The sequence below is a fragment of the Dermochelys coriacea genome, chromosome 2 (genome assembly GCF_009764565.3).
Source record: "Dermochelys coriacea isolate rDerCor1 chromosome 2, rDerCor1.pri.v4, whole genome shotgun sequence".
NCBI lineage: Eukaryota > Metazoa > Chordata > Testudines > Dermochelyidae > Dermochelys > Dermochelys coriacea.
This window is the reverse complement of record NC_050069.1, coordinates 230962643-231084538: the sequence shown is the minus strand read 5'-3', so window position 1 is coordinate 231084538 and position 121896 is coordinate 230962643. Positions and strand designations below refer to the sequence as shown.

Here is a 121896-nt window from a genome sequence, read left to right as displayed (position 1 = left end):
ATGTCCCAATCCTTTCTGACTCTGGCCATCAAGCCGTGGCAGTGAGAACACTTGTGGGATGTGTCCCTCTTCCAGAGAGCAAATACATTGCGGCTGGCTGGCAGTTACTGGGAAGGCAGCCCCGCAAGAGATGCACCTCTTAAACCCAGGGGATCTGTGCATAAGGGTAAGGAAAAAAGCTTCCCAGTTAGGAACGGCGGGAAGCAGAAAAACAGAAACCTAAGCTATGAATAACTTGAAAGGTGAAGTTAAAAACAAAAAAAAAATTGTTTTTAAATAGAAGAAAGGAGAAGGAGAAGAAGAAAATACTAACTAAACTACAACTAACAAGTAAGGCACTATCTACTGAGGGAACAGAAGCAGCAGACTCTGCTGCGGATTCATCCCAGACCAAAGGCGGTAGAGAAGGAACTGGGGGCAGTCGGCCTGCACAGCACTTTATATATGTCCTGCTTACAGCACGGGATGGGGGAGGTGTACATGTGCAGTCCAACGGGCACTGCTGATGAAGATCTCTGATCCCATGTGCAGGGGGTGCTGCCACACATACAAGTGGAGCTCCCAGAGGGATATCACATGAAGAAGAAACAAAGATGACCAGTGAAGACGCAGTTGAGGGAGGAGTTGCCTACAAGCCAGTTCATCAATCACTGAAGACAGAAGTAGTTGGAGGAATAATATCCTCCATCCAGAGCTCAGAGAGATGAAATGACTTGCATAAGGCCAATAAGTATGTCAGTAGCACAACCACAGTTAAAACAAGAGTTCTTGACACTCCACACTTCACTTATTCTTTTGGAACATACACTGCCCCTTTCAAATGAGAAAGCAACTGACTTTACTATGATTTGTGTTATTTTATACTTTGCTGCTTTTTTTCCTTAAGCAGAGATTGATACTGATTTTACCCGAAGAGTGCAGACTCTCACTGGCAGATCTTCTTTAGACCCTAAAAGATGTGGAACACACTTTCATTTAATACTATTCAAACCACGCTTCCTACATAGAACTTAGTTGAAATGTTCTCTGTATATAAAAATGAACAAAATATACATACTATTACATGTTGTGCTGTATAATAAACCTCTTCCTCCTTCTCCAGAGACCTTCCAACATGTTTCATCCCAAAACTTGGTGGACTTGTATTTACTCTTCGTGTCAATTAAATTCATAGGAACAAAATCACCAGACTGGATCAGACCCGAGGTCCATCTAGCCCATCCCATCTCCAACACTGATCACTTACTGATGTTCAGGGGAAAGGTGTAGGAGAGAGTAGGCAAATGCAGGATGTTGCCCACATTAGGTCTCTCTGATCTCCAACAGTTAGATTGGCTTAAGCCCTGAAAGCATGAAGTTTAGTATCCCTTCCAAAATTTAGTGTCTCTGCTGAGACTTCCAAGAGGGGTCCCAATTAACATCAACTGTGACAGTGTTTTATGTGACAATGTAGACATTTGTCCACTAGGAATTAGACTGACAAACTCACTTCACATAGAACACACAGCCTCTAAATTGTGAATGACTGTGGGCCACTGCCATCCTAGGCTGGCATCAAAATAGCCTTTTCCACAGTAGGCATTTATCTAATAATAATTTACTACTTTGCCAGCAGTGGTGGGAGTGCTAGTGTAGACAATGCGCTGGCCCCCTGAAGCATTTTAAGTATTGTATTTTGTGGACCTGGTTTGAGCAGGATTAGATTATGCTTAGAAAATACGAACAGGGCCTGAAGCCATATCTATAAAAGCTCTGACCATTGCTACCAGAAGGTGAAGCTGACTTGAGAGTACTAATTGTGAGAAAAATTTGGCAAGAAAACAGTGTAGACACACAACCCTCCAGTGACCTAGATGCAAAAAGCAGAAAATGATATTCCTTATCACATTTTGCTTGCTATGAACATTGTTACCAAACAATCACTCCTGTATTCCCAGACATTTTCTTCCTTTTAAAAAACAGTTTCACATGAATGAAGGCAAGAAAACATTTTTGATTATTAAACTGCAAGTAGTATTGGTTATTGACTTGTAAACTGATGTGCAGTGTATGAACAGAATGTCCAGAAATACAGTCGCTTTCATTTGCACTTTATCACCACAAAATATTTATAGTGTATGCCTTACAGAAACAAATAGTATGCAACATACTTGAAATATGGTAACAGCATACAGTTAGTTACTTGGATTTTAACTCAGGGAATTTGATGTACTGAGTTAAATGTACTGTAACAATACTATTTTTCCCTATATGCAATATGCAAAAAATTGAGTTTGGAAATTTAAGTTAGTGTGTGTCCACAAGACCACTAGTTCATTTCAAAGTATTTCCTTTCTTGATCATTTTATACTATGAAATGCATAAAATAACTTTGCAACATAATGTACTAAATGCTTCAAATTTAATATTCTACATTCATACCAAAAACAATTAACAGTTTTTACAAATAGTGTTATTTACTAAATTACACTTTTCTACAACAGTGCAATCCACGTACATATGCCAACATTAAATGGAATTTCAAAAATAAAAGAGTACTTGACTACTGCATATACTCTATTAAAACCAAGACAAACTTTAACATTCTCTTTTCTATGAGAGACAAATTATTCAGCTTTCCAGAAGTACATGCAGGAGAGAGGAATAGAAAAGAAATCTCCTGCCACCTTCAGGCTGAGGCAACAAGAAGAAAATGAGCTTTAGACCTGCAGCTATATATATTTATTCTGAATCCAGCCAGTTGAATGTTTCTCAGACACAAAGAGAGCCTAATATATCAATGAATTTTTTAAAACAATTTTCTTGTGTTTTTCATATATTAAAGTGAAAAGCTCAATATCAAGACCTTTTTTAGGTGTCTGACTGTGGACATTGTACTTTATAATATAAACATTGAAGTGATCAGTATTTTTAATAGTTGCAACAGGGGCAATAGGGACAACTCTATTGTGAAGTTGGTCAGTTGTATTAAGACTGAACAACAGAAAAAATGATTCTGCCTGCAGCTATTCATAGCAAAATTAGCATGAGGTGGAAAAACAAACAAACAAAGAGTGAAACAAAACTCAAGAAAAACTTAAAGGAGACATTTTTCTTCTCTGCTCCTAAAAATGGATACATGCTGCTTTCTCTGAAGGTAAGTACCACACTGAAGCCAGGCAGTTGCTGTAACACGTACTGTTATTGCCCATCTGCCTGTAAAACCCAGTAGACTGGGGCAGGAGGTTAAAACCAATATAAGAGAAGATTACACAGAAATCTTTGAAAGCCAAGTGAAAGTAGTTAAGAGTCAAGTGAACGAACTCAAAGAAACCCAGCTTTTCTTTAAACATTGTGGTAGTACCACTGATTTTAGGCTGGAGAATAAGGTATCAGCTCTCCAGCCTAAAATCAACATTCCTACCACCTGGATGAAATCTGAGAACCATGGGTCAACCTCAGTCAGATAATCAAAGATAGCTCTCATTATAAGCAGAGTTCTCTATTTTGCACATAAGTTTCAATATTTGCAATTACCGATAGAATTCTCTGAAGTTCTGATGACCCAAACTCATTTTCGTTTCAGAAATCAAAGGTAATAGCCACAAAGAAACTATGTTGTGGAAGACAGTGCACTGCTGTAAGACTTTCGAAAAACATTCAGTGATCCTTATATTGTTGTCTTCTAAGCCTCCTTTCTACTTTATTTGGGCTTAATTACACTATATTAATAATGTATAGTGCTACAGTAGGCATATTCCAGCTGGTAACACTAAACACTTATATACGGAGGCACCAATAGCAAGTATGGCCAGGGCATACATTTTTCCAATCCTGAAGCTAGACGGTGGCAAAATCTGGTAGCAGTCTCCTCCAGAATATCAACGTAGCAATCTTTTCAGTTTGTACTACTCCTTAGTTTTCTTCTCTGGAAAAATCAATTTCCTTGGGATGCTTTACAATAATACTTGCTATCTTTGTTGTGCCTATATGTATTGAACTGATAGACATGGACAAAATGTCTATAAAATTAAGTGAATAGAAATCGTTTAGGAGAACTTGTGCCTGTTGGTCACAGAAAGCAAAGCATTACAACACCCTATCTAAAGTCAGATAACAGTTTTTCTAGTTCTTCATGGATACAGATTTTTTTAAAAACACTTTAGTATTACATTCAGAATTTACATGCAAAGAAATCAAGACGTTCAAAGAATGAGCTTTCTATAGCGTAATATGGTAGATAGTATTTTTGAAGGAAACAAACTTTTGAACAGCCTGACTTGTTGGCATTTAAAATCTCAGCTTTGACTTTTTGTTAGAGAAACTGTAGAGAGACGCACTCTTTTCATTCACATTTCACACAGGAAGACCAACCAAGAAATGTGAAACTGCTCTCCATATAGTACAAGGCAGGTTTAGGACTCCGAAGGAGTGACAGCAACAAAGTATCAATAGTGGGATTCACAGGCGGAATACATTAAAAATAACTAGCTGGAACTAGTTTGAACTGAAGGGCAGTGGCCAAGTAATTTGTAGGAAAGGAAAGGAGGCTGAATAAGAGAGTTAGTGTAATAAAGGTGTCCAACATGTTACAGATATTAGCTATCACTGAAAAGTCTATCCTGAGGAAAAGAAAATATAACCAATTTAGGACACTGTGGAGAGAAGCAAGAAGTAGTGGTAAACATAACTAGTGTGATGTGAGCTTCACAGACAATCATGTTTGTAGGGAGGTCTGAGCTGGAAGTGTACCAGTTATTCTTAATAGGAAATGTTTAAGGATATTACTAAGTTTGATGGGCAAGTGAAAAGCTTAGAATTCTACTTAAGAATATTGCAAGTGACATGAAAAGGGGCATGAGGCAATAGGAATGTTGGTAAAGAATGACATTGATCCTGCTGAATCAGTCATCTAATGTACCGCAGTTTTACACCACAATCTGTGCTGCAATTTAGGACAAAATATATGATTCTAAGTTGTTCACAAAACTAGTCATTACAAAACTTAAATAAGAGCAATGATGTTAACAGTAAAAGAAATGGAGAAAGATAAGAACTTAGGAGTCAAGGAGGAGTCACTGGTAGAGTTTAGAGTGACAGATCTGAAAGATCCCATTTTGAAAACAGTTTTGCAAAACTATGGAGGGGACAAAGTGCAAACTTGGCCAGAAGCTATTTTAGTTTTAAACCTTAAAAGTGAATAAATATGCATGATACATAAGGTTGAAGATGGGAGCATCTAAGATGCATATAATAGATTTTAAATGCTCAGTAAATACAAAGAACAAAACACAGACTTGCACTAAAAGTTTTCAGAATAGATTTGTCTAGATTTTCCAATGTCTGAAAATTCTAATGCAAAATAGATGATTTTAGAGAATCTTCAATCTTAAGAGAAAAATGGCCAAATTTAAATTGAGAAGAGAAAAAAGACAAAAGATGCCAGATATGCCTACAGATTTTATGAAAATAGAATAGTATCAGTTATTAGCAAGAGGCATAATAAAAATCGTGTTTTACTGGGCCATACAGAATTCCACTGATGCTTAGTAGTTACAAAGCCTTAGGCCTTTATTTGGGAATGTAATTAAGCACTGAAGTCAATGGAACTATCTTCATGGTTCAAGTTAGGCATAGGCTTACTTAAGTATATTCCTCAATCAGGGCCTAAGGAAACATAAATTAGAAGGGGTTTTTTGTTTGTGTAGAAATTCTACTCCTCTCCATCAAAGTAATTTCTCTCCTTTAGGAATAAATTGTCCAATACACACAGAGGATAGCTCATAATCCTAATTGCATACCTTCATCAAGACATAAACCATTGTAAGGTACAAAAGATTCCAAGACATTGTTTTATGTTCCCCCTTAAATCCCACAAATGTAACTGGCTATACTAAGAAGTCATGACTTATGGGGATAATCAGATTGTTGGAGAGAAAATATAAGAAATAGCAAAAGATAGTAGTTTCACTAGCTGAAAAGAATACCATTATGCTGCAATGCAGTACGTTGGGGTTTGCAACCATATTGTTTAGTATTTATGCAATCTGTTTGGTTGACAGCATTCACAGGCAAAATATCGACCAATGTTTGCGAATGATAGCAAACCTAAAGACATGGCAAATAACTATAAACACCGCAAACAGATTCAGAAAGTACTGGATAGTCAAGGTAACTGAGCAATAACACGTGTACAAGAATGAAACGTAAGAAGCAATACATTAAAATGGAAAATAAATATTAAATTGACCAATTATGGCATGTATGCTAACCAAAACCAGAATGTGGGTTTTATACTGAGAGATCTATAAAGCTACCTACTCAAAATGGGCTGAATTAAAAAAAAGGCAAACGGGACGCAAGCGTGCAACAACAGAAATAGAATACAAATCAAAAGAAACATTCTTTTGTATAAGATACATTGATTAGACCGCTGTAAAATGATTCATTCAGTTATTGTTACCCTTTCACTGAGTTTATGAATGGCATACAGAAAGTGAGAGACAGAACAACCTGTGTAAGTTCACATCACTACAGAACAGAATGTAAAATGATCTAAAATTTTAACCAAATTCTGAAGAGTTTTGAAAAAGTGAAATGAGAAACTATTCATACTAGAGAAGTATTAAAAAAACAACAAGGCATCAGACAACTAAAAATTAGGAAATTAAGAAGAGATGTTGGATTAAGGCTGAAGTGTTTTGTGTAATAACAGTACACAGAACAATTTTGCTAAGCAGGGCCACAAGAGTTAAAATAAAAATGTAAAGGTTTGCTCAGCCAAGTGTATATCTATATCTATATCTGTCCATAATTCTTCATGTGTGAGCTAAATAATTACCAGAGTCATGAATAATGTAGTATATTCATGTTTTTGTTCCAGTTTAAAAATTCCATTCATTCCCATCCAAACTCAGTTTCTCTGTCTTTGGTGTAATCTTCACCAATACACACACAATACAGGTCAGAACCCTAGTTATACAACGCTAGTATGGAAAAGTACATCATTATATGCTTTAAACAATAAGTTGTAAGATTCTGATCAGTTTCATGGTCCCATGATATGTTTAGAAGCCTGTAAATAAGAGTTTTAAATAATTATTATTCTAAAACAGAATCATCATTTGCTGTGACCTCGCCAGACCATTTAAAAGGTTAACTAATTTACTTTGGTAGATAATGCCAGCTAATAGTATCTGCAGACTACAGGAAGTCATGATATACTTAAGTTCAATTCACAATGAATGACACTTAGATGTAATTACATTTGGAAATTAACATATAGACCTTAGCATGTAAATATTAACCATGATATGCAGATTTAAACCTTTTCCTGCATTGCAAAAGGGTATCACATCCTTCACAAAACTAGGCACAACTATGAAACATGGTCATCTGTTCATGATTAAAATAAAATAGTAATGTAAAATATTTTAACAGTTTGTTAAATATATTCACATGATCACAAGCGCTATTTCAAATGGCCACTATTGCAATCACACACTATTATGTACATAACATTTATGCCACGAAAGTTTGCAAATTGAGTTTTCACAGACTAGCCAATTTTACCAGACATAAATAATCTTGTACCAATTTTAGGCCTTTTAAAAGGAATTAAATGTCCTAAATATTTTTGTTCCTCTGCAAAATTAAAAAAAAATCCTAAAAAGTCAGTGCAAATTGAATCATTGAACCTGTTCACCAGGGTAGATTCCTATTAAACTGAGGATAAACAATGTTTAAGAGATTAAAGGAAGAAGCTTATAACGTTGTCAACTGCATTTAGCAGAGGTTAGAGAAGATTAGGAATCAGAAGTTCTGGGTCCTATAGTAATGCCTTCTGGGAGTAAGTATGTGGTTGTGGTGGCGGCGGTTGTTGACTGCCTGCTGGTGGAGGCAGAGTTGAAGATGCTAAGTTATAGTTTGGCACCTGCGACACATTAGTTCCAGCATTCTGGTAAGCAGCAACATCAACAGCAGCAGGAGGTGGACTGTACATTGAAGCCTGGTTGGAATATGTGTTTCCAGGAACAGAGCTGACCATTGCACTGAGAGAAAGGGAAATGAAAAGTTGTATAAGAAAGAAGGTAGGAAAACAAGTCAATAGGACTGCAAAATTAATGCAAGTTTTTTTAGATGTATTATATATATGCATGAAAAGCACTTCTCCTGGGCTCAATTTCAAAGAAAATCTTGAAGATGTGCCACACCCCCAAGTTTCATATTCATAAATTTAACTCTGGATTATAAATCTATGCTTTTATTTTCTACTGTATATAACACATGACTCAAGTCCTATTTCTGTTCTGTTAACAAAAACAGAACTGTTTTTAACTGGTAATATACATTATGCAAAGAATGCACAAGGTTTACCAACATATATATTTTTCACATCACATCTTCTAATAATAAGTAATTTAAGTAAGGAAAAACGAATACTTAAAAATAACTCACAGCAGACATCTTTCCCAACCTACTTTAAAACAAAGTCACTGCAGAAAGCCAAAAATTCATCCTTTTCTTGAGGTTAATTTAAGTCCAGTTGAAACTTTTGACCTTATAGGCAGCTCCCTAGATACTTTCTCTACAGAAACCCACTCCCAATCCCCTTGTATCTGGGTAAACGTACAAGCTTCGCTGAGTCTGCAAAATCTATGTAACCCTTTTCCAATATGATCAGTACCTGCCAACATGGCAAGGTGTTTGAAGCAAAGGAAGGGCAATCATCCTTAATGTCACTCATCATACTTCATGTTTTAGAAAGTACTAGAAACCAGTCAGAGCAGCAGGACATGCGCATGAAGCTGCCTTGCATGTTGTATATATTCAGTGAACATGGCTATTTGGAACCCAGCCATGCCCATGGTTTCTTCACATTGTTCTTGTATAAAGAGCACAAGACACAAAAGGTGTTTCACAATCAAAGAATGTTTTGTGTACGAAGTTCATACAATTGCTAAAAAATACTTTTGTTACCTAAACATCAGTAAATACACACTGGAAGGGACTGCACTGTGGAGTTCAGTCAATTATGACTAAAATAAAGGTTGTCCAAAACCAAAATTTCCCCTTAAAAGTCAGTCCTAGTTATTTAGAATGAAATTTAAGTTTATTTAGAATAGGTAAATATTAAAATTACTTAGCATAAGATGTCTGAGCTGGCTGACTAGGGAGTCCTGAGCTTGCCGATTGAGGAACTGTGCCTTGGTTGAGAGAAGGAAGTTGCTCTTGGGGAAGATTATAGCCTTGAATATGGCCCATTTGTGCACTCCCTGCCACCAGATATGTACTACTTTGAGGCTGCCCTGGGTAAACCTTAAAAAAATAAACAAAAGATGGTCAAAGATAAAATACCAGAACATATTATTGCTACTTAGTTAATTGCTAAGTTCAGAATCTAAAGAAAAGTCTCTCAAGCCTTTGCCCACATAAAGTTGTGTATTTAAAAGCAACTTGGCTAATATGCACTGTGCCATGATGTTCTAATAAACAGTGGAGAGTACTATGATTGTACCATAAATTTGCTCTTTCTCAAAAGGAAGAAGACTCCAATACTCTAGGAATTTCAAATACTCTAGGAATTGTTTGAGACACTGTATACCAAACAGGACAGTCATTAAATTTAAAAACTGTATAGTTTTAGTTGTGATAATTCAAAATATTACTGTAGTTTTTTCCTTCTGAATAAAAGTTAAAAATTTCAACTGTTTATCAGAGAACAGACAGTGTAGGACAACTGTGGTCTACCAATATGGTGCTGGCTTTCCTTTGTATCCAGCTGCTAAACAAAAATTCAGAGATAATATTTTTTTATTTTTAGCTAACATTTTCATGTAAGTAACTGCTGAGGCTGTCATTGGGATGTTATGTGAATGGGAGGGGAGGTGGTCTGCTAGAGAAAATTCCATCTTGAAATAAGGCATAGCTTTACCGAGTATTATTAGCCAACAGAACAGTTTACCAAATATTAGATTCTCCATCTCTTGATGTCCTTATATCAAGACTAGATGCTACTGCCAAGAAGCATGCAGATGTACCTTAAGTATACTCACAAAAAGAAAGGAGTACTTGTGGCACCTTAGAGACTAACAAATTTATTTGAGCATAAGCTTTCGTGAGCTACAGCTCACTTCATCCGATGTACTGCAACCCATGTACTTCTGTAATTTAAGAGCAACTCCTATACAGGTTTTGGGCAAGGAAGATAATAGAAGAGGTTGTTTGTGATGAAAAGAACATATGGTTGAACTTAAACTTTACTGTGGCTGATTACTTTTTGGCTTGAATGTATGAAGGAACTGCTGGCTTTCCTTTTGCTCATTTTCTTTTCACACTGGCACCAAGGGCACAGGATAAGCACTCTTTTTGTAAATGTTATAAATTGAAATAAACAAAACAGAGCTAAATTAAGTCAGAGTCTGTGCTAGAAAATCTTTTCAAAGCCTGCAACTGAACATGAACAAGTTTCAAGAGTTTCTTTATTTTTGTCTTTTACATAAACAGTGTTTTGTTTAAATACAACTATAATTTGTAGTTGACTGCTAATGCTGGAAACGTAGTATGGTTTAGTTCTGGAGACAACAAAACATACTCACCTCAGGAAAAAAAGACGAGATTAAGTTAACTGGTCTAAAGGTAACTAGGGAAATAAGGGAGAGGCTGCAGATTCTGTACATAGGGGGTACCAAAGAAAACAGGTAAGGGTCACTTGCTTACATAGAATATACACTCAGACAATAGGGCTTCCAAGATTCTGTGATCTGCTGCTTTAAAAAGTTACTGTATAGTCATTTTACTGCTGTAAGACAATTTTTTCTCATAATGGCTAACTTTGTACAATGATTAGTCATAGTGCATCACTGATAATTTACAAGGCAACTTAGCCATAATCAGCTCAATAAAAACTCAGTATCTTTAAAATCAAATATGTACCTGAGAGCCAGAAACACCAGAAGATTGCATATAATAATGTTGGTTTGGTAGTTTTGCATACATGGAATACATTGGGTCTTCATTCATCAACTTGGTATATAATGAAAGAGCCTCCATGACCTTAACATTGAGCTCTGAAAGTTCTGAATGTTTCCTGGAATAATTAATAATATTTTAATGTAAACTGAAGTTCCCTTTTATAGAAATATCTTCATATATCATCTATTATATCATATGGCTTACTGTACATTTTAGCTATTTATACTGAACTGTGTAATACAGTGGATGTATACATGATGAGGTACCATAGCAAACTACTCTTACTACATGGGAAGTGATGCCTAGACACACTGATCAAGTGTCATAACTTTGATTAGTAGTCAGAAATATTAATTCTTCATCAAGTAGACAAGCAAGACATTTTAATGTTACTCCTGAGTTTAGGCAGGAGATACAATATTTTAGCATTCTAAAGTTAGCAAAAGAAATCATTCACACTAAAAGTACTAGTACTTCTTTGAGAGAAAATCCCCTCAGTCATCTTCCCATGAGGGACATCGCTTTTATTTATATTACCATACTGCCCAGGAGCCATAAACATGGAGCAGGACTTTAATAAGTACATGTACGTTCTCTGGCACATACTATATTGAAATTATTGATGGCAAACTATAATGTAAACGATTGGTACTTTTGCTATTATTTCAAAAGAGTCTGAGCCTTAATAATCAGTATCAGCATATCTATGTACTTTCTTACCTGTCAATATCTTCCAGCTTTTCATCAATGAGAGGTCCCATTTGGTGGCATATTGCTAGGAAAGAATTAAATATATATAATCAGAATCATGAAGGTATCAGTTGTTTGTACTGAAAATCAGAAAGTAATCATGGTTGTAAGTGCTTTAAAAAAAAAAGTACCTGAAATATTTAAACATCAAAAGAAATTTCTAAGATCATAAATACAATTTAACTTGTGATTCATAAAAGCTAGAGTAAAAGTTGGTTATGTACCTTTTTTTTTTTAATTAAAGATTGAGGCCTAGCTTCTCCAAGTTAGATTTTGCAAACTGGGAAGCAACAAAACCCAGCATAAATCCCCAACTTCCCCTTACATTTTTGAGGAAGTGGAATAACTCAAGAAGCTTTTGCAGTTCTCACTGTTCCTTCAAAGTACTGCAGTTCTGGAATTTGTATCAAGAAGGCAATTCTGATGATGGTCAATAGATATTAGTAGACTGTTGCAAAAAAAAAACAACCTAGCTCTTATTTTTCACTAGATCTCAAAAGCACTTTACACAGAAGGTAAATATCATTATCACCATTTTACAAATGAAGAAAAAGGGGAACAGAGAGGTGAAGTCACTTGCCCAAGGTAACCGAGCAGGTCAGTGACAGAAAAAAAATTAGTCATTAGCCTCTGACTTCTATAAATATACCAAGTTATTTTTGCAAGTTTAAAAAAGAATGGTTACCTACAGTAACTGTGGTTCTTCAAGATGTGTTTATGCATAGATTCCACTTTTGGTGCAAACGAGTCCTTTATGCACAAGATTGGGATCTTGGCTAGCAGTGTCCACTGGTGCCAGGCCTGCATCCTGTATGGCTCAAGCCCTATTCCTCCCCCAAACTGAGGGCATAAAGCAGGGCAGGCCCAGTCCCTGAGTTTCTCCACCCATACAGAATCCCAGAGAAGTACAAATCCATAAGTAGTTGGGAAGGAGGGCGAGTCATGGAATTTATGTGGACAACATGTCTCAAAGAACTATAGTCACAGTCAGGAAAGTAATTTCTTTCTTCAAGTGGTTGTCCATTCTTGGCGACTAACAAGCAGGTATCTTTTTGCTCGGAGGTAGACAGTAGGAGTCCTACTTAAACAGCGACTATAGAACAGCCCAACGAAAGTGGGCATCTGATCTGGAAACCTCTATTAAAGAACAATGTCTCGTAAAAGTGTGGACTATGCTCCATGTTGCTGTGCTACAGATTTCAGAAACAGGGACATTCTTCAAAAAGGCAGCACGGGCTGCTTGGCTAGGTGGATCTAACCTGGCTAATTCATGATGTGCCCTTATACACCTGGGGACCCCTCATAGATAATCTCAGAGGATACTATCTGACTCAGTGGTGGGCAACCTGTGGCCCATCAGAGTAATCTGCTGGCGGGCTGCAAGGCAGCTTGTTTACATTGACCATCCACGGGCATGGCTCCCCGCAGCTCCTAGTGGCCGCGGTTCGCTGTTCCCAGCCATTGGGAGCTGTGGGAAGTGGCGTGGGCCACAGGGACGTGCTGGCTGCTGCTTCCCATAGCTCCCACTGCCCGGGAACGGCAAACTGCAGCCACTGGGAGTTGCGAGAGGCTGTGCCTGCAGACGGTCAATGTAAACAAACGGTCTCGTGGCCCACCAGTGGATTACCCTGACGGGCCACGTGCGACCCATGGGCCACAGGTTGCCCACCACTGGTCTGACTCATAAGCCTTTCTACAAAGGCCACAGTCTAGATGCGTTCCTGAATAATTTTGTCCTGTCGCTGTAAAAAGAGAGTGACCTTACTATACCAAGTGCCTGAAGTTTAGTTTCCCCTAACACTGAACAAGGCTGGGGAAGAAAACTGGGAGACAAGCATGTGGGTTCACATAGAATTCTGAAATATTCTTGGGCAGGAACTTGGGATGAGGACGGAGAGAAACCTTGTTCTTATGAAATACTGTAAGGAGTACCTACCACAAGGGCCTGAATTTCCCCTACCCTCTAACCTGATTTAATGGCCACTAAAAAACTGTCTTCATAGATAAGTGAAACAGACACATATTAGTAAGAGTTCAAAGTGTGTGTATGGGGAGGGGGGGCATCCATTAACTATTAGCGATGGATCTCCCAAACGGGGAGAAAAAACATGAATGGTGTCCTTAAAGAACCTTACCAGTGAAGGGAGGGAAAAACACAGTATAACCCTTGGATGGAAGGGTGATGTACAGATATTTCTACTAAATGGACCTGTATAGTTTCAGGGCTAATAAGCTTTCCAATATTGCTGCAATGGATGCTGTCAAGGGAGACAGCTGGTTCTGAGATGTGCAAATAGGAAACCTCTTCTACTTAGCTTTATAAATCAGTTGGATTGATGCTTTCCTGCTTTGGAGCACAATGTTCTGAATTTCAGCTGAACATCTTCATACAATGAATGTCATCTAGCCAGCATCCAGGCTAAAGTGGTCAGATTTTGCATCTGGATACAGCCATTGTTCTGTGAGACTATGTCCAGCAGAGCAGCTGAAGTGGCTGTGCTGAAAGAGCCATCAGATCCAAGTGCCAGAACTGCTTAGTCGACGCTGGGACTATCATCAGTGCTGGGTCTTGATTTACTTGTTTTACTGGTGTGGGGGAAAACAAACCTATTTCTTTGTACCCGCACTTGTGAAAATTTTCTACAGGACTTACCCTTTCAGAGACCCCTCGTGGCTGTCTGAAAACTGTCTACTGATTTGATCTTGAAAGGTGTTGGGAAGGCTAGGAAGGTGTAGAGCCACTGGTGTGATTTGATTTGGAATGCACCAACTCCAGAGTTGCATGGCTTCCTGACAGGTGGAATGATCTCACTCCCCCTTTTCCAATAACATGAAGCATAGTTGTGGTGTTGTCTGTCAGAAATTGGATTGTGGATCTCAGGAGAAGAGAAAGGAATGCTTTGCCCGGGCAGATGGCTCTGAACTCTAGGGCATTCATGTGGAGTCAAATATATTGAAGAGACCCTGAATATGAAGGTGATCTACATGAACCCCCATCACCACTTGTGGTAAGTAGAGGTGTAGAGAAATATTTTTGCCACCAGCAGAACGAAGAGAGGACTTCTCGTGGAACTGTGATCATATACCCAGCAGGTAACACATGGACATATATCAGTTTCAACCACCCTTGCATGCAATGTAGGTGACGTGCATCATGTAAGTGCATGAGGCCATGAGTCTCACATTCTGAGGCCTGATTTCACTGATGTTCTTGGATGAGCTTGAAGTTAATTGATGAGGTTCACTATAGTTTGGAATCTTTCCTGTGGAAGGTAAACTCTTGCTGACCTAGAATGTAACACTGCTCCTATGAACTCTATGCTTCTAGTTGGAGTAAGTATGTAGGGTATTGAAGGAAGAGAGAAGGCTTTTTGAACCAAGATGGTCACCTGTTGGTGTGATCTTCCTCATGACATCAGCCAGTTATTGAGGTATTGTTAGACCTGTTTCTCTGGTCTCCTTAAATGAGCTGCCACAATGGCCGAACAATTGGTATATAATGTTGGTGCAGTGGAAAGATCTTTGGGCAGGACCCACTGTAGGGAACATGTTCTTATGTGAAATATGTGGCATTTTCTGCAGGTTGGATGAATGAATGTGGCGATAATCTTGCAGGTCAAGAGCCATGAATAGTCTTGAGAACCTTACAATGGAATTACGGAGACTAGTCAATATCCTGAACTTAAAACAGCGGATGAATCTGAGACATTAAAGGTCTTTGAAGGAATGTCATCTCCCTTTCTTCTCTGGGATGAGAAAATGGGAATAAAACCCTCCATTCTTAAATTTTAAGGGCACCTCCTCCACTGCTCCCAGTTGTAGAAGGGAATCTACTTCTAGCTTTAATAGTATCTTTTGAGAAGAGCCCCTGAAAAAAGAAAGGAAAGTAGGGATAAAAAGGTAGAAAGGGACTGGAACTGCACAGAATACTCCTTTACAATCTTTAGGACCCACTGGTCTGAGGTGATCCCAGTCCAGGCTTCCTGAAAATAAGAGGCAGCTACCAAGAGGGATAGAAAGAAAAAGATCCTTGATTGGTTCTGTCAGGCTCTTGACCTTGGCATCAAACCTGCTGTCCAGTGGAAGGCACAGATTATGGGGCAAAAAAGAATGAGGCAGAGGGTTATGTCTGGTTGAGTCTCTGCGTCTTCTCCTTGGCAGCAACTAGGTCCTCAGGGGACTGACGACAGTATCAGGTACAAAAAGAAGACTGCTTGAACAAAGATTGTTGATGTGCTTTTTCCCTTCATAGGGCTGGAACACAGAGGCCCAAACAAAAAAAGTCACTCTTGGAGGGCTACATCAGACCTAGAATTAAAAAGTTCATTTCCTTCAAAAGGAAGATCTTTAATAGCTGTCTGGGCCTCCCTGGGGATACCTGAGTAATGGAGTCAGGAAGGCCCCCCCACCATTACCAATACTATGGCCATATTACATGCTGTGATGTCAGATTGTAAAGAAATGCAAGCAATCAACTGTCCCTCTGCCTGATGGTCTTCCTCTTCTTTTGATATTTCTTTGGAAGACACTGTACTAACTGAGATGAAGCATCCCAGTTTAAGAAGCAATACACTGAAAGAAGGGCCTGACAATTAGACATCTGCATCTGGAAGATGGCTTACAAAAATACCTTATGCCCACATAAGTCTAATTTGTTTAGGTTCTTCTCTCTCAACATGGATTTGGAAGTCCCCCTTTTTTTTGACCTTTCTTGAACAGCCACCATTACAAGAGAACTCAGAATTGGATGGGAGTACAAATATTCTGATCCCTTCGGAGGGACCTGATAGCCACATCAGTTTGCTTTGAGGCTGGGATGGATGCTGTTGCATGCCACACGTTTTTTGTCACAGGGAGCCTGCCGTATGTGGAAAGGTATAAGATGTACAAAAGTTTGTGTTTTGCCTGACCCACATAGATGTATATCTATCTATCTATCTATTAGAAAAAATCCTGGGTCTCTGTTATGTGCCTAATGAGGTCCTAGAACACTGTGAAGTCATCCACTGAGGCAGATGTAGAGGAGTTCATTGCCTTACCTGGGGAGGAAAGTCGCACAGGGGAGTAGTAGTTGTTCTCCTTGGCATTTGATGCTCTTCTTCATTTTTCTCCTGCTGCCTTTCTAGGATCTATGGCTGCACTAGTTGGGAACACTGAGGGATGGAGGACGGGGGCTACCAACACAGCGGTAAGCCTACAAGTCCTAGGCCTCTTCCTGCTACCTCATGACATCTTCTGTAGAATCCCTTTCTGACTCCCATTGTGCTACCCAAGAAGGGGAAAGTGGATGGGTGGGAGATGAGAAAGAAAAGGAGGAAGTGTATCACAAAAGCCATTCTATTGGGAGTGCTCTGCATTTGGAGAGGAGATGATGGTACTGGGGATACCACCTTAACTTGATGTACCAATATCTCAGAAGCTGGTTGAATGGATACCACCCTGAATCCTGCAAAGAAGAGGTGACTCCAGTACCGGGTCCACAGTTAAGTCACTCAGTGCAGTGTTTGCTTTGGGTGTTGGGGCACCCAGGAGTCCAAGTGCAATCTGAGAATTTAGGGGAGCTGTCTTGGCAATCAGTAGCAAGGAACCACAGGTGGCCTGGCCTTTTCAGGATTCTGGCGCTTAGGAGGCTGAGCCTAAAGTGCACCTCAGTGGAATTCATGTGGACAATCATTCAAAAACGTACAAAATTTCATTACCTTCAAGATGAAGCAGCTCTGGTAGATCCGGCTGATCATCAGTTGGATCTGCACTTTGTAACATCTGTAACAGTTGGTCCATTTTATCCTATAATGAAAATAAGAGAATTAGTATGGGGAAAAATAGCTGGGTTTTACACTGGATTCCATAAGATTACTATAATGCATTATTCCTTTTTGCCCCCTTTGCCACCCCTCCCTCCCCCCCACACAGGCAATATACACTGACTTTCTAATCCTCTAAGATAGGGATTCTACCAGCATTAACACACTTAGTTTCAGCAGATATGAACAACAGTCTGAGCCTTTATTTAAGATTTTCATCGCTAATAATGGTAATTATCACAGGGCCAAACAGATCCCCTCCACACAAAAAACAAAAAAAAACAAAAACAAAACCCCTAACAGCACAAAAAGAGCAAGAATACTCCATTTACTCTCCTGAAAAAGTGTTATTTTAAGAAGTTTCTATTGAGTTTCTTATTTCCCAGGAGACAGTTATCCATCTGAAAGTTTCAACTGCACACAAAGCAAATGTAACTTTAAAAGAAAGTCAGAAGAGAATTAAAAAGGATAAGCAATGAATATGACAAAATGGTTTAACAACATGTGAAATGTAGACTGTCCCTCATATATAAAAGTCATTCCTCAGAATTTTATTTTATAAGCAGCTTCTACGTTTCATTCTACTTCAATTACATAAGCAATGCTACCACCCAGTGGGTTATGTAAGTATCTATAAAGTGCACATAATAAGTATGCTAAAAGAAATGCATAAATATAGCTCCATCTATATATGTATTAAAAATAAGCCATATTTTGAGAAGTATAACTAGCAGTCCATAAGCACCTAAATAAAGTATTTATTAACATGCAGGAAGACATGAAGTTTTCATACGGTTAGTCTCAGAGTACTTGGGCCTAATTACTTTTGATTAACTGATTTCAGATGCAAACCATTTATATGGGCACCCAAAAGAGAAGACTGGGCACAAAGTCTTTGAAATAAAATTAAAATTACAGTTTTGCTCAGTGGTGTCTAATTAGTGGCCCTCAAGGTGTCAGTGTTATAGAAATTTGTATTTGAATACAAATTGAAGATGTGTTTCTCTAACAGCTTCTTTTCCCTCCTCCACCCCCACCGTCACCACCACTCCACTGCCAGAAGGGACGGAGAAAGCTAACAGCAAAGCAGGTTCTGAGTGGCTTGGTCTTTATAGTCTTGTTTTGATGGGCAAAAATGTGTGCTTTTCAATCATGTTAGCTCGGTACAGTTGAAAAGCCCCACTAAGATGTAGTCTAACAGGCTGCAAGCGATGTCAACTGTGTTAAGCTAATTCAATTTAAACACATACCCCTTTTGCCCATCAAGGCACATTTTAAGAGGAAAGCAGCATGTAGTGAGATAGCAGGGGGAACCACACAGTCTTCCCAAGAGCAGGAGGGAAAGGGAACAAGCAAGCAGCTCAACAGCAGCACACCACAAATGCAATAGCAGCGGGGGCTCCCAGAAAAGAGAACACTACGAAGGGGGCAGCAGAGGCAGGGGTCTCACAGAATTAGGGAGAGGTGCAATTGATATTAGAAGAGTTGTAGGGCCTCAGTAACTTAAATTTTGGGAAGGGGCAGGTCATGGGCAGAAGGGAGGGATTTGGGAAAGTGAGGGTATTCCTGGAGAACAGAGAGAAGGCAGGAAAGATCTGGGGTCAGTGTGTGTTCTTGGAAACAATGAGAAGGTGCTGAAGGAAAGATGGCTGAATCCTTGAGGCTGCTTATGATCAGGCAAGGCTGAGACTCCTGAGTAATGAAAGAAAAAGTTCCTTCAGGGACTGGGGCAGAAGGCAGTGTTTACACAGGGGACATGTTGGAGAAGTGGGCCAAGATACGGTGTTTCTGAGAGATGGGGCAATAAAAGTAGAGCTGGGAAAAGAAAGCCACTACTCCATGTCCAGCTGGTGCTCTGAAAGTGGATTTGCAGTCTGAACCTACAGTTTGGGGCTAAGAACCCAAGTTGGAAGCTGCTCCCAATTCAATTTAATAAGAACATATGAGAGAAGTGAGTGGGAAAAAAGGTCTGCAGAAGTGTAAAAAAATAATTTAAAAAAACAGCAAGTCTGAAGTGCCTCCCCTTCTAGACTGTGGTCCCCTTGATATTTCAAAATATTTTTGGCCCTTGTACTGAGGAGGTTGGACACCACTGGTTTAGTTGTACTAAATGCTGAAATCAATATTTTTATTGTACGTACTTCATCAATATAAACTGGTTCAGGCTCAGGTTCTATTGTCTCTACTTGAACTTCATCACTGAACTGTACTGTTTTCTTCTCCGTTTTCACTGAAAAACACATGGACTTTTTAAAAAAAAAAGTAAATCTCAACTGCAAAAATAAAATGTTACGCTGAAAACATTTTGTCTGCCATTTAAATTATTTGGCGGTCGAAACAAACTGTAAACTTGAAACTGAAAAAAGAAAAAGTTTAAGCAATTGAAATATTTGTTTTCTGAAAAACAAAACTGAACCTTCTGGCATATATTTATATTTGTAATCTTATTACTAAGCTCTTAAAGACAAGGGTCGATCACTTTTGAAGATAGGACTTAGGTGCTTCTGAAAATTTTACCCAAAGCCTTTCTTAGGAGCTGGAACATCCTCAAGTGAAAGTAAATAAACAGATACCCTGAGGTTAAAGTGCAGAGGAAAATTCTTTCATTATCAATAACTACTTAGAAATAAGCCATATTTTATAATTTTATATATAGATTGATCTACAGATATATAAAATAAGATGGAAGCACCACCTATAAGGTTGCTGATGTGTGTGTGAGCGCGAACATGCGCGCGCACATGAGTACTTTAAAAAAACATTTCTTGGTTGCATCCACTCCCATCTCAACATAAATTTGTCAAAGGTAACAAAAGTACCCAACCTAACAAACCCACCAATAAGTCTAATGAAAAATTAAATCAGATTTAAATTTATTATTTGTAACTTTGAAAGCCTTGTTGAATATTTAACATTTATTCTTTTTACTTAAGTGCTCAAAGAAGGTCAGACTGAAGGATGTTATTTCTGTTAAAAGAAACTAACAGCAAACTGTTCCTTTCATTCAGTACATGTCCACCAATCTTATACTTTTCTGAAGGAATCAGAGCAGAACTAATAGGGCAAAAAAAAAAAATGAAAAAAGCACCTTCACAAATAAGAGTGTTACGGGTGGTTTGTTTTTAACTTTAACTTCAGCCACAGCATTGAATTGTTTCCAACTGAAAGCTGCACTTTAGGATTCTTGGAGGTAAAATGTCTGAAGTTAGGAAAGGTGGATGCAATGTCCAATTTGCAGATTCTTCTGCTGGAGCTCTAGCCTTTTCTACTTTCATCCCAGTCACTGCCCTGGTAAGCTTTAATTTTTATTTTTATGTCTTTTTGTAGGATCAAGGATCCTTTACAGAATATTTCTCTAAGACAGGCAAATACCACTACTGTTTGTAAGGATACAGCAGAGGATCCTTGGTTCCACTTAAAGCACTGCTGTATCTCTAACCTTGTAAATGAGCTACAAAGTAGAATAATGTGGGTATTCTTTAATGAAAATGTCTGAAGGGAAACAGTCTATCTGGCAGAACCCTTCTTCTTCACAAGTTTGTTGGTTCGACAATGACATTTTCATGCTCTCTTTTGCTCAAAGGCCTAGAGTGGATTCTAGAGTCACTCAAGTCCAGAGCGTGACGCACATGCTCGTAAGCAGATCAAGAAGACAAAGTCCTTTGAGTGGGAGATCCCTTTTTCAAGAATAAACCCCAAGCCCAGGTATAGCATCTTAGCTGTACCCATCTCTGCAGAGTATCTGGGAAGGAAGGGTTGCCCATATTATTGGCTGTAGGATCCTGACTCCTGTCTTCTTCTCTGGAGGGTCCTCTGGTGCTAGTAACTGCATCTTATAGCTTAGCAGTCCCTCTTTGACAGATGGGCATTCCATGCTAACTGCTAGAATTGCCTACTTGTGTCTCAGAGCAGAACACTCTGGTAGCAGGGTCCTCAGTGGACAAGAACTTATAAGTCCCTTAGTGAAGTGACAGATAATATAAACAGTTATATCTACACCGACCTAGATGCAGACAAGAACATTAGGATTGGAGGCTATATGTTAACTTTATTGAGATTATTATTATTTTGCTTGGAATAGATTCAGAACAGTTTATTTCTCATTTTTAATGGAGCTTTTACCACTGTATGCGCAAACTAAAAATACCAAAACAAGTATTGGGTGCATTGTGTTGTATAAATATTCTTCAGCATGAACACAGTGTTACTCACTCATTTCTGGTTCAGCAGTAAGGTCAGCTGTTACAAAATTAGAGGGAAATAATCCTGTTCCTTGGTGAGTTTCACCTTTCCACCAATTTGGATCACTGAAGATTAAAAAATAGTTTTCATATAAAATATTCTACATTACAGCATAATTCAAGTAAAAATGTGAGACATTTAAATAAAAACATTCAACATGCAAATAAGTTAATTTAAACATGGAGTTCTAACGTATGTGTCCAAATATTGAGTATGAGCAGCCTGATATTTCCAAAAGCTTTTTATGGACTTTGCGTGCCTCTCTTTTTTCACAGTATCCTGTTAGAAACTTTAAAGATATGAACTTAGCAAGAATCCAAAAAGGACTGAATATTTATATAAATTCATCCATAATTATAGTAAGGATTAAAGGATTAGAAGAGTTTAAGAACATGAAGATTTCTCTCCCTCTAAAAGATGGAAGTTAACCCCCAACTGACATAGATTAGTAAGAATCTTTTCCTATGGACAGGTTATTCCTTAACTGCTTGATGCAGGATTTCTTGCACCTTCCTCTGAATCAGCTGGTAATGGACAACGCTGGAGACAGGATATTAGACTGAAAGGGCCACTGATCTAACCTGGTGTGACAATTCAACATTTCTCTACTCATTTTAAGCTTCTGCATTAAGGGCTTGGATCCTGCAAAGTGCTAGACAATATCAATGGGAGCGGAAGGCAATTGGCACCTTGCAGGATCAGACCTTAAATAGATAGGCAGGAAGCCAGGTATTTTACCGAGTACAGAAGCCAAAGGTAGTCTTTGGTCAACACTGTAGATTCATATTAGTTAATTAGCTAAATCTTTGTGCATTCCACTATTTCTTCTTTCTGGAAAGGCTATGTTTATATAATGACAGGTTTCAGAGTAGCAGCCGTGTTAGTCTGTATCCGCAAAAAGAACAGGAATACTTGTGGCACCTTAGAGACTAACAAATTTATTAGAGCATAAGCTTTCATGGGCTACAGCCCACTTCACTGGATGCATAGAATGGAACATATAGTAAGAAGATATATATATATATATATACACACATACAGAGAAGGTGGAAGTTGCCATATAAACTGTAAGAGGCTAATTAATTAAGATGAGCAATTATCAGCAGGAGAAAAAAAAAACTTTTGTAGTGATAATCAAGATGGCCCATTTAGACAATTGATAAGAAAGTGTGAGGATACTTAACACAGGGAAATAGATTCAATATGTGCAATGACCCAGACACTCCCAGTTTCTATTCGTTAATGTATCTAGTTTCCATATTAATTCAAGCTCAGCAGTTTCTTGTTGGAGTCTGTTTTTGAAGCTTTTCTGTTGCAAACTTGCCACCCTTAAATCTTTTACTGAGCAGCCAGAGAGGCTGAAGTATTCTCCTACCGTTTTTTGAATGTTATGATTCCTAATGTCAGATTTGTGTCCATTTATGCTTTTACGCAAAAGAATAAATGGACACAAATCTGACATCAAGAATCATACCATAGGGAAGGTGAATGGAAGGTTAAGTTGTAAATAGGGGCTTGACAAACAGTATGCTGGAATCAGGATGTCTGTGATAGGTAGGATAAGCAGCAACATCCTGATGCTAGACAAGATAAACTATAGACAAAATAAACCTGGAATGTAAAGATCAGGTTCCATATGAACAGCACATGGACAGAGCATGCTGTACAGAGATTAGTTCCCGCAAAGTAACCAAGCCAATCCAAAACCATGTGATTTAATGTATAGCAAACGCAATGTAATGTGTAAATGTACATATAGGAAGAAGTTGTTTGTGTAACTTTGGATGTATGATATGCTATATACCCACCCCGTGCGCTTGAGTCTGATCAACTTAACATAGCTTTGCTGTATGACAAACAAAAGAACTGAATGATGAAATCCAAAGTCAAACTAAAGGTTTTGGATCCCAGAGAACTGGATGAAGTGTTCTCCCAGAACTGGACAAGGTGTTCTGGTTAAGCCAAGTGGAAAAGGTCTCAGAGGAAATCCCAAAATACTGTTTAGGGTTTTTTTTCCTCTCTATATTGCATCCTCACATTGACAGACTTCCTGCATTGCTGAGAGATTCCAGCACAGTCACTTGAGATAGAAAGTTATGTGTTTTTATTTAATATTATTTAATATTGAGCTGTTAGTTAAGTTTTACCACTTTCATAATACCAACAGAGGCACAGGGGATTTCCTGTGATTAACAACTGGCTGGAAAAACTTGACAGTTCGAGACAGACTCCTTATTGGCACTAAACCAATCTGTAAAATGTTTTTGTTTTGTTACCAGTTTAAAAGCTGTACATGTGCTTAGAGAATGTAGATGAGACAATTTTTTAAAATATGAGTTAGACAGCCAACCATTAGTGTGTCATTTATTGTTTCTAACATAAATGTCTAGAAAGTGAAGTGTACGCTTTTTTTAAAAATGGGCAATACCATTTCAGTGATATATAAATAGCATTTTTAGAAAATTTGTGCCGTGTATATTAGCCAGATTTTAAAATCTCATCATCCCATTCAATTTAGGCTTGGTCTATACTTAAAAGATTTAGGAGCATAGCTATGTGGATTAGTGTTGTTTAAAAAATAAATAAATTAATGAACCAAAAAAACACCCCAAAGAAACCTAAACACACACAACATAGCTAGACCAGCAAAAGGCAGAGTGTACAGGCAGTTATATCAGCAAAAAAGTACTTTTGCTGGTATACCTTATTCTGGATTGGTGAGCAAAATAAGCTCTACCACAAAAGCACTTTTTTGCTACTCAACACTAAAAGGGGTTGTGCTGGTGTACCGACATCAGCAAAACTTTTAAGTGTAGATAAGACCTTACTATATCAAGAATTAAAAAAAAATCTTAGAACACAGCTCAAAATTTAACAGAAACATATTTACCTTCTCCCTAGGAATCCTGTATGCTCCTTCACTTTTCAGTGGTGGCATACAACAGACCATATAAAGCAGACAGGATGTCTAAGGGAGAATGGAATGTGATCATAATTTGTGAATTATGCAAATTGTGCAATTGGTGAACCTAAAAAGCCAGAAACTGTAGTACAACTGTGAAAAGCCCACTAGTTAGATCAGTAGTAGAAATGCGAAATAAACAGAAGGAAAGCAGAAGGACAGTAATACAAAGAGTTTTGAGGATAAGTGTATGTGTTTGTGTTTGGATAAAAAAAAAAATAAAGAAACCAGACACTCTGGTTAGAAAGCAAATGATCCCTGGAGAAGAAGAAGAAGAGTTACTTGTTTCTCTATGAGTTAAAATAAGAATTAGAGATAAATGCTGCTCATTGATAGTACTACAGTACTTAATTTTGTACATTTAAATTTTCACAACAAGAGAATAAGCTGTTTAGAACAGGGACTTGTTATGTTTATACTGCACATAGCACAATGGAGTACTGAACCTGCTTGGGACCTCTAGATGCTACCATAGTATAAATATGAAGTAGTCAAACAATTCTAATAATTACTATTCATTAGCACTGACATTGCTCTTGGAAAATTTAAAATTTGTGTATAATAAAAACCTTTTTGCTAAACAAACTGGAAGATATCTAAGAACTTTGAAACAGCTAAATCCTGGATGTATTTCTTCCTCAGAAGCAGGTCTACAAACATTATAATTAAAGCAATCAAGAAGCAAACTAAAGAAAATAAAATCCAATCCTGGGAAACAATAAGCCTCCAAAAGAGGAATAAAAGCATACCAGCATTAGAGTAGTGCAATAAAAGATCACAACATTATACATGATCACAATGTAGATTATAGTGACTATATTTTGACAACATTAGTTAGTATAGAGTTTGAGGATTTAGTATATATTTTAATATCTAACATTTGTCTGAGAAATGTACTTCTAGCATGCATTACTTGTGAACATCTATGTAAGTTACCTGTCATCAAGTACAGTTATAAGTTCTCCAGCTTTAAATGTTAATTCATTATCTTCAGCAGCTTCAAAATCATAGATCGCACGAACCTTTCGGCCCTCATGTTTGTGATTCGTTAAGAGGCTTGACGTGCTCGGATACAAACTGGAAAGTGTTGTTTGCTGTGGCCTTTGTTCTTTTAGGGACAATTCAATGGCTACAAAAAGTAAATAATTTCCTTTAAAATTCACAGATACAAAAAGGGGCAGATGTAACAATTTGTAAATTTTACTCTATGAAAGTTTTGTAGTATAATTCTGCATTTGTCGCACAATTCACAATTTCTTCCCTTCATTTAGAAATAAATACATTGAGCACAAATACTAACTTTCATCATCTTAAAATCTTCCTTGAGGTGAAGTCAATGAGAGCTTTATTGTAGCATTCAATGGGAACAGGATCAGTACTTAATACTTAAACATAAAGACCCCGGTCCAAAGAAGTCAGGGAAAGTTTTTCCCATAGGTTTATGTACCTGTGGGTTTGATACAAACATTTGCAACTCAATGAATATTTTTCTTTGGACATATGCAAATGTAATTTAAATTCTTACTAAAAGCTGCTTGAAGTGTTAAAAAGGAAAAAAAAATATTGCTATTGTAAAAAATCCACTTTAACAGTTTATGGTTACAAGTTACATTTGGTAATACAAAAATCCTTGAAGCTGTGATCTGTCAAAGGTCAGAAATGCCCACCAACTACTAGTGCAAAAACTTTATACGTATAATGAATACAAAGAATCTATATATCCATTGCTAACCTGCTGAGTCATATAGCATATGTCTACATTGCAACATAAACCAAGGCTTAAATTCAGGTTCAAGCCTAACCCCCCTTCTATCTTCACTGAAATTATGCTAACCCAGGGCTCGGACCCAGGGTCCCAGCCCACGTCAAGATGGGACACTCAGAGTTTGAACACTATTGTTTTACAGTGTAGACGCAGCCTTGCTTGACTTGTGTCCTGGAGTCCTCCAGAAGCATCCCACAATTCCAAGGGCTGACTTCCTCTGTCCTCTCTATCTCAACAATCTCCAAGTGACTCAACTGAAAACAGAAGCCACCCCACCCACTCTCTCTTAACATACAGCACCAGCTCAGTGAATCAACGTTAACCCATTCTCTTCTGATGACTGAGCGGCAAGCACACCGTCGGACAGACTCCTGAGTTTGCAATGGATACCGAACAAAACAAGCCTTTTGTAAATTGTGTTGCTTCATGGCCACGGAAGCACAGCCTGATTTTGGTGACTGTCTAGTGCAAGGCCACTAAAACTGTGGACTTCAGCAAAAGAACCAGGAATATCCATGTGTACCAGCAAAGAACTAAAAAGCTGGCAGCATTGCAGATTTCCCAGACATGTGATCAGCGCAGGGAGCATATTAAGAGACTGAAGAGTGAGTACGAGAAGACGAGAGACAAGAACCACATCTTGGGCAATTCACCAATGTCATGGCTGTTTTATTAGGAGTTTGACCAAGTGCTGGGCACTGCACCCAGCCAGGAGTCAGCCATGGTGCATGACGATTTGGTCAGCCAAAATGGTGCCCTGCTGGTCCCTGAATCCAGCATGGGGACTGATGGGAGCCAGCAGCAGGTGATTCTGTTTATGAAACCAATCACAAAGATGGCTGTGGAACGGGATTAACAGCAAATTCTAGATCCCTACTCAGAACAGCTTCTTCATCCTCCCCAACCCCGAGGAACATCCCACTGCGAGCCTGCAGAAAAGGTGGTAGAGACCGAAGCCTCCCCAGAGCCTGTTATGTTTCTGACTCCAAGTAAAAGTTTATTACTACAATAATGGAAGGGATTTCCACTCTGTGAACCAATGCACAAGTCATGAGAAGCCCTGGTAAGCAGCATGTATCTACTAATGGCAGATTGTTTCAGAGCACTTTGGAATATGCCTTCCTCCCTCCACTCCCCCACACGGAGTTCAAAATGGCAATCGGGAATTGAAAACAGTAAAAAACCTGCTTTAAAACAGTTTTTTTTAACTGTAAAGCCTCAGATGTTTGCCAGGGTCATTCATGTTTTCCTTTCAGTAGTAAGAGCTTGAAATTTGCCACTCTGTAAATCACTGAACTATCTATGGAGCCACCTGGAAAGAGTGAACTGTGTGTGTGTTTTTCAGAAACTGTCTTCTATTTCCAAATCTAGTCCATTTCAGTTAGAGATAGTCCATGCTGTCAGTGGGTCACAAAATAATTTCTCCCAAGTACAAGTAGGATGACATTTTTTGCCTAGAACTGTGCCGAGAATGGGGAAGAGGAAGGCTGTAGAAGTCTGCATGCAGCAACAACAGGGTAAACCATGTGTGAACTAATGCTGCATCCTGTTAGTTCTCTCATGGATTCTGACCCAATCCTGATTATTGATAGCTGCAAACTTTTCCTGACGCAAGAACTACAGATATACAGTTAAACTGCAGGAAAGGGCATATTTCCAAGGGCCACCTCAATAGCTGACTAGCCCACTCCACTAACAGATGTGCTGTTCAGTCACTATATGTTTGAGTATTTCTGCTGTATACACTGCAGGTTTCCCACCAACTACCTGGAATAACATCTCCCTTTAGCAATATGGCACCATAAGAAAAGTTACGTCCTCCAAAATGTGAAAGGCCTGAAATCATTTAAAAAAAAAAAAAAAAGTCTTTTGCACCAAGGGCACTATCTGCCACCACTCCACTCCCTCTCTAGCTAAGCAGTTGGGCAATTCTAATAAAACAGAAAAAGACTGTAATTTTACACTTACAATTGTCTCTGCACTTCTGTAACTGCAATTAACCAGGCTGTGTCCAGAGAATGTAGACTGAAGCATCCCAATCATGAAATATATTGGTTCAGTTTTTAAACAACATTTTGTCTCATGGAGATTCCACAAGAATTAATTCTATGCTCCTCCACTGAGCTACGTTAGACAATAATCCTGTTTCTGTTCCTATTTCTGGGCCCTCAACCTCTATTGCCTTCTGTTCATCAAAAACTCAACCCCTGGGGCAAAGCACCTTCATGGACTGTTCAAAAGAAAGCATTTCCGTGATGAAGTTATGGTCTAAGCTCTTGACACAGCAGACCAGCAAGTCCAATACCCGAAGGTGAGGGACACAAGACTGGAGCAACAGTATGCTGAGAGGCAGGAGGGAAGGCTGAAGCTCGCCGCCCAGGTGGAGGACAAGGTTTCAGCAAGGGAGCAGGCACTTGCAAAACAGTTCCTGGAACAGGAACAGCAGCTAAGAGTGGAAGACAGAGAACTGTTTCAGCAAGTCATCTCTATCATGACTGCAAGAGCACTGTCTCCTGCTGCCTCCCCCCTCCACCATGACCTGATCCCCCTGCAAGTTAACCACAGTCCAGCACTAGTTTGGACAACTTCATGTCAGGGCAGTCCATGCAGTCAGGCATCATGAGCAGCTGGGCAGAGCAACTAAACCCCATGAAGCCTTCCTTCTTCAACCCATTCCCTGTGGATACCTTTGCCACCTCTCTCTGGGACTAAATCAATGGAACACAGGAAAAGAAAGGAAAAGAAGAATGTGGGGCCAGGGAAAATGTAATGATAGAGGGTCTGTGTTGGGTTTGTCTGGCACTTAAAAAAAAAAAAAAAAAAAAAAAGGTTCTTCTGGTCTTTGTTTTGGGTAGTTGTAATATCAGCTGGCCTGTCAAGCAACTGGTGACTGTTGTACTGTTTTAATACATGTTTATAAATAAAACCTTTTATGTCATCGAGAAATTTTATTGCTATCGCTGCTTCACATGATACAATCATGATTTGAGATGATAAAGATAAAAAAAACATTCATGAGCAATTATATATTAGTAAGCAAACACTATTCTTCTATTTAGCCAGGTACAGCAATTCACATTACAATAAATTTCATATATAAACCCACGCTACTCCCCTTCAATTCATCATGTCTTTCATAACTATAATGCATGACAACCAATCCAGAACTCCTCCCAAGAACTGAACCCCCCCAATCCCGCAAAAATTAGCCACTTTTCCCCTACAAACGTATTCGTACAGGTACTATTCCCCCTCTTCCGCTGGGCCATGCAAGTCCATAATGTAAAAACACAAAGCATCCCTGACTTGTATTGTCCAGATGCAACCAGCTCCCGCAGTGGAGGCGGCACTTCCTGGCTGAAGGCACCAATTCAGCGGCCCCTTGCTGTCATAGATTCATTCAGAGGGAAATAGCTCACCTCTGGCTTCACAAAGATTGTGAAGGGCAAAGCATGCCACAGTCATGCTGACAGCATTGATGATATTGGCATCCAAAAGGGTTTGTAAAGATCTCTAACAGAATTTCAATCTGCCAAAAGCACATTCAACAACCATTCTGCACCTGTTGAGAGTGTAATTAAACCTTCTTTTGCCAGGGCCTCTGAAATCAGGAGTTTCATAAGCCAAGGCAAAAGGGGACACATGAGATCCTTCAGAAAAACGATGGGGACCGTAACTCCGCTTATGTCAATGTCATTTGGTGGGAATAGTATCACAGTCTGTCCATGAATGTAGACTCAAAAGTAGTGAAAAACTCTGGCATTGTGACCTTTTCCAGTACAGCCCATGTTGACATTGATAAATTGACCTCTGTAGTACGTGAGGAGTAGCACGCTTTATGATTTATGTATTCATGTGCTCCTTGAGGAGGACAAACTATGGCACATGAGTTCCATCAATTGCCCCAGAGCAGTTAGGAAATCCCATTCTCTCAAAGACAGCAATTACCTCTGAAATATCTTTAATGGCCGCCACCCTGGAGTAAACTACACGCCTGATTGCCTCAGAAACCTCTGCTACCACTTTAGCAAGTCGACTTTCCAACACCAAATTTATTGTTAACCGACCTATAGCAATTTGGGGTAGTCAGCTTCCAGACTGTCATAGCAACCTGCTTCTGGACTGGCAAGGGTGATCTCAGCTGTTTCTCTTTATGCTGGAAGGTTGGGGTTGGCTTTTCACAAAGCTTCAGAAATGTAGCTTTCTTCATGAGAAAGTTTTGGACCCACTGCTCGTCATCACAGGTCTGCATGACAATGTGGTCGCACCAATCTGTTCTTGAGGCCCAGTCTATATAGGGGGCACCGATGGCTATGCCAATTGTACGGAGCAGCATCTGCCAGTGCAAGTCTGCCATGTCAGTGTACTCTTCCTCTGCTGCTGCCTCCTTGTCACCCTCCTGCTCCAACATGTACCTTTAGTGAGACAGAAAATGCTACCAGAATGTCCACTAGTGCCTCAACAGTGCTCTGCCAGTTTCCTGACACAGGAGCGAAAGCGCAAGCAAGAGAAGTTCTTCAAAAGGTGTTGCTTCCATGTTGCTGGTAGTGGGAATGCACAGATAAGAAAAGCTGCTCAGCATGATGTGTTGGCAAGCTGTTCAAAATTCCTGTAATGTGCTGGATGAGCACTAAAGTTTTCCTTCAGCACATAATGTTCAAAAGGCTAGAACAGCCATATTTCAGAAGGAAGCTAGGGACTCTGGGATATAGTTGGTTTGTCTGTGCACTGCAGTGTGGACACCAGAGCCCCAGGTTTGAGCCTGGGTCAGAAAAGTCTTGGCAGAGAGTTAAGAAACAGTATAGATGCTCAAGCACAGATTCTCTAACACAGGTCTGCTGACTCAAACTCAAACTGCTAACTCTGGGCTTACAATGCAGTGTAGATATACCCATAGTGACTTGTCAATAGATACAGACTTAAAACAAAAGGCCATTCTTCTTGCTAAAAATATACAGGGCCAGATCTTTGGGTGTCTTGTCACTGCTAGCATGTTTTGGTTTAAAAAACTGATAATTGGCCCAGATGGGATCAGCCCAGCATAAGAATGATCCTGCTGATTGTGTACAACTGGCATAGGGGCTCATGAATAACACAAACACCTTGCTGCCTGAGTAAGGAGAAAGGAAAGATGCAAGGTTACTGAAAAGGAGGTGCTGGTCAGGACCCCACTATACTATCACAATTCTGGACTAGATTTTTTGGCCCATCATGGCAATTATCATCCAGTGTAATTTAGAGCAGCCTCTAGACTGCTCTAAATGCATGGTGAAGAGAAGTGCACAAACACTATGATTGGGGTAGTGCAAGCAAGAAATTTAAGCCAGCTTTGCATATCACTTGCACTGTGTGCATTGCTGGTCCCATCAAATTTTGATACTCCAGACAACTAAGGTACCTCATCTACCCCCGAGAAATCCAAGTAAAGGATTTCCACTAAGTCTTTCAAAGTGAAGCTCTCCTTGAGGTCACATTTAACTAGCAGGCTATTACAATGTCACTTCACTTTTTCAAAGGATAATTCAAAAAGCAGAGAATGATTTTTTAAATACCTGCAAGTAAAAAGCTGAAAAGGATTTTTAATACCTATAAGTAAAACAAAGGGGTGTTTTTAAATCTTTTCCACATTTTTTAAATATTTAAAATTGAATAATCATAACTGCAGTCCATAAATATACTACAACACACAGGAAAAGAGGCAAAACAAAACTATCCCTTTAGCAGTATATATTTAGTAGATATTAACAACTATATCATAAAGTATATAGATCAGAAAATAAATACAGTCACCTTTTGCTAAATCTTCCTCTTCCTTTTTGTTAGCTGCTGTACCAGGATCTTTGGCTACTAGAGCTGGGCTTGCTTTTGCTTGTTCTGCAGCCTAACCAAACACCACAAAAGTGAAAGTTAATTACAATGGACTTTATATCAGTATATTAAACACACTATTTTGTTCTATCATTGTCTCAGCCAAATTTCTTGAGGCCATTTATTTTAAAATACAATGTAAATCTCAGCATGTACTCTTTAAAGGAGCATTCAAATTTTGTCTAAAACAGAGGAATTCTTAACGTTTCTATAAGTTGGTGTTTTGTTCCTAAAATTCATTATATAACTTTTAAACGTAAACCTACAAAACTGTAGACATCGAAGAAAAACAGAATTTGTATGAAATTTCAAGAATTCATTCATCATTTAAATTCACAAGCTTTTGCATATTATTATACCTGTGAACCAACAGCTGGAAATGTAACTCCTTGCTCCTTAAGATTTTTTATCATGGCAGATATTAGACTAAGCTGTGGGTCGTTCTTGAATTCATCTGTCCATTCCACCATTAGGGCTTTTAGCTTTTCACAGACTTTTGGATGACCCTGGAAACGGCAGAAGTTAAGTTCTATAATTTAGGAATCTGCTCCTAATAATTTCTTATTAAATTAAATTTAGTATCTCAAGAAGTACACAAAATAATCAAATTGATGCACTCTTAATTCTCTTCATTTCCTATCCCAACGAAGGTGCTGTTCCACTGCATACAGGAAAAATTAAGATGGAGAGTTTCTTCAAATGGTTTAACCATTAGTATTGTCTGATAAGTTGTCTGATAACAAGAACATACGGAAGAACCATGACATAATCACAATTGGTAAGGACTCTATCAGCATTAAAATAGTATTTTAAGAACATTTAAAGGTATACAACTGACATAGGGGCTCATGAATAACGCAAACTCCTTGCTGCCTGAGTAAGGAGAAAGGAAAGATTCAAGGTTACTGAAAAAGAGGTGCTGGTCATATTTAGTTATTGCCATATCCCACATCCAAGATAAAATTCCACCGAGGGTGGAGATGACCCAGAGGAAGACCCCCTAGTACATGGGTGCATCAAGTCTGTTTCAACATTAGACTTTTGGCCCATCAAGCCCCCTGCATCCGCACAAGAACGTACCAAATGGTGAACGATTGCTATGGCCAACCATATGGCTAAGTGTTGAAGAAGACGACCACTGCCATAGCCTTAGGAACTTATTCAAATGTAACTGATCTCTTACCAATTTTTCAGTTCTGTGTCAAAATTTTAAGAGATCTAGGCAATGGAGTCCTACTATTTGCTGTTTCACATACATAAGAAAGACATGTACTACTATGAGATGCGCCATCTTAAGTATCTAAAGAAAGAGAGAGAATCAGAATCATAGCTACTATAGAAGTCTAAATGCATAAATAAAGTCCCTTTAATCTTTTTTTTTTTAAAAAAGAATTCTAATGAACACACTCTGTTCCCACCACAACCTGACAAGCAACCATTTCCTTGCCAACCCTCACTCACTATAGCCTCAGCCATCCCTCACATCTCTGTTAAAATTCACATCTCCACACAATTTCCAATCCCCAATAGCACAGATTCCATTCCACCTCTCAGAAAGGTATTTCCCACATCTAATTCAGATTCTATCCTGAAATCCTACAAAGGAACACAATACATTACCTTATTCAATACGTTGCTTACTTCACTAGCAAAATCTCTTGAACACACTTCTAAATGAAAGATTCTACCACAGTTTGATACGCATGCTCCTAGAAGCTGAAGAGAAAAAGAAATTAAAAGACAGCCATGCATTTGTACAACATAGCTTTGCAGGAGGAAAAAGGAAGGAAGCAAAAGGCCACCTACTGTCAGTGCTTGCATAGCAACATGAGGATCCTTATGGTTCACTCTCTTCATAATAGACCGAAGGCAATCCTTAGGCCTAATAATTAAGGGGGAAAATTACAAACTTTGAAATATTACAGTCCATGAATCACATCTCATTTTGAGGGAAAAGACAGAAGTAAAGCAAGCTTTACATAAATATCAGGAAAATAATTTTTTGTTAGCTTCCAGGACAAAAAACATTTTGTCAATGTTGCAATTTTAAGAACTGTACCTTTAGCAGTTCTACCTTCCCAAACATTTCTATATGAAAGATTGTTAGATTTCTGAATTAGGAGGAGCTCCCCATTAGGCTAAATTTATTTTATCTTTTGAATTATAGTTTTGTATAGTTCATCTATATTTATGAAAAAAACTTCCTATTTTTTAAAAAACATTCATAAAGTAGCAAACATTGTATATTGCATATACTGTGTAAAACACATGGCATAATTTCTGTGAAGACCAATTTCTAGCAAGATCTAATTTGTCTCTGCATATTCAGATTTTCTGTCTGAGCAGGAAACACATCAATATCCAATTTTAGCTTGGAATAGCTTTCTTTGTGTACATTTACACAAAACAGAAGATGAACAAAAACTGTTGTTATCTGATGATAATATATAGCTGGCTACATATTCTGTACCTGGGTATTTCGTGGTATAATATGTATGGAATATTGCAGGTCAAATGCAATCATTCATTTGGTCCATTTATGGCTTTTGTCTCAGATAGAAACTACAATTAGAACTTCCAGGCTAACAGCTATATTTCAGAAAGAAAAAAAAAATCTTATTAGCCAAGCTAAAAACCCTTACAAGTGTTCTGTCTGTTTTTTAAAAAATTAAGAGAATTGCTCAGTGACAGAGTTTCCTGCAGAGTTACAAACTGCAGGAACGGACCCTAATTCTTTCCCAAACAGTATCACACATTCATTTGTGCTTGCCTCCTCTCCACTCATTTCATCTAATAGACTCTCTACCACCTCTTATCAAAAGGCAAATACTCTTCCACACACTCTTGACAGACTAGACCCATCTGCACTCCACAGGTCCCAATCTGGCCACTCTTCCTAACACGGTGATCCATATCTGGACAATGTAAGCTTTGCACAGTACCCAGGGGCTTCGTGTGCATAACGCGGATATATTATATTATAACACATCTTAAAAGAAACACCTTATATACACTTCTAAAGATAATCATGTATTGCACATTATTTTTAAGTGAATATATGTCTGTTTTTGGATTCTCACACCTTGTCTTTGTAATTCTTATATGCAACCACTCATAACATATGATAGGATATTCTATTTGTTGGGGATTTTGGAGAAATGAAGATGAAATTTCTATTCACATCTCTGTTGGAGATATTCAAAGCCAAAAGAGGTTTAGAAAATGTTCTTTAAAAGTAAAGAATATAATCTGTAACCCGCACATGCCTTCAATTTGCCCCATACTTCTGAGAAAAATTCTACTCTGGCATGACATCTGATATATGAATTTTGAGACGGACTGCCTTGTTTTTTGTGAAACTGGGGAAAGAGGGGCAGTGGTTTGGAATATATAATGTATATATATTATTGGTATAAGAAATTGGTTGCGGTGAAGGTATTAGTACTCCATAATAAACACACCTCCATACTCCCCAAAAAAGTGAAAACAAGATTTGAATGTTTAGGGTTCTGTTTTATATATCTTTAGCATTTTTTACACCTATCACTAATACCTACAACAAAGCAAAGAAGATAGTTCCCTATACTTTTTAAGCAATAGTGAATTCATTCACTATTGACAAGAGTAAGCCTTTCAATAAATCTATAGTCATTTTAAATCACCTTTTTTCTTGGGGACTCTTAAGTATATAAAACATACAGGTCACAGACCTGTATGATCAAATTTCCAAGAAGGGAACTGAGTTCCTGAAGGGCGCATATAGTAGCACTTGGGGAAAACTGGCTGATTTTCCCAACTCCTGGGGCAACAGCAATCCGGGCTGCTGCAAGAGACAGGCAGAGTTCTCTCGCTCTCCCCTGAAGAGCTGATACTATTTCCACCAAAGAGGGAGGAGGAAAAATCTGTTATTAACCTTTCCGTAACTGCTGTTGTTGTTCAAGATGTGTTGCACGTGTCCATTCCTATGTATGCGTATGCTCGCCCCAATGATAGATGCCAGAAATTTTCCCCTCAGTGGTATCTGTTGGGTCGGCTCTAGTCCCCCCTGGAGCAGCACGCTCATAGCACCAGTATAAAAGGGTCCTGCTGACCTATGCCCCCTCAGTTCCTTCTTTCAGGCCAACTCCGAAGAGGGGTAGGAGGGCGGATCTTGGAAAGAACATGTGCAACACACCTCGAAGAACAACACTTATGGAACGGTTAGTAACCATTTTTTCTTCAAGTGCTTGCACATGTCCATTCCAATATAGGTGATTCCCAAGATGTTGTCCAAGTGAAGAGTTCGGAGTCTATTGACACGCTGACTGCAAGAACACTTGACCAAATCCAGCATTGTCCCTAGCCTGTTGGGTGATGGTGTAATGAGAAGCAAAAGTGCGAACTGACAACCACATCACCAATCTACAAATGTCCTGGATAGAAACTTGTGCTACAAATGCTACCCAAGATGCTTGGGCCTTTGTGGAATGTACTATCAGGACAGGTGGAGCAGGAACCTTTCCCAGGTCATAGCATGTGTGGATGCAGGATGTGATCCATGATGAAATTCTCTGGGCTGAGACAGGAAGACCTTTCATCTTGTCTGCAATGGCTATGAATAGTTGAGTAGTTTTCCAAATGGTTTAGTCCTTCATGTAGAAGGCCAGTGCACATCTAATAACTAGCAAGTGGAGGCTTTGTTCTTCCCTATGGGTATGTGGTTTCAGATAAAAGACCATCAGGAAGATAGCCTGTTTACTATGGAACTGCATAACGACTTTCGGAAGGAAGGCTGGATAAGGATGCAATTGGACCTTGTCCTTGAAGAATACTGCGTATCGTAGTTCTGATGTTAAGGCATGGATATCTGAGACCCTTTTGGCAAAAGTAATGGCCTGGTGGTCACCCTCCAGGACACAGAGAAGAGAGAGTGTTGCCAGCAGATCAAATGAGGGTTCTGTCAGTTTTGATAATACCAAGTTGAGGTCTGAGGGAGAGATTGGTTGTCATACAATCTCTCAAACCTTAAGAATCCAATTAGAGAAGTTGTTCAAGAACACAGATCAGCCATTAACCCATGGGTGAAAAGCTGAGATTGCGGCCAGATGGACTCTAATAGATGCCACCGTTAGACCTTGTTGCTTCAGGTGCAGTAAGTAGTCCAAAATGAATAGTATTGACGATTGTGCAGGCAATACTGTCTTCTGCATGGACCAGATAGAGAACCTCTTCCACTTTGCCAGGTAAGTAGCTCTGGTGGATGGCTTCCTGCTCCCTAGTAGGAGCCTATACAGGAAGGATGGGCTCCACCTAAACCAAACCAGATCCAGACTGCTGGCACTTAACATTAAAAAAGTTGCAGAGCAGTTTTTAAACTAAGAGATGGGGGAAAGCTGATTGCTGCAGAGGAGCATGTGGATCGGACAGAGAATTCTCTTAGAGGAGAGTCTATTGATAGAGATTATCTAGGTTTTAGTCAGGAGGAGAGGATGGAAGAGGATAAAGTATGGACTAGATCAGAGAGAAACATTCACATAAAAAAAGAATCTGACATCACAAAAGGGCAGACAAATAAACAGTGACAAGTTTTTAAAGTTCTTGTACACAAATGCTAGAAGTCTAAATAATAAGATGGGTGAACTAGAGTGCCTCACGTTAAAGGAGGATATTGATACAATAGGCATCACAGAAACCTGGAGGAGTGAGAACAATCAATGGGACACAATGATTCCAGGGTACAAAATATATCAGAAGCACAGAACAGATTGTGCGGCGGGGGGAAAAAAGAGGGGAGGAGAGTGGCACTGTATGGGAAAGAAAATGTAGAATCAAATGAAGTAAAAATCTTAAATGAATCCACATGTTCCATAGAATCTCTATGGATAGTAATTGCATGCTCTAATAAGAATATAACAGTAGGGATCTATTATCAACCACCTGACCAGGACAGTGATAGCGACGATGAAATGGTAAGGGAGATTAGAGAGGCTATCAAAATAAAGAACTCAATAATAGTGGGGGATTTCAATTATCCCCATATTGATTGGGTACATGTCACCTCAGGGAGAAATGCAGACACACAATTTCTCGATACTTTAAATGACTGCTTCTTGGAGCTGCTGGAACAGGAACCCACAAGGGGAGAGGCAACTCTCGATTTAGTCCTAAGTGGAGCGCAGGATCTGGGCCAAGAGGTAACTATAACAGGACCACTTGGAAATAGTGACCATAATATAATAACATTTAACATTCCTGTGGTGGGAAGAACACTTCAGTAGCCCAACACTGTGGCATTTAATTTCAGAAAGGGAAACTATGCACAAATGAGGAGGTTAGTTAAACAGAAATTAAAAGGTACAGTGACTTGAGTAAAAAGAAAAGGAGTACTTGTGGCACCTTAGAGACTAACAAATTTATTAGAGCATAAGCTTTCGTGAGCTACAGCTCACTTCATCGGATGCATTTGGTGGAAAAAACAGAGGAGAGATTTATATACACACACACACAGAGAACATGAAACAATGGGTTTATCATACACACTGTAAGGAGAGTGATCACTTAAGATAAGCCATCACCAGCAGCAGGGGGGGGGAAAGGAGGAAAACCTTTCATGGTGACAAGCAAGGTAGGCTAATTCCAGCAGTTAACAAGAATATCTGAGGAACAGTGGGGGGGTGGAGTGGGGGGGAGAAATACCATGGGGAAATAGTTTTACTTTGTGTAATGACTCATCCATTCCCAGTCTCTATTCAAGCCTAAATTAATTGTATCCAGTTTGCAAATAAATTCCAATTCAGCAGTCTCTCGTTGGAGTCTGTTTTTGAAGCTTTTTTGTTGAAGGATAGTCACTCCTAGGTCTGTAATCGAGTGACCAGAGAGATTGAAGTGTTCTCCAACTGGTTTTTGAATGTTATAATTCTTGACGTCTGATTTGTGTCCATTCATTCTTTTACGTAGAGACTGTCCAGTTTGGCCAATGTACATGGCAGAGGGGCATTGCTGGCACATGATGGCATATATCACATTGGTAGATGCGCAGGTGAACAAGCCTCTGATAGTATGGCTGATGTGATTAGGCCCTATGATGGTATCCCCTGAATAGATATGTGGACAGAGTTGGCAACGGGCTTTGTTGAAAGGATAGGTTCCTGGGTTAGTGGTTCTGTTGTGTGGTGTGTGGTTGCTGGTGAGTATTTGCTTCAGATTGGGGGGCTGTCTGTAAGCAAGGACTGGCCTGTCTCCCAAGATCTGTGAGAGTGATGGGTCGTCCTTCAGGATAGGTTGTAGATCCTTGATGATGCGTTGGAGAGGTTTTAGTTGGGGGCTGAAGGTGATGGCTAGTGGCGTTGTGTTCTTTTCTTTGTTGGGCCTGTCCTGTAGTAGGTGACTTCTGGGTACTCTTCTGGCTCTGTCAATCTGTTTCTTCACTTCAGCAGGTGGGTAAGAAACAGATTGACAGAGCCAGAAGAGTACCCAGAAGTCACCTACTACAAGACAGGCCCAACAAAGAAAAGGACAGAACGCCACTAGCCATCACCTTCAGCCCCCAACTAAAACCTCTCCAACGCATCATCAAGGATCTACAACCTATCCTGAAGGACGACCCATCACTCTCACAGATCTTGGGAGACAGGCCAGTCCTTGCTTACAGACAGCCCCCCAATCTGAAGCAAATACTCACCAGCAACCACACACCACACAACAGAACCACTAACCCAGGAACCTATCCTTGCAACAAAGCCCATTGCCAACTCTGTCCACATATCTATTCAGGGGATACCATCATAGGGCCTAATCACATCAGCCATACTATCAGAGGCTTGTTCACCTGCGCATCTACCAATGTGATATATGCCATCATGTGCCAGCAATGCCCCTCTGCCATGTACATTGGCCAAACTGGACAGTCTCTACGTAAAAGAATGAATGGACACAAATCAGACGTCAAGAATTATAACATTCAAAAACCAGTTGGAGAACACTTCAATCTCTCCGGTCACTCGATTACAGACCTAGGAGTGCCTATCCTTCAACAAAAAAGCTTCAAAAACAGACTCCAACGAGAGACTGCTGAATTGGAATTAATTTGCAAACTGGATACAATTAACTTAGGCTTGAATAGAGACTGGGAATGGATGAGTCATTACACAAAGTAAAACTATTTCCCCATGGTATTTCTCCCCCCCACCCCAGCCCCCACTGTTCCTCAGATATTCTTGTTAACTGCTGGAATTAGCCTACCTTGCTTGTCACCATGAAAGGTTTTCCTCCTCCCCCCCCCCCCCCCCCGCTGCTGGTGATGGCTTATCTTAAGTGATCACTCTCCTTACAGTGTGTATGATAAACCCATTGTTTCACGTTCTCTGTGTATGTATATAAATCTCCCCTCTGTTTTTTCCACCAAATGCATCCGATGAAGTGAGCTGTAGCTCACGAAAGCTTATGCTCTAATAAATTTGTTAGCCTCTAAGGTGCCACAACTACTCCTTTTCTTTTTGCGAATACAGACTAACACGGCTGCTACTCTGAAAAGTGACTTGAGTGAAATCCCTGCAGGCTGCATGGACACTTTTCAAAGACACCATAACAGAAGCTCAACTTGCATGTATACCCCAAATTAAAAAACACAGTAACAGAGCTAAAAAAAGAGCCACTGTGGCTTTACAAACATGTAGAAGAAGCAGTGAGAGATAAAAAGGCATCTTTTCAAAAGTGGAAGTCAAATCCTAGTGAAGTAAATAGAAAGGAGCATAAACACTGCCAAAATAATTGTAAAAATGTAATAAGAAAAGCTAAAAAGGAGTTTGAAGAACAGCTAGCCAAAAACTCAAAAGATAATAACAAAATGTTTTTTAAGTACATCAGAAGCAGGAAGCCTGCTAAGGGGCCCCTGTACAATCCAAATACAAAAGGAGCACTTAAAGACGAGAAACTAAATGAAGTCATTGTGGAGAAAGTGAATTCTTTGCTTCAGTCTTCATGGTTAAGGATGTTAGGGAGATTCCCAAACCTGAACCGTCCTTTGCAGGTGACAAATGTGAGGAATTGTCACAGACTGAAGTGTCACTAGAGGAGATTTTGGAATTAATTGAGAAACTTAACAGTAAAAAGTCACGGGGACCAGTGGCATTCACCCAAGAGTTCTGAAAGAACTCAAATATGAAATTGCGGAACTATTAACTATGATTTGTAACCTGTCCTTTAAATCAGCTTCTGTACCAAAGACTGGAAGATAGCTAATGTAACGCCAATATTTAAAAAGGGCTCTAGAGATGATCCCGGCAATTACAGACCAGTAAGTCAAACGCAAGTACCGGGCAAATTAGTGGAAACAATAGTAAAGAATAAAATTGTCAGACACATGGAAGAACGTAAATTGTTGCGCAAAAGTCAACATGGTTTCTGTAAAGCGAAATCATGTCTTACTAATCTATTAGAGTTCTTTGAAGGGGTCAACAAACATGTGGACAAGGGGGATCCAGCGGACATAGTGTACTTAGATTTCCAGAAAGCCTTTGACAAGATCCCTCACCAAAGGCTTTTATGTAAATTAAGTTGTCATGGGGTAAGAGGGAAGATCCTTTCATGAACTGAGAACTGGTTAAAAGACAAGGAACAAAGGGTAGGAATAAATGGTAAATTTTCAGAATGGAGGGGGTAACTAGTGGTGTTCCCCAAGGGTCAGTCCTAGGACCAATCCTATCCAACTTATTCATAAACCATCTGGAGAAAGGGGTAAACAGTGAGGTGGCAAAGTTTGCAGGCGATACTAAACTGCTCAAGGTAGTTAAGACCAAAGCAGACTGTGAAGAATTTCAAAAAGATCTCACAAAACTAAGTGATTGGGCAACAAAAATAGCAAATGAAATTTAATGTGGATAAATGTAAAGTAATTCACATTGGAAAAAATAACCCCAACTATACATACAATATGATGTGGGCTAATTTAACTACAACTGATCAGGAAAGAGATCTTGGAGTCATCACGGATAGTTTTCTGAAGACGTCCACGCAGTGTGCAGCAGCAGTCAAAAAAGCAAACAGGATGTTAGGAATCATTTAAAAAGGGATAGAGAATAAGACGGAGAATATTTTATTGCTCTTATATAAATCCATCGTAGGCCCGTATCTTGAATACTGCATACAGATGTCGTCTCCTCATCTCAAAAAAGATATACTGGCATTAGGAAAGGTTCAGAAAAGGGAAACTAAAATGATTAGGGGTTTGGAACGGGTCCCATTTGAGGAGAGATTAAAGAGACTAGAACTTTTCAGCTTGGAAAAGGGGGGATATGATAGGGGTATATAAGCGGAGATATGATAGAGGTATATAAAATCATGAGAGGTGTGGAGAAAGTAAATAAGGAAAAGTTATTTACTTGTTCCCATAATATAAGAACTAGGGACCACCAAATGAAATTAATGGGCAGCAAGTTTAAAACAAATAAAAGGAAGTTCTTCACACAGCACACAGTCAACCTGTGGAACTCCTTGCCTGAGGAGGTTGTGAAAGCTAGGACTATAACAGGGTTTAAAAAGAGAACTAGATAAATGCATGGAGGTTAAGTCCATTAATGCCTATTAGCCAGGAAGGGTAAGGTGTCCCTAGCCTCTGTTTCTCAGAGGGTGGAGATGGAAGGCAGGAGAGAGATCATTTGGTCATTAACTGTTAGGTTCACTCCCTCTGGAGCACCTGGCATTGGCCACTGTCGGCAGACAGGATACTGGGCTGGATGGACCTTTGGTCTGACCCAGTATGGCCATTCTTATGTTCTTATGTTCTCATGGACCTGGTCTGAGCATGCTAGCTCTGTGGGGTTCAGCCACAGAGTTTCCAGGCCATGAGATGGAGGGACTTGAGGATCAGGTGATGCAGGCAGCCGTGGTCCTGCGAGATCAGGTCTGGATACAGAGGCAGAAGGATTGGCGTCCACCGAGAGGCCTAGAAGTGTGGCGAACCAGTACTGGCGGGACCAGGCAGGGGCTATCAGGATGACTCATGCTTTGTCTCTTCTGATTCTCAGCAAGACCCTGGTTATGAGAGGAAAAGGAGGAAACACATAGAAGAGATGAACCATCCAAGGGAGGAGGAAGGCATCTACAAGAGATCTAGGGGCTGTGGCCCAGGAGGGAGCAGAAATGCAGACGCTTCTTGTTGTGCTTTGTCGCGAAGAGGTATATCTTGGGTGTTTCCCACCTATGGAAAACGGTTTTCATGACATCTGGGTGAATGGATCACTCATGGTGGTTGTAGAAGGATCTGCTGAGGTGATCCGCTAGACTGTCTTGCAATCCCGACAGACAGGAGGCCTTGAGGTGGATCGAGTGAGCTATGCAAAATTCCCACAAGTGAAGCACTTCTTGATATAGGGGAGAGGAACATGCTCCTCCCTGCCTGTTCATAAAAAACATCGCCGTTGTGTTGTCTGTGAGAATTGACACATTCTTGCCTGCCACCTGAGGCTGGAATGCCTGGGAAGCCAAGTGCACTGTCCTGAGCTCCCCGACACTGATGATGCAGGGAGCACATTTCCTGAGACCAGAGGCCCTGCATTCTGAGGGAATCCAAGTGAGCACACCAGCCCCTCGCTGAAGCTTCTGTAATGAGAGATACTGATGGTTGGAGCCTTGAGAACAGGACTCCTGCATGCACCATCAGGGGGTCTAGCCACCAGTTGAGGGAGGAAAGCACTGATGGGAACTGTGATCACTGTGTCCAAATGGTATTGGCTTAGCAAGTATACCAACCCCAGCTACGACTGGAGAGGTCAGAGTCCAAGTTTTGCATGCTGCACCACACAGATGCATGAAGCCATGTGACCCAGGAGCTTCAAGCAGTTTCTTGCTGGAGCGATGGGATGATCTCTGAGGCTCTCTATAAGCATCACTATTGCCTGGAATCACCCTGCTCAGAGGATGTCTCAAGCCAGTTATCGAGGTAAGGGTAAAGCTGAATCCCCTGCCTCCTCAAGTACAATGCAACGACCGCCAGGCACTTCGTAAACACCCGAGGGCCGCTAACAGGCCAAAAGTTAGAACTGCGAATTGGTAGTGCATGTGGTTCACCATGAATCTAAGGAATCTTCTGTGAAATAAAATTGAAAAATGGAAGTAAGCGTCCTTCAAATCGAGGGCAGCATAACAATCCTCTGGAGGGAGGAGATGATGGAAGCCAAGGAGACCACGCAGAACTTTAGCTTTTTCATGTATCTGTTGAGGTTTTGGAGGTCCAGAAGAAGTCTGAGACCACCAATGGCTTTCAGGATTAGGAAAAATCAGGCCCCTTAACTCCGGTGGAACTCTTCCACAGCTCCCAACCTTAGGAGCGACTACATCTCTTGGGCTAGAATTTTCTTGTGAGAAAGGTTCCTGAAGAGGGATAGAGAGGGAGGCTGGGAGAGGGATGGAAGAACTGAATTGAAGGGTATGTCCTACTGCTATTGAGCTTAACACCCAGCGGTCTGTCATAATATGGCCCAAGCCTGACAGAAATGGGAGAAATGGTTTGCAAATATGGAGTAGGTTGGATCAGAGTCCTGTCCTGGTATGTCATCCCCAAGCACCCCATCAAAAGGCCTGCTTGGACCCCTCCTCCCAGTGTTTGGGGGAAGTAGACAGATGTGGAAGAGGATTCTGCAGGTCGTCTCCTAAAGCCCCTGCTCCTCTTCCTGTAAGAGTCCTGCCTGGCAGGCGGTGAGAAGACTCAAGAGGCCAGAATTTATAATGCTTCCTCGTGGACGCCAGTGTTTAGACGCATCGGGACTTCAGAGTAGCCCTGGAGACCTTTACACTGTGCAGCCTAGAGTCTGTTTGCTTGGAAAAAAGAGTGACATGCCCTCAAAAGGGCAAAGTCTGTTGGACCTCGTGTGGTAGGCTGAAGGATTGAAGCCATGAGCTTCTGCGCACTGCTACTGCGAAGGACATAGATTGGGCTGCCGAGTCAACCACATCCAAGGCCGCTTGTTGGGACACCTTTGCCACAGACTTCCCTTCCTCCAGGAGAGGAGGCTGCTGACACCACCAAAGAGCCCAGGGTGGGGGTTGTATATAAAAATTCATATCCCTTAGACCTGGAACAAAGTATTTCTTTTAGTCTTCTTTGCCATCGACTGAAGGGACACTGGGGTCTGCCACAATGCCTCTATGGCGTCCATAATGGCTTCATTAAGGGCAGTGCTAGTCTTGATGGGCCTGTTGATGTTAGGATGTCAACTAAGACATAGGAGGATTCCCAGACCTCCTCCACCTGAATGCCCGGGTTTTTAGCCACTCTCTTAAGGAGCTCTTGATGAACCCTATAGTCATCCTGAGAGGGCACTATGTCCATTCCTGCCATTGCCTCAATCAGAAGAGGAAGTCTGTACCAATAGGGGGCACTGTATTTCTACCTCAACACCAGACGGGTCTCGCGGAGCTGGCTCTGGGTATTCGATACAGGCTTCAGTACCAAAGCCAGGATCTAGACTGGAGCGGAATGGAGGCAGCGCTCTGGCCTCAAATGCCACAGAGTCCGACCTTCCAGATTGCAGCCCCTGCATCAGTGGAAAAGCCAAGGGGTTCCAAAAGGGCCATTGTACTGGCATTTGCCACTGCCCCAGGGGTTATGCCATGGGGGGGATTCCCTGGGCCAGGTCCATAGTAGGATAGTACAGGCTGGAGTGATGGTACCAGCTCCTGCGTGAGGTATATGACTCTGCCTCTGAATCAGACTCTGAAGATTCCCTGTCAGAAGACTAGGGAGGAGTGGTGCTCACCACTGCCGGCGATCAGTGCAGAGAGGAAGAAGATTGGAATAGCACCATCATAGCAGGTTTCCCCTTGGAAGGCACAAGGAGTCTTGGCACCACAGAGGTTTTCCCCACCAGCATGGAATCTGCAGGCTCCTACGCAGCCAGGGATACTGGGACCAGCATTGAGAGGAAGTCTCTTGGCGTGGCAAACGCCTCTGGAATAGATGGTAAAGCCAAAGCATTGGTAGCTCTGGTGGCTCTCCTGCATTGGCGAGCCCATCAATGGGGCCAGAGTCAATGGCACTGCACAGATCAACAGGGCTGTGGAGTGGTCCGACGCAGGTCGCACTCTGCTAGTCTCTCCATGCCCTGTCAACCTCAGGATCGGGGAGTGTCCTCTGTCAGTCTTCCTCGGCTTTTTCCTAGGCACTGGAGATGATGCTGAGATACTCGTGAGGTGGACAGAGTGTTGGTCCTCAGTACCGGTGATGAGGAACGGCACCAAGGATCCCAAACAGCCATCGGGCGCTCCTCACCAAAGCTGAAATATTTGGTGCAGAGTCTGAGTGACCAGGCTCTGAGGAAGGTATTAGTGCTGTCTCCATTAGGATGATCTCCAATCTAGTGTCACTGTCTTTTCTGGTGAGGGGCCTGAAGTCCTTATAGATCTTACAGCACTCTCAAACGTGAGCTTCCGTCAGGCACTTAAGCCAGCTGGAATGGGGGTCTCTCACAGGCATAGGCTTGTGACACCAGGCACAAGGCTTAAAACCCGAGACCGGGGTATGCCCCGGCATCGGAGCAGAGATGAACTCTGCTAAATGAAGAACTACTAACAGAAAACGTAACTATTATGTAAAAGTTAACTACATACAATAAAAAGAGAAAAGTCCACCGGGAGAGTACTTGCAGAATTGCAAAGACAAAGTACTGCCAACGATCATCACAGGCGGTAAGAAAGAAGTGAGAGGATGTGCGTCAGCAGGACTGTTCATACTGGCACTAGGAGCGCGCGACTCCAGGGGGCACCAGAGCTGACCCAACAGATAGCACCAAGGGGAAAAATTTCTGGCAGCTGTGCTTAGGGCGAGGACACACCTACATTGGAATGGACATGTGCAAGTACTTGAAGAAGAAGAGCGCAGCACCTCAGCTCCACTCCCCCCCTCCTGCCCTATGACCAATGAGTTGACTCCTCTACTCCTCCTTACCTCTTCCCCTCAGCAGCACCTGGCTTGGAAAGGAGCAGAGGAAGTTAAGAACTCCTGCAGCTGCTCCTCCCCCGTCATGGAAGAAAAGGGGAACCCACTGCACCATCTCAGGGCCTGGATGGGGGATTGTGGGCAGCATTGACTTGGAGGCCAGAATTGTTGGGCAGGGGTATGGGCTGATATGGGGGTGATGCCAGGCGCACGCGCGCGCACACACACACACATTTTTCATACCACTTTAAGCACTGTGCCAGTATCATAAATAGGACCCCACCAAATTCACGGCCATGAAAAATGTGCCACAGAGCATGAAATCTAGTCTTTTGTGTGCTTTTACCCTATACTATACAGATTTCATGGGGGAGACGAGCTTTTCTAAAATTGGAGGTCCTGATCCAAAAGGGAATTGCAAGGTTATTTTAGAGGGTCATGGTATTGCAACCCTTACTTCTACGCTGCTACTAGTGGCAGCTCTGTCTTCAGAGTTGTACTCCGGGCCAGCAGCCGCCACTCTCCAGCTGCCCAGCTCTGAAGGCAGCGCTGCTGCCAGCAACAGCGCAAAAGAAAGGGTAGCAGTACCGTAACCCCTCCTACAATAACCTTTGACTACCCACCCCTGGCAACTCCTTTTTGAGTCAGGACTCCTACAGTTAACAACACTGTGAAATTTCAGATTTAAATAGCTGAAATCATGAAATTTATTATTTTAAAAATCCTACGACTGTGAAATTGACCAAAATGGACAGTGAATTTGGGAGGGCCCTAATAATAAAATACAGTAAGTAGTACGCTATGTAAGAACAGCTACAGTTGTAATTAATGCTTGTTTAGTAATTTTGGGTAATTTCTGTCAGATTTTAAAACAGTTTAATATGCAACAATCTATTTCTCCTGCACTTCTAAGAACACTCATCAGTCACTTAAACACATTTTTCATAGTACTTTAATTATCTTCCTCTCAAACAGATCCCATTCTAGTCCTACCCCACTTGTATGAAGAAAAGATGTGAATCAGCAACAAACTGCTAAAGAATGGTTATACCTTCCAGGTCTGAGTTTCAAACAGATGAGATATCTGAACACAGACCTTACATTTTAAAGGTTTTACTTGCATCATAGCAGGTACCAATAATGTAGAAACTGAAGTTAAGAGAAAATGCTGCAGTTCCATTGGAATTTTCAAACATATGCTGTGGGCCCGTTATACAACTAAGTGGGTTTTTATTTGAAAGAACGGGGATTGGAAAAAGTATCATCCCTCATACAAGCAACACATTTTTTTTGAATATTCCATTGAACAAATCTTAGCTGTGTTCCCTTAACACCAAATTGCTTTTTCCTTTCTTCTCAAATGAATTTACAGTAGGTTTTTTCCCCCTCTAACACCTAAAATAGTTTTACAATGTGCATTGATATCTGACAACTAAAATGAAACTCTGGTATAAGTTACACTACTGCTTGGCTAAACTATATTTGGCTGTGTCCATGTTTTACATAAACCTCTCTCTCATATGCAGTACTACTAATTATAGAAAAGGCTGCTACGTGATATGGCTATTTTACTCAGTACATGTCTTCATAAAACAGATTGAGTATATATCAGTATAAGATAAACCAAGTCAAACTTTTCTGCCCTATTGTATTGTTATTGCAATACAAACATACTACACATTTTGGAATAAATGTTGTCCATACAATCATTACACATTAATTTGTTAAGCTTCAATGTAACTGAGAAAAGGCATAGGTGCCTTTTAGTAACAACTGTTATTAACATTAAAGTTAAGATGTATGTAGACCCAAAAAGTAACTTTACAAGGACAAATATTTAGAGGGATGGCAATTAAGAGTTTGGCCAACACTGAAAAATTGTCATTAGTTTGCCAGTCCAGGTACAAAATCTAGACTTGGTGGGATAACTCACATGACTGGAGTACAGTCATGGATGGTTATAAACTGTTCAGGAAGGACAGGCAGGGCAGAAAAGGTGGGGGAGTAGCACTATATGTAAGGGAGCAGTATGACTGCTCAGAGCTCCGGTACGAAACTGTGGAAAAACCTGAGTGTCTCTGGATTAAGTTTAGAAGTGTGTGCAACAAGAGTGATGTCATGGTGGGAGTCTGCTATAGACCACCGGACCAGGGGGATGAGGTGGATGAGGCTTTCTTCCGGCAACTCACGGAAGCTACTAGATCGCATGCCCTGATTCTCATGGGTGACTTTAATTTTCCTGATATCTGCTGGGAGAGCAATACAGCGGTGCATAGACAATCCAGGAAGTTTTTGGAAAGCGTAGGGGACAATTTCCTGGTGCAAGTGCTAGGGGAGCCAACTAGGGGGAGCGCTTTTCTTGACCTGCTGCTCACAAACCGGGTAGAATTAGTGGGGGAAGCAAAAGTGGATGGGAATCTGGGAGGCAGTGACCATGAGTTGGTTGAGTTCAGGATCCTGACGCAGGGAAGAAAGGTAAGCAGCAGGATACGGACCCTGGACTTCAGGAAAGCAGACTTTGACTCCCTCAGGGAACAGATGGCCAGGATCCCCTGGGGGACTAACATGAAAGGGAAGGGAGTCCAGGAGAGCTGGCTGTATTTCAAGGAATCCCTGTTGAGGTTACAGGGACAAACCATCCCGATGAGTCGAAAGAATAGTAAATATGGCAGGCGACCAGCTTGGCTTAATGGTGAAATCCTAGCGGATCTTAAACATAAAAAAGAAGCTTACAAGAAGTGGAAGGTTGGACATATGACCAGGGAAGAGTATAAAAATATTGCTCGGGCATGTAGGAAAGATATCAGGAGGGCCAAATCGCACCTGGAGCTGCAGCTAGCAAGAGATGTCAAGAGTAACAAGAAGGGTTTCTTCAGGTATGTTGGCAACAAGAAGAAAGCCAAGGAAAGTGTGGGCCCCTTACTGAATGAGGGAGGCAAGCTAGTGACAGAGGATGTGGAAAAAGCTAATGTACTCAATGCTTTTTTTGCCTCTGTTTTCACTAACAAGGTCAGCTCCCAGACTGCTGTGCTGGGCATCACAAAATGGGGAAGAGATGGCCAGCCCTCTGTAGAGATAGAGGTGGTTAGGGACTATTTAGAAAAGCTGGACGTGCACAAGTCCATGGGGCCGGACGAATTGCATCCGAGAGTGCTGAAGGAATTGGCGGCTGTGATTGCAGAGCCCTTGGCCATTATCTTTGAAAACTCGTGGCGAACGGGGGAAGTCCCGGATGACTGGAAAAAGGCTAATGTAGTGCCCATCTTTAAAAAAGGGAAGAAGGAGGATCCTGGGAATTACAGGCCAGTCAGCCTCACCTCAGTCCCTGGAAAAATCATGGAGCAGGTCCTCAAAGAATCAATCCTGAAGCACTTAGAGGAGAGGAAAGTGATCAGGAACAGTCAGCATGGATTCACCAAGGGAAGGTCATGCCTGACTAATCTAATCGCCTTTTATGATGAGATTACTGGTTCTGTGGATGAAGGGAAAGCAGTGGATGTATTGTTTCTTGACTTTAGCAAAGCTTTTGACACGGTCTCCCACAGCATTCTTGTCAGCAAGTTAAGGAAGTATGGGCCGGATGAATGCACTATAAGGTGGGTAGAAAGCTGGCTAGATTGTCGGGCTCAACGGGTAGTGATCAATGGCTCCATGTCTAGTTGGCAGCCGGTGTCAAGTGGAGTGCCCCAGGGGTCGGTCCTGGGGCCCGTTTTGTTCAATATCTTCATAAATGATCTGGAGGATGGTGTGGATTGCACTCTCAGCAAATTTGCGGATGATACTAAACTGGGAGGAGTGGTAGATACGCTGGAGGGGAGGGATAGGATACAGAAGGACCTAGACAAATTGGAGGATTGGGCCAAAAGAAATCTAATGAGGTTCAATAAGGATAAGTGCAGGGTCCTGCACTTAGGATGGAAGAATCCAATGCACCGCTACAGACTAGGGACCGAATGGCTCGGCAGCAGTTCTGCGGAAAAGGACCTAGGGGTGACAGTGGACGAGAAGCTGGATATGAGTCAGCAGTGTGCCCTTGTTGCCAAGAAGGCCAATGGCATTTTGGGATGTATAAGTAGGGGCATAGCGAGCAGATCGAGGGACGTGATCGTTCCCCTCTATTCGACACTGGTGAGGCCTCATCTGGAGTACTGTGTCCAGTTTTGGGCCCCACACTACAAGAAGGATGTGGATAAATTGGAAAGAGTACAGCGAAGGGCAACAAAAATGATTAGGGGTCTAGAGCACATGACTTATGAGGAGAGGCTGAGGGAGCTGGGATTGTTTAGTCTGCAGAAGAGAAGAATGAGGGGGGATTTGATAGCTGCTTTCAACTACCTGAAAGGGGGTTTCAAAGAGGATGGCTCTAGACTGTTCTCAATGGTAGCAGATGACAGAACGAGGAGTAATGGTCTCAAGTTGCAATGGGGGAGGTTTAGATTGGATATTAGGAAAAACTTTTTCACTAAGAGGGTGGTGAAACACTGGAATGCGTTACCTAGGGAGGTGGTAGAATCTCCTTCCTTAGAGGTTTTTAAGGTCAGGCTTGACAAAGCCCTGGCTAGGATGATTTAACTGGGACTTGGTCCTGCTTTGAGCAGGGGGTTGGACTAGATGACCTTCTGGGGTCCCTTCCAACCCTGAGATTCTATGATTCTATGATTCTATTTACCTGAAATTTATTATGATTAGGGCCCTATATAAATCATGAATTCATGGAGGGCATAGAAAGCACTTATACCCCAAAACCATGATTATTTTCAATTTTTTTTAAAAAAGGAAAAATGTCTGTAATAAAGTATTTAATATGAAAAATGAACTTTAGCTTACAGTGCTGTACCCATGTGTGGAAGAACAGTGTTATGCACATTCTCAGCAGAGGTGAACTACAGAAATCTGAAAAGGCAATCTAGGTGGGAAACACTGTTCACTGACAACAACAGAATGATGCATCCAAGAAAGTTAAAACGGTGTCTGCAGATGATCACACAAAAGCAGTATTTATCAGGGAATCTTACACAGTGATGGAGTTAAGCTCTTCTGTACCTCCTGCAATATTATTGTTGTCATTACAGAAAAACAGAGTCTAATACACCTCTTGAATCACGTATTCACCAAAAGAGAAAGTCCGGAATACAAAGCAGTATGGGCAGCTGCTTTACTTGCTAAGAAACAACATCCGTGACTTCCTTGTTTCAAAATTGTACCAAAAAATGTGAAACATGTAACTATAAATATTGATCCACCAGAGGTGTATGTTTACACAAATATCCCTCTTGAAAAACTGGACAACCCAAGGCTAAGGGAATTCTTTGGATGGAATATAGCAAAAGGTGGAGAGATTTCTTCACATCTTAGCTGGATTGATGAATATTTACTTGAAGCTGATGAGGTGTCACAAGCAGGATTATGGAACTCATGAATCAGTCTGGTTGTCTGTGGTCACAGATGAATCAACTGGTGGCCAAGATGAGTATGTGTCACATAATTTATTTGTTTTGCAAGGCCTAAAAGGTGAAGACACACCTGACTCGGACCTGAAAACTGTCCTTGCTGATATAATTTATTTACAGGCTGTTTGCAATAGCTTGTGCAATGGTATTGAAGTTAAGTATCAGAATACCTTTGGAATGGATTTTGATTATATCAGTGCATTTATATCTGAAAACACATCCTACATGTCAAAAGCTTACAAGCAAGTGCTTCAGGGCTTACAGCCTAACTTGGGCCAGGTTTACACTGAAAATTTAAGACACACCTTAGCAACATAGTTAAGCCAACCTAACTCCTGGAGTAGACAGCACTGGGCTGATCGAAGAATTATTCTACCTACTCTTGGGGAGGTAGATTAACTGATGGGAGAACTTCTTCCATCACTGTATTGCGTGTATACACTGAAGCGCTACAGCAGTGCAGCTGCAGCATTTCAGGTGTAGACAAGTGCACAGTTCATCTTACCTGCAATGTTCAAACAATAGACCTTTCTCAAGACATTGGGATGACCAATTTCCCACACGCTGACAAGCTAACAGTCATAGTCAAAAGGTTTTTCAACTTTGTCTGAGCAGAAAATTGTGTTTTAAACAGTATCTGCAAAGCGTAGTCCAAGCTGTGGGTTCCAGTTTTCCTGTAAAAGTGCACCCTGAGCCAGTTAAAGTGAGATGGGGAAGCCGGTATGTTGCTATTGAATATCATACAGTCTATTACTTTTTACTCCAGTTTTGTGGAGGAGAAAAGAAAATTACACCAGACATGGAAGCATTGAAGAGCTGAAACATCTGGTGGAAAAATCAGAAATTTTACAGATAAAACTTGACTTCATCACAAGGCATGGCAAAGAGCTTGTTGATTTAAAATGCAATTTTTCCTCAATGTTTAAAAACCTTTTTGACTTGCTGCTAGCGTATCAGTTTGTGGGAAATTGGTCATCCCAATGTTATTAGCAAGGTTTATTATGTGAGCATTGCAGGTAAGATGAATTGAGCGCTTGCCTACACCTGAAATGCTGCAGCTGCACTGCTGTAGCACTTCAGTATAGACACTCAATACAGCGATGGAAGAGGTTCTCCCATCAGTGTAGTTAATCCACCTCCCCAAGAGGGGGTAGCTAAGTCGACAGAAGAATTCTTCCATCAACCCAATGATATCTACATCAGGGGTTAGGTTGGCTGTAAGCCTGTGAAATCCACATTCATCAAATGTACAATCAAAGTTGACTTAACACATATTGAGCACTTAAATGTTAGCAACACAGCAGTGACACAGGGATTCAAAACCCATGGATTAAAACTTCTACTGAAATTTCAGATAAGCTTTCCAACTATGACAATATTAATGAAAGAAAACTGTGTTTCACCCAGCGAGCATAGCAGTTCCTTAAAGGTGTAAGGGTGTTTGATCCAATGCAAGTATGTACATTAAGGTTGGATGCCCTTCCATTGGATTCCATACCTGGCTTTAACAAGAGCTTACAAAAATGAAGGCTACTGGTTTTATGCAAAGAAATTCCACTGTACCCTTTCGTTGACTGCTTTGTGGAGGTCTGCAGAACCACACTTTCCCAACATTGCAAAACTGGTCAAGTTATATTTTTCTGTTATCCCTAACACTATGGATGCTGAGTGAAGCAGCATATTGGCGGGTTCTTGTGCAGACACAATTCATGAAACAGGAACAAGTGAATTGACTAATGATACAGCGGGAAGCCAGAGCGCAGCCAGGCACCTGGCAGGGAGCTCTGTGCGGAGCTGAGAGCCCAGGCAAGGCTGCCAGCAGGGAGCAGAGTTGAGAGTCCAGGCAGCAGCTGGGCTCCCAAAGGGGGACACTCAGCTCCTACACTGCCCCTCTTAAGTCAGTGGAAGCATTCTTAGTGAGGATGCACACCACCACCAAAGGAGCGTAGTGTGGCCATGAAAAATTGCACTAAATTACTGTGGTGGCTGTAAGTCGATCTAACATAGGTTGACTTAACTTTACGGGCATGTCTACACTACAGACAGAACAAATCCACTGTTCTAGTTGGCTCCTATTGTAAAAGAATTCAAAGGTTCTCCTGAGAGAAATTTAAGCTTATATTACCAGCATAGACCCTAACTTTGTCTGTGTAACTCTCAGGACTAAGGATTGTCTCCCTGATCCCTTTTTGCTAGATAGCATTTTCTGTTGATGGTGAATTGTTAGGCTAAACCTTCCCAGATAATTCCTTATAATGATATTACTCATGTCACAAGTTATGGGGAAAGAAGCGATACCATTTAACTCACCAAATTAACAGTAGTTGTAAAGAGCAGCAGCACCACACTTATTTTAGAAGGAATACAGTTTTACATATAGAAAAAAATATGAAAAGTTAATACCTGCTTACTGACTATAATCTATAGCAGAACTATACACAACAGCATGAGGAGTCTCAGTTTGTCACTCCATTCTGAATTGTCAGCTAAGTGGGCTTGTAAAAAGATACATTCAGATCACACATTTCGAACTTCTAAAATAACATTGCTATGTCACCACATTCCATTTTTCACAGCACACAACTCCAAACTCCATCACATTAACTACTATTTCTATTACAGATTTCTCCAGAACATTCAGTTATGTGAATCCCATATCGTAAGAACATAAGGGCGGCCATCCCGGGTCAGACCAAAGGTCCATCTAGCCCAGTATCCTGTCTTCTGACAGTGGTCAATGCCAGGTACCCCAGAGGGAATAAACAGAACAGGTAATTATCAAGTGATCCATCCCCTGTCACGCATTCTCAGCTTCTGGTAAACAGAGGCTAGGAACACCATCTCTGCCTATTCTAGCTAATAGTCATTGATGGACTTATTCTCCATGAATTTATCTCGTTCTTTTTTGAACCCTGTTATAGTCTTGGCAGGGTGGATAAAAATCAATGATTTTTTTTAATTTAAAAAAAAACAGGTTTTTTTAATTTAAATTAGATTTTTTTGATAACATGCTTTTTGAGGAAAAAACCTATCTAAAGATAGTTTTAATTAAGATACATTATAGCTCAAAGATATCTCATTGTGGAATAGGAATTATAAATACTAAATTCTATAGTATGAGTCAATATATTCATGTAATGTTTAAGAAAATCTTTGTAAATGAGTTACAATAGTTCATGGATTAGGGACCCAATCTTATGGGGTTCCACAGGCTTCTATATAGATTGTTTAGGTCAATCTTTCTATCTACCCAATGGACTCAGTGCTCAGTCTAGAAGATATCATCATAGATGCTTAGTTTTGCAGTTTGAGAACTGTGAATTTGTATCTCCAGAGGTAACATGCTTGTTAACAGCAAAAAGGTTTTAAAATAAATAAATAAATATATAGTGGTGAGAAACAACAGACCTCAACTCTATTGGCCCTCTGCAAATTTGTGTACACAGAGTCAATCCCTTACCTCTCTCTAAAAGTGCAACGTTTCAAAAAGTCCAATGAATAGAAGATTGTTGGGGAGGAATAGATCTGGACAAGGAGAAGAAGTCTGGAGATAAATGTGAGAAGCAAGCGACATATGCTTGTTTTGTTAAAATATTATATGTTTGCTGTTGAAGAAAAAAATCCATACTTAACGTTGTTGTTTTAGTTAAATAAAACAATTTAAATGTCTGTCTGGTGATGTTCTCTTCCTAATACAGCATGGCAAGAAAATCCTCCAAATATTAATGATTAACCTGTTGAATTGGAGATAGATATTTATGAAGTCATTGGGAGGTGAACTACTTCAATTACCTTTGGTAAACGAAATAACCAAACAATCATTCATTTTTCAGATATAGCTGTAAAAACTAATCTGAAAAGTTTGCAAAATAAATCACTTTAAAAATGTATAGTGTGTACCTTCTAAAAATGAAACCTACATCTATCTCTGAGTTGTGAAGAATATGTATTAAGATTATAACAACCAACAAGAATGCACTTTTATGTAGAAAACCATGATTAAATCGATATTTCCTGACTAGTCATTTAAATCATGATTTAAATCAATTTGATTTAAATCAAATCCACCCTGAGTCTTGGCCTTCACAACATCCTCTGGCAAAGAGTTCCATAGGATGGCTCTGCTTTGTGTAAAAAATACTTCCTTTTGTTTGTTTTAAACCTGCTGCCTATTCATTTCATTTGGTGGCCCCTAGTTCTTCTGTTATGAGGAGTAAATAACACTTCCTTATTTACTTTCTCCACACCAGTCATGGTTTAATAGACCTCTATCACGTCCCCCTTTAATCGTCTCTTTTCCAAGCTGAAAAGTCCCACTCTTATTAATTTCTCCTCATGCCGAAGCTATTCCAGACCCTTAATTATTTTTGTTGCCCTTTTCTGAACCTTTTCCAATTCCAATATATCTGTTTTGAGATAGGGCGACCACATCTTCATGCAGTATTCAAGATGTGGAATACCATGGATTTATAAAGAGGCAATACGATATTTTCTGTCTTCTTATCTATCCCTTTCTTGATGATTCCCAATATTCTGTTCACTTTTTTGACTGCCACTGTACACTGAGTGGCTGTTTTCAGAGAACTATCCACAATGACTCCAAGAACTCTTTCTTGAATGGTAACAGCTAATTTAGACCCCATCATTTTATATGTATAGTCGGGATTTTGTTTTCCAATGTGCATTACTTTGCATTTATCAACATTTAATTTCATCTGCCATTGTGTTGCTCAGTCCCCCAGTTTTGTGAGATCCTTTTGTAGCTCTTCGCAGTCTGCCTGGGACTTAATGATCTTGAGTACTTTTGTATCATCTGCAAATTTTGCCACCTCACTGTTTACCCCTTTTTCCAGATCATTTATGAACATGTCAAATAGGACTGGTCACAATACAGACTCCTGGACATCACTATTTACCTCTCTCCAGTCTGAAAACTGACCATTTATTCCTACCCTTTGTTTCCTATCTTTTAACCAGTTACCAATCCATGAGAGGACCTTCCCTCTTATCCAGTGGCAGCTAACTTTGCTTAAGAGCCTTTGGTGAGGGACCTTGTCAAAAGCTTTCTGAAAATCTAAATACACTCTTTCCACTGGATAACCCTTGGCCACATGCTTGCTGATCTCCTCAAAGAATTCTAGTAGATTGGTGAGGCATGATTTCCCTCCACAAAAACCATCTCAGATTTGGATCCGGCTTTTCATCTTGATAGTAGATGACTGAATAAAATATATCTAAGAGGAAATTCAGCTACTGTGTATTAGGAAAGTAGATTGAACAGCCTATGCTAACATGTTTATAATTTAATTATTAATCTCCTATTCAAGATGACCATTTATCACATTTAGAATGCTATATACTTCATACTGGATCCGTAATGACAGTATTTTAAACACATATCAAATCTCCTGTTCTCTCACACTTAAAGTAACTGCTGTATGCACAAATGCAAGTCCTAAAATCAAGATCCCCGATTTTTAAATAGTGTGTGAAAATAAATATCCCTCCTTTGCTTCCTATAGCAAGTACATTCTAAATCAAGTTAATTAAACTACCGAGGACAAGTCAATGTCTGAACTCAAAATTTTCATCATCTCTCCCCCTCACCATCAATATAATGAACAGTGATCTATGAGGATTAAAATGAAAGATTTATAGTTTAAAAGCAAAACCTCCCAGTTCATAACACTTACCCTGTGCGCGACTGTCCAACTTTATCACATATATCTAAGATGAGGCCCCAGTCCTCTGCAGTATTCATCTCACTGGTTGCTTTCTCTGGTTTAAAAAAAAAAAAAGAGAGAGAGAGAGAGAGAGAGAGAGAAAATAGACCAGAATAAACTTGTTGTTCTCATATATGTGAAAGTTTAACATAGAACTGCCAAGATTTAACGCTGTAAGATTTCTGTTAAATGCCAATGTTTGATATCACCCTGCTTTTAATTAATTTATTGAAGTAGTTCTTACAAATTTGCATTTTACGCACATGTATTTTTTACTGTTGTATCAAACGTTAAAATATTCAAACATTCACGTGGTGCCCTAATATTTGAATTAATAAGCTAATGAACATTTTACTTTTTCCTTTTGCATTTCAAACAATACATACTCCGAATTATTTTTATATTCAAAGGAATATATCAGCTTTCAAGAAAATTTTGTGCACTCTTAGTTCTTGGTCTGCAAATGAATTCCAAAAGCTACCACTTCCCATGACATAAGTATACTGTCTTGCCACATCAATACATCTTTGTGCCTCAGCAATTCAGCCACAACACATTCAGTAAGACAAAGTTAGACAAAAACTTGTCAGGAATGGTCTAGATAACACTTAGTCCTGCCATGAGTGCAGGGGACTGGACTAGATGACCTCTCGAGGTCCCTTCCAGTCCGATGATTCCAATATGCTGCTGTGTCTTGTGCTTGCCTGATGCTTGTTTGTAAATATAGTTTTCTGCAGTTTCACAATCCGTAGGTTGTGACCTCCATTAGACTGCAATGGACCCTCAGTGGGTTCAAGGATTGGTTAAAAAATAGAAAAGTCACCCCAACTTTTAGCTCCCCAATGTCAGCTCTGCCCTGGCTGATTTCTTTAATGGCCTCTTTCCAGCCACAGAAGTCTGCTAATCCCATGATAGCCAGGCAGGAGCCTAATAGCTCAGCCTTCTCTTTCCTCCCAGTTTATCCATCTCTCTGATTAGGCCACACCACCAAGCAGCAGCAGCAGAGCGGAACAACGAAGAGGCTGAGCAAGCAAGAAGCAGATTCAGCTGCCAGACAAGCAGGAGCAACAAATCAACATCTCCCTCCACAGCAGGTCATGTTCAGGCTTAGGAGGCTGATGGATACGACACCATAAGGGAGAAACAAGGAAACTGAGTTTTTCCCTCTAATTCTGAATTGAGGAATTGATTTGAATCCTGAGGGAGCTTATGTCACCACTGGGTGGCACTAAAAAAACGTAGCTTGCAGTCAGGGAAGGCACAGTTTCCATGACTCTGTGAACAGAAGAGTAGACTAGGAGGGGGTTTCTTGGTTCTCCCTTCCTGGCCCTGCCTCATCCAACTTTATTTCTGGTCTTTTAATTTAATAGCTGCCTCAGCAAATAATCTGAGGCCGCAGGGAGGCTTTCTTGATAATTTTCTGAAGGGAAGCAAAGTTTTTCCGGGAAGACTCATTAATCTATTCTAGCAATTCAGTGGCTACAGAAAGGAGAGCCTGTGTCAGTGAAACCTCCTGTCTCCCAAAAGTCATGTGGAATATCCATCTTTGAGCCCAAAGCTATGGGTCTAAATTCCTGCAAGTGAGTTTCTCTGTCCTGCATGCAAGCTGAGCAAGCCAGTTGTTGTCTCACTCTGCTAGGGTAGTAAAAGTTTCTTAAAGAAAAAAATAACACACCCGAATAAAGCTCTACTGCAAGAAATACAACTGAGGGTCCCGTCATCAACCAGAGTAAATAAAAATTAATGATTAAAAAAAAATTTTAAAAACGGATTTTTTATTTGTCGGATTTTTTTGATAAAATGCTTTTTGAGGAAAAACCCGATCTAAAGATAGTTTTAATTAAGATACATTATAGCTCAAAGATATCTCATTATGGAATAGGGATTATAAATTTTAATTCTATAGTATGAGACAATATATTCATGTAATGTTTAAGAAAAGTTTTGTAAATGATTTCCATTAGTTCATGGATTAGGGACCCGATTTTCTGGAGTTCCAGGGGCTTCTGTATAGATTATTTAGGTTAATCTTTCTATCTACCCAATGGGACTCAGTGCTCAGTCTAGAAGATACCATCAGGGATGCTTAGTTTTGCAGTTTGAGAACCATGGATTTGTGTCTCCAGGGATAACATGCTTGTTAACAGCAAAAACGTTTTTAAATAAATAAATAAATAAAGAGAGAGGTGAGAAATAACAGACCTCAACCCTATTGGCCCTCTGCAAATTTGTGTACCCAGAGTCAATCCCTTACCTCTCTCTAAAAGTGCAACGTTTCAAAAAGTCCAATGAATAGAAGATTGTTGGGGAGGAATAGATCTGGACAAGGAGAAGAAGTCTGGAGATAAATGTGAGAAGGGAGGGACAGGCAGTAGAAAGAAAAGTGAAACTGTTTAAGGAGCATATTCCAGAAGTCTTGAGGTCTTTCTGAGTGTAGCCTTCATTGATTTGAGATCTACCATACTATTCTCTCACTAGAAGGGAAAATCTATAATGGCAGCAGGCCATAAAAGAGACCCAGTTTGCAAATATTTTAATGAAGTTCCTCTACCTGTGGGTAAGACAGGCATGTGTGCAAAATGCAAACAGTGCAACAAATAAATGCAATGCCTGGTTGTCCGAATGAAACAACATCATGAGAAGTGTTCCTTCTCAGGAGGAAGCTGCACTGAAGTTGAAGATAATGAAAGGAACATGTCTGAACACGCAGGATCTTCAGGTTGATAAACTTTTCTATTTCATATTTCTTTCTTAAGGACTTCCTGTCTTCCTTCTGGACTGTTCTTGAATTCTCATGTTTGAACAAAAAATATAGTTGTTACTCTATGGTACTATAATTTTAGATGCAGTTGTGATAAAAAAATAAATAGTTGAAATAGGCAGATCTTACTTTTACAATTTCACCTTTAAAGTAAAAAGAAAAGGAGTACTTGTGGCACCTTAGAGACTAACAAATTTATTTGAGCATAAGTTGTCGTAAGCTACAGCTCACTCTCTAAGGTGCCACAAGTACTCCTTTTCTTTTTGCGAATACAGACTAACATGGCTGCTACTCTGAAACCTTTAAAGTAGTACTTAGTGTCATTGAATGCAATGAGTAATACTAAATGATCAGTATGGTGATAATAATTAAATAACTGCATTGACTTATTTTGTTTAGGAGAATTCATCCTCAACATACAGGACACTGAAGACTATCCATCTTCAAGATCACCATCATTTTCTATAGTTTCAGAGTTGACTGAATGATAGTGACAGTGTTTTAGTCACATCATAGTGTGATAATGTTTTAGTCACATCATATATTTTGCATAACCACAGTATATCACCTGTAGCAAAAAGAAAAAAAAAATCTCCATCATCCAGAAACAACCATAGATAGGTTTGTGATAAGAATCAGCAGATTACAAAAAGAGGTAATGGATGAAAAAATTGCCCGGTTTGGTCATGCAACAAACTCTCCTTTCCATATGATTGACAACCCACACTTCATTAACATGGTTCAGTCATTAAGACCAGGATACAGTCCACCCAACAGACCAGATGTCGCAGGGTAAATTGCTGGATAAAGTGTATGAAAGAGAAATTTAACAGTGTGCAAAAGGTCTAGAGGGTAAAATTGTGAACCTGAGTCTTGATGGGTGGAGCAATGTCCACAATGATCCTGTTGTATGTGCTTGTGTGACAACAAAAGAAAGGAATGTCTCTTACAGAAACAATACTTCAGGAAATGCAATACTTACAAGAAGTAGCAGTAAAAGCTATAACAAACTGAAAAAGACTTCAAATGTCTCGTACACACTTTGGTCATAGACAATGCTGCAAATGTATCCAAGATTAGAAGAAATGTAGGAGAGCGAAGAGAGTCCCAAGCTAATATACGGTTGCAGTGCTCATTTGATGCACCTCCTAGCCAAAGACTTCAGTGTTCCAGAAATAGAGGCTAATGGTGTTGAAATTGCAAAATACTTCCGTAACAACCACTTTGCAGCAGCTGCTCTGAAAAAAGTGGAAGGAACCAAGCTAACACTCCCACAAGACGTGCGATGGAACTCAGTAGTGGACTGTTTTGAGCATTATATCAAGAACTGGCCTAATCTGGTGACAGTTTGTGAACAAAATCATGAAAAAATAGATGACACTATCACAGCCAAAGTTCCCAACACTGGGCTTAAGAGAAATGTTGAACGCATGCTGAGTACCCTGAAGCCTATTTCTATAGCCTTGAACAAAATGCAGGGAAATAGCTGTCTTATTGCTGACACTGTTGAAATTTGGAAGGAATTGAGTGAGATCTTAAAAAGAGAAATATGCAATGACAGTGTTAAATTACAAGCATTAAAAAAATGAATGGACAAGCACTATCTCCAGCTTATTTTCTTGCAAATATTCTCAATACTTGGTACCAGGGTCAAATCTTAACTGCTGAAAAAGAAGAGCAGGCTATGACATGGACATCCAGCAATCATCCCTCCATAATGCCAACTATAAAAAATTTCAGAGCTACAGGTGAACCATTCAAGAAATATATGTTTGCTGATGATGTTTTAAAGAAAGCCACAGCAGTGAACTGGTGGAAGTCACTTAAGCACTTGGATTCGGAGACTGTTGAAGTGATAATCTCACTTTTAACAGAAGTAGCTTCTTCTGCTGGTGTAGAAAGAATATTTTCTTCCTTTGGACCCATTCATTCCAAATTGAGAAATCATTTGAGACCTGAAAAAGCAGAAAAGCTTCTTTTTCTTTTCCAGATTATGAACAAACAGGAAAATGAAGATGAAGACGACTGAGTTAGCTGCAGAAGCCAATATTTTAAGTTTCTCATTTTGACCTGGCTAAAATAGTCTATTTAATTTTTGTTGTTGTTTTTTTAAATATTTCATTTAACTATTTTAGTTAAAAACAGTTTTAACAAAAACAAACCTGATTTTAAAAAACTTGAATGTTTAACTAAATTCAAAAATTCATATGCTTGTTTTGTAAAAATATTATATGTTTGCTGTTGGAAGAAAAAAATCCAGAATACATAATGTTGTTGTTTTAGTTAAATAAAACAATTTAAACGTCTGGTGATGTTCTCCTCGTAATACAGCATGGCAAAAAAATCCTCCAAATATTAATGATTAACCTGTTGAATTGGAGATAGTTCACCTCCCAATGACTTCATAAATATCTGCTTCAATTCCCTTTAGTAAATGAAATAATCAAACAATCATTCATTTTCTGATATAGCTGTAAAACTAATCTGAAAAGTTCGCAAAATAAATCACTTTAAAAATGTATAGCGTGTACCTTCTAAAAATGAAACCTATATCTATCTCTGAGTTGTGAAGAATATGTATTAAGGTTATAACACCCAACAAGAACACACTTTTATATAGAAATCCATGATTAAATCGAGTCTTCCCGACTAGTGATTTAAATCAATTTAATTTAAATTAAATCCACCCTTTGACACCACCTCTTTTAATTTAGCCTTCTTGGGCTGTTTTATACTGAGCTAGAATATTCTAAGGAGAAACAAAATAGTGCGAGATGTGGCTGTGGAAGTCACTTTTCTGCATGCTGCACCCCACAAGGCAAGAATCAAATGGGAATGGAAGAGAATATAGAAAAATCCTGAATGGCAACTGATCATCATTGTGCCCGTCAGATCAAGTAAGGAGAAGGGACCCAAAATCTGTGCTTTCTCAGACAACATCATAGAAACTTATTTGACATGTCTTGTAGGCCTGTTGACAAACTTATAAAGTACACATTCAACAAAATTATGAAAAAAATTCATAAGTTGTGGCTGCCAGTGCCACACTGATATCCAAAATCTTTTAAAGTTCCAGAACTAAGAAATGCTGGCAGACCATTAAACTATACCAGCCACCTAAAAATCAGCCTTCTGGGGGGGAAAAAAAGCTGCTACTGTTATAGACATTGCCTAAGATTACTACAGTTGGAAGATTAGAGAAAATATTGCTCTATTTTTTTATCTTGTTTATTTTAGCAAAGGGGGAGAGAAATGTAACACAAGGAACAGCCAGGAACACACAAGGACAAGATTAGTATCCAATTTTTATCACTGAGATTTCAAGTTGACAATCTCCCTTTATATAAGTTTTTAGGAAAAGTAATCTATTTTTTGTCCTCAGAGAAAAAATTTGATTCCTGTTAGAAATATACAAGTCCCACTCCAGAAATTTCCTCCAGATTTCCATTATTCCTGCCAACAAAAGAAAAAAAATAAGAAAACATATCATCTCCTTCAATACCTAATGTACCATTGTAAAAATGTCTCTATAAACTTAAGACAAAGCCCAATCAAAAACATGAACGCATGGTAATTTGATGCCAATGTTACAAATATAAAACGTGGCACTCTAACATAAGGTAACTGATATAAATGAATCCCGGCCTGCCAGTACCTCTCTTACATTTGGAACTAATTCAAAGGATTATAAAGACTGTATCATAAACATACCTCCATCAATTAATTCAACCAGTTATTAGATGTACTCTGTACAGACTGGAGATGTGCATATTACCACTATATTGAAACTGCAACAAACACGACACAAATACTTGTATCGCTATTTCTTTTACAAATGAGAAAAGAGACTCTCAGTCATTCTCCTCCACACTACCCCTACAGCACTGTTTCCTCCCTTTTTGCATATTTTACTCTTCTTTCATGTACAGTTTAGGATCCTCCCTGTTTTCAAAGCACTGTACAATTGCCCTTATTAACTCTTCATATACCATATGGTCTTCCCAAACTTCTCTCCTTCTTGTTCTGACTTTTATCATTCCCAACTTTGTTGCTTCTTTAGAAATTTCCTAATTAACATGTGCCAAACATCCTCCCTCCTCTCCTTAAAGTCATTTTTCCAAAACTACTTGGCACCCTAAGCCCTGGTCTACACTAGGCATTGAGATCGAATTTAGCAGCGTTAAATCGATGTAACCCTGCACCCGTCCACATGACGAAGCCCTTTTTTTGACTTAAAGGGCTCTTAAAATTGATTTCCTTACTCCACCCCCGACAAGGAGATTAGCACTGAAATCGGGTTTGCTGGGTCGAATTTGGGGTACTGTAGACGCAATTAGATGGTATTGGCCTCCGGGAGCTATCCCAGAGTGCTTCATTGTGATCACACTGGACAGCGCTCTCGACTCAGATGCACTGACCAGGTAGACAGGAAAAGGCCCGCAAACTTTTGAATTTCAATTTCCTGTTTGGCCAGTATGACAAGCTGCAGGTGACCATGCAGAGCTCATCAGGAGAAGTGACCATGCAGAGCTCATCAGCAGAGGTGACCATGATGGAGTCCCAGAATCGCAAAAGAGCTCCAGCATGGACCAAACGGGAGGTATGGGATCTGACTGCTATATGGGGAGAGGAATCTGTGCTATCAGAACTACATTCCAGTTTTCAAAATGCCAAAACATTTGTGAAAATCTCCCAGGGCATGAAGGACAGAGGCCATAATAGGGACCCAAAGCAGTGCCGCGTGAAATTTAAGGAGCTGAGGCAAGCCTACCAGAAAACCAGAGAGGTGAACAGCCATTCCGGGTCAGAGCCCCAAACATGCCACTTCTATGATGAGCTGCATGCCATTTTAGGGGGTTCAGCCATCACTATCCCAGCCATGTTGTTTGACTCCTTCAATGGAAATGGAGGCAACACGGAAGCAGGTTTTGGGGACAAGGAAGACGATGAAGAGGAGGTTGTAGATAGCTCACAGCAAACAAGAGGAGAAACCGGTTTTCCCGACAGCCAGGAACTGTTTCTCACCCTGGACCTGGAGCCAGTATCGAACCCACCCAAGGCTGCTTCCCGGACCCACAGGCGAAGAAGGGACCTCTGGTGAGTGTATCTTTTAAAATACTATACAAGGTTTAAAAGCCAGCATGTTTAATGATTAATTTGCCCTGGAATTCGTGGCTCTCCTGGATATACTCCCAAAGTCTTTCCAAAAGGTTTCTGGGGAGGGCAGCCTTATTCCATCCACCATGGTAGGACACTTTACCACTCCAGGCCAGTAGCACATACTCGGGAATCATTGTAGAACAAAGCATTGCAGTGTATGTTTGCTGGAGTTCAAACAACATCCGTTCTTTCTCTCTCTGTATTATCCTCAGGAGAGTGATATCATTCATGGTCACCTGGTTGAAATAGGGTGCTTTTCTTAAGGGGACATTCAGAGGTGCCCGTTCCTGCTGGGCTGTTTGCCTATGGCTGAACAGAAATGTTCCCCACTGTTAGCCACACGGTGGGGGGAGGCAAAATGCAACCTTGGAACAAAAGCACATGTGCTATGTATGTAATGTTAACAGCAAGGTTTACTGTGAAAGAGTGTACCCACTGTTCTATAAAATGTATCTTTTCAAATACCATTGTCCCTTTTTTTTTCCTCCACCAGCTGCATGTGTTTCAAGGATCACAAGATCTTCTCTTTCCCAGAGGCTAGCGAAGATCAGAAGGCGAAAAAAAACGCACTTGCGATGATATGTTCTCTGAGCTCATGCTGTCCTCCCACCCTGACAGAGCACAGACGAATGAATGGAGGCAGACAATGTCAGAGTGCAGGAAAGCACAAAATGACCGAGAGGAGAGGTGGCAGGCTGAAGAGAGTAAGTGGCGGGCTGAAGAAAGGGCTGAAGCTGAAATGTGGCGGCAGCGTGATGAGAGGAGGCAGGATTCAATGCTGAGGCTGCTGGAGAATCAAACTAATATGCTCCAGCATATGGTTGAGCTGCAGGAAAGGCAGCAGGAGCACAGATCGCCGCTACAGCCCCTGTGTAATCAACCGCCCTCCTCCCCAAGTTCCATAGCCTCCTCACCCAGATGCCCAAGAACGCGATGGAGGCGCCTCCGGCCACCCAGACACTCCACCCCAGAGGATTGCCCAAGTAATAGAAGGCTGCCATTCAATAAGTTTTAAACTTTTAAAGTGCTGTGTGGCCTTGACCTTCCCTCCTCCACCACCCCTCCTGGGCTACCTTGGTAATTATCCCCCTATTTGTGTAATGAATTAATAAAGAATGCATGAATGTGAAGCAGAAATGACTTTATTGCCTCTGCAAGCGGTGATCGAAGGGAGGTGCGGAGGGTGGTTAGCTAACAGGGAAATAGAGTGAACCAAGGGGCGGGGCGTTTCATCAAGGAGAAACTAACAGAACTTTCACTCCGTAGCTTGGCCAGTCATGAAACTGGTTTTCAAAGCTTCTCTGATGCGCACCGCACCCTCCTGTGCTCTTCTAACCACCCTGGTGTCTGGCTGTGCGTAACCAACAGACAGGTGATTTTCCTCAACCTCCCATCCCACCATAAACATCTCCCCCTTACTCTCACAGATATTGTGGAGCGCACAGCAAGCAGTAATAACAGTGGGAATATTGGTTTCGTTGAGGTCTAACCGTGTCAGTAAACTGCGCCAGCGTGCTTTTAAACATCCAAATGCACATCTACCACCATTCTGCACTTGCTCAGCCTGTAGTTGAACAGCTCCTGACTACTCTCCAGGCTGCCTATGTATGGCTTCATGAGCCATGGCATTAAGGGGTAGGCTGGGTCCCCAAGGATAACTATAGGCATTTCAACATCCCTAACGGTTATTTTCTGGTCTGGGAAGAAAGTCCCTTCCTGCAGCTTTTGAAACAGACCAAAGTTCCTGAAGATGCGAGCGTCTTGTACCTTTCCTGGCCATCCCACGTTGATATTGGTGAAACGTCCCTTGTGATCCCCCAGTGCTTGCAGCACTATTGAAAAGTACCCCTTGCGGTTTATGTACTCGCTGGCTTGGTGCTCCAGTGCCAAGATAGGGATATGGGTTCCGTCTATGGCCCCACCACAGTTAGGGAATCCCATTGCAGCAAAACCATTCACTATGACCTGCACATTTCCCAGGGTCACTACCCTTGATATCAGCAGATCTTTGATTGCGTTGGCTACTTACATCACAGCAGTCCCCACAGTAAATTTTCCCACTCCAAATTGATTCCCGACTGACCGGTAGCTGTCTGGCATTGCAAGCTTCCATAGGGCTATCGCCACTTGCTTGTGAATTGTGAGGGCTGCTCTCATCTTGGTATTCTTGCGCGTCAGGGAAGGGGAAAGCAAGTCACAAACTTCCATGAAAGTGCCCTTACGCATGCGAAAGTTTCGCAGCCACTGGGAATTGTCCCAGACCTGCAACACTATGCGGTCCCACCAGTCTGTGCTTGTTTCCCGAGCCCAGAATCGGCGTTCCACTGCATGAACCTGCCCCATTAGCACCATGATGCCCACATTGGCAGGGCCCGTGCTTTGAGAGAAGTCTGTGTCCATGTCCTCATCACTCTCGTCACCGCGCTGACATTGCCTATTCGCCCGGTTTCGCTTTGCCAGGTTCTGGTGCTGCATATACTGCTGGATAATGCATGTGGTGTTTAATGTGCTTCTAACTGCCAAAGTGATCTGAGCGGGCTCCATGCTTGCCGTGGTATGGCGTCTGCACAGAAAAAAGGCGCGGAACGATTGTCTGCTGTTGCCCTGATGGAGGGAGGGACGACTGACGACATGGCTTACAGGGCTGGCTTACAGGGAATTAAAACAACAAAGGGGGTGGCTTTGCGAGAAACTGTATGGCCACCTCAAGGATAGAATTCAAAACCTCAAGGATAGAACTCAAAACTGGGTTTAGCAGGCCGTTGATTTCACAGAGGGAGGGAGGAGAAAATGAATACAAAACAAACCTGGTCCATTTCTTGTTTTGAGCCACTTCATCTATCTTTATACATCTTGCTGGCAGCAGACTGTGCAGTATGACCGCTAGCCATCGTCACCTCCTGGGTGCTCGGCAGAAGACGGTGCTATATGACTACTGGTCATCGTCTTCTGCTAGCTGCAGATTAAAAGACAGTGCACTGCCGGTAGGACTCAATCGCCATGAGACGAAACAAGGGAAATGACCTGGCTGAGTCACTCCCATGTTTGCCCAGGCGCCTGGTTAAAAGAGCACCCAGGACTATGTTGACGACGGCTACCAGTCATAATGCACTGTCTGCTGCCAAAAGGCAATAAACTGCTGCTGTGTAGCAATGCAGTACCATGTCCGCCAGCACCCAGGAGACATACGGTGACAGTTAGCTGAGTGGGCTCCATGCTTGCCGTGGTATGGCGTCTGCACAGGTAACTCAAGAAAAAAGGCACAAAACGATTGTCTGCCTTTGCTTTTACAGAGGGAGGGGGGAACGGGGGCCTGACGATATGTACCCAGAACCACCCGCGACAATGTTTTAGCCACATCAGGTACTGGGATTTACCCAGAATTCAAATGGGTGGTAGAGACCGCGGGAACTGTGGGATAGCTACCCACAGTGCAAAGCTCTGGAAGTCGACTGTTGCCTCGGTACTGTGGACACAGTCCGCCGACTACATGCACTTACAACATTTGTATGGGGGGACACACACTCGACTGTATAAAAACGCTTTCTACAAAACCGACTTCTATAAATTCGACCTAATTTCGTAGTGTAGACATACCCTTAAGGTCATTAGTGAAAAAAACTACACACAGTTAAAGAAATCATTGAGTCTTTGGACTGCCAACTCTTCAGGGTATTTGTTTAGTATTTTTATCCTTCTGAAAAGCACTACATATATTTATACTCCCATTATATACTCCATAATCCTCACTATTAAGGCTAAGCAAACCATGGAAAATTTCAGAAAAGCAAAGGGATAGACAATTTAAACCTACTCTTTCCATCACCACCAGCTTCCCCAAAACACATTGCTAAACATACCCAAGATAAAAATAAAAAAAACCCTCCATCCAGGATCTTATGCATATAATTATATCCTGAAGAAAGTAGAGGCACCAATGTCCTACATACACTGGACAAATGTTTTCAAACCTTCTGAGGGACAACATATATGAAAAATAAATCCCAAACATGTAAAACCAAAACCACTCAAATGTTCAGCACCAAAACATCTTACCAGTAACTTTGATTTAATAATTATCAGATGCCTCCAAGCTCAACATGCACATAAAGGCATTTCATTTTTATGCATAGTGCAAATAAACACGTTACAATACTTTTAAATCACAGAGTACAAACTTGACTACCCAGATGCCAAGGGAGACAGGTTTCTGATAATCTAGAGAATCTTCAATGTAATTACCAGATGCTGGGATCAACAATTTTGTTTTGGATAATTAAGTTCATACCACAGTATTAAAAAGCCAATCCTTACAGATACATAGGATATCCTGGAATGAGTAAATTGATTGAGAGCATTTATGAGAGAGAAAATACATAGTAGTGATGTGTCAGTGAGTGGATCTGTACAGACATGACACAAAAATGCAGACCAATAACAGTTATATTCTAGTAATTATAAGAAGCGATTAATGCAGTTGTAAACTGGATTGCTTGGTAAACTTCACAAACGCAAACAATAAGAGTTTTAATATGGCTTAAATTCAATGTATACATCTAGAAACAAAGAACATAAGTTATGTTTACAGGATGGGGGACTCCATCCTGGAGAGCAGAAACTCTGAAAGAGATTTGGGGGTCGTGGTAGATAATCAGCTGAACATGAGCATCCAGAGTAACACTGTGGCCAAAAGAGCTAATACAACCGTGGGATGCATAAACAGGGGAATCCAAATAGGAGTATAGAGGTTATTTTACCTCTCTATCTGGCATTGGTGCAACCGCCATTGGAATACTATGTCTAGTTCTGATGTTCACAATTCAAGAAAGCAGTAGATAAACTGGAGAGGGTTCAGAGAAGAGCCACAAGAACGATTAAAGGATTAGAAAACATGCCATACAGCAATCAACTCAAAGAGCTCAATCTGTTTAGCTTAACAAAGAGAACTGGTGACTTGATTACAGTCTATATAAGTATCTAGATGGGTAACAAATATTTAATAATGGGCTCGTCAGTCTAGAAGAGAAAGGTATAAATACAATCCTTTGGCTGGAAGCTGAAACTAGATAAATTCAGATGGGAAATAAGGTATAAATTTTTAACCGTGAGAATCATTAACCATTGGAACAATTTATCAAAGGTTGTGGTGGATCCTTCATCACTGGCCATTTTTAAATCAAAATTGAATTTTTTTCTAAAAGATATGTCCTAGAAAGTATTTGGGGGACGTTCTAATGGCCTGTGTTATACAGGAGGTCAGACTAGATTATCACAATGATCCCTTCTGGACTTGGAATCTATGATTTCAAAATGAACATTGGTGTAGTAGAGCCCATTACATCAGATGGAAGTGGCAAAAGCTGTAAAAGAAATGAAAAATAATAAAGGACCTAGGCCCAGATGGAATCCATACTGATGCATGGAGAAACTCTGGAAAAGAAGGCATCCATCTGCTGACATCCCTCTTCAATCATGAGATGGGAAAAAGATACCAAACGTGTGGAGGAAAAGTATCTTGTTGGCAATATATAAGAAAAAAGGTGTTGCTGGCAAATGTACAAGTGATAGAGGTATAAATGGAACTGGGGGACAGACTCATTGATAAGACATTAAGAAGTGAAGTAGATATTAGCGCAAAACAATATGGATTTATGCAAGGAGGGTCAACAATAGATGCTGGTGTTGCACTGAGGCAGCTAGTGGAAAGATTGAGAGAGAAAAGGAAAAATATTCACTTGGCGCTAATTCATGTGGACAAGGTCTTTGATCGAGTTCCAAGGGCAGTCATCTGGTGGTGGATGAGGGAGAAAATGGTACCAAAACTTTATGTGCGGCTTGTTCAAGCCATATACGTAGGTACAATGTCAACAGTCAGAACTTCCAGTGGTGAAACAAATGAACTATCAGTAAAAGAGTGCATCAAATATCAGCAATGAGATCTTTCTTATTTATCCTCATCCTGGATACCGCCACAAGGAATATACAGAAGAAAGCATCTTGGTGCATGCTATTTGCAGATGATATCGTTATATGCAATAGGAGAAAGATAGTCTAGAAAAGGATCTTGATAAATGGAGAGATGTGTTGGAGAGACATAGGTTCAAAATAAGCAGAGGAAAAACAGAGTTTATGGTATGTAAGATCAATAATGTGAACACTGAAGAATCATCTTTGAAACTACATGGGCAAACAATAATAAAAATGCAAAGTTTCAAGTATCTGGGTTCCAGAATCCTGGAAAAGTGAAGGATGAAATTGGAATTTGGATTATAAATGTCTGGCTCAAATGGAGAGAATTAAGTGAGAGGTATGTGACAGACTCTCTCTTTTAATCTTACTGATATCTTCCTATATAATGGTGGTGTGTCCAGTTTAACGTAGGACACTGAATGTTGGGCAACAAGGAACAAACGTGAACAAGCGATCTGTTCCACCGACAAGCAAATGCTGAGATGGATGAGTAAGCAAGAAAGACCACATAAGGAACATGTATGTTAGACATGCTCCAAGTAATACCCATTAATGAAAAAAATGAGGGAGTGCAGGCTCAGATGGTTTGGACAGATAAAGTGCAGACCTGACAACCATGTGAGTAAAAGTACAACACATCAAGATGGAAGGAAAAAGACAGAGTCCAACCCAGAAGCAGCAGTGGGATATCATACAGGAACACGTGTTAGCATGTGGCAGTATAGAGGATACGGCAATGAACAGAGCACTTACAGATCCCACTTGATGTGATTAGTGCAAAGACGACAATGTCCATCATTTGCCGAAGCTATTATTTTTCTGCATAGAGCTTTCACTGCTATCTGAAAGCTTTCACAAGAACCAATCTCGCTCTCTCTATGTATACATAAGAGAAAGATTAGTTCTTATGAAAGCTATTTATAAAATGCACACACACACACTTTTGAACTGTGGAGTAACATGAGATTAACATACTCGATAATACAAAAATATAAACTGGGTGTTTGGGTTTATAAAGTTTATGGCAACATATATGCTCTTCCAGTTGCTTTATTAAGTGAAACAATATATTTTCCTTACACCAGCCCTTACACCCAATAGTTTGAGACCATTAAAAATTCTTCAGCATGTTACATAATTATTACTTATTTTTCTTACCAGCTCATTCCAGAATCCATCAATGCCATTTATTAGCAAGTCAAAGGGGTAACTACACAGTTGCAAGGCATAATTTTAATTTATGAAGCAAAAACAGTTTCAGATTGGCTAAGTGCTATATAAAATATAGCACAGAACAAACTTACTTGCAGATTTGTCTGCCAGTATTTCTAGAAGACCCCTTGTTAAGAATAAGAGTCACACTAGTTCTTTTTCCTAGCACTAACCAACCTACAAAATATTTACAGCAAGGGACTGGCAATGAAATACAGAATCATCTTCAATTAAATTGTTCCGATGAGTAGAGACTACAGACCAACACCACATTGTGGCTGTTCAGAGTAGACTCCCTATCACTGGTCATTTTAAAATAAGGATGGTATCTCAGTCAACACAGCACCAATGACTGAATTACCTCCATAACTTTGGGGCGGGAGGGTAGAATTTAGAGACATTGGCAATATAAAGCAGCTTGGAGGGCAGCTACTAATGCTGCGTGGGTTCTGTGTATAGAAGATATGATTTGTACTAAGCTCACTTAAAACAATGTCTTCACTTATTTCATGTTTCAAAAAAGTTATAAATGTTTACAGCCAAGACAACTCAAGTTCCCCCATTAGATTAAATCTAAATTAATCTCAGTTTAACAGCAGTTGACACTCAAGACAACCTTGGAATACTGCCATTGCTATAAACCACTGTGATATCTTGACACCAAAAAGGCCTCTGATGTTGTAATTATAAATCTTTTGAAGTCTTGGGTGGGAAATGGGGGAGTAAAGAGAAAGTATCCAAAGTCACTTTTGAATTCAACTTGTTTGTCTTCTGCTTCTGTGATTGCAAATTATCTGTCAAAGCAATGTCACCTCTTCACTGCTACTCATATCCCCTGTACTGCCATTGTTATGAAATCATCATCAAGCTACTGACTACCAAGATAAGATCTCACAATATTTTGGAACCAAGTGTTTGCAAACTATCACTATACTTGTATGGTGTCCTTTCCCTTTGTCTTGTCTATGTAAGTATAAGCATTTTGGGCCAAGGACTGTATTACTCTGTATTTGCATGGTGCCTAGCACAATGGAGTCCCATTCTCAGATGGCCACTGGGCATTACTATAACAATGTCCAAAAACCTTTCAGTAAAGCAAGTGGGAGTTGTGGTATCAAAGTACAGGTCACTACATATTTCCAACAACCTCCACAGAAGCTCACACAACCTATCTACTCATGCAGCTAACCGTTGGTACCATCCACATTAAATACGCTAGTATAAGCCTCTCTCCTACCTTTTGAATAATGTTTCTCCTTCCTTCCATAACTAAATGTTTTCAAGGATCCTGTTTGTCTCAATAAACAACCTTATTTAACCAGTTACACTGACCACTAACAGATCCCTTTACCGTTTTTTAAACCCCATTTTCACAATAATCTAGCACACCCATTCACCATGTTGTTCTAATTAGATGTCTTTTCCAACTCTAGTCCACGGAGTAAGTGTCTTGCAAGAAAGCACTGGAATTCAAAATTGAACTCTAGGACTGTCACTGTGGTTAACTATCATTTCTTCTCTGTCACTGTATTGACCATTGCAGCACTAAGGACATTCCAAAACAGACAAGAAACCAGCAATCAGGATGCAATGACAGAAACTCTTACATGCCTGAGCTCCAGTAAGAGAAAAAAATCAATGACGATTTATTCCTGGACATAAAGATATGAATGGGGACTTGGACTGAACATACAGTATAGGCTGTGTTCCCTGTAAGCTGCGTGGTTGGGCGGCCGCCCAGGGGAGATTCAAGTGCTGTGCAATTGATTAGCAGAGCCACATGTGTTTAGGTGCTCCTACCCATTGCTTTGCAGCCATGTTGCTCCTGCAGCTGCTCCCAGGACCCTCCTGCTGGCTGTGCAAAGTGTGGGGGGTGATGGGAAGGAGGCTGATGTCAGGGTATCCCCCTTCCCCTCCCACAGCCCCTGTACCCCATCTCCACAGAGCAGAGTAGAGGGGACAGGGCTCAGGACTCTCAGCAGCTCTGAGGTCTGAACGAGCCTTCGGGTGAGTGAGTGCCTTAAAGAGACAGCACACGGTCTCTCAGAAACTTCCTCAGCAGACAGCACACAATCTCTGTCTCACACACACAAACACACACAGTCTCTCCCCCTACCCCTCCCATGTACCCCATCTCCGCAGAGTGGGGAAGGAGGGACATGTTCAGGAGGAGGAGAACTTTCAGTGAGTGCCTTAAAGAGACAGCGCACGGGCATCTCCCACTTCCCCAGCAGTCAGCACACACAGTGTCCGTCTCACACACACACATCCACAGTTCCTATTGTTGTTACTTCTTGGTACTTCCTGCAATACACACATATTCTCTGTAATTTTATTCTTTCAAATTGTTTTATTTTAGTTTTTTTCTGGTCTATGCATTTCATAATTTTTATTTCTCTTACACTTAAATTTAATTCTTTGAGTAGTGAGTTCTAAAATGCCTAACTTGTCCTAGCTGGAGTAATTATCCCTATTGGTAACTTTTAAAAAATATATATTATATCTAGTTTTTTCCTTTCTGCTGGTGGCGCACAGCTGCACATTACCTTCGTGCACATAACAAAATGTATTCCACACATGATTGGAAAAAATTAGAGGGAACACTGAGAATAAGAAGCACAAATTAAGGGGCAAGATTCAAACACTGGACTGGTTCAGGCAGAAGAACAGGGAGCCAACGCAGCACTATTTCTGAACAAGAGGGAAATGAAAAAAAGTTATAATTTTAAAATTTCAACAGACAGAAGAATCATGTCCCAAGCATGCTCCTATGCCTGCAAATAATCATAATACAATACTACTTACTGGACCCTACTCTCCAGGTCCCTCATCCATGTCCCATGCATTCCATCTCTCCCAATATACCTTCAAGTTACATCTCTGATATGGAGGTTGTCAACCACCACGTCATCTTTTGCAGCTGCAACAGATGTGAAAAATTTCCACTCTCCTGTGGCTACCAATCCATCTGGTGATGTTTCCAATGTAGCGACTCTCCTCCTCCCTCTTCTTGCTTTGCCTGGAAACATGCCTGATAACATGAGTGGTGGAATCGAATCACTCTGTGATTGGTGAGCAATGAGGAGTGTAGAAAAAAGTTATTCTCTTACTTAGGGTCTCAAGTAATTGTGCTCTTTTTTAAATTCATCCTTCTCATCACCTCATCATTCATACTTTTGGTTATCCAGCTAATTTGAACATTTTTCTTTCAACCTCACAGAAGCCTTTGAAAGTTGTTGAATGTATTTTCTGCAAGCTATAGCCTTCTCTTCATTTCTTCGCGTATCATTGGTCCAATATTATTTAAACTCCCTAAATAGGAAGAACTATACAGTTGTTTCACCACCTGACAACAAAACCTAGGTGCTACCTACCTTGTACACTTCTGTGTTTACTTATTAGCATACTTATCTTCCTAACACTGATCGTCATTTCACATTTCTTGCTGGCATTATTCACAGCAATAAGCATTTTCTGAAGTTCTTCCCTACTCAAAGCTATGCAAACAAGGTCATCAGCATATCTTATGTTATTGATGTATATGCCATTGCCCTGTTTGCCCCACTTGGCATCTTCTAAACTTTCCCTCATACCTTCTACGCATAAGTTGAATAGCTACGAAGATTGGATGCAACGCTGGTGTACAGATTTATTGATGCTGCAATACTCTAATATTTCAGTTTGTTCACACTGCTGCTTTCTGTCTGGCTTTTTATTAGCTATAGATCTTGGAAATCAATATTACATTCTTCAAGAATATGTATCAACTTGTCAAGCTGCATTATCAAATGCCTATTCAAAATCTATAGTGCACATATACATTTCCCTTTACACATCTATCGCACACTCATATATGATCCTCAGAGCAAAAACTGCCTTCCTTGTGCCTATTCCTGAGTGGAAACCAAACCAACTTCTGCTAATTCTTGTCTTTAGTTGTCGATGCATCCATGTGCCAACGATTTTCAATAATTGTTCAGTGTGATCAAGCTTACAGTCTGATGCTGTTCACATTCTCTACCGTTGTTAATCTTTGGTAGAGGAACGAAGATGGATCTTTCATTGTGGGAACTAGAAAGAGCACTAAAAATTATAAAGTGAAGGAAAGCAGCTGGGGAGGTTCAAATGCTACAATTCCTGAATGGAGATTCAAAAACTTACCAGCTAAAACTTTGCAGTCATATGTATGTATGTATGTATGTATGTATGTATGTATATAATATATATATATATATATATATATATATATATATATATTATATATTATACACACACACATATATATATATATATATATATATATTATATATATATATAATATATAATATATAATATATATACACTACATACTATACAATAATGTACTTTGTAAAACAGTACAACATTCTATTTTCTTTTTATTGAGAATATATAATCTAGATTTGCAACTGCAGCTGGTCTGAATGTTTGTCTATAAATAAGACTCTGGAAAAAGGACAATTAACACTTCAAGTATACTGTTTAATGTCAATAAATCATAAATTCACTCATCCATAAACTTACTCACCATAACTAATACAAGTCATTACTTAATCATGATAAAAATAAATGCCTGCGACCATCAATAGTAAAATCCCACCACAAGTATAAAAAAGCATCTAAGAACTCCTTGCCATAAAACCACCAAAACAACATGAAATTTCTCTAGTAACATACATTAGAGCAAAGAGCAGTTGTAGTTTGGGCAGCAAGCACACTAGTATGCTATGCTAATTTAAGTTAGCAGCCTCAAGTGCAACACCTTGTCCAAACTACTGGCTCCTCACTCTATTGTTCACTAAGGACCTCACTTTTGCATCCATCTATTAAGCAAAATGCAGCACATTGATATAGTTGCTCACTAGTAACCAAACTGTCATGCTAAGTTGGATATCACCATCTTGCTTTCAATCGCCCAAAAACTACACTCCACTACCGTCTTGCAGATACCAAATGTACAGTTGAATCTGCATCTCTCAGGAATGGAGCAAAAATTGATATTAATGTCCTTCAGAAAATCAGTAAGGATAAAGACATAAATGTCAATGTTTTTCTTTGGGAGAGAGTCCCCCGCTGTACAAGTCCAGAATTTTGTTTCCTTAAATTCTGGCATCATGCACTTTGCCTAGCCATCCTGTGTACTCATAAAGGAATCTCCCACAGTGATTTACTAAGGCTTGCATCTGCACTGAGTAGTACCCTTTTCTGTTAATGTACTCCTGAATTTGTTGGTGGTGGAAGTACAGGCAGATCAAAAAATGAGCATTTAGATTCTATCAAGAGATACTGCACACTTTGGGAATCAGAACTGATTAAATCATAGAAATGTAGGGCTGCAAGGGAACTCATTAGGTCATTGTGTCCAGTCCTCTGCACTGAGGCAGGGCTAAGGATTATCTCTAGACCGTCCCTCACAGGTGTTTGTCTAACTTGTTCTTAAAAACCTCCAGTGATGGCAGTTAGGAGGTTTTTCCTAATGTCTAACCTAAATCTCCCTTGCTGCAATTTAAGACCACTACTTACTTGTCCTGTCCTCAGTGGGTAGGGAGAACAGTATATCACCCTCTTTTTATAACAACCTTTTACATACTTGAAGTCTTATGTCCCCCTTCAGCGGTCCCATGTTTTCTGGACCTTTAATTTTTTTTCTCTCCTCCGGACTTTCCAATTTGTCCACATCCCTCCCAAAATGTGGTACTCAGAACTGGACGCACTACTTCAGCTGAAACCTTATCAGTGCTGAGTAGAGTCGAAGAATTACTTCTCTTGTCTTGCTTACAACACTCCTGCTAATATATCCAGAATGATGTTTGCTTTTTTTGCAACAGCAATCCATTGTTGATTCATATTTAGTTTATGATCCACTATAACCTCTAGATCCTTTTTCTGCGGTACTCCTTCCTCAGTAGCCATTTCCCTTTTGTATTTATACAATTGATTATTCCTTCCTAAGCATAGTATTTTGCATTTATCCTTATTGAATTTTATCCTATTTATTTCAGACCATTTCTCCAGTTTGTCAAGATCATTTTGAATTCTAATGCTGTCTTCTTAAGTGCCTGCAATCCCTCTTCGCTTGGTATTGTCTGCAGACTTTACTAGTGTACCCTCTATGCCATTACCCAAATCATTTATGAAGATACTGAAAAGAATCAGACCCAGGACAGCTTCCTGAGGGAGCCCCCTCAATATGCCCTTTCAACATGACTGTGAATCATTGATACTCTCAGAGCTTTACAACCAGTGGTCTCCCCTCCTCTCCCATCTTATAGTAGGTGTGCCTAAGCTATATTTCCATAGTTTGGTTGTGAGAAGGTCATGTGAGAGAGTATCAGAAGCCTTACTAAAATCAAGATATCTCATATCTGCAGCTTCCCATTATCCCAGGCGTGGCCAACCTGAGCACAATATTTACCAATGAACATGGCCAAAGAGCCACAGTAATACATCAGCAGCCCCCCATCAGCTCCCCTCCCAGCGCCTCCTGCCCACTGGCAGCCCCGTCAATCAGCTCCTCCCCCTCCCTCACTGCACCTCCTGATCAGCTGTTTCATGGCATGCAGAAGGCTCTGGGGGAGAGGGGGAGAAGTGAGGGCATGGCAAGCTCAGGGGAAAGAGAGGCAAGGGGTCGAATGGGGGCAGGGTCTGTGGCAGAGCCACGGTTGAGCAGTGAGCACTCCCTGGCACACTGGAAAGTTGGCGCCTGTAGCTCCAGCCCCAGAGTCAATGCCTATAAAAGGAGCCGCATACAAACTTCTGAAGAGCCGCATGTGGCTCCGGAGCCACAGGTTGGCCGCCCCTGCCCTATCCCAAAGGCCCATTACCCTGTCAAAGAAGGACATTAGATTGGTTTGACATGATTGGTTCTTGAGAAATCCATGCTGACTATTACTTATCACCTTATTTTCTTCTAGTTGTTTACAAATTGACCTATTTGCTCCATTACCTTTCCAGGTACCATAATTAAGCTGACTGGTCTCTAATTCCCTGGGTTGTCCTTATTCCACTTTTTATAGCTAGGTACTATATTTGCCCCTTTCTGGTCCTCAGGTATATCTTCCATCCTCCATGAGTTCTCAAAGATAATTGCTAATGGCTCAAAGATCTCTTCAGCCAGTTCCTTAAGTATTCTAGAATGTCTTTCATCAGGCCTTGCTGATTTGCAGACATCTAACTTATCTAAATAATTCTTAACCTGTTCTTTCCCTAGTTAGTTTCAGACCTCATTTACACTGATGTTTCCTATGTTAGTCATTCGATCACTACTAACCTTTTGGGGGAAAACAAACAAAAAAAGGGCATTTAATACATTGGCCACTGCTGTGTTTTCTCTCATTGTCTTTCCTTCCTCGTTAAGTAATGGGCCTACTCTGTCCTTGGTCTTCCTCTTGCTTCCAATATATTTGTAAGATGTTTTCTTGTTACCCTTTATATCCCTAGCTAATTTAATTTGGGGTGGGGTGCTTTTTGGGGGGGGGGTCTGGTTTTGTCCTTAGCCTTTCTAATTTCGTTCCTATATACTTGTGTTATTGTTTTTATATTAATCCTTTGTAATTTGATCTAGTTTCCACTTTTGTATGACTCTTTTTGAGTTTCAGGTCACTGAGGATATCTTCATTAACCAGGGTGGATGCTTACCATACTTTCTATCTTTCCTTCGCATTGGGATAGTTGGTTCTTGTGCCCTTAATATATATTTAAAAACTGCCAACTTTCCAGCTCGCTTTTTTCCCTTAGACTTGCTTCCCATGGGATCTTACCTCCCAATTCCCTGAATTTGCAAATGTCTGCCTTCCTGAAGTCTATTGTCCTTATTCTACTGTTTTCCCTCCTACCATTTCTTAGAATCATGAATCTATCATTTCTTAGAATCTATCATTTCATGATCATTTTCACCCAAGCTGCCTTCCACCTTCAAATTTTCAACCAGTTTCTCCCTCTTTGTGAGAATCAAAACTAGAACAGTCTCTCCACATTGCATTTTCACCTTCTGTAATAAAAAATTGTCTCTAGTGAATTCCAAGAACTTACTGAATAGTCTGTGCCCTGCTGTATTATTTCCCAACGGATGTCTGCTGGGATTTCAGTAAGGCATTTGATACAGTTCCACATGGAGAAAAGGAGTACTTCTGGCACCTTAGAGACTAACAAATTTATTTGAGCATAAGTTTTCGTGAGCTACAGCTCACTTCATCGGATGCATTCGGTAGAAAATAGAGTGGGGAGATTTATATACACACACAGAGAACATGAAACAATGGGTTTTATCATACACACTGTAAGGAGAGTGATCACTTAAGATGAGCCATCACCAGCAGGAGGCGGGGGGGAGGAGGAAAACCTTTCATGGTGACAAGCAAGGTGGGCCATTTCCAGCAGTTAACAAGAACGTCCGAGGAACAGTGGGGGGTGGGGTTGAGGGGGAAGTTTCCACATGGGAAATTATTAGTTAAATTGGAGAAGATGGGGATTAATATGAGAACTGAAAGGTGGATAAGGAACTGGTTAAAGGGGAGACAAGTTATACTGAAAGGTGAACTGTCGGGCTGGATGGAGGTTACTAGTAGAGTTCTTTAGGAATCGGTCCTGGAACCTGTCTTATTTAACATTTTTATTAATGACTTTGGCACAAAAGTGGAGTATGTTAATAAAATCTGTGGATTACACAAAATTGAGAGGTATTGCAAATATGAAGGAGGACTGGAATATCATACAAGACGATCTAGATGACTTTGAAAACTAGAGTAATAGAGATGGAATGAAATTTAATAGTGCAAAGTCATGCACTTTGGGATTAACAAGAAGAACTTTTGCTATAAGATGGGGATTTATCAATTGGAAGTGACAAAGAAGGAGAAAGACCAGGGTGTATTGGATGATCACAGGATGACTACGAGCTGTCAATGTGATGCAACTGTGTAAAAGGCTAACGCAGTCCTAGGATACATCATGTGAGGTATTTCCAGTAGAGAGACAGGGAACTGTTAGTTCCATTGCACAAAGCACTGGTGATACCTCATCTGAAATACTATGTGCAATTCTGGTCTTCCATGTTTAAGAAAGATGAATTCAACCTGGAAGAGGTGCAGAGAAGGGGCTACTAGGATGATCAGAGGAATGGAAAACCTACCTTTGAGAGGAAACTCAAAGAGCTTGGCTTGTTTAGCCTGACCAAAAGAACGTTGAGGGGAGAAATGATTGCTCTGTATACATACATGAGAGGGATAAATACCAGGGAGGGAAAGTAGTTATTTAAGTTAATCACCAATGTTGACACAAGAACAAATGGCTATAAACTGGCCATCAATAACTTTAGGTTTGAAATAAGATGGTTTTTGACCATCAGAGGAGTGAAGTTCTGGAACAGCCTTCCAAGCGGAGTAGTGGGGGCAAAAAACCTAACTGGCTTCAAGACTGAACTTGATAAGTTTATCAAGATGAAGGTATGATGAGACTGCCTACAACAGCATGCAGCCAGTCTGCATCTGCTAGTAGTAATATCTCCAACAGCCGATGATGGGACACTAGCTGGGGAGGGCTCTGAATTACTACAGAGAATTCTTTCCCAGGTGTCTGGCTACTGGGTCTTGCCCACATGCTCAGGGTCTAACTGATCAACGTATTTGGGGTTGGAAAGGAATTTCCTCCCAGGTCAGATTGGCAGAAAGGGGGTTTCACCCTTCTCTGCAGCATGGGGTATGGGTCACTTGCAGGTTAAACTAGTGTAAAAAGTGAATTCGCTATAACTCAAAGTCTTTAAATCATGATTTGAGCATTTCAGTAACTCAGCCAGAGGTTATGGGTCTATTACAGGAGTGGGTGGGTGAGGTTCTGTGGCCTGCGATGCATAGGAGGTCAGGTTAGAGGACTATGATGGTCCCTTCTGGCCTTAAAGTATATGAGTACTCTTGGTAGTTGAAGTCCCCCATCACCACCAAGACCTGTGCTTTGGATGATTCCTTGTGCTTAAATAAATTTGTGTGTCACCTGTGTGGCCAAACTTCATCACAGTATGTCAGTCATGCCTGACACAAGGTGTGCTGCCTAGCAGCATCTTCACTACCTGAACGGAGCATGCCACAAACATGAGATGCTCTACACCAGCGATTCTCAAACTGTGGGTCAGGACACAGTTTTAATGGGGTCGCCAGGGCTGGCCTTAGACTTGCTGGGGCCTGAAGCCGAAGCCAAAGTGCAAATCCCACTGCCCGGGGCCAAAGCCCGAGACCTACAGCTCTGGGGCTGAAGCCCAAGCCCCACCACCCCGGCCCGTGGACCTTGGGCTTTGACCCCCCCAACCTGGAGCAGTGGGGCTCGGGTAGGGTCAGGCTGTGGTCTCCCTTCCTCGGGTCGTGTAGTAATTTTTGTTGCCAGATGGGGATCACAATGTAATGAAGTTTGAGAACCCCTGCTCTACACTAATAGAGTAAGTGGGCAAACAACAAGGCTGCTATCATGAGGCACTCTTTTGTTAACAGGATGTATGTTCCTTCCAGGTGATCACAGATGGCATTTAGAAAACAAGGAGCTTGCCAGCAAGCACCTGAATGACAAAAGTCCAGCACCAGATAATGTATTGCAGGCATGAGAAAAGTCAAACAGGGAGGTATTCCTGTCTTGCTGCTGGGTTTTCCTGCTCAGGCTTGCGTAAGTGTCAGAAGTGTGAGAACACTCACAAAAATGCTGCTGAACCTGTCATTCACAATGATGATGTGTCCATCGAGAGAGATTTTGTAAGTAGACTATCAGAGTGTATTTTACTCAGGAAATAAGCACTACAGTGCCAAGAGCAATACATAGTTCAAAATGAACACTAGATTTGAATAAGAAAATAAAATGTTGATTTATATAGATAATCACATCAATTCATACCAATCCAGATAAGCTGTCACTGTCTTAAAAATATTTAAGAAATAAATGTCATATACAAGAGGATTCCAGTAAAAAGGTTTGTGTTTTTCTTTTCTCAGTGCTGTTGCTGAGAAAAATATACTGGCTGTCAAATAAAACAGTAATATTTTAGAGACTAACAAATTTATTAGAGCATAAGCTTTCGTGAGCTACAGCTCACTTCATCGGATGCATTTGGTGGAAAAAACAGAGGAGAGATTTATATACACACACACAGAGAACATGAAACAATGGGTTTATCATACACACTGTAGGAGAGTGATCACTTAAGATAAGCCATCACCAACAGCAGGGGGGGGGAAGGAGGAAAACCTTTCATGGTGACAAGCAGGTAGGCTAATTCCAGCAGTTAACAAGAATATCAGAGGAACAGTGGGGGGTGGGGTGGGAGGGAGAAATACCATGGGGAAATAGTTTTACTTTGTGTAATGACTCATCCATTCCCAGTCTCTATTCAAGCCTAAGTTAATTGTATCCAGTTTGCAAATTAATTCCAATTCAGCAGTCTCTCGTTGGAGTCTGTTTTTGAAGCTTTTTTGTTGAAGTATAGCCACTCTTAGGTCTGTGATCGAGTGACCAGAGAGATTGAAGTGTTCTCCAACTGGTTTTTGAATGTTATAATTCTTGACGTCTGATTTGTGTCCATTCATTCTTTTACGTAGAGACTGTCCAGTTTGGCCAATGTACATGGCAGAGGGGCATTGCTGGCACATGATGGCATATATCACATTGGTAGATGCGCAGGTGAACGAGCCTCTGATAGTGTGGCTGATGTGATTAGGCCCTATGATGGTATCCCCTGAATAGATATGTGGACAGAGTTGGCAACGGGCTTTGTTGCAAGGATAGGTTCCTGGGTTAGTGGTTCTGTTGTGTGGTGTGTGGTTGCTGGTGAGTATTTGCTTCAGATTGGGGGGCTGTCTGTAAGCAAGGACTGGTCTGTCTCCCAAGATCTGAGAGAGCGATGGCTCGTCCTTCAGGATAGGTTGTAGATCCTTGATGATGCGTTGGAGGGGTTTTAGTTGGGGGCTGAAGGTGATGGCTAGTGGCGTTCTGTTGTTTTCTTTGTTGGGCCTGTCCTGTAGTAGGTGACTTCTGGGTACTCTTCTGGCTCTGTCAATCTGTTTCTTCACTTCAGCAGGTGGGTACTGTAGTTGTAGGAATGCATGATAGAGATCTTGTAGGTGTTTGTCTCTGTCTGAGGGGTTGGAGCAAATGCGGTTATATCGTAGCGCTTGGCTGTAGACAATGGATCGAGTGGTATGATCTGGATGAAAGCTAGAGGCATGTAGGTAGGAATAGCGGTAAGTAGGTTTCCGATATAGGGTGGTGTTTATGTGACCATCGCTTATTAGCACCGTAGTGTCCAGGAAGTGGATCTCTTGTGTGGACTGGTCCAGGCTGAGGTTGATGGTGGGATGGAAATTGTTGAAATCATGGTGGAATTCCTCAAGAGCTTCTTTTCCATGGGTCCAGATGATGAAGATGTCATCAATGTAGCGCAAATAGAGTAGGGGCATTAGGGGACGAGAGCTGAGGAAGCGTTGTTCTAAGTCAGCCATAAAAATGTTGGCATACTGTGGGGCCATGCGGGTACCCATCGCAGTGCCGCTGATTTGAAGGTATACATTGTCACCAAATGTGAAATAGTTATGGGTCAGGACAAAGTCACAAAGTTCTGCCACCAGGTTAGCCGTGACAGTATCGGGGATACTGTTCCTGACGGCTTGTAGTCCATCTTTGTGTGGAATGTTGGTGTAGAGGGCTTCTACATCCATAGTGGCTAGGATGGTGTTTTTAGGAAGATCACCAATGGACTGTAGTTTCCTCAGGAAATCGGTGGTGTCTCGAAGATAGCTGGGAGTGCTGGTAACGAAGGGCCTGAGGAGGGAGTCTACATAGCCAGACAATCCTGCTGTCAGGGTGCCAATGCCTGAGATGATGGGGCGTCCAGGATTTCCAGGTTTATGGATCTTGGGTAGCAGATAGAATACCCCAGGTCCTGGCTCCAGGGGTATGTCTGTGCGGATTTGTTCTTGTGCTTTTTCAGGGAGTTTCTTGAGCAAATGCTGTAGTTTCTTTTGGTAACTCTCAGTGGGATCAGAGGGTAATGGCTTGTAGAAAGTGGTGTTGGAGAGCTGCCTAGTAGCCTCTTGTTCATACTCTGACCTATTCATGATGACGACAGCACCTCCTTTGTCAGCCTTTTTGATTATGATGTCAGAGTTGTTTCTGAGGCTGTGGATGGCACTGTGTTCTGCATGGCTGAGGTTATGGGGTAAGCGATGCTGCTTTTCCACAATTTCAGCTCGTGCACGTCGGCGGAAGCAGTCTATGTAGAAATCCAGGCTGCTGTTTCGACCTTCAGGGGAGTCCACCTAGAATCCTTCTTTTTGTAGTGTTGGCAGGAAGGTCTCTGTGGGTTAATATGTTGGTCAGAGGTGTGTTGGAAATATTCCTTGAGTCTGAGACGTCGAAAATAGGATTCTAGGTCACCACAGAACTGTATCATGTTCGTGGGGGTGGAGGGGCAAAAGGAGAGGCCCCGAGATAGGACAGATTCTTCCGCTGGGCTAAGAGTATAGTTGGATAGATTAACAATATTGCTGGGTGGGTTACGGGAACCATTGTTGTGGCCCCTTGTGGCATATAGTAGTTTAGATAGCTTAGTGTCCTTTTTCTTTTGTAGAGAATCAAAGTGTGTTTTGTAAATGGCTTGTCTAGTTTTTGTAAAGTCCAGCCACGAGGAAGTTTGTGTGGAAGGTTGGTTCTTTATGAGAGTATCCAGTTTTGAGAGCTCATTCTTAATCTTTCCCTGTTTGCTGTAGAGGATGTTGATCAGGTGGTTCCGCAGTTCCTACAACTACAGTACCCACCTGCTGAAGTGAAGAAACAGATTGACAGAGCCAGAAGAGTACCCAGAAGTCACCTACTACAGGACAGGCCCAACAAAGAAAACAACAGAACGCCACTAGCCATCACCTTCAGCCCCCAACTAAAACCCCTCCAACGCATCATCAAGGATCTACAACCTATCCTGAAGGACGAGCCATCGCTCTCTCAGATCTTGGGAGACAGACCAGTCCTTGCTTACAGACAGCCCCCCAATCTGAAGCAAATACTCACCAGCAACCACACACCACACAACAGAACCACTAACCCAGGAACCTATCCTTGCAACAAAGCCCGTTGCCAACTCTGTCCACATATCTATCAGGGGATACCATCATAGGGCCTAATCACATCAGCCACACTATCAGAGGCTCGTTCACCTGCGCATCTACCAATGTGATATATGCCATCATGTGCCAGCAATGCCCCTCTGCCATGTACATTGGCCAAACTGGACAGTCTCTACGTAAAAGAATGAATGGACACAAATCAGACGTCAAGAATTATAACATTCAAAAACCAGTTGGAGAACACTTCAATCTCTCTGGTCACTCGATCACAGACCTAAGAGTGGCTATACTTCAACAAAAAAGCTTCAAAAACAGACTCCAACGAGAGACTGCTGAATTGGAATTAATTTGCAAACTGGATACAATTAACTTAGGCTTGAATAGAGACTGGGAATGGATGAGTCATTACACAAAGTAAAACTATTTCCCCATGGTATTTCTCCCTCCCACCCCACCCCCCACTGTTCCTCTGATATTCTTGTTAACTGCTGGAATTAGCCTACCTGCTTGTCACCATGAAAGGTTTTCCTCCTTCCCCCCCCTGCTGTTGGTGATGGCTTATCTTAAGTGATCACTCTCCTTACAGTGTGTATGATAAACCCATTGTTTCATGTTCTCTGTGTGTGTGTATATAAATCTCTCCTCTGTTTTTTCCACCAAATGCATCCGATGAAGTGAGCTGTAGCTCACGAAAGCTTATGCTCTAATAAATTTGTTAGTCTCTAAGGTGCCACAAGTACTCCTTTTCTTTTTGCGAATACAGACTAACACGGCTGCTACTCTGAAACCAGTAATATTTTAGGTATCTGCATAGAAAAAATGCATCAAATGTATTAAATTTATAAATTATCATTATACACATCAGTCAGTGTACAAACTGGTACAAGCTGGTGTACAAACACTTCTCTTAAGGGAAAATAGCAAAATAGTCCAGCCTACAGTAAAAGGTTAGTATTCCTATGAAAAACAAATTATGGGGGTTGGGTAATACTTGCAACCAAAAGATAGACATGGTAATTTATTGCATAATATCTGTTAGACTGATAATTGTAGAAAATATTGATGCATAAAACATCCCAGGAGGGCAAGAATTTTTAGTTCTTTCATATATTTTATTGCCCATAAATAAATAATTTTCACTCAAATTGGCTGTTTGCAATATTTTTTTCTTGTGTATGACTTCTAAGTTTCTCTGTCCATTCAATTCTGCCTTTAATATCATTTCCATATACATTACAATCATTTTCAGCCAACTTGGGCCTTTAAAGGGCAAATATTAATGAAGTTATGGACAAGAACCCTTTGTCACTATAGTGTCAAATTATAACTTTGGACTTGCCTTGACAGAAAAATCCAGGGTTTCTTGGGGAGAACTTTTAACATGTCTCTCAGGCTATTGGCTATATAAATCTGCAGAGAGTACGAGTGCCCCGCCAAGCTCATTTTCTAAACACAATAACTGGTCTCACCGTACTGCCTTCCAAAAAATTACATGACTTTGACCACTTTTCCCATAATTCCCCCTTGATTACAGAAGGCCTTTCAAAACTTCCCACAAGACAATGCTGTGCCAGTAGGTACCTAGAAAGGAAGTGAACTGTAATGGTGGAGTATAGTGCCTCTGTGGATGTGGGGCAAAAATCGCACCCAAAATAATGTGATACTGTGATCACACTGAACCGTTAGTACAATAGTACCAATATAGGTACCAATTCATTTATCAGCAATTCAGTTCTCTAGTTCTTAAACTGCAGTCTGTGAAACATTTGCTTGTGGTTCCCAGAAAGCTGACCAATTATAAGGTGGAGGTGTCTGGGGAAGTGGGAGAGTTAATGGGAACCTTGAATTTTGAAGTCGTACTAATATATACAAAATGAATAATTAATTTGTAGTTTATAAGTCCTAAACACAAAAAGTGAGGAGTATTGAAGAAACTTGATCCCTGAAATATATTTCATATTTAATAGCACAGGTTTTTTTTAGATCATGAGTGGCTTTACTTGCTTATCAAAATAAGGTGAACCAGAGATCTCTACCTTTAAAGCAGCTAGCTCACTGACAGTGTAATTGTCTTTAAAAGTGTAACTGCCTTTACCTTAACTTATCTGTGTAATATAGTACTGAAAAATGTGAAGCTAATCACTGATAAGAAACCAACTACACAAAAAATCAAATGGGCAGGCAGAAAATAACTGCCGATCATGTATATGTAACTTTACATTTTGGAAAAACAGAAGGAGGACTTGTGGCACCTTAGAGACTAACAAATTTATTTGAACATAAGGTTTCGTGAGCTACGGCTCACTGCATGCATCCGATGAGCTGTATGAGTCACGTCAGTCAGATACCAACGCCTCGCTGTCCACAGCGCTCTCACCAGTGAGCATTTCCGTCCCCTTTGTGTGCGTGTCTCTGTCCCTCGTGACGGAGCGCGGCCCCGAGAGCGCAGTGGTGGCACCGTCGGCCGGGCTCAGCACAGCCCACCCTCGTGCCTACCCCTTGGTCCCAGCTGTCTCTGCCCCTCCCCCAGAAAACAAAGCCGTGAACAACAGGGGCTCGCGCGGGGCAGGCAGGCAAAACAAGTTTGAGGGGAGGAGCAGGGGACAACAAGGAGCGTGGGGAAGGGGCGCACCCGAGCTGATGGTGACAGACCCGGGGGGGGGGGAGGAAGGGAGGGAGGGGGCAGGCAGCACAGACAGCAGAGTGGGGAGTGCCCGACAGGTGGGGGGAGCGTTGGGTACCAGACAGCAAGGGCCGGGCGGGGGGGGGGGGCTGGGTGCCTGGCAGCAGGGGCGGGGCCGGGCCGGGGCCGCTCGTGTCTGTGCCACTTACCCACATCCTGGTCAAAGGGGTTGGTGGCGAAGAGCGGCATCTCGGGTCCGCGCGCTGGGGGGTGGGGAACAGCCTCTCCCTCCCCTCCCGGTCGCGGGGTACGGTGTGTGGCGTGAGAGTGCGATGGAGGGGCGGGGGAAGGGGACTCTCCGCGGCGGCCTCAGCTCCTCCTCCCTGTCAGGGCATAGCTCAGGCACCACCTCGCCGTGCTCGCAGAGCATGCCGGGAAATAGCAGGGCTGCCCTCTCCAATGCCTGACCCGAAGACGCCCCTCAGCACAGGCACAAAGGGCTGGGAGGGGCTCTACCCTCCCGCTGTATGATAATCCCGGTGCTTGCATTGCCCCTGCCTCCCCAGGATGGGTCGTTGGAGGGAGCGGCGGGTCAGCCAGCAGAGGAGGCCCCTCAGGCGCTCTCAGGGCAGCTCTGCCCCTGACAGTCGGTGACTGACACACACGCCCCTCCCGTCAGACGGGAGCAAGTGGGAGCCGGGACTTTGCACCTGCTAGCAAGTGGCCCCGGACCGTCCCACGCGGGGGGTGCTGTCCCTTTAAGGCGTCGGGAGGGAGAGCGGCTCGCCCCCTCCCCACTAGCGGCTCCCGGGCCCTGCGGCGTCCCCCGCAGCACCTGCTCCCAGGCCCCGCGTTTCCAGGGGCGCAGCTCGCGCGCCTTAGCCTCGCATCGTAGGGACCAGGGCGGCGGCCCCGTGACTGCGGAGGCTGACCGGATGTGCACGAGGGATGGGGATGGGGATACGAGGCTGGACCGGGCCCTGCCCTTTGTACCACATGGCTGCGTGCTACAGCCGCGTGGGCCGCTGTGCTGGGCCGCCGCCGCGTGCTGCGGGTGGAGGGAGCAGCCGCCCCAGAGCCGAGGGCCTGGCAGATGAGGGGCCCTTGCAAGCCTCAGCTCCGCTCCCCCCGCTGCCTGGCTTCGGACCCCCGCTGCTCCACCGTCCCTGCTCCAAAATGGCTTCTACCTACTCCGTGCCTGCCAACATCCCCACCTGCTCCCGCTGCTGGGGCGGGGGGGCAGAGCGGGGGCGATGTGAGAGAGATCACGGACTTTTTCTCACTGTGAAGAATGGCATTTGCGGAGCTGCACCAAACTTGGCGGCTGTGATTAAGTCCCCCCCGTAACCTCCCCCTCCCAACTTCATCCAATTCTATCTGCCCATGGGCAAGCAATTCAGTGTTATGGGGCAAGGAGCAAGTAAAATATTAAAAGAAACGTCCTTGTCCCCCCCCTTTATTTGTTGCTGCCCCAAATGGGGTGAGTGAGTCAGTTTTGTGCCCAGACTGGTATGTTTTCTGTCTTTAATTTTCAAGGCTTCCCTGTGGATTGGGCTGATCTAACACTACTGCTGTTAACTCTCACATCTTTGAAATAAATGAGGAAATGAAGAATGGGTTTCAGGGTGGTGACACTGATAGATTATTCCCCAATACAGTATGTATTTATAAATAAACCTGGATTGGCCAGTTATCCATGTGGATTTATATGTAGATACACATTATTCATAAGAACAGCCATACTGGGGTCAGACCAAAGGTCCATCAAGCCCAGTATCCTGTCCTTTGACAGTGGCCAATGGCAGGTGCCCAAAGGGAATGAACTGACAGGTTATCATCAAGTCATCCATGCTCTGTCACCCAATCCCAGCTTCTGGCAAACAGAGGCTAGGGATACCATTCTTGTCCATCCTGGCTAATAGCCGTTGATGGACCTATCTTCCATGAATCTATCTAGCTCCCTTTTGAGCCCCGTTACAGTACTGGCCTTCACAACACCCTCTGCTAAGGAGTTCCAGAGGTTGACAGTGTGTTGCATGAAAAAATACTTGTTGTGTTTGTTTTAAAACTGCTACCTATTCATTTCATTTGGTGGCCTCTTGTTCTTGTATTATGAGAAGGAGTAAATAACACTTCCTTATTTACTTTCTCTATACCACTCATGATTTTATCGACCTCTATCATATCCCCCCTTAGTCACCTCTTTTTCAAGCTGAAAAGTCTCAGTCTTATTAATCTCTCCTCATACAGAAGCCGTTCTATACCCTTAATCATTTTTGTTGCCCTTTTCTGAACCTTTTCCAATTCCAATATATCTTTTTTGACATGGGGCAACCACATCTGCATGCAGTATTCAAGGTGTGGGTGTACCATGGATTTGTATAGAGGTAATATGATATTTTCTGTCTTATTATCTATCATTTTCTTGGTGATTTCCAAAATTCTATTTGTTTTTTTTTTACTGCTTCTGCACATTGAGAACTATGCACAATGACTCCAAGATCTCTTTCTTGAGTTGTAATAGCTAACTTAGATCCCATCATTGTATATGTATAGTTAGGATTATGTTTTCCACTGTGCATTACTTTGCATTTATCAACATTAAATTTCATCTGCTGTTTTGCTGCCCAGTCACCCAGTTTTGTGAGATCCTTTTGTAGCTCTTCGCAGTCTGCCTGGGACTTAATGATCTTGAGTAGTTTTGTATCATCTGCAAATTTTGCCATCTCACTGTTTACCCCTTTTTCCAGATTGTTTATGAATATGTTAAATAGGACTGGGCCCAGTCCTGTCGACCCCTGGACGACACCGCCGTTTACCTCTCTCCATTCTGAAAACTGATCATTTATTCCTACGCTTTGTTTCCTATCTTTTAACCAGTTACCAATCCATGAGAGAACCTTCCCTCTTAATAAAAGTATTGTTGTTTTTATGGTACTAAACATGCACATGATATGTAACCCGAAGACCAAATATTGTCTTTTTAACTTCATAGCAGTGGCGCCATCACCTCCAATGGAATTTATTCCATGAGCAGGATTTGGGTCATATGACATTTCCTGCCTATCCCTGCCACACAAAGCTCAGTCATTTTCTTTAAGGGCTATTAGGGCGGCATAATTAGTGAGCGAGAAAGAGAGTAAACAGTGGTGACAGAGTCATAAGAGAAGTATGTGTTCAGGAAGGATGGTGTTGATATATCATAAAAGAAAAAATAGCAGCAAACATGGATTTAAAAAAGTAAGATTTATATTAACTTATGCAATACAGAAATAAAATGGTTAAAATAAATGGGAAAATCTATTATTTCCCTCCCCACTTGGTCAATATAGTCGTGACTTACTGATGTTGTCTCATATGCAACAGCCTTTCACAAAATCTTTCAGAAAAACTGCTAAAAAAATCACTTCTTCTGCATAGAAAGATCTACAAGCCCTTGAGACAGGGACCTATTATATTTTTGGCATACTTCACCTTTTATATAGTACTATTCATAGATATGCCACTATTTTATTAATAATAATGCTCAGTTAATTATCTATGCAGCTTAATCAGTTCCTGTTGTTTCTTAATTGCTCTGTGTGTTTACACATGTGACAAATTGCAGAACCATGTGCTACATGTATTTTTCATGTTTCTGACTGCCTCATCTTCTTTTCCACCCCTTAATCCATCTCCCCAGGACTTACTTTGATATTCCAAACCCTGGAGCAGCTTCATATAGCCACAACCTATAAAAACAACCTACCAGAGAAAGATTGCCTCCACATGTTACAGGAAAAAACTAGTTTTTCAAATTATTACAGGAACCATTTTTGTATCTCTGCTTGTAAAGCTGGATCATGAGTTCAATTGTACAGGGCTAAGAGAAAGTAATTTTAAAAAAAAAGTTTAAAAAAATAGGCTAAAATAGTTTATGCATATAAAAATGTTCTCCTTTTAAAGTTCGGTTATCTCAGGCCTTTACTGGTCTAGAACAGAGTATTGGATCTCATTGAAGCAGGAAATCTCCCCTTCTGAGTTCAATAAAGCTCCTGTTTCCAAAACTAGAGGAAATTCCACATTTAGGGGAGAAAAAGCAATTATTTCTCTGAAAATTTGATTTTGCAATATATTTCAAGGCAATACTTACATTTTCCACCTGTTTTTTCCCTCATATAGTGTCACGGTTATTAAGTCATGCACATATCTTGATATTTGTTTTTAAATAACTTGAATGAAGGTTGATTCTTATGTTCACTGGTTTAGAAAACGTGAAGGTTTTTGGAAACTTGTCTCAAATACACATAATACTATGCTTTGACATCTTCAAGGATTCTTTAGCATCAACTAGAGCTGTCTGCTTTTAATGTCTTTTGCATACTATATACAGCAAAAAATGAAGGGTAGTTTTAGTAACAGACAGAAAATACCCTGGATCAAATTCTCTGCTGGTTCAACTCTTTGGGCTTCAGTAGAGTTAGCTATCAGAGACTATGTCCCTCTGTATTTGTTGATTTCACATTACAATCTAGTTTCAGTCCCAGCTTTATTTACAGTAGTAGCACAGTTATAAAATATTATTTTAAAAACAGATTTTTCGGTTTTGCAATTTGTAAAGGCATTTCTAAAGGAAACTTGAAGATACGTAATTTTTTGTAAGAGTTACACTTTTTTTAAAAAGTAAGTGATTTCCCTTAAAAACTTTCCAGTTTTCCTTAGATTATTTGATCTCAATATTTACAGTATTCCCTGCACTTACTGTAGAGAGTATTTAGAGAATATTTCAAATACTATTTATTAAATAGGACAAAATCAAAAAGTTTTTAATGATGACCACTATAAATGTAGGTTTCATGAAATGTTCTAGGTTAATACCCTAGGGGACTGAAATCCTCTGTTTCACGTCATTGACAATGCTTTAAAATCAAAGGAGACAAGTTGTTGCTCTAAGCATCATTTTTGATATACCTAGACTCCAGGGAACCATCGAGTCCAGTCCAGCTTATGCGATTTCTTGACTTTCTTGACTTTAGCAAAGCTTTTGACACGGTCTCCCACAGCATTCTTGTCAGCAAGTTAAGGAAGTATGGGCTGGATGAATGCACTATAAGGTGGGTAGAAAGCTGGCTAGATTGTCGGGCTCAACGGGTAGTGATCAATGGCTCCATGTCTAGTTGGCAGCCGGTGTCAAGTGGAGTGCCCCAGGGGTCGGTCCTGGGGCCCGTTTTGTTCAATATCTTCATAAATGATCTGGAGGATGGTGTGGATTGCACTCTCAGCAAATTTGCGGATGATACTAAACTGGGAGGAGTGGTAGATACGCTGGAGGGGAGGGATAGGATACAGAAGGACCTAGACAAATTGGAGGATTGGGCCAAAAGAAATCTAATGAGGTTCAATAAGGATAAGTGCAGGGTCCTGCACTTAGGATGGAAGAATCCAATGCACCGCTACAGACTAGGGACCGAATGGCTCGGCAGCAGTTCTGCGGAAAAGGACCTAGGGGTGACAGTTGACGAGAAGCTGGATATGAGTCAGCAGTGTGCCCTTGTTGCCAAGAAGGCCAATGGCATTTTGGGATGTATAAGTAGGGGCATAGCAAGCAGATCGAGGGACGTGATCGTTCCCCTCTATTCGACACTGGTGAGGCCTCATCTGGAGTACTGTGTCCAGTTTTGGGCCCCACACTACAAGAAGGATGTGGATAAATTGGAAAGAGTACAGCGAAGGGCAACAAAAATGATTAGGGGTCTAGAGCACATGACTTACGAGGAGAGGCTGAGGGAGCTGGGATTGTTTAGTCTGCAGAAGAGAAGAATGAGGGGGGATTTGATAGCTGCTTTCAACTACCTGAAAGGGGGTTTCAAAGAGGATGGCTCTAGACTGTTCTCAATGGTAGCAGATGACAGAACGAGGAGTAATGGTCTCAAGTTGCAATGGGGGAGGTTTAGATTGGATATTAGGAAAAACTTTTTCACTAAGAGGGTGGTGAAACACTGGAATGCGTTACCTAGGGAGGTGGTAGAATCTCCTTCCTTAGAGGTTTTTAAGGTCAGGCTTGACAAAGCCCTGGCTAGGATGATTTAACTGGGACTTGGTCCTGCTTTGAGCAGGGGGTTGGACTAGATGACCTTCTGGGGTCCCTTCCAACCCTGAGATTCTATGATTCTATGATTCTATGATGATTTAAATCTTCATTTTTGCAAGGTGGATAATTTTAACACCATGCAGTTTACTGTGCAGTGATCTTGCAGATAAGACTTCAAAAAACAAAGTTGTGGCTGATCTGCATAAATATAAACCAACACAGCAGTTTAGGGATACTATTGCAGCATTCTATGTGTTGGTTGGCTACTATGCTCCACTTCAGAGATGGCTGTATTTCAGTGATATTTTATGTATATGGTTTGGGGAGAGCTTTGGGATAAAAGAGGGGGTGTAAATTGTGAAATATATTAATTTTCAAAGTTCCCCATAGTAAAACTTCTACTGGGATCATTAAAACATTGGGTAATATATCTCAACCTTGTTTTGAAGGACCATCGGTAAGCATGAGAGAGAAGTTCAGTCTCCTTGGCTTTCTTGCCAAGATTGACAACAAATGTAAGTTATGAAAGATTTTTTTGGAATGTGGCCACCTGTCTATTATGAAATTGACTGAGATACCCAACTCATTTCACAAAAAACAATGAGTAATCTTCCACTAGTTATGACTTTCAGTCAATGCTATCAAACAATTTAGTCTTATAAAGCATAATTACTATAAAAACATTACACAGACAGTACAAATAAGGATTTATAATTTGTTTATTTATTAACTTACAAAACGTGCTTTTCCACATGGCTCACAGGCAAACAAATCCATAGCCACATATGATTTCGTGATTATCACTGTGTTGCAGATCATAGCAGCTTGGAGCTTCATAGAAGCACCAGGGATAGAACTCAAATTCTCTAGCTTCAAAATCGTAAGCATCTAGGCCTATATGCACAAAAGGGGTTAGGCACCTAAATCCCCAAGTCCCAGTTTTGGAACCACTTTGATGCACAAAATTCCCTCTGAACTTGTACACACCTAGGTTTTTGCAGTAAAAATTCCCTATGTGCCTTTGTTTCGGCTCCTGAGCACACATAACTGCAGCCTCCTTCTAGGTGCCTGTCTCCCACCTAAGTCCCAGAGTGATTCACAAACCAGAGGAAGATAAGTATTCAGTCACCTAAGCAGCATGTATGGCCTAATTCAATAGGCATGCTTAGAGGCCATCTAGTTGATCAGGCCCTTCAGGTGAGTTCACACAAAACAGCCCAAGGTGGACCTCCCTCATAACTTCTAGCACAGTGGGTAGGATATTCACCTGGGATGTGGGAGACACCCAGGTCAAGTCACCCCATCCACCTAAGATGAGTAACACCACTCACATGCCTGCTTTTAACTGTTGAGCTATGGGATATTCTGTTGTGAGGTTTCCTCAATCTCCTGTTGAAGCTGTTGCACTCTGGATAGCTAATTAAAGAGGCATTGGAGCAGGGGGACCAGATCCTGGGTCTCCTTCTCAGCTGAGTACTCAAACTATCAGGCTACAGAGTCAATCTCATACCTATCGTCTCTCTCAAATAACTTCTCTTCCTCCTCATCTCTGCTTCTTGTTAAAAAGCATAAGCACCTAATGCCAATAAAGGGTTTATAGCTGATGTGGACATACCATGGATTTATATAGAGGCAATATGATATTTTCTGTCTTATTATCTATTCCTTTCTTAATGATTCCCAACATTCTGTTTGCTTTTTTGATTGCTGCTGCACATTGAGTGAATGTTTTCAGAGAACTGTCCACAATGACTCCAAGATCTGTTTCTTGAGTGGTAACCACTAATTTAGACTCCATCATTTTATATGTATAGTTGGAATTATGTTTTCCAATGTGCGTTACTTTGCATTTATCAACATTGAATTTCATCTGCCATTTTGTTGCCCAGTCACCCAGTTTTGTGAGATTCTTTTGTAGCTCTTCCCAATCTGCTTGGGACCTAACTATCTTGAGTAGTTTTGTATCATCTGGAAATTTTGCCACCTCATTGTTTACCCCTTTTTCCGGATCATTTATAAATATGTTGAATAGCACTGGTCCCAGTACAGTACAGTACAGACCCTGGGAGACACCACTATTTACCTCTTTTAATTCTGAAAACTGACAGTTTATTCTTACCCTTTGTTTCCTATCTTTTAACCAGTTACCAATCCATGAGAGGACCTTCCTCTTATCCCATGACTGCTTACTTAGCTTAAGAGCCTTTGGTGAAAGCTTTCTGCTCCCCCTTGTCCACATATTGGCTGACCCCCTCAAAGAATTCTAGTAGATTGGTGAGGCATGATTTCCTTTTACAAAAAACATAGAATCATAGAATCTCAGGGTTGGAAGGGACCCCAGAAGGTCATCTAGTCCAACCCCCTGCTCAAAGCAGGACCAAGTCCCAGTTAAATCATCCTAGCCAGGGCTTTGTCAAGCCTGACCTTAAAAACCTCTAAGGAAGGAGATTCTACCACCTCCCTAGGTAACGCATTCCAGTGTTTCACCACCCTCTTAGTGAAAAAGTTTTTCCTAATATCCAATCTAAACCTCCCCCATTGCAACTTGAGACCATTACTCCTCGTTCTGTCATCTGCTACCATTGAGAACAGTCTAGAGCCATCCTCTTTGAAACCCCCTTTCAGGTAGTTGAAAGCAGCTATCAAATCCCCCCTCATTCTTCTCTTCTGCAGACTAAACAATCCCAGCTCCCTCAGCCTCTCCTCGTAAGTCATGTGCTCTAGACCCCTAATCATTTTTGTTGCCCTTCGCTGTACTCTTTCCAATTTATCCACATCCTTCTTGTAGTGTGGGGCCCAAAACTGGACACAGTACTCCAGATGAGGCCTCACCAGTGTCGAATAGAGGGGAACGATCACGTCCCTCGATCTGCTCGCTATGCCCCTACTTATACATCCCAAAATGCCATTGGCCTTCTTGGCAACAAGGGCACACTGCTGACTCATATCCAGCTTCTCGTCCACTGTCACCCCTAGGTCCTTTTCCGCAGAACTGCTGCCGAGCCATTCGGTCCCTAGTCTGTAGCGGTGCATTGGATTCTTCCATCCTAAGTGCAGGACCCTGCACTTATCCTTATTGAACCTCATTAGATTTCTTTTGGCCCAATCCTCCAATTTGTCTAGGTCCTTCTGTATCCTATCCCTCCCCTCCAGCGTATCTACCACTCCTCCCAGTTTAGTATCATCCGCAAATTTGCTGAGAGTGCAATCCACACCATCCTCCAGATCATTTATGAAGATATTGAACAAAACGGGCCCCAGGACCGACCCCTGGGGCACTCCACTTGACACCGGCTGCCAACTAGACATGGAGCCATTGATCACTACCCGTTGAGCCCGACAATCTAGCCAGCTTTCTACCCACCTTATAGTGCATTCATCCAGCCCATACTTCCTTAACTTGCTGACAAGAATGCTGTGGGAGACCGTGTCAAAAGCTTTGCTAAAGTCAAGAAACAATACATCCACTGCTTTCCCTTCATCCACAGAACCAGTAATCTCATCATAAAAGGCGATTAGATTAGTCAGGCATGACCTTCCCTTGGTGAATCCATGCTGACTGTTCCTGATCACTTTCCTCTCCTCTAAGTGCTTCAGGATTGATTCTTTGAGGACCTGCTCCATGATTTTTCCAGGGACTGAGGTGAGGCTGACCGGCCTGTAGTTCCCAGGATCCTCCTTCTTCCCTTTTTTAAAGATGGGCACTACATTAGCCTTTTTCCAGTCATCCGGGACTTCCCCCGTTCGCCACGAGTTTTCAAAGATAATGGCCAAGGGCTCTGCAATCACAGCCAAATCATGTTGACTTTTCCCCAACAAATTAATTTCATCTATGTATTGGGAGGCATTCATGGACAGAGGACAGTTCTCTCGGGATGGACTTCATTTGAGTAGGGAAGGAAATAAACTTCTAGGATGGAGGCTGGCACAACTGATTAAGAGAGCTTTAAACTAGGAATTTTGGGGAGATGGTTGGGAGATGTCCAGGTAATCTCCACCCCGGATTTTAACATTGAGAGGGAAGAAGACAAAGTAAGAAAGGATACAGCTGTGGGTAGGAGAATGGACATAAAGAGGAAGGGCAATGTGGATATCAGTCTAATAGGTCATACTGGCTATAGAATGACCATGCCTAATCAGGTACAGAATGTGAGCGAGGCCAAACAGCAAAAATTAAGATGTTTGTACACCAATGCGAGGAGCCTAGGTAACAAAATGGAGGAACTAGAGCTACTGGTGCAGGAAGTGAAACCAGATATCATAGGGATAACAGAAACATGGTGGAATAGTAATCATGACTGTACTACAGGTATTGAAGGATATGTGCTGTTTAGGAAAGAAATAAAGGCAAAGGTGGTGGAGTAGCATTGTATATCAATGATGAGGTAGAATGTAAAGAAATAAGAAGTGATGGAATGGATAAGACAGAGTCCGTCTGGGCAAAAATTACATCGGGGAAGAAAACTATCCCCTATGATAGTGCTTAGGGTGTGCTATAGACCACCGAGATCTAATTTAGATATGGATAGAGCCCTTTTTAATATTTTTAGTAAAGTAAATACTAATGGAAACTGCGTGATCATGGGAGACTTTAACTTCCCAGATATAGACTGGAGGACCAGTGCTAGTAATAATAATAGGGCTCAGATTTTCCTAGGTGCGATAGCTGATGGATTCCTTCATCAAGTAGTTGCTCAACCGACTAGGGGGGATGCCATTAGATTTGGTTTTGGTGAGTAGTGAGGACCTCATAGAAGAAATGGTTTTAGGGAATAATCTTGGTTCAAGTGATCATGAGCTAATTCAGTTCAAACAGAACGGAAGGATTAACAAAAATAAATTTGCGACTACGGTTTTTGATTTCAAAAGGGCTGATTTTAAAAATTAAGGAAATTAGTAAGGGAAGTGGATTGGACTGAAGAACTTATGGATCTAAAGATAGAGGAGGCTTGGGATTACTTTAAATCAAATCTGCAGAAGCTATCGGAAGCCTGTATCCCAAGAAAGGGGAAAAAATTCATAGGCAGGAGTTGTAGACCAAGCTGGATGAGCAAGAATCTTAGAGAGATGATTAAGAAGAAGCAGAAAGCATACAGGGAGTGGAAGATGGGAGGGATCAGCAAGGAAAGCTACCTTACTGAGGTCAGAACATGTAGGGATATAGTGAGACAGGCTAAAAGTCAAGTAGAGTTGGACCTTGCAAGGGGAATTAAAACCATAGTAAAAGGTTCTATAGCCATATAAATAAGAAGAAAACTAAGAAAGAAGAAGTGGGGCCGCTAAGCACTGAGGATGGAGTGGAGGTTAAGGATAATCTAGGCATGGCCCAATATCTAAACAAATACTTTGCCTCAGTCTTTAATAAGGCTAAAAAGGATCTTAGGGATAATGGTAACATGACAAATGGGAATGAGGATATGGAGGTACATATTACCATATCTGAGGTAGAAGCGAAACTGAAACAGCTTAATGGGACTAAATCGGGGGGCCCAGATAATCTTCATCCAAGAATATTAAAGGAATTGGCATCTGAAATTGCAAGCCCATTAGCAAGTATTTTGAATGAATCCGTAAACTCAGGAGTTGTACCGAATGATTGGAGAATTGCTAATATAGTTCCTATTTTTAAGAAAGGAAAAAAAAGTGATCCGGGTAACTACAGGCCAGTTAGTTTGACATCTGTAGTATGCAAGGTCCTGGAAAAAATTTTGAAGGAGAAAATAGTTAAGGACATTGAAGTCAATGGTAAATGGGACAAAATACAACATGGTTTTACAAAAGGTAGATCGTGCCAAACAAACCTGATCTCCTTTTTTGAGAAAGTAACAATTTTTTTAGACAGAGAAAACGCAGTGGATCTAATTTACCTAGATTTCAGTAAGGCGTTTGATACTGTGCCACATGGGGAATTATTAGTTAAATTGGAAAATATAGGGATCAATATGAACATCGAAAGGTGGATAAGGAATTGGTTAAAGGGGAGACTGCAATGGGTCCTACTAAAAGGCGAACTGTCAGGCTGGAGGGAGGTTACTAGTGGAGTTCCTCAGAGATCAGTTTTGGGACCAATCTTATTTAATCTTTTTATTACTGACCTCGGCACAAAAAGTGGGAGTGTGCTAATAAAGTTTGCAGATGATACAAAGCTGGGAGGTATTATCAATTCAGAGAAGGATCGGGATATTATACAGGAGGATCTGGATGACCTTGTAAACTGAAGTAATAGTAATAGGATGAAATCTAATAGTGAGAAGTGTAAGGTTATGCATTTAAGGATTAATAACAAGAATTTTAGTTATAAGCTGGGGACACATCAATTAGAAGTAACGGAAGAGGAGAAGGACCTTGGAGTATTGGTTGATCATAGGATGACTATGAACTGCCAATGTGATATGGATGTGAAAAAAGCTAATGCAGTTTTGGGATGCATCAGGAGAGGTATTTCCAGTAGGGATAAAGAGGTTTTAGTACTATTATACAAGGCACTGGTGAGACCTCATCTGGAATACTGTGTGCAGTTCTGGTCTCCCATGTTTAAAAAGGATGAATTCAAACTGGAACAGGTACAGAGAAGGGCTACTAGGATGATTCAAGGAATGGAAAACTTGTCTTATGAAAGGAGACTCAAAGAGCTTGGCTTGTTTAGCCTAACTAAAAGAAGGTTGAGGGGAGATATGATTGCTCTCTATAAATATATCAGAGGGATAAATACCAGAGAGGGAGAGGAATTATTTAAGCTGAGCACCAATGTGGACACAAGAACAAATAGGTATAAACTGGCCATCAAGAAGTTAAGATTTGAAATTAGATGAAGGTTTCTAACCATCAGAGGAGTGAAGTTTTGGAATAGCCTTCCAAGGGAAGCAGTGGGGGCAAAAGATCTATCTGGCTTTAAGATTCTACTCGATAAGTTTATGGAGGAGATGGTATGATGGGATAATGTGATTTTGGTAATTAATTGATCTTTAAATATTCATGGTAAATAGGCCTAATCCCCTGATATGGGATATTAGATGGGTGGGATCTGAGTTACCCAGGAAAGAATTTTCTGTAGTATCTGGTTGGTGAATCTTGCCCATATGCTCAGGGTTTAGCTGATCGCCATATTTGGGGTCGGGAAGGAATTTTCCTCCAGGGCAGATTGGAAGAGGCCCTGGAGGTTTTTCACCTTCCTCTGTAGCATGGGGCACGGGTCACTTGCTGGAGGATTCTCTGCTCCTTGAAGTCTTTAAACCATGATTTGAGGACTTCAATAGCTCAGATATAGGTGAGGTTTTTCGTAGGAGTGGGTGGGTGAGATTCTGTGGCCTGCGTTGTGCAGGAGGTCAGACTAGATGATCAGAATGGTCCCTTCTGACCTTAGTATCTATGAATCTATTTGACAGTTTTGCTTCAACCAGTTTGCCTGGTACTGAAGTTAGGCTTACCAGCCTGTAATTCCCGGGATCACCTCTGGAGCCCCTTTAAAATATTGGTGTCACATTAGCTGTCCTCCAGTCATTTGGTACAGAAGCTGATTTAAATGATAAGTTACAACCTACAGTTAGTAGTTCTGCAATTTCACATTTGATTTCCTTGAGAACTCTTGTAAGAATACCATCTGGTCCTTGTGACTTACTACAGTTTAGTTTATCAGTTTGTTCCAAAACTTCCTCTAATGATACCTCAATCTGGAACAGTTCCTCAGATTTGTCACCTAAAAAGAATGGCTCAGGTTTAGGAATCTCCCTTACATCTTCAGCTGTGAAGACCAATGCAAAGAATTCATTTAGTTTCTCCTCAATGGCCTTATCATCCTTGAGTGCTCCTTTAGCATCTCGATCGTTCAGGGGCCCCACTGGTTGTTTAGCAGGCTTCCTGCTTCTGATGTACTTTGCTATACTGCTTTCTGCTTCTGATGTACTTTGCTGTAAAATATTGCTATTACTTTTTGAATCTTTGGCTAGTTGTTCTTCAAATCCTTTTATGGCATTCCTAATTATATTTTTACACTTCATATGCCAGAGTTATGCTACTTTCTCTTTTTCCTCACTAGGATTTAAATTCCACTTTTTAAAGGATGCCTTTTTGTCTCTCACTGCTTCTTTTACTTTGTTGTTTAGCCACGGTGGCACTTTTTTGATTCTCCATATTTTTTAATTTGGAGAATACATTTAAGTTGAGCCTCTATTATGGTGTCTTTTAAAAGTTTCCATGCGGCTTGCAGGGATTTCACTTTTGGCACTGTACCTTTTAATTTCTGTTTAATTAACTTCCTCATTTTTGTGTAGTCCCCCTTTCTGAAATTAGATGCTACAGTATTGGGTTGCTGTGGTGTTTTCTCCACCACATGGATGTTTAATTTAATTATATTATAGTCACTATTACCAAGCAATCCAAGTAGAATCTTAGACCAGGTCTGGTGCTCCACTTAGGACTAAATCAGGGGTAGGCAACCTATGGCATGCATGCCAAAGGTGGCATGGGAGCTGATTTTCAGTGGCACTCACACTGCCCAGGTCCTGGCCACCAGTCCAGGGGGCTCTGCATTTTAATTTTAAATGAAGCTTCTTAAACATTTTAAAAACCTTATTTACTTTACATACAAAAATAGTTTAGTTATATATTATAGACTTATAGAAAGAGACCTTCTAAAAATGTTAAAATGTATTACTGGCACGTGAAACCTTAAATAATGAATGAAGACTCGGCACATCACTTCTGAAAGGTTGCCGACCTCTGGACTAAATCAAGAGTTTCCTCTCCTCTTGTGGGTTCCAGGACTAGATGCTCCAAGAAGCTATCATTTAAGGTCTCAAGAAACTTTATCTCTGCATCCTGTCCTGAGGTAACATGTACCCAATCAATATGGGAATAGTTGAAATCCCCCATTACTATTGAGGTTTTTTTTTTGTTATAGACCCTATAATCTCCCTGGGCATTTCACAGTCACTATCATCATCCTGGTCAGGTGGTTGGTAATATATCCCTACTGGTTGGTAATATAGCCCTACTGCTATATATTATTAGAGCATGGAATTACTATCCATAGAGATTCTATGGTACAGTTTGGCTCATTTAAGATTTTTATTTCATTTGATATATATGATATAGTGCCATTTCCCTACCAGCACAACCTGTTCTGTCCTTCCAATATATTTTGTACCCTGGTATTACTGTGTCCCATTGATTATCCTAATTCCACCAAGTTTCTATGATACCTTTTATATCAATATCCTCATAAAACCAGGAGTGACCCAAAAGAATTTGGTACCCCACTCCTGAAACTATTTTGTTTGGCATCCCATTTACATATATACATATATATACACACACATGCTCAATTTTTCTTTTTACTACAAATCCATAAGGATTTTTTGTTATCTATTTAAGACATGTTTTGTTCACGTGTCTGTTATGTACATTTGACTCTTGGTACCAAGTTCAGTCATGATAACACAGTGTACCCCATCCCCCTGTGGTCTGGGGGTACATTTTTGAACAGTTATTTCTAAATTAGAACTGATCAAGCCAGTTGTAAGGATATACTCTATTTCCAGACAGACTATACTAATTGGCAGTCTTGTGGTCAGCCCAAATTGCAGTGAGCATATTCTTTAGAGCAGAGGTAGGCAAACTACAGCCTGTGGTCCACATCCAGCCCTCAGGACCCTCCTGCCCAGCCCAGCCCCTGAACTCCAGGCCCAGGAGCATAGCCCCTGGCCCCTCCCCCACTGTTCCCGCTCCCCCGCAGTCTCAGCTCACTGCGCCACCGATGCAATGCTCTGGGTGGGGGGGCGGGGGGCTGTGAGCTCCTGGGGCAGCGCAGCTGCAGAGACCGGCCTGACCCGGTGCTCTGTGCTCCGCAGTACGTGGCTGGCTCCAGGCAGGTGGCACAGCTGTAGTGCCGCCAGCCACCGGTGCTCCAGGCAGCGCAGTAAGGGGGCAGGGAGCAGGGGGGGTTGGATAGAGAGCAGGGGAGTTTGGGTTGTGGTGGTCAGGGGCGGGGGTGTGGATAGGGATCAGGGCGGTCAGAGGGGAGGGGTCTGGGGGGTAGTCGGGAATGGGGGGGGTTGGATGGGGCGGCAGGGGGCAGTGAGAGGCAGGAGTTCCGGGGGCAGTCAGGGGACAGAGAGAAGGGGTGGTTGGATGGAGCAGGGGTCCCGGGGGGGGCAGTCAGGAATGAGAGGAGGGGTTGGATGGGGTGGCGGGGGGCAGTCAGGGACGGGGGTTCCAGGGGCGGTCAGAGGACAGGGAGCGGGGGTGTGTGTGGATGGGGCATGGGTCCCAGGGGGGCTGTCAGGGATCGGGGGGGTTGGATGGGGCAGGAGTCCCAGGGAGGACCATCAGGGGGCGAGAAGCGGAGGGTTGGGAGGGCAGGGGCCAGGCCATGCCTGGCTTTTTGGGGAGGCACAACCTTCCCTGGCCCTCCATGCAATTTTCTGAACCCGATGCAGCCCTCAGGCCAAAAAGTTTGCCCGCCTCTGTTTTAGAGTAAAGACAAAAATACTATGACCATCAAAGGAAGGTCAATTGGAGTTCCAGGGAGCGTGTTCAGTGGAGGAATGCTCATACCTGGCATCCATATTTAATATAGCACACACTGTAGCAGCATGAGGTTTTTAGCAGCTGTCCTTGAGTGGTATGAGCCAGAAAAGAAGTCATACAGATAGACTCAGGAATGGAACAGATACGGAGACCAAACTTCCATCCAAAGTATCAGCCAGATACAGGACTCACCACATCAGTATTTTAATTTTAGTTTTCCAGGGATATCCTTTGTTATAAATTGCTTTTTACTTGGAACCGGGGACAGAGAGAAAGTGGAAGCAAAAAATTTCTCAGAACAAAGGAAGTGTCAATAGCATATCTAATGCCCTACCCTGTCTTCAACAGTGGTCGCTAACAGAGCTTTAGAGTAGGATGTAAGATCTTCATAATGGATATTTATACAGTAATATGGCTAAAGAGAAATTTCTTCCAAGTCCCAGCCAATGACAATGTGTTGTAAATCCTGTAGTATAAAGATTGATTTACCATATAAAATTTTATCTTATGAGTAACTCTGGATATTTTCTCTTATCCTAGGTTTCAGACTAGCAGCCGTGTTAGTCTGTATTCACAAAAAGAAAAGGAGTACTTGTGGCACCTTAGAGACTAACAAATTTATTTGAGCATAAGCTTTCGTGAGCTACAGCTCACTTCATTGGATGCATTCAGTGGAAAATACAGTGGGGAGATTTATATACATAGAGAACATGAAACAATGGGTGTTACCATACACACTGTAAGGAGAGAGTGATCACTTAAGGTGAGCTATTACCAGCAGGAGAGCGGGGCGGGGGGGGGGGACCTTTTGTAGTGATAATCAAGGTGGGCCATTTCCAGTAGTTGACAAGAACGTCTGAGGAACAGTGGGGGATGGAGGGGGGGAATAAATATGGGGAAATAGTTTTACTTTGTGTAATGACCCATCCATTCCCAGTCTCTATTCAAGCCTAGTACATCTATTCCTTTTTCATTTCTGTTAAATTATTTCCCTCAGTACTGAGTTATATGGATTAATTACTCATTGTGTTAACACAGTTTTCTTTTATCAATTTAAAATGTTCTGCCGTTTCCTCCAAGTGTGTGTTCCTTTCTTCTTATATTAAGTATGCAAATGAAGATGATCTGAATCATGTAGCTGGAGCTCCCCCAGGGTGATGATATCACTAGAATTAGACAAATATTACACTAACATATATATATATATGTAAAGAGAGAAGGTAGGTGAGGTAATATCTATTATTGGACCAACTTCTGCTGGTGGAAGGTACAAGCTTTCAAACTACTCATAACTCTTCAGGTCTGGGGAAAGAAATCAGAGTGTCTGAGCTAAATACAAGTTGGGACAGATAATTAAGCTTCAGGGGCAACATGGGTAGGAGATCACTTGAAAAAATATTCACAAACAGTTATTGGACTTTTGAAAACAAATTCACTTTGCCCTTGTGATAGGATGCTTAGAGAGCCAGGCAGCCTAGTGGTTAGTGCACCTCACTTCCGGCCCTCATGCTTCTCTTGCAGCAGTGCCTGGTTCCTGACCTTACGCTGGGAACCTTCTGGCCTCCACTTGCATCCAGGCTTCAGCCCTTAAAGCAGTGGGGTAGAGTGACCCATGCCCTCCCTCTCCACCAAGTCCCAGCACAGGGCCCTGTGCAAAGCAATGCCCAAAGTCCTCCCAGTAGAGAGTCTAAATCCACTGCCTAGGGTGACCACCTTTTCAAAAGGCAAAAGCGGGACACATGCAGGAGCCCCACACCCCTCTGTAGCCCCACCCTGTGCCCCTCCTCTTCCCCCAAGGTCCCAGCCCCTGGTCAGTCTGAAAGCTAAAGCTGGGCCATGGTCAGAGCCGTCCAGGGAGCCCAGGCCACTGTGGGGAGCCCTGGACCCTCCACCTGCCCTGGGTGGGGGGCTGAGGTGCCTGAAAGCAGCCCCTGTCCTGTGTCCCCACCTCCCAGGGGCATCAGGAGTCAGGCCTCGTGGCAAGGTGGGGGCTAAGGCCCACCTCAGCCCCCACATCCAGCAGGAAGATGTTAGCTCCGCCCCTGAGGCTCGAGCAGGCTGGGACAAATGCAGTCCTCGAGTCATTCAGCTCTGGACCAGGACTTGAACTCTTCATTTTGGGAAGGACTCGCCCAATTCGGGATGGGTTGTTACCCTACCAGTGCCTTGATCTACTTCCTACCCATGTCCCTTCAGTTTGTGGCATGGCCGCCCTTATAGTTCAAACAGTCTGTAGTCGCTCTCCAGAAGTAGCTCCCGCTTGTGGACTTTTTGAGGCATTCTGCCATGGGCTCAGGACCCACTGGGCAAGGTGGACGTAAGGTAGGAGGGGTTTAGCCCCACTGTGTCTTTATAATCAAACTTAATAATTTTATTAAGATAATGTTGAAGTAAAAAAAATGGTACAGAGTTTAGGCATAGAAGTTTCTGGTTATCAGGGAATAAGGTACAGATTATCAAGGGGTGCGAAATTCAGTTTAGGAGCGGGTGGCGTAAGGAATACATAATCTGCAATCTCCCCGATTGGGGGTAAAAGTTTAACGGGTCAAAGTACAGACATTGAGATATGGGGGTATGTTGTCCATATAATGGCTATGTTCAGGTGTGTAGTATAATGAGCGGATGCCATGATGAGGATGGATCTACCCTCATTTGGTGGGATTTAATGTTCAGTGAGTTTATGGTTCCAGTTCATATGGTCCAATGAAAAAAAAGTCTCTCAGTCCCTTTCCCATAGTTGATGCATGATGTTGTACCGGCTCACACCTCCTGGTACTGTCGTTGGCCGGTGATGTGTTCGATGTAGATGTCCCTGGACCATCAGATTGTGTCTGAGACCATGAGGCGCAGCATGAGCCATGCGTACTGTCGACCGATCCCGCAGGTCCGCAGCACATGCTCGTTGCAGGGGTCCCAAGTGCCCAGGGCTCTGACAATCAGGGCATCCATCTGCACCTCGTAGCCCTTTGCTCTCAGGGTGTCGGCCAGGGCGGCGTATTTTTCCAGCTTACGAGCTCGGGATTCATGGAAGGCCGGGGCCTGTTCTCGAAGGAGACCGTAGTGTCGATGGGGATGATCTTTTTCTGTTCCTCGTCTGTGACTACCATGTCAGGTCACAACTGGCTGTCCGTCCCGGGGATGGTGGAGTTCACGGCGACCTCTTCCATGCACAGTGCGATGGCTTTCACCAGGCAGTTCTGGATGGTGTTGTGGCGCAGCTGCCAGGCTCTGGAGTGGGGCTTGCAGCTGCACAGTACGTGGGGCAGGGTCTCATTGGAGTAGCCACACTTCCTGCAACGCTTGTCTTGGTTCCCATGGCGGATGGCTCCGTTGAGTGGGACGCAGTTGAACCGGGCGCGGTGGATGAACCACCAGTCGGCGAAACGGTTGAAGCTGCCCCCGGCGAGGAAGTGGTTGCTGGCATCCCACTTGCTGGTAAGTTCGAAGACTTTACTCTGGTCTGGTTTACGCTTCAGGTTTCCATGTACAACGAGTGAATGGCCGCCTTCAGGGTCCTCTCCAGCATGCCCCTGGCGCTCGGGGTGACAATGGTGTTGTCGTCGGACCTGATCTGCAGCACCAGAACTCCCAGCTCTTGGCGCTCCTCACACCACTCCCAGCGGCAGCCGATGCACTTCCCCAGGCGACGCGTGGCATTGCGAACGCGGGACCACAGTGAAGTGATGTCGCCACCGTCCCATCCAAATTCGCCATCCAGAGAACCGCTCAGGAATCTGGCAGTGTCTTGGTTAGAGGGAGCTCTGCCGATCTGCTTTTTCGTTGTGTCATGGAGGGCATTTGCTGCGATGTTCCTTACCATGGCGTCGGGACACGTCAGCAGACGGAAGGCGTGGGTGATCACCGCGATGTCACACAGGTCACCCATGTGGGGGACATTGGCACCGCCATGTCTGTGGGCGGTATAGACCAGCTCGTTGCTGGCTCTCTGGGGAAGAAACAGCCACTTCTTCACCAGCTGCCGGACGATCTTGTCTGCCTTGTTGAGGGGTACCTTCGCCACGGAGGATCCCCTTAGGATGAAAGAGATGCGGGGGATCAGGAAGGTGTTCAGGGCGTTTATCTTCTGCCATGGTGCTAGCAGGGAGGTGTCGATCTTGGCGGCATCCTGTAAGATCTCCTGGATGGTGTCCTCGGGTGTCTGCCGGACACGGAAACCCGTCGGCATGCCGAGGTGCCGGTACGCCTACCCCTCTGCCAGCGGGATGATGGGCTCGCCCTGGATCTGGAACCGTGTCGCCTGTACTGAGTCCCTTTTGCTGCCGTCGATGTGGAGAGATGCACACTTCTTTGCATTGAAGCGGAGCCCCATCCAATCGGCAGCTCGACTGGTGGCATCTAGCGTACGTTGGAGGTTCTCTGGGTCGTCTGCGGTCAGGACCAGGTCATCCGCGTAAGCCAGGACGCTCACCCTCTTGCCGTGGAAGTTGAAGCCATCTGTGTCATTGGAGATCGCTCGCAGCAACGGCTCCATGGCAAGGTTAAAGATGATGGAGCTGAGGGGACAGCCCTGCTTAACTCCGCTCCGGATCGGGATCTCGGCGGTCTCCCCTTCGACCGAGCGAATGGTTGTGCTGCATCCCTTGTACACCTCTTGGATCACATGGAGGAAGTTTTCTGGCATCCCAAACTCTTGGAGCGTGGCAAAGATGTGGTGGTGGGGCATGGACCCAAAGGCATTAGCCAGGTCGAGCCATGCTACCGTGCACTGCTTCCGCGCCTTTCTGGCCGTTTCGATCGTGGTTTGGAGGACAAAGTTGTGTTCATAGCAGCCCTCACAAGACATGAAGCCTTTCTGGGTGGAGCTGATGGCTCCCCCACTCACTGACCACTCCGTGATCCTCAACGCCAGGCAGCTGGCATAGAACTTGTACCTTGTGGAGCAGAGGGAAATGGACCTCCAGTTGCTGGGGTCGTCTCGCACACCCTTCTTGTACACCAGTACTGTCATGGCCTTCTTCCAGGAGCTGGGAGTCAGGCAGAATCGCTTGCACTGGTTGAAGAGCGTGGTGAGGACCAGGCAGCCGGGATCTTGCTTTTTCAGAAGGCTGTAGGGAATGCCGTCTTTCCCAGGAGCTGTGTTTTTTGTTTTTGAGAGTCTGGCCATCACTTTCTTGGGCGTAAAGTCAGTTTCCAGGACACCTGTTTCATCAACACGGGGCAGGGGGCAAAGACACTCTGGGCGCTGCGCGTCATTCTGGGAAATGTGGTCGAATACATCCTTGAAATAGCTGTAGAGATGTTCAGATGGGATCATGCAGTAGGGCGAGGGCCCGTCTAGGATCTCCCTCATGGCTTCGGAGCGGTTTGCCCGGTACAGCTTTTGGATCCTTGAAGCTGCTGCTGGATCGTAGCGGCGGCTGGCGTCTTTACTTCCGGCTCCCCTGGTGGTGGTGTTGAGGTTTGGAGCAGGTGTTCTGTGGGCAGGTGGGGCGTTCTCCTGGTTCAAACTTCTCCTGGGAGCTGTTCCAGCAGACAGTACTTGGGTGAGCCTGTCTACGAGGAGGTCGAAGTCGTCAAAGGAAGCTGTCGCTTGCAGCTCCTCGGTCCAGGCAATCTGCCACGGAGTGGCAGCCCTCACCACCGGCTGCTGGCCCTCATGGTCCTCGATCTCGTCCGGTGCAGGCTCAAAGCCTGCATGGTTGGCCTGCCGTCTATCTTGTGGCTCAGGATTCCCATCAGTTGGGTGCTGGGGCAGGATCTCTGGCGGGATGCTGGCGTTGCTAGCGGTCGGAGAGACGCGGTCTGGCTCGGGGGTTGATGGGACACTGCTGGTCCTTCTAGGAGTGGCTGCTGTCTGGGCAGTTGCTGCTGGAGCGGGAGATCTCCCGTAGGCAGTGTCCTGTAGAATGGACTCGGGGGCCATGCTGGGCCGTCTGGTGACGAAGGCCCTGTGCTTTGCTGTGGCTGCGGGGCTGGTTCCTCCAGTAACGTCTGGAGTTTGTAGGGCGATCTGGGGCATGGTGCTGGCTCCTCTGGTGGCTGGAGCTCGCAGGGCGGTCTGAGGCTTGGCACTGGCTCCTCTGGCTGCTGGAGCTCGTACGGTGGTTTGAGATGTGGCTCTGGCTCCTCCGGTGTTTGGAGTTCGCAGGGCGGTCTGAGGTGTGGCTCTGGCTCTTCCGGCGGTTGGAGTTGGCAGGGCATTCTGAGTGGCGGCGCTGGCTCTTCCGGCAACAGGATCTTGAGCAGCTATGCACGGTGGGGCACTGATCCTTCTGGGGACAGGGACGTGCTGGGCAGGTGGCAAGATAGTACTGAGTCGTCTGAGTATGGAGATTTGCTTGGCGATGCGAGAGGGTGAAACGGGCCTCCTGCTGGCGAGGACCTGGGTGATGTTCCCTGAGGCAGCAAGTACCTTCTCAGTCGCAGCACCCCGTTGTGCTGGCCTGGCGATGGGGACAGGCTTCTTGACGGCAGCTTGCACAATCGCTTTTCTTTGTTGAGGCTCAGGAGCAGCGGGCCGGCGCGCAGCAGGAGGGCTGGGAGCCGGGGCAGGAGACTGAGTTGTTCCCCTGAGGCGTTTCCTGCAGGCAACTTGGTGTGTCTTGCATTGCTTCTGCGTCTCAAAGGGCAGGCTGCAGAGGGCATAGCTGAAGGTGACCCGCTTGCTGTGGCATCTCTTCAGGTGCCTGGTGACACCACCGAGGAGGTGGAAGCTTCGGGGTGGAGAGCAGATGGGGCAGATGAGCACGTCCGCAGCGAGGGGGTACTGCAGGTAGATGGTGTCCTCATAACCTTGCAGCGGGATGGTTCCAGCAGCATCAGCGGTATTGCTGGTTGGTTCATCCTGATGTGGGCAGTTGGGGTCGAGAGGTCCAACTGGGCAGGCATCCGGCAGGGACCTGGGGTCACTCAGGGTGGTTTCTGAGGCTGGGCAGGCATCTGGCGAGGCGCTGGTGACCCTCTGGGTGGTCTCTGGAGAGATGCTGGTCCCGTCTATGGAGATTCCTCTCTTGATGATGTGTAGAGTAGCGAGAGCACCACCAGCATCAGGGACCTGGGCAGCTACGGGGGTGGGAGGTGGTCGCCTGAAAGCATCTTGCAGCTGCAGAGTGGGGGGGGGCTCTCCATTGGCGGCTGGTGTTGCTGGAGAGCGGGGGCTCTCAGTTGGCAGCTGCTGTAAAGCGGGGGGGTTGACCCTCAGCAGCTGGTGCTGCTGGGTAGCGGGGGAGATGTTCCTTCTGGTTGTGATGTCCCGAGAGGCCGTCCTCAGGATGCAGGATCTTACTTGAACAGCATCTCAGAGGGGGTCCTTCAAGCAGCCACCGATCTTCCCCTTCGTGCTGCTGGTCTGCAATGTCCTGGAGGCACCTAGGACCTTCTTTGTAGTTGTTGTCTGAGAGACCTTCTGTGGAGCAGCAGCAGTGGTGGTACACGGTACATCTGGGGATGTCTCAGGAGCAGAAAGAGGATTTCCTTCCAAAGTAGTAGTAGCAGCAGAATACACCTTCAAAGCAGCATCAATTTTTTCAAAAATCGCAGCAGGAGAATCCATCTTCAGTGCAGGTGTTGCAAGTGTTCATAAAAAGAGATTAAACTGATAAGAACAGATACTATGCTTGAGCTTACTACAGTTCACACACCGCTGAGTGCTCCCCAGTTGTCTCTCTCAGTTATGGACATGCTGTTTCTCTGCCGGTGGCTGCCTGGCTTGTGATGCTCCCTTCATGTAGAGGGGCCCAGTTACCTCCTGCGTCTCTCAGGAGTCTACATTCTCTCTCCTTTTCTTTCGCCTCCAGGCCTGGCACTAGCTGCAGGGCTGGGCTAGCTGGCTCCATAGGCTCTCTTTAACCCTTTTCATGCTGGTATCAGGTATCTGCTTCATCAAAGCCTGTGTTCACTTTGAAAAAAGCAACTCCTGCAGAATATTCACAAAATGCAAATATAAACTCATATTTACAAGCATTGCATCAGAAACGAGGCTCTAGAATTTATACTCATCTAATCAAGAGACAGTTCAAGTTGTTTGTTTTTCCATACTTAAAACAGTGTTTGCAGCAAGCAGTTAATGAGCAAGCCCCAGGCTGAAATCTTTACATTAAAGTTTTATCAAATCATTTTGAACAAAAAACACTGAACTCATAATCTAGTCAGAGGCAATACATGAACAGAAACAGGGCCAAATTATATAAATTATTTGCTTCTAATAGGCAAATGGCAGTTTATTGTGATATACTTTTAAGAAGCAGGTACTATTAGCTTTGTCATCTGCAGGTTTCTTAGATTCCGGGGTGTAGACTTCTTCATTCTGGATGTTGTTTGAAATGTTTGGAGTTGCTGGGAGCAAACTGCTAGGATTGTCTGGGCCTCTTCCTAAAGTTTCATTTAGTTTTACCTGCTAGGCATCATTTGACAGTTCCCAGCACCTCTGTATTCCTAATCCCTTTACTCAGTAGCATAAGAATGGTTTTAGATGTTACGAAGGGACATTGAACAGTTTCTTGTTTCCCATATTTATTGACGGAATCCATCACAGAGCTGTATATTTTACGTGGAATGCTGATTTCTGTGTGGAGTTCTAAACTCTCCCAAGGGAAGCATGAGCAAGATCAAAAAACAGAATTTTTTTCTCTTTAAATTTGGCAAAACTATGACCTTATATTGAATAATGTTTCCTAAATACTATATGGACAGTTCCTTCAGTGGACTTGTACCGTCTTTTTATCATCTTCAGTCTTTGGCTCTTTACTGATATTGCCAACAAGGATCCGTCATGTGCTTTTTTTTTGTCATGTGCTTTTTTTGGTGCAGACACCTGTTCTGTTTCTGACCACAAACCCCTACAGATGCAGCATGCCCAAGATGGTCACTTTCATTTGCTGGTAACCTGGGCCAGATTTCAACAAAATGTTGACATTAAAATTAACCTTCTCTCCCCACATCGTCCATGCCATTTCCAGCCTCCACCAACTCCTACAAAAGAAAATGGGAATATTTCCATTGACCTTAAAAGCAGTTGAGGACTGGCACCCTAGACCCTAGCAAAGTAAGTCTCTAAAAAACTACGTATTTCTTACTTATACTTATTTCAGATTATGACAGGATTCAGAGTAGCAGCCGTGTTAGTCTGTATTCGCAAAAAGAAAAGGAGTACTTGTGGCGCCTTAGAGACTAACAAATTTATTAGAGCATAAGCTTTCGTGAGCTACAGCTCACTTCATCGGATGCATTTGGTGGGAAAAAAAACAGAGGAGAGATTTATATATACACACAGAGAACATGAAACAATGGGTTTATCATACACACTGTAAGGAGAGTGATCACTTAAGATAAGCCATCACCAGCAGCAGGGGGGGGAAAGGAGGAAAACCTTTCATGGTGACAAGCAAGGTAGGCTAATTCCAGCAGTTAACAAGAATATCAGAGGAACAGTGGGGGGTGGGGTGGGAGGGAGAAATACCATGGGGAAATAGTTTTACTTTGTGTAATGAGAAAAGGAGTACTTGTGGCACCTTAGAGACTAACAAATTTATTAGAGCATAAGCTTTCGTGAGCTACAGCTCACTTCATCGGATGCATTTGGTGGAAAAAAAAACAGAGGAGAGATTTATATACACACACACAGAGAACATGAAACAATGGGTTTATCATACACACTGTAAGGAGAGTGATCACTTAAGATAAGCCATCACCCACAGCATTTGCTCCAACCCCTCAGACAGAGACAAACACCTACAAGATCTCTATCATGCATTCCTACAACTACAATACCCACCTGCTGAAGTGAAGAAACAGATTGACAGAGCCAGAAGAGTACCCAGAAGTCACCTACTACAGGACAGGCCCAACAAAGAAAACACCAGAACGCCACTAGCCATCCCCTTCAGCCCCCAACTAAAACCTCTCCAATGCATCATCAAGGATCTACAACCTATCCTGAAGGACGAGCCATCGCTCTCTCAGATCTTGGGAGATAGACCAGTCCTTGCTTATAGACAGCCCCCCAATCTGAAGCAAATACTCACCAGCAACCACACACCACACAACAGAACCACTAACCCAGGAACCTATCCTTGCAACAAAGCCCGTTGCCAACTCTGTCCACATATCTATTCAGGGGATACCATCATAGGGCCTAATCACATCAGCCACACTATCAGAGGCTCGTTCACCTGCGCATCTACCAATGTGATATATGCCATCATGTGCCAGCAATGCCCCTCTGCCATGTACATTGGCCAAACTGGACAGTCTCTACGTAAAAGAATGAATGGACACAAATCAGACGTCAAGAATTATAACATTCAAAAACCAGTTGGAGAACACTTCAATCTCTCTGGTCACTCGATCACAGACCTAAGAGTGGCTATACTTCAACAAAAAAGCTTCAAAAACAGACTCCAACGAGAGACTGCTGAATTGGAATTAATTTGCAAACTGGATACAATTAACTTAGGCTTGAATAGAGACTGGGAATGGATGAGTCATTACACAAAGTAAAACTATTTCCCCATGGTATTTCTCCCCCCCACCCCACCCCCCACTGTTCCTCTGATATTCTTGTTAACTGTTGGAATTAGCCTACCTGCTTGTCACCATGGAAGGTTTTCCTCCTTTCCCCCCCCTGCTGTGGGTGATGGCTTATCTTAAGTGATCACTCTCCTTACAGTGTGTATGATAAACCCATTGTTTCATGTTCTCTGTGTGTGTGTATATAAATCTCTCCTCTGTTTTTTTCCACCAAATGCATCCGATGAAGTGAGTTGTAGCTCACGAAAGCTTATGCTCTAATAAATTTGTTAGTCTCTAAGGTGCCACAAGTACTCCTTTTCTTTTTGCGAATACAGACTAACACGGCTGCTACTCTGAAACCTGTCTTTGTGTAATGACTCATCCATTCCCAGTCTCTATTCAAGCCTAAGTTAATTGTATCCACAAAAAGAAAAGGAGTACTTGTGGCACCTTAGAGACTAACAAATTTATTAGAGCATAAGCTTTCGTGAGCTACAGCTCACTTCATCGGATGCATCCGATGAAGTGAGCTGTAGCTCACGAAAGCTTATGCTCTAATAAATTTGTTAGTCTCTAAGGTGCCACAAGTACTCCTTTTCTTTTTGCGAATACAGACTAACACGGCTGCTACTCTGAAACCTGTTAATTGTATCCAGTTTGCAAATTAATTCCAATTCAGCAGTCTCTCGTTGGAGTCTGTTTTTGAAGCTTTTTTGTTGAAGTATAGCCACTCTTAGGTCTGTAATCGAGTGACCAGAGAGATTGAAGTGTTCTCCAACTGGTTTTTGAATGTTATAATTCTTGACGTCTGATTTGTGTCCATTCATTCTTTTACGTAGAGACTGTCCAGTTTGGCCAATGTACATGGCAGAGGGGCATTGCTGGCACATGATGGCATATATCACATTGGTAGATGCGCAGGTGAACGAGCCTCTGATAGTGTGGCTGATGTGATTATGCCCTATGATGGTATCCCCTGAATAGATATGTGGACAGAGTTGTCAACGGGCTTTGTTGCAAGGATAGGTTCCTGGGTTAGTGGTTCTGTTGAGTACCCAGAAGTCACCTACTACAGGACAGGCCCAACAAAGAAAAGAACAGAACGCCACTAGCCATCACCTTCAGCCCCCAACTAAAACCTCTCCAACGCATCATCAAGGATCTACAACCTATCCTGAAGGACGACCCATCACTCTCACAAATCTTGGGAGACAGGCCAGTCCTTGCTTACAGACAGCCCCCCAATCTGAAGCAAATACTCACCAGCAACCACACACCACACAACAGAACCACTAACCCAGGAACCTATCCTTGCAACAAAGCCTGTTGCCAACTCTGTCCACATATCTATTCAGGGGATACCATCATAGGGCCTAATCACATCAGCCACACTATCAGAGGCTCGTTCACCTGCGCATCTACCAATGTGATATGCCATCATGTGCCAGCAATGCCCCTCTGCCATGTACATTGGCCAAACTGGACAGTCTCTACGTAAAAGAATGAATGGACACAAATCAGACATCAAGAATTATAACATTCAAAAACCAGTTGGAGAACACTTCAATCTCTCTGGTCACTCGATTACAGACCTAAGAGTGGCTATCCTTCAACAAAAAAGCTTCAAAAACAGACTCCAGCGAGAGACTGCTGAATTGGAATTAATTTGCAAACTGGATACAATTAACTTAGGCTTGAATAGAGACTGGGAATGGATGAGTCATTACACAAAGTAAAACTATTTCCCCATGGTATTTCTCCCCCCACCCCACCCCCCACTGTTCCTCTGATATTCTTGTTAACTGCTGGAATTAGCCTACCTTGCTTGTCACCATGAAAGGTTTTCCTCCTCTCCCCCCCCCCCCCCGGCTGCTGGTGATGGCTTATCTTAAGTGATCACTCTCCTTACAGTGTGTATGATAAACCCATTGTTTCATGTTCTCTGTGTGTGTATATAAATCTCTCCTCTGTTTTTTCCACCAAATGCATCCGATGAAATGAGCTGTAGCCCACGAAAGCTTATGCTCTAATAAATTTGTTAGTCTCTAAGGTACCACAAGTACTCCTTTTCTTTTTATTTCAGATAAGTATCTCAATGCTGTGTGAAACTGATAATGGAAACATTCACAGCATTAGAGCCTATTGCACTCTGGTGTTAGAGGTTTATTGTTTGAAATTATAGTGAAAGTTAGCAGAGTAATTTTTCACTTTTATTGAATTGAGAGTGTTGCAAGCCAGTCCTGTAAGATGCTGTATTAAAGAAAATCATTATTACAATATACTTGGTGTAGCAGCATAGTCTTTATTTCATCTAAAAATGACTAAAGCCTAATTATTGTACATGTTTAAGGGAGGTGCTGTGAGACTAAGATACTTGGTGAGGTATCAACTGAACTCCAGCAAATAAATTAGGGTGTGATTCACAAAAGTATTTAGGCACTTATCACCCACTGATTTCAATTGAAATTAGGTGCATAAATATCTTTAAGAATATGGGGTGGCATTCACAATTAAGTCAATAGGACTACTCACATACTTAAAACTAAGCACATTCATTATTTGCAGAATTGGGACCTTAAGGTGAAAGTCAGGCCTCAGGTATAGCCAGCACAAGTGGTATGCAGGGATGCCTGCCCACAGCCCGCGTACCATGGAATCACTCTGTGCACCAACGTGGCAGTGCAGCAAAAAACCACGAAAGTTAATAGTGCTACCATCCAGAATGGCCCACAAAGAAAGGAGTGATGTAAACAGAGTACACTGGAACTGCTGTGACAATAACCAGTGTGTCTGTATATGCCAACCCCTCAGAAACAGAATATCCATGTCATTTTATTGTGCATGTCCCTCAAAGCTATAATTTGGATTCATCCTTTTCTTAGGAATCTGCCTGCTCCAGGGTCAGCTGCCATTTTGTAAGACAGAATTGCTGCAGAAAGTTACATAGGAAACACTGTTCTCATGAGGCTTCAGTTTTGTTCTTTATTTTGTTATTTTCTTTTAGTTGAAAATAAAAAACTCATTCAGACTTGCAATATACGGAAAACCTGCTGAGGTTGTAGGGCAGCAACAATGCAAGTATACACAAATATTCAAATGATAAAAAAGAAGGAAACCTACTTCTTTCCAATGGCAGCGTAACAAGAGCTATGGTTTGGAAACTGGGTGAACATGGGAAAGAACACCTTGCATAAACTGGAAGTGGCTATGAAAATTACAGTTGGGTTCATACAGGATACAAACCAACTTGCCCTGTCCATCCCAGGTTGGGAAGTTCAGATTTAAACTGAAATTAGATAACAGCCAAATTAAGCTAAATCAATATTAGCCTACACTGATTTAAAAGTATCTGTACAAAGGGGTTGGACTGATTTAACTACTTTTTGTACAAACCAGTTTAGTTATGTCTGTGCAAATTCTTTGTGTAGCGATCCCTAGATGTAGCTTATACATCATTTTGAGATTCTTCAAGTCAAAAGGCACTATCAGACACTCAGGTTTCAGAAGAAGAGCTATTAAATTCTGAAGGAATTTAAGGATGAAGTGACTTTGCTGCTAGAAAAAAATATGCAATCTCATTAAAACCGGCTACTATATTGGCTGAGGTGAGGATACTAAATATTGTACCTATTTTTTAAGAAAGTTCTAGGAGTGATCCTAGGAATTGCAGATCAATAAGTCTGATATCTGTACCTACTTTATTAATATAAGTTTTGGTTAAAAATAGAATAATAGAACACCTCAAAAGCACCGGCAAAGGAAATTCATGCCTATTAGCATTTTTGAATATCTAAATAAAGCAGAGGATAAAGGGAAACTGACATAATTTATTTAGAGACAAGGTGAGTGAAGTAATATCTTTTATAGGACCAACTTCTGTTGGTGAGAGAGACAAGCTTTTGAGCTTACACAGAGCTCTTCTTTGGGTCTGGGAAACATACTAGCGATGTCACAGCTAAATACAAGGTGGAACAGTTTTTCACATGCTTATCACAGTATGTGGTCTACGTCATCCAGTGCATTAAATGCCCCAGCAACTATGCTGGTGAAACCAGACAATCATGATGCTCTCAAATGAACTAACACAGGAAAATGATAAAAAGACAGAAACACCACATCACCTGTGGGTGAACACTTCTCACAAAAACTCATGCTATATCTGACTTATTGGTCCTCACCCTCAAAGAAAACCTGCACAACACTTTCAAAAGACAAGCCTGGGAGCTTCAATTCATTACTCTGCTAAACACTAAAAGTAATGGTCTGAATAGAGACACTGGATTTATGGCTTATTACAATATATAACCCACTAACAAGCCCCCAATTGCCTTTCTCTCCTGCTTTCCTTTCCCTCCTATGGCTGCAGGGGAGTAAATGGGCCACTTCACCTTAAATGGTCCTTGAAATATGGGTTAACTACTTATCCTAAAACAATCTGTTCCACCTTGTGTTTAGCTGTGACATTTTCAGTACGTTTCTCAGACCTGAAGAAGATCTGTATAAGCTCAAAAGCTTGTCTCTCTCACAAACAGAAGTTGGTCCAATAAAAGATACTTCCTCACCT

General features: G+C 42.0%; 1 protein-coding gene across 4 annotated transcripts; it reads right to left on the bottom strand.

Moving 5' to 3' along the window:
• Positions 1-2074: 2074 nt before the first annotated feature.
• Positions 2075-90746, bottom strand: STAM (signal transducing adaptor molecule). 4 transcript variants are annotated; one of them, XM_038391195.2, is made up of 14 exons: positions 90475-90746; positions 58399-58483; positions 34151-34226; positions 33965-34060; positions 32704-32850; positions 32267-32357; positions 25648-25840; positions 21720-21814; positions 19649-19737; positions 17403-17490; positions 11674-11728; positions 10915-11068; positions 9122-9297; positions 2075-8030 (listed from the first exon to the last, which is right to left on the bottom strand). In XM_038391195.2, the coding sequence occupies exons 1-14, from the start codon at positions 90512-90514 to the stop codon at positions 7808-7810; spliced, it is 1608 nt and encodes a 535-aa protein (XP_038247123.1). In that variant the 5' UTR covers positions 90515-90746; the 3' UTR covers positions 2075-7807. The 4 variants fall into 4 exon arrangements, with proteins under 4 accessions (XP_038247123.1, XP_043365331.1, XP_038247125.1 ...); XM_043509396.1 differs by lacking the exon at positions 90475-90746 and adding an exon at positions 76397-76543; XM_038391197.2 differs by lacking the exons at positions 58399-58483; positions 90475-90746 and adding an exon at positions 34815-35570.
• Between the last annotated feature and the right edge of the window lie 31150 nt (positions 90747-121896).

Excerpts from the sequence above, each read along its gene's own strand:
- STAM (XM_038391195.2), bottom strand. The coding sequence starts at position 90,514 with ATGCCGCTCTTCGCCACCAACCCCTTTGACCAGGATGTGG. Across the intron at positions 32,358-32,703 it reads TTCCAGCTGTTGGTTCACAG|GCTGCAGAACAAGCAAAAGC; the intron begins GTATAATAATAT and ends GTGTTTGGTTAG. Across the intron at positions 25,841-32,266 it reads AGAGGAAGATTTAGCAAAAG|CCATTGAATTGTCCCTAAAA; the intron begins GTGACTGTATTT and ends TACTTTTTGTAG.